This window comes from Lemur catta, chromosome 3, assembly GCF_020740605.2.
Source record: "Lemur catta isolate mLemCat1 chromosome 3, mLemCat1.pri, whole genome shotgun sequence".
Taxonomy (NCBI): Eukaryota; Metazoa; Chordata; class Mammalia; order Primates; family Lemuridae; genus Lemur; species Lemur catta.
In genome coordinates this window covers 125,925,050-126,064,986 of record NC_059130.1, presented here as the reverse complement: position 1 = coordinate 126,064,986, position 139,937 = coordinate 125,925,050, and the positions used below count along the sequence as shown (strand labels likewise).

Below are 139,937 nucleotides of genomic sequence, written 5' to 3'. Positions count from 1 at the left end.
GATTCAAGATGCCAAAGCACAATAAATACAAAGGAAATCATACCTCAGCACATCACAGCCAACCTGCCAAAAGCCAAAGAGAAACCTTCACAGATGCTAACAGGAAAAACAACAGTCAACACACTACTCTATACACACATGGGAACTATCCTTCGAGAATAAATGTAAAACAGACAATGTGAGGTCCATGAAAACCAAGAGAGTTCCTCGCCAGCAGACCCACGCTGCCTGCAAGAAGTCCCTCAGGCGCACGGGAAACCAAAGAGAACACACATCTGCAGGAGGGAGGAGGAGCTGGGCACGCCCAGTACCTGAGCAGGTGTCAAAATGACTTAAGTCCATTCAAATCTCTGGATTATTTGATTTCTTTTTTTTTAATTTTGCATTTATGCTTATATTTATTTTTTTATTTCAGCAATATTACAGGGGTAACAAATGTTTAGGTTACGTATATTGCCTTTGCCCCGCCCAAGTCAGAGCTTCAAGCGTGTCCATCCCCCAGAGGGTGCGCACCTCACCCATTAGGTGTGAATACACCCATCCCCTCCTCCCCTTCCCACCTGCCAGACGCCTGATGAATGTTACTTCCATATGTGCACTTAAGTGTTGGTCAATTAATACCAATTTGATGGTGAGTACACGTGGCTCTTGGTTTTCCATTCTTGGGATACTTCACTTAGTAGAATGGGCTCCAGCTCCATCCAGGATAATACAAGAGGTGCCAGATCACCATTGTTTTTTGTGGCTGAGTAGTACTCCATGGTAAACATATACCACATTTTATTAATGCACTCATGTATTGATGGGCACTTGGGTTGTTTCCACATCTTTGCAATTGTGACTTGTGCTGCTATAAACATTCTCGTGTGATGTCTTTTTTATAGAATGTCTTTTGTTCCTTTGGGTAGATGCCCAGTAGTGGGATTGCTGGATCAAAGGGTAGTTCTACTTGTAGCTCTTTGAGGTATCTCCATATTACTTTCCACAGAGGCTGTACTAGTTTGCAGTCTCATGGACTATTTGATTTCTTAAGAAGGTTTAAGGCAACAAGGCAACAATGCATGCTGAGGGCCAGGGGTAACACTTATGGAAACCATGTCAACAGGCCTCTGCGGCTGTGAGATTCTTACATCTGGTGTGAACTGGGGCAACATTAGCCAAGTGGACCCTGAAACACGAACACACACCCTAAGCGCACCACTGAAATATAACACGATGGTGTGCCTAAAAAGCCAGCAGGTAAACTACAACAGATTCCTAACATAATCAAGTCACCTGAAAGAAGGCAGGAGAGGAGGACACAAGGACAGGGAGACAGAGAGCGCAGGACAAAGTCACAGCCAAGCCCAGTGGCACAACCCCGTGTGCAACAGTAAAGAGCTGTGCGGCACTCGACAGGCAGAGCCCCGCAGAGCAGACAGAACCGGGACCCAACCACTGCTGCCCACGGAGTCCCCTTGTGAAGGCAGAGTTCAGCTGAAAGTGAACGAATGGGCTGTTCCCGTGCAAAGAGGAAGCATAAGAAGGCTGACTTAGCTGCACCAGCATCAAAGTAGACTTTACAACACAGAGTGTCAGAGGAGAGGGATCAATCCATCAAGAGTATGACCATCGTCAATGTGTGCACTGACTAAAGAGCTCAAACACATGAAGCAAATGTTGACAGAATTAAAGGGAGAAATAATATATTAACAGCCCTTCCTCGCAATTCACACAGAGACAGAAAAGATTTCAACATGCCCGAAGTCTTGCTCTGAGTAACAAATACAGGACACCGTGCCCAAGGACAACAGAGCACACATTATCTCCATGGGCATGTGGTGCGGCCACCATGACAGACCACTGGCTCCATTAAAAGCAAGCCTCAAACACAGAAACGATACACAATGCGTTCTCTAAACACAATGGCATTTAATCAGAAATCGACAGTAAGTTAACTAAGAGAACTAAAGATATTTGAAAACTAAACAGCATATTTCTAAATACACCATAAATCAAACAAGTAATCACAAAGGTATTAAAATTTTCATATCGAATGATAATTAAAATATAATTTATCAAAATTTGTGGGATGCAGCTAAAGCCATCCGTTGAGGGAAATTTATAACTTTAAAAGTGTTTATAATTGAAAAAAAAAGGTAGGTCTAAAACCAGCGGCCAAAGGTTTTACCTTAAGAAAACAACCCCAAAGTAAGCAAAAGGCAGGAAATAACGTAGTATAGAAACCAATGAAAACAGGTTTCATGTTTTTCAAAGGACAAAGGGTATGCTCTTATCTGGCCGAAGTTAACCTATTTAACAGACTACTGGGGGGGGGGTGGTGTCAGAAGTGGTACCATGTCCGCCACTAATCACAACAGTTTTCTGTGGCTGCACGGGAAGCAGCTGAGCCCAGCGGAGTGCGGCCAAAATACTCAGGGTAGAACCTTTGAGAACAGAGATGCTGCCAGAGGTAAAATACGAGGGTAGGACCTTGTCCTTCAGAAACGTTGTGCCTTTAGTTAGAAATAGTGTCGTAAGTAAATGAAATCTTGGCAAAATAATACTCTACTCAACATTTAAAGCTTGCCACACTCAAAAGCACTTAAATCACCACAGAACTGTCTTCTGCCTCCTTGGAAACAAGCGTGCTGGTGGGAAAACTCGTGTCTGTACGCACACATGTGCACACGGACACACGTGAGTCTGGATCAGGAAACTCTTGCAGAAAGGGGTGCTCAAGATGGAAGGTGGTTTAAAACAGGACAACAGGTTGAACTAGGTCACGTTAGGGTGAAAAAGACAGTGGCTGCCAACCATCAACGGAGTGACCAGAGTAGCTGGAGTCCTTGAAAACGGGAGGTTACGCTAACGGAAACCCACAGGCTTCTCACTGGTAAAGATAAACAGCCTGCATCACTTGAAGGTTAATGACAACACATACCTGTATGTCCCGCCAGCTCACGACTCACTCGGACGTTCCCTTCACGAGTTTTCAGATTGTAAATGGAGCAAATGTTGTCCAGCCCACCGCAGGCCACGTAGTTCCCAGAAGGGGCATACGCACAGGTCATGACCCAGGAGGAGCGCAGAGGGATGGCGTGGACCTGGAGGCCAGAACAGACAACGCAGACACTTCTGAGTTCAGAAACGTTAACACCGACACTAGGATTTTAGTCTTCAACTTTCAGTGCACAGATGGTGACACAGCAAAAGAGCTAGGAAGAAATTCGCATGTGTGGCCGATCAGATGAAGCAATAACAGTATTAGGAACCCAGTGCTGCACCCAGAGGCAGGGATTCAACATGCAGTGTTATGAAAGTCACAGCTTCCAGTGCGGTGGGCACTTAAGAAATAGCACTACTGCCTCCTGCTCAAAACTGCATATTAAAAGGAAATACTTCATTAGCCTGACAAATGGCTAAAAATTTATTTGAAACAAAAACAGAATAGTTTTACTGAATAACCACACTGGACACTATGATTAATCCTGCCACATCCTTCCCAGTGCTTAAGGTTCGTTATAATCAGTGCAATCTTCCACACATTTAGCATTCTTTAGTAAAATCTATCACAGTGTTTTTTTATTGAATACAATTTTGGATTAAATTTTAAAAAGATTTTTTTTTTTTTTTGAGACAGATTCTCACTCTGTTGCCTGGGCTAGAGTGCCGTGGCGTCAGCCTCGCTCACTGCAACCTCAAACTCCTGGGCTCAAGTGATCCTCCTGCCTCAGCCTCCCGAGTGGCTGGGACTACAGGCGTGCGCCACCATGCCCAGCTGACTTTTTCTACATACTTTTAGTTGTTTGGCTAATTTCTTTCTATTTTTTTTTAGTAGAGACAGGGTCTCACTCTTGCTCAGGCTAATCTCGAACTCCTGAGCTCAAACGATCCACCTGCCTCAGCCTCCCAGAGTGCCAGGATTACAGTGAGCCACCGTGCTTGGCAAAAAAAGAAGTTAATTTAATCTCTAAAGTATAATGCCTTCCAGATTATCTCTTGTGAAAACTAATAACTAAGTGAAAAGCTCTATTTCTCTATTATATAAAAAAAAATAAGAAACTTCCCAGTCTGAGCACAAACTGGAACCCAGGTCTCCTAGAACGGAAGGAGGCGCCGGCCTCCCACCCGGCTGGCAGGGAGATGAGACCGCGGCCCAAGTGTGCAGGCTCAGCAGCAGAGACCAGGACACGACTCGGCTTCTGCCTCACCCGCACGGCCTCGCTCACACTGCTCTGGCTGCCTCCTCGTCCCGTACTACCCGATCTAACAAAAATGAATCCAGAGCTAAAAATGACACTGTTTCCTGGGCTGGCTTTCCGGGGAAAGGGATTTTCCGGGCCCTACCTTGTTTGTGGTGTAGCTGTCCCAGATGATAAGTTTACCATCCTGCGAGGCACTGACGAGAAGCCTGGAGGGAAAAAACAAAATCAAACACGTTAGTCCTACCCTACACAGAAATCCTACAAAGGCAACAAACGAAAACTGAGACTCTGGTGACTTCTAACATGTGCTTCAACACTATATCTGCTTGAGATAAACCACACTTATTTATAAGCAAAAATTTTAGAAAGTTCCAAACGTTAGACCCGTTCTGAAAGCATAACGACAGCTGAGAGTGGAAAGTGTGGGGCTCCTGGCGCAGCCCAGACCCCACGGCTGCTCCCCGTCAGCCAGGACAGGCCAACGTCCTCTCGCAATCGATTCCGTTTGGCTTCCTTTTATTGCAAATCAAATCGGAGACGTACAGATCTTTCAAGAACCAACAGTGGTAAAAAATAATTAGTATGCAATTTTTTGTTCCATTCTGACCCAGAGAAAGCCTGGATATAAAGGAATAAAAAAGCTTCTTAACATTCCAAATTCGTGAAACATTTCTCATCCAAAAAAACCCAGGAAATTTCCCAGACTGGGCTACAAATGGGATATAAGTCTCCTTCCACCTGCTTGGGCGGGAGATGGCAAATGACAGCACAACTGTGCCGGCCACAGCAGCAGGGACCAGGAACTGCCAGGAATTGTTCCACAACTATTTCCTTGCTCTGGCAACTGTGCTAAGTTTGGGATCTGCGTTGAAAATGAGCTCTGTAGGCTGAGCGCGGTGGCTCACACCTGTAATCCTAGCACTCTGGGAGGCTGAGGCAGGCAGATCGTTTGAGCTCAGGAGTTTGAGACCAGCCTGAGCAAGAGTGAGACCGCGTCTTTACTAAAAAAAAATAGAAGGAAATTATCTGGACAACTAAAAATATATAGAAAAAATTAGCCGGGCATGGTGGCGCATGCCTGTAGTCCCAGCTACTCGGGAGGCTGAGGCAGGAGGGCCGCTTGAGCCCAGGAGTTTGAGGTTGCTGTGAGCTAGGCTGACGCAACGGCACTCTGGCCCGGGCAACAGAGCAAGACTCTGCCTCAAAAGAAAGAAAATGAGCTCTGTTCACACTTGCAAAATTACGACAGGATATTACAAAGTAAAGTATTAGGAACAAGGGGCAAAGGGACTTTACGTTATTTAGAAAGTAAGCCGGGCCAGAGCAAATCCCGGAAAGCACAGTGACGAGATGCCCCACAGAACGTGCAGTTCTCCAGCGTGCACGGAGCTTCCACTCACAATTCCATGTGGAGATTTTGGTCAATATGTAAACAATGACAAAGATTTTTAATTTTAAGGATTTTATCAAACGCAAGTTTTAACCATTTCAGCTGCATGCATATTTCGCTTCTCAAAGCCAATCAAACTTCCTTTAAGGATGCGAGTTTGGCAAGGAATAAAACCTTTTCAGCAGCACCCCGTTACAAAATTTATCACACAGCTGAACTAAGTGCAGGATGCAATTCTTAAAGCAAATTCCTCCATCCAGGTTCAGTCATCAACGTATCAGGCAGTTAAAACTATTTCTACATAATGGTCTAAGGTTCCTTCTGCTGCCCTATTTCCACCTGGCCCTTCTGAAACTTTGAGCGGAGCGTCCGAGCGGATCTAAAGCAGCTTACCCTCCAGGTCGGGAGGGTCACCTTCGGGAGGTCTCCCGGTCAGACAGCTTAATAACTGCTGACTCGCTGAGGGGTGAGGGAAACAGTAAGCTGCCCACTGATCCTCTAGAAGGTGAGAGGAGACAGGCCTCCTAATCCCAGGTCAGGTAGCTGCTGGAGGACCCGGTTCCCTGGCCTCCCCATCCGCAGACCAGTGGCCTGAGGTGCTGCCACCCAGGACACAGAGGCGGAGCCGGGAAGCAGCCCAAGGGCTCCGGAACACTCAAAGCAGCAAAGGCCAAACACCTAACGCCCTTCCTTTCACTCAGAGGAGGGAGGGCTCTCAAGCCTAGTGGTTTAGTTGTGCTTCACTCCCAATCCTAAGAAGGGAAGAGAAAATTTAACACTGATCCATGTGACTGAAAGAGAATCTCCAATGTTATTAAAGGTCAAACTTCAGTGTAAGTAAATATATGTCAGTAAACACATTACAGATGTACACATACCACACGCTAACGCTGCACACAGACAAGCCACTCACTGTGTGCTCTCCTGTAGTTCTGAAAGACAAACCTGCTGCTCACTGCCAGCAGGCTGAGTCCACGAATCAAACAAGCACCGCAACATAAGTGGGATTCATACATTACAGCTCTGAGTCGTGAAAAACAAAGCTTGTGCAATACCTTTGTTTATGAAGCCGGGAAATAAGAAAGTGATTAGGGAAAAATCTTTAAAAAAAAGAAAACTATTTTGGACTTTAAAGAGGCAACCAATGGCCTATCCAGAAAACACAGCTATCCAGAACAGAAAAGCCCCTAAAAGGTTCTGGATAGCACAGGTCCCACTCAGTATCATTTGCTGGTTTTCTCTTGCAACTGTAAGACAAACGACAGGCACCGAGCACCCTAGGAATGAGTGCAGACCAGCAACACCCACCAGCCTCCCAGAGGGCGACCTCTCCTCCTTCGGTCCCGGGGGCCACCCCTGCACTTGGTCCTGCTTCTTCAGCTCTTGCTTTGCTCCCTTCTGATCCTGGGCTTCCAGGCAGGATTTGTGCCTGAGGCCAGACGGAGCGCACTGCCCAGCTACAGCACCGTCCAATCGCCCGTCCTGCAGGACGTCAAGGTTCCCACACGCGGAGCGCAGGCCCCAGGGGTAGCACGCCGTCTGTCTACCATCTACTTTTTATACTGATTAGTAAGAACATTTCCTGCTTTTCTTTCTTGTTTTCTATTTTATAATTTTTAAAGGGATAATTCTGAATTCACAAAATATTTGCTCACATTATTTATTTATTTATTTTTTTGAGACAGAGTGTCACTTTGTTGCCCTGGCTAGAGTGAGTGCCATGGCGTCAGCCAAGCTCACAGCAACCTCAAACTCCTGGGCTTAAGCGATCCTCCTGCCTCAGCCTCCCAAGTAGCTGGGACTACAGGCATGTGCCACCATGCCCGGCTAATTTTTTCTACATATATTTTAGTTGGCCAGATAATTTCTTTTTCTATTTTTAGTAGAGACGGGTTCTCGCTCTTGCTCAGGCTGGTCTCGAACTCCTGACCTCGAGCGATCCTCCCACCTCAGCCTCCCAGAGTGCTAGGATTACAGACGTAAGCCACCACGCCAGGCCCACATTATTTATTTTTAATTTTAAAATAATTACATATTTATGGGGTAAAACATGATGTTTTGATATATATTTACACTGTGAAATGATAAAATCAAGCTAATTAACATATCCATCACTCCACATATTTATTTATTGTGGCAGGAACATTTAAAATCTACTCTAATGATTTTGAAACATACTTTATTATTAACTGTAGTGCCCCTGCTGTGCAGATTTCTAGAACTCACTCTTCCTGCCTAACTGAAGCTTCACAGCCTCAGGACAATGTCTTACCTCCCCTCCCCTCCTGCTTCATTCTGACTGTGGCCACCATTAAAATGATCCTGCCAGCTCTCATTTGCATAGGGAATTGTATGGGATACTATACAGAACAAACTAAAGATAGAATCTTTTGTTCTCTAACTGTTTATGCTCTAAAGCAGATAATTTCAGGAACAAAAAGAAAGCCAAGCAGAAAATTCCACTCTGATAATTGAATACGAAAAACACTACTACTCAAAGAAAGGCGTGTTAAGAATCACATGTCAGGTTCCTAAAAGGGCGTGTCACAGCTATACTAATGGAATAGCACTTTGTTGAATTACCGAGATGGAAAAGGCAGAAGACAGACCTTTTAGCAGCATCTAAAAGAACAGGAGAAGAGAGGGAGATTTCACTCCAGCAGCGGCTGGAGGGCACGGCGGCGTCCCCAGGGCGGGGGTGAGGGAAGGGCAGAGGGTGTGGGCTGACCGGGTGAGATGGCCAGGGGAGGAGCAAGGGGGAGAATTTAAAGTACAAAAAAGGAAGCACGAAGGGAACCGCCTGTGAGAACATCTCACAGGTGCATGTCCGTGTCTGCAGAGGCCGACAGCACAGCTGAGCTTGGCACACAAGAGCTCGGCACCGGGCTCCGCTCAAAGGAGCAACGGGCTCGACCCTCCAGGGCCCTCATGGGGCAGATTTTGTGACCCCCTGAGCAGGGCACTAAGCTTCCGACAGGTTGTGGGCCAAGGAGCCGTAAGAAACAGGCTGAGCGGGCCGGGCGAGGTGGTTCACGCCTGTAATCCTAGCCCTCTGGGAGGCCGAGGCGGGTGGATCGCTCGAGGTCAGGAGTTTGAGACCAGCCTGAGCAAGACCCCGTCTCTACTAAAAATAGAAATAAAAATTATCTGGACAACTAAAAATACATATAGAAAAAATTAGCCGGGCATGGTGGCACATGCCTGTAGTCCCAGCTACTCGGGAGGCTGAGGCAGGAGGATTGCTTGAGCCCAGAAGTTTGAGGTTGCGGTGAGCTAGGCTGACGCCACGGCACTCTAGCCCAGGCAACAGAGTGAGATTCTGTCTCAAAAAAAAAAAAAAAAGAAAGAAACAGGCTGAGCGGTCAAGGAACCAGGAACCAGGGCGGGGAGGCCAGGTGGCATCCTGCAGTCACGAAAGTACGCCGTGGGCTGGAGAACAAAGGTCTACAAACTGAAAGAAAGCTGAGGGGGGGAGGAAGAAAAACCAAGTTAGCAAGACCAGGGTAGTGAAGAAGTAACGTGCAATCAGCCCAGGGGAGTGGAAATTTGGGCAGGGAATGTGCATCTGTGAATCCTAAATTTTTCTTTACAAAACACAGCAAATGAATTCAGGTTATTTCCCCCTAGAAAAGCAGAGCAGCCCCTGACTCCATACCTGGAATCTGTGCCCCAGTGCATGGCGTAGATCTTGGCCAGGTGCCCCCTCAGCGTTCTCCTGGTGCGCATCTGGATTCTTCCCACGGGGTCGATGTTGTTTGTGATCTTGAAAACAAAAGTGTGACTGCGAATTAACCTCTGTGATGGAGTTCCCCTCCTCCCCTGCCTGTCGCCGCCTGTTGTGGCTGCCGGCTCCCCCACCCACCCCGGGCTCCGTTCTTCAGTGGCTTTCATTGTGGCGCCCGGCGCCCAACCCCTTCCATGATCCTTAGAAGTCTCACGCTTTGGCTGGTCTTCAGGACACGGTTTCCGCTCCCGCCAATGTGCATGTGCGCACACTGCCAGCCACAGTGTGCTGGCTTTCCCCTTCCTCCTCCTCACTCTCACTGTCCCCCCCAGGACCAGCTCCTCCTGGGCCTCTCAGTCCTTACGGGGCCACTCTTCTTCCAAGCCACCACAGAGATGTCCCATGTCTCAGCAAAATAAATGCTTGAGGCATTACGCTACGTGTGGGCCTGGACAAGAGTCAGCACCTGCTCTGCACAGCGATGGCCTGTGGGACACACACCTGCCGACCCCGCCCCTGCACACACCCACACTGAGGGTGTCAGGTGGCGAATGGAGCAAGCGCACCATGACAGGGGGCCTTCAAAACATGGGCAGTCCAAAGGCCACCTAAGCACTGAAATTTAGGTAGTTCTGTGTAGTGTAATTTTCTTCTTTAATGTACTGTTTAACCTCAATTAAAGTGCACCAACTAAAGCATTTGGACAACCTAAAAATTTAATCATCCTTAGTGAAAGTATGAATGTAAATTTTTCTTTCACATTTCTGTCCAATTCTTTGGACTTTATTTCTTTAATAAGGTAAACTTCACATGACATAAAATTAACCATTTAAAGTATACAGCCCAGTGCATGCAGCACATTCAGAGTGCTGTGCAACACCACTCTCTAGGTCCAAAACATTTTCCTCACCCCAAAAGGAAACCCCCCACCCATAAGCAGTCACTGCCTATTCCTCCCTCCCTCAAACCGCTAGCGAGCACGACATGGCTTCTCTCTCTGTGGATGCTGCTATTCCAGCCGCTTCACACACACACAGTTGTCACACAACACACGGCCACTGTGGCTTCTTCCACTCGCCACAGCGGGTGGTTCAGCCACGTGGCAGCCTGAGTCAGTGCTGCCCTCCTCTGCCGCCGCACACGGGCCACGCGTCCTTTACCCACTAATCCATTTACGGACACTTTGGTTGTTTCTGCTTCTGGCTACTGTGAATGGTGCTGCCATGAGCATTTGTGCACATGTATTTGTTTGAAAATCAGTGTTCAGTTCTTTGGGCAGGACCGAGTCGAAGTGGAACTGCTGGGTCACACAGTCCTTCTGAGTTCTACCTTTCTGAGGAACTGCCAGACTGGACACACAAGTCACAGTTCTGAGGCAGATCTGCTAAGGAGAGGATGTTCAAAGTACCTTATTTTAAGACATTGACAATATTTTACAACTACTACCTCCATAACAGAAGTGAATATTTAAGGTTTAAGATATTGTTTTCATCTTAACCCCCCACCCCACTACTTCTCATGCCTCTCATCAGAATGACTTCCGAATGAAAATGCCCCTGGCAGTGGACACCCCGACTGCTCAGAGGGAGAGAAACAGGCCGAGCGTGGAGGCACCACACGCACCAGCCCCTGCTCCGTGCTGGACTGCCCTTACCTGGGAGAGGGTCGCATCTGCACACGCTTTTCTGGCATCCTAGGAAGTAACGACAAAGGCAAATTAGCAATGTTTTAGACACATTCAATCTTAGATCTGTACCCGCCAAAGTTCCAGAGAGCCTCAATAAATTGTGAGAGGCAAAAGTAGAGTGTTGGCCGGGCACGGGGGCTCATGCCTGGAATCCCCGCACTCTGGGAGGCCGGAGAAGGAGGATCACTTGAGGCCAGGAGTTCAGGACCAGCCTGAGAACAAGCAAGACCTCTTATCTACCAAAAAATAGAAAAAAATTAGCTGGGCCTGGTGGGGCACACCTATAGTCCCAGCTACTCAGGAGGCTGAGGCAGGAGGATCGCTTGAGCCCAGGAATTTGAGGTTGCTGTGAGCTATGATCAAACCACTGCACCCTAGCCTGGGTGACAGAGCAAGACTGTTCCCCCCCCCAAAAAAGATAACTATTTTATAAACCTGGGGGTGGGAATATTTATAAACTGATAGTATGAAAATACATTGGGATTATAAATATACCAAATCTCAGATTCTAAATTCATCTTCAATTAAGCTATTATCATTTTGCTTATAATTATATATGTATGTCTACACCAGCAATAAAATCAGGAGTAAGGGGGGGAATGATTCAGAGTAGCAAGTGTTTTTGTCAAGTACTGACTTTAATATTTCCAAATACTATTCTTTTTGACGTTACATATAGCTTTTGATATTAAAAAATAACAAATTTCTAAAACGGAGAAAATAAAACATGGGATTTAAGCAACTTCATCCTGGTTAGTGTCCGAAGATTAAAATGGGTTTCCAAATGTACTGCGAAACACACTGTGTGGCGATACTATGGTTAAACAGAAGGCGAAATTATTGTAAAAAAATAAGCACAGATAACTTCCATTGTCTTCATTTTAGTCAATAACTGCTTGTTATAAATGAATGCAGCATTTCTCAGAACAGACACTTTCAACTTCTGAGAGTGCAGGAAGAAGTTTTCTAATGGAAACAAGCTCTGAAACTGCTTAACAAAGACAAAACTGTTAACATCTTTCAGATTAATTGCCAATAGAGTCCTGCGGACGTGTCTAATGGTCCACACTGAGCAGAGGTGGACGTGTCCAAATCATTGCTCAATTTCTCTTCCTGGTGGATGTCTGTCAACACAGCAACGCACAAGCAACTTCACCCTAAGTTAAAGCTTAGGCCCTGCTGAGCTCCAAGTTGCTAAACAATCTTTTACACCAGGTGACAGGGGCAGCTGGCCTGTCACACAAATGAATCAAGCTCACCTTCACAGGCTGGCACCCCACTTTAAAAAGAAGTTTGGGCCAGCCACAGTTGGCTTATGCCAATAATCCCAACACTTTGGGAGGTCAGCGCAGGTGGATTGCTTGAGGCCAGAAGTTCAAAACCAGCCTGGGCAACATAGCGAGACCTCGTCTTCAAAAAATACTTTAAAAAATTAGCCAGGTGTGGTGGCATGAGCCTGTAGTGCCAGCCACTCGGGAGGCTGAGGCAGGAGGATCGCTTAAGCCCAGGAGTTCAAGATTGTAATGAGCTATGATCACGCCACTGCACTCCAGCCTGGGTGACAGAGTGAGACCACCCTCTTTAAAAACAACAACAAAACTACACCTGTACATTGTCATTTTATAGTTTTTCTTACTCCACCAGCTGGTCTGTGAATTTTGAGGCATGCCACGTTTCAATCAGTAGCCCCTGCAATACTGTCGGCTTCCTGTGATGCTCTGAAGAGCAGCTCAAGCGTGACAGGTGAAAACAAGTACCAGAGAAAGCTCGTTCATCAAATGGGCTAAACCTGTACACACAGAAGACTCTGGGCTTTTTCTGATGAGTCCACCCCTTTCTCACTCTTCATATGAAATCAGCAGTTTAAGAACAGAAACATGTACTAAAAGTTTCTCTATAAGGCATTTACTAAAAGCACTGCCTTCATGAAAGTTAGGGGAACAGAATTAATTCCTTGTAGACCTACTACTTCCCCCCTTTTTAAAAAGCTCATGGATTCTGCCATTTAACACTGTGTATCAGTTGTAGATTAGAACTGAAATGTTTTAGAATTCTGTGAAAGGTATTCTTTGCAGTTAATTGCACACAGTTGTTTGTATCTTCAATCAGATATATTTGCTCTATCTAGTAGTCTACTAAAAGGAGTAGATTCCAGTCATCATCCCTAGGGAATACCCCTTTCAAAATTAAGAAAAAATACATCAGGCACACAAAAAATACTTTACTATTATTCGTTTCTTCTTCCTTTTTTTTTTTTTTTTTGAGACATACATAGTCTTGCTCTGTTGCCCCAGGTAGAGTGTGGTGCAGTGGTATCATCATAGCTCACTGCAGCCTCCAACTCCTGGGCTCAAGCGGTCCTCCTTCAGCCTCCCTAGTAGCTGGGACTACAGGCACATACCACCACACTCGGCTAATTTTTTTTTTTCATTTTTAGTTGCCCAGCTAATTTCTTTCAATTTTAGTAAAGACAAGGTCTCGCTCTTGCTGAGGCTGGTCTCGAACTCCTGACCTCAAGCTATCTTCCCACCTGGGCCTCCCAGAGTGCTAGGATTACAGGTGTGAACCCCTGCGCCCGGCCCTATTATTGTTAATATTCTAATTTTTAAATAAGTTTTCTGCCCTCAACTTAATAGTCCCAATATTCAGGGGAGGGAAGCAGATACCACAGTCTGATACAGTGGCCAAGAGTATCACAAAGCTAATTCCCAAAGTTAAGATAAAGAGTTAAAAAAGACATCTACGAATTCTATGGAGACATTTTATGTACACTCAAATAACAAATTATAATATATGGAAAACAAAATCCTGAAAACAATGTACCAGGCCAAGTCTCTGAATCTGCAATTAGTACATACTGGGTCAAGTAAGATTTAATTTCAATTTAAAACACTGAGTAAGTCATTCTGTACTCTGTCTTTCCTAAATCAGACAACATCTGACCTGAAACTCAAATGATTAATAAAACAAAGCAGAAAAGAAAAGAAATAAATGGGCAGGGGCAGCGGCTCAAGCCTGCAAACCCAGCACTCCGGGAAGTCGAGCACCACTCGAGGCCAGGTCAGGACCAGCCTGGGAAACGCAGGGAGACCGTGTCTCTACACAAAATAAAAATGAAAAAAAAAGAACAAAACGAAACACATATACAGCTACATACTCTAATTTGGTTTTTAAGTTGTTCGGCCTCCTGCCGTAATTGGTCAAGTTCACTCATCTTCTGATCTTAGTGCTCTTCAACTCCACCTCCAAGAACTGAGATCTGAAAAAAAACCATAGGCACAAAAAATTAGTAAATTGTTGAGTCATTTAACGAAGTAGGTGAGAAAAATAAATTGAAAATTTGAGAGCTATGTGGTTTCATTAGAAATCAACACTTTTCGTTAGCATTCATTACAACGTATAAAATGCCTACCTAGGCCCAGGTTCATAAAATGTAATCACAATCATTTACTGGCTTTGTATCATATGACAATGTCTAATATACTACTGAAAATGTGGTGGATTAAAAAAAGAACAATCTGGCCAGGTGCTATGGCTCACACCTGTAGCCCTAGCACTTTGGGAAGCCGGAGTGGAAGGATCGCTTGAGGCTAGCAGTTTGAGATCAGCCTGAGCAACAGAGCTAGATCCTGTTTCTACAGAAAAATAGAAACATCAGCTGGATGTGGTGGGGCATGCCTATAGTCCCAGCTGAGGCAGGAGGATCGCTTGAGCCCAGGAGTTTGAGGTTGCTGTGAGCTATGAGGACGCCACTGTGCTCTAGCCTGGACAAGAGAGAAAGACCCTGTTCTCTGAAAAAAAGAAAAGAAAAATCTGGACGGGTGAGTGGCTCATGCCTATACTCCCACCATTTTGGAAGGCCAAAGTGGAAGTATTGCTTGAGTACAAAATTAGAGACCAGCCTGGCCAATATAGCAAGACCCCAACTCTACCCCCCCCCCCCCTAAAAAAAGGGAAAGAAACAAAGAAAAATCTGTTAAGCAGCATTTTTCATGAAAGAATCTGGGTTTCCCCAAAAACCCAAGAACAACAGACTGACTTTAGAATAGCGACCACACAAAAACGCAGAGGCAGTTACTTCAGGAAACGGAGACAGTGGCAATGGGGCAACCCATGCTCTCAAAGCCTGTTAGTGACCCTGACCCAGGACTGGTCCAAATATGTCACAACGATCACACTGCAATCCTGAACGCCCATGGGGTGGTATCCAGCAGCTGGGTTCAAGTACAGCCTGCTCTCCCTGGGATCCCAGCAGGCTCAGAAACAACACCGTGATCTTTACAGGGATGGGCTAAACTAGGCTCAGTGCCAGCCTCCCGCACACCCACCCAGTCACGGCAGACAGGATTCCTGACATCAGAGTCAGTGAAATCACCCTGTTAAACCAGAGACTTACTTCCCAAAGATAGTGTCATAAATGGAGTTCGCATTTCTGACCAAGATCTTGGCTGTTAATCGTAAATGTGACCGAAGTGCCACAAAGCTGACGATACAATTACTGACAATTTTAATCACTTTTACTATCATAACTCTGCGTAAAAGTCATAGGGTTAATATGCATCGAAATTCAATTGACAGTTGTGTATTTTCTTAAGAAGGAAACCCATCTAGGGGAATTATCTGGATGGCCCAAAAAGCTCAGTTGGTGAAATTCCTACACTTCCTGTTCTGCACAAAAGCGTTCAAAAATCATTATGACATGAGCTATTTATAGATATATATTTATTGATGACAACAAAAGAATCTCTCCCCATAAAAAGCATATTTAAAAAGTGTGTGAGTTCCCGGTACGGGTGGTGGGAAATCCCCCCAAGCTGGGTCCTGGCCCCCACTGCACCCACCAGCACGTCTACACCGCATGTGACAGCTAACGAAATGCCGTGGGCTGCTCCACTGAGCTTGACCTCAAGCTACGTGGTCAGTCAACTGGGAAACTCCTGGGAAAGACAAGAGGAATCTCCAATCGTTTGTGCTGACCTTAGACAGAGTCCACACAACACCAAGAAAGGCTGGCACTGCCATGCAGCCGAGGCTCAGGCGAGCAGGACCCGGCATCAGGACTAGGAGACGGCAGAGGGCAGGGCCTGCGGTCACCGCTCTCTGGCAAGGCAGAGTGTGTGGCAACACAGTTTTAGAAAAATTCCTGACCAAATACTTGTTTCTAAAAGTATTATTTGGAGTGGACATTTTAAATCATGGGGACAGCTTCACTAACGGAGACCACCTCAGGCCTCCCTGCACAAATGGAACACCACACCAAGTTAGATGTAGACAAAGTCACATCTTGAGGACAGTTTATTCTAATGGGATAAGACTGGTTAATTCTTTCCCTAGTTTTCACATACAAATTCTAAGGACTGTGCCAGGTGCAGTGGGTCATGCTGCAGTCCCAGCTACTTGCAAGGCTGAGGCAGGAAGATCCCCTGAGCCTAGGAGTTTGAGCCCAACCTAGGCAACACAGTAAGAGACCCTGTCCCTAATTTTAAAAGGGGACTGGGGGACGGGGTACATTTCTATTTCTATTAGCAGTAAGTCTCCCGTAAGACACTCTTTAATCTATACATAGACTAGTGATAAGAGAAATCTACTGCCAGGCATTTAAAAATTTTTTTAAATTACATTCTGTAGTCTCCATGTTCAAGGTATATTTTCTAAAAGCAAATATAAACAGTTTGTCATAGATGGGACTTTTACCGATCAGAAACATCTCTCTGTGATGTGGGCGCACACCAGAGAACATGCCCCAGGTGCCCGGGGACGGGACCACCCGCCCCAGCACGCCCTCGGCACAGCGGGGTGCAGGCGCAAGCACAGGGAGGCACAGGCTTGAACCCCAGAGACTGACGTCCTCCCTGGCTGCTCTTCAGCGCACCTCCCCTGTGGAGACACCGAGTGAGACAAACAGGGACAGGACAGCGCACAAAGCGTGACGCTGCTACACACAAGGAGGACAAACCGATCCTTTCTCTAGAGACACGAGGTCTTCACAGTGGTTGTTTCTGGAGAAAGACAAGGGAATGGGGGGCAGCTTTCATTCTTCCCATTACCCTCTACACCCCGCTCACCTGCCACCCCTGCTCCCCAAAAGTTAACAGAGGTTATCTGGGCTCTGGAACCAAGGAGCGTTTGAAATTTTTTTCTCTGTATTTTTTGGTTAAAAAAAAAAAAAAGTCAATGTTACATTTTAAAGTTACTGGATAAACTATATCACCAAGAACAATACTGGAGACACTGTAATAATTTGGAAAAAATATTATATACTAAATGAAAAACAAATTTACATGTACTAATTTTAGTTGTTTTAGAAGAACAAAAATACACTTTAAAAAAGACATTTAAAAAGACTAATAGCATTTTTACTAGAATTATTTGCCATGTTTTTCTACTCAATTCCCAAACACTGGTAATGAAGTTTCCTTTATAAATTAAAAGATGAATGTATATTTTAAAAGTCTTACTTACATTTAATTGCTTTTGCTTTTCTCTTCACTATCCTTAGTCCCCCCAAACCTTCTAGAAAACCCCACCATCAGGTTTGCCTGGCCTGGCTACTTCTCTTCGCAGGGCCAATGTCATGGCTAAGCCAGGGTGCTGCTGACTCCGGCACTTACGGCCTAATCCACTAAGACGGGACCTGCTGAGGTCTCAGGTCTGTCCTTCATGACCCACATCTGCCATGGGCTTTTATCTGGAGCTTCCGTTTTGAAAATACTTCTTACAGAAATGTAAATAACTTAAAAGCAAGTATGTTAAGTGATCTGCCCCTACTCTAGATGCAACTCCTTTGTGAGTCAAGTGTCGACATAATTTTTCAATTGGAATATTTCACGCCGGCAGCGAGATGTATTCCTTGGGCTCATGACAAAGGCAGCAGCACCCTGTCCTCGCACCCAGACCCTGTGACGTCTGGAGGGTCCTCCAGTGGTGCCCCTGAAGCCCCACAGCTGTTACACAGTCGCCAAGGACGACACTCAGGCTGCAATTCTGCTCAGGGAAAAAAGGGATGCGGGCGTGGAAGAATAATGTCACGTTCTGGTTCTGCAACACAGGGAGGATGCGACTTTCACCAGTTCCCTTTCCAGCCCAGGCTGCCTACCACAAAACAGGACTGGGAGGAGGGCGGAGCGGGGAGCAAAAAATTAAAAACAAAAACAGGACTGGTGTTATCTACATGCCAGAGTCAAAATGGAAACTAATGAGAAAACCAACCTGAAAGTGCTCTGTCAGCCTTGCAGTGATTAAACTATGAAATGTCCCTTTCAACAAGCAACCTCAAGGACGATGGGCACCGTGGTCCCCAGAACACACACCTGTGGTGTCCCCACCGAGCAGCAGGGCAGTCCCGAGTCAGCTGGTCACCCGCCGGCCGGCACAGCCTTGGGCTCCTGTGCAGCGCTGCACGGGGCAGTGGTAGCATCTCCGAAACCCCCCAAGTCAAAATCGCCCCCCCCCCCCCCCCCCCCCGAGCCCCAGGGTCTTACACCAGGACAGGAATTCGGATCAGCCACACAGCGTCGCAGGTCACCTCCAAGATTAAAAAGCATTTTGAGAAAAAAGAGTCTGCACGAGGAATTTAAACCAATTTCATCAGCTTTTCGATTTTCCTTTCATTCCCGAGTCCAGGTTAATCTCCAAAATTAAGACAGTGTAAATCCAAAGGGCAGCAAAGCACTCAGGCCTCTTCCTTCCAGATGGTTCCTCCCAGTCCCATGGGCAGCACCGGGCAGCAGGGCAGAAATACCACAACAGGAAAGGACACCAGCGCCCCAGCGACGGGCTCTGCAGACACGCCCCCCCCACGGCGCGCCCAGAGCCTTCCCCACGCCAGCACCGTCCGAGCCTCGGCAGCGGGGAGCAAGGCCACACGGGTGAGATTTGAGCTTGAGGGAGACAGACGCCAAACAGGTAAACCACGTGGGAGTGTGCGAGGGTGAGGCACGCCAGAGAGGGCCGGGAGGGTGCTGCCCTGCACGGCTGTCGGACACCGCCTCACTAAGGGGCTGCCGGTGGAGCAGAAGTCAGGTGGGTGGATAGCACACTGAGCCCTGGCCTGAGATGCTGTTCTCTACGACGGCAGCAACTGCCCAGAACTTACCTTCATGCTCGCCAGCGCCTACCAAGTAACCTCTCAAAACAAGTGAACCTGACCAACCTGCAGACCCCCAGAGCAGAGCAGCTCGCCCAGCTCCGCCAGGAGGCAACGGCACCCTGCCAGCCGGCCCTGAGAAACCCCAGGACAAGCAACCAAGGCTGGTTGGCTGGTTTGTCTTCAACAAACAAACTTCAAGGGAAAAAACAGAGGAAGAGGTGGAGGGGGAATCTGTGGATTAAGGGAGTTGAGACCCCCCCAGTACCACTTCCTTCACATCAGTCACAAGTCAACTCACCCAGCCACTTGAAGTTGCCCCAGGGGGGATCACAGGAGCCACAGCACGAGGGCGGGATGCCCCCAGAAAGGGACCACTCAGGGAGTGGCGTGAGCCAGCCGGGCCCTGGCCACCCTCCCGCTCGATGTTGGCATCACAGGAAACGGCTGCCGACCCTTTCTCCGGAGGCCTTGGGTCTCCTGCACCACAAAAAGCCATCTGTGCTTCCAGTCTCGCTCCCTCGCCTACACTCGCCAGCCCGTGGACTCACCCTGCTTTCAGGGTGGAGCACAAACCTAGCATGCACTAGGCAGTCAGACATTGCTTAACAGATACACCACCTTCAAACACGTCGAGTCCAAACAGGAAGTCCTACTCTAGTTGTTTCAGAGCCAAACTCTATACATAATTGATGGAGTCTTACGAAACGAACAGCACCCGCCCAGAAGGAAGATCTAACCGGGAAAGGTGGTGGAAAAGCTGAAATCACGTAGCACACGCGACAGGAGGCTACACTCAAAACACCTTTCCTCCCCCCTTTTTTCGATGAGACAGGGTCTCACTCTGTTGCCTGGGATAGAGTGCAGTGGCGTCATCACAGCTCAAACTGCTGGGCCCAGGCGAGCCTCCCGTCTGGGCCTTCCAAAGTGCTGCGATCACAGGCGTGAGCCACTGTACACGGCCCAAGCACCTATTTTACAGGGGACCTCGTGAACCCTCTGGGTCAGGGGAGACTCTGCCACCTGCCGTCCCACGTGCACTCTAATAGGTAGAAATAACCTTTGCTTTCACACTGCTCCCTGTAAACTATGCAGAACACTTTTCCCTCCAAAATAGTGTTTTTATCGGCGTTTTCACGTCCAGCCCACCTAAGCAGGACCAGTGGTATGGATAACCCTGCAGGCTGGAGGAAGGGTGACATTTTGTGGTTGACAGTCACAAGACCAAGGTTCAAATCCCAATGCTTTCTTATCGCCAGGTAGAAAGTGGGGGCAGGGCCATCCCCCTGCCAGCGCCACGAGGATTCCATCCACAGAACCGCGACCAACACACAGTAGACACTCACTAAATATGGCCTGTTATAAAAGCAGCTATGAAATTTTTAACCTGAAAAAATTTAAGTAATGGTTGGAAAACAAACTCCCTCCTCCACCCTGCCAGGCTTTCCACCCAGAGTCAGTGGGGTGGGCCCTTTTGCAGTCTGCTTGTGTAGTTTCCTCAACAACCTTCTTAAGATGTGATATACAGGCAGGGCGCGGTGGCTCACGCCTGTAATCCTAGCACTCTGGGAGGCCGAGGCGGGAGGATCGTTTGAGCTCAGGAGTTCAAAACCAGCCTGAGCAAGTGAGACCCTGTTTCTACTAAAAATAGAAAGAAATTAGCTGGACAACTAAAAATATATATAGAAAAAATTAGCCGGGCATGGTGGCGCATGCCTGTAGTTCCAGCTACTTGGGAGGCTGAGGCAGGAGGATCACTTGAGCCCAGGAGTTTGAGGTTGCTGTGAGCTGGGCTGACGCCACAGCACTCTACCCTGGGCAACAAAGTGAGACTCTGTCTTAAAAAAAAAAAAGTGACATAGAATAAATCCGTGCACTCTGATCTGCTGTGACAGCCATGTGCACCCATGAAATCCTCCTCCCAACTCAATGCATCTGTCCACCCAGCCCCGGGTGCTTGCGCCCTCCCTCCCTCCAGGCCACCCCAGCCCCATGCAAACACTGATCTGCTTCCAATCACTACACGTTGGTTTGTATTTTCTAGAAACGTACGTACACAGAGTCACACAGTGTGGACTTTCTAACAGGTTGGCTTCTCTGAGCACAGCTGTTCTGAGACGCAGCCGTGTCGCACGTCTAGGTCTCTGCAAACATCTGCCTTCACTCCTCTTAAGGGGGCCCCTAGGAGTGGGAGGCTGGATCACACTGCAGGTGTGCGTTTCAGGAAAACGCCAAGTTGCTTTCACAATGGTTGTGCCTTTCCACATTCGCACCACTCCCACCGGCAGTGCAGGGAAGTTCCCGTTCCCCAGCCCCTGCCGCGCGTGGCACTCTGCTCTTCCTAACGGCAGAGTAACGGTACTTCCCTGACAGCTGCAGGTTCTGACCGTGTTCCCAGGCACTCACCTGCTGCCTCTGTGTGTTCTCTGGCAAAGTGTCTGCTCAAGTCACCTCTCCCCGCCCCTTGTAAACTGGGTGACTTGTTTTCTTAATACTGAGTTTTAAGAATTTAAGAGTTCTTTACATATTCTGGATACAAGTCATATAAAAGACGTGATTTGCAAATATTTTCTGCCAATCTACGGCTTGTCTGTCAAGGAGCACAAATTTTTAATTTTGATAAAGTCCAGTTTATAAATGTTTTCTTTTACAGATTGTGTCTTTGATGTCATATCTAAAAAAAATCTTTGCTTAACCCAAAATCTCAACAATTTTCCTGTTTTTCTTTTTGAAGTTTTTCTAACTAAAGATTTCTATTTAGGTCTATGGTCCACTGTGAGTTAATTTTTGCGCACGGTGTCAAGTCTGCCTTTTGCATGAGGATATCCAGTTGTCCCAGCACCTAACTGCTTTTAAGTTATTTCAAACTTCAAACAGTTGCACGAATAACAAAAAGCAACTGCACACCCTTACCCAGAGTCACCAGCCACTGACACTGGGGCATGTGCTTTGTCACTTCCGCTTTATACAAACATAAAGGAATTTTTTTTCCCTGAATCATGTACCCCTTTTGTCTGTATCATATGTTGGTATTTCATTTAAGATTTGATTTGAAAAAAGGGACTCTCCAGCTTTTTTTTCTTAAAAAAAGTTGGAAATGCCGCTCTCATCCAGAATGTAGATCATAATCATTTAGGGCTCGGCAGTGGCTCACGCCTGGAATCCCAGCACTCTGGGAGGCCAGGGCGGGAGGATCGCTTGAGGTCAGGAATTCAAGACCAGCCTGAGCAAGAGAGAGACCCCCATCTCTACTAAAAATAGAAAAAAAAAAAAATTAGCCAGGTGAGGTGGCGGCGCCTGTAGTCCCAGCTACTCGGGAGGCTGAGGCAGGAGGATCGCTTGAGCCCAGGAGTTTGAGGTTGCTGTGAGCTAGGCTGACACCACGGCACTCTAGCCTGGGCAACAGAGTGAGACTCTGTCTCAAAAAAAAAAAAAAAGAAGAAAGAAAGAAAGAAAAAAAATGATAATCACTTGGGACTTTAAGCTTCTTGCTGAACATTTAAATGGAAGCTTTTTAAGAAAACACCCTTCTCAGGATCAATTTGTTCTGAAAACCAACGTCGGCCTTAAAAGAGACAGTAAAACTGTAACAAAAACCCGGCTATTAAAAAAACAAACTGAAGGAATTCATATATTGTATTTTAAAAACTTATAAGGATCAATTACATCAAAATTACCTTAATTCAGAAGTGCTTCTGGTCTGGTGTCCAATACATGTAAATGTGTCTGTAACACACAGAAAAGTCTCTATTTGCATCGCATTCAGGTTGTGAAGAAAATATCCCATTTTGCTAGTAGTTAACATTTTAAGCAAAAGCACATATGAATCTATCCCTTCCCTATTACTATTTCTTCACCAAAATTGCTTTACTTATTAGTACTTTTGTATTTTGTTTTTCAGCGTGAAAAGAATCCTTAGAAATGCTCCAGGGAAAATACTTTGAATTAAACTGAAAAGCATGGGGGTACGGTTAGAAGCCCATTACTAGAAAAATTACAGTAACAATAAAAACCCACTGCAATTCAATAACTTCTTCAAGATTGACCTAACCCAGACCTTCCCCATCTGGCAGGTGAATGGAGAGGCAAGGACTCCACCGAATCCTGAAGCAGCCGCTGGCCAACTGCTTCCCAGTCCGGGTGAGTCTCACAGGAACACTTCCAATTACCACCCCCGCCCCAACCCTCCCTGCTGCCCCGGCCCATCCAGGGCCTGCCCTGAGGTCCAGGGAACAGTCTGGAATGCTGACAGAGATCTCAGGGCAGGCTCCTGGCTCTTGACACACCTCAGCTGGAACAAGGTATGTTAAATTCCCGATTTCTCCTGAAACATCTGCTTGTACCTTCCCGGAAATTAAGTTTCAAAACATTTTAAAAATGCTTCTGTAAACTTCCCCCCAAAATTAAACTGTGTAAAAAGACCACTTGCAAGTTTCATGGTTACCACCTGCCTGTTAATTCAGCATCTGTGAGTCTACAAACTCTGGGCACACATCTGGCCTCGGGCCAGGAGAGGTGCTGAGAAGCTGAACCATCTCCCATCTGAACTGTGAATCCTAAGTCATTTACTTAACAAAGTGGTTCATTGAATAATTCTGGAGTGAGGCTGTTCATGTACAAGCAAGCACACACTTTTCCTGCAGTACATGTGGGTGTGGAAGGAAAACGGACAGTTCTTCAAAAAGTTAAACCCAGAAACACTATGTGAGCCAGCACGTCTACTCCTAGGTATACACCCCAAAGAACGGAAAACCAGGGCTCAGTGCCTGTGCACCCTGTGCTCACAGGGGCAGCATTCAGTAGCCAGAGGGGGAAAAGCCAAAATGCCCGCCGATGCATGACTGGGTGACAAAACGGGGTCCATGCACACAGTGGAGCACTATTCAGCCACAAAGAAACAGGCACTGACACATGCTGCCGCGGGGAGGAACCTCACCAACATCACGCTAGGTGAAAGAAGCTGGACAAAAAGGCCACATACATGCTGTATGATCCAACGTGTGTGAAATACCAGAACAGGCAAGTCCACAGAGACAGGACGCAGTCGTTGCCGGCAGCTGAGCGCGGGTGTGAGCGTGTGTGTATCTATGTACACAATGAGCAACTATTTAATGGGTACAGGGTTTCCTTGTGGGCTGATAAAGATGTTGTGAAATTAGGCAGAAGTGGAAGTTGCACAATGCTGTGAATATCCTAACTGCCACTGAATTGTTCACTTTAAAATGGTTTAATTTTATGTTATGTGAATTTCACCTAAAAAAAAAAAAAAAGTGAAGTCGGGGAACCTAGGAGCTAATCAGTGAATGATAACTACCCACGACCTTCATAAACCCGAGCTCCAGGGAAGGTCCTCTGAGCAGACCCCAGGCGCCACCCACTGCAACAAGTTCCAAAGCAGGGCTCTCGTTCTCCGTGTGGGGCGACAGAGTGGGGGGCTTTCTGTCGCCCTAGACACTCAGCGGCACCCTGGCCTCTGCCCTCTGGGTGCCTCCCCTGCGTCCCAGATGTCCCCTGAGGGGCAGTATCGGCCCCAGCTGAGAACTCTTTTGTTAAAAGTGATGGTCACAATTATCCCACTTCTCTATAGAAATCTTCCCCAGTATTTTCTATGTCAAAACTAGTCGGAAAAAATGCATCACAGCTTGCTCTACTTCAAACGATGAGCTCACCCTGCGGCTCAAATCCTGCCCCACGTGGCCACAGTCCGGCGAAGCAAGGATGCCGGACGCGCCGTGCAACTGCCTCACCCGGATCCACCTGCCTAGTTGTCTGGACTCATTTCTGGCTAAAAACAAGACCCAACTGTGGACTCTCGTTCTGACTACCCAGCACTAAGGACAAGACTACTGGTCCCACAATAATGTGACCTAAACCAGCAGCACCACCCTTAAAGAAAGTCAGGAAACTGAGGATTTATTAAAACCAAAGCCTACGTTCCACATTTTGCAGCGCTGCCGTACCTACGACAGGCAAAGTTCCAGTGGGAGGGAGAGGTGCCTCTTAAGACTCCCAGGGCTGACAGTATCAGATTGCTGGAGCCGGGCAGACCAGGGCATCCGGGACCCACGTGGGGCTGGCGGCAAGAGCGCCCTGCCAGGCCATCTGGAGGAAAGACCACCCTAAGCAAGGCCTGGCTTCAACGGGTCCTGCTATAGATCCCGAAACCAGGGGTGGCAGGAGCACCTGCTCAATCTTTCTGCTACACCTTTGTAGAGAGCAAGCCATCAGGGAAATTGGAGGAATTAAGGGAAGATACAGACATAAATTTGAAGAAAAAGATTAAACAATTTACAGACCCGTTTTTAGCCCAAATTTATATTTAAAATAAAATTCAAATCACAAATTTACAGGAGTAAATACAAATTTATCATCAATTTTATGAGCCAACCAAGTTGTACACAAAACTCTTAAAAGACTCCAAACCAACCCATCGCGCAGTGCAGCTCTCAGGCCTGCTGTGGGCACGGGCCCTGCTGCGCCCTGACCTCTGCACACGTCAGCCTTTGCGCACAGGCACAGCGCAAAGCTGCCAGACCGCCCTGGCACGAGGAAGGCCTGGTGCCGCACACCACGCGCCCTTCCTTCCCAGCACTGGCATCGCTCTGCGCTGCCTCTGGCTACATCTCAAATGCTGGCCTCTGAGGACTACCTAACGCCTTAGCTTCATTTTAAAGCCACCTATGGGTCAAATTCCCTGACCACCCCATTCATTCAACAAATACTTCTGAGTGCCTATAAACGTAAGTTATTAACAGTGTGGTAGACATTAAAAACACAAGTCAACAAAAACAGCCGTGGTTAGCCACCCACATGAGCCTTACAGTCCAGTGAAGAAAGCATGGCGGAGAGAGGGACACTGCCAATACAAATTCAACTAAATCAAGAAAGGCTGGGCCAGGCGTGGTGGCTCAGGCCTGTAATCTTAGCACTCTGGGAGGCCAAGGTGGGAGGATCGCTTGAGCCCAGGTGCTCAAGACCAGCCTGAGCAAGAGCAAGACCTTGTCTCTACTAAAAATAGAGAAAATTAGCTGGGTGTGGTGGCACAAACCTGTAGCCCCAGCTGCTTGGGAGGCCGAGGCAGGAGGATCACTTGAGCCCAGGAGTTGGAGGTTGCTGTGAGCTAGGCTGATGCCACGGCACTCTAGCCTGGGCGACAGAGCGAGACTGTCTCAACACAAAAAAAAGGCAGGGGGGTAGTCTCATGTGAGCCCATGTGATTTGGATAAAAGCCTGTAAATACATAAGAATGGCCAGGACAGGACTCTGAGGCTCAGGAAGGAAAAGCTCAAGCAGAAAATGCAGGCTGGACCCTCTCAGACTATGCTCCCCGGGGACTGCAGGGAAAGGGGGCGGCGGCCCAGAGCAGAGGAGCTGCAGTGAGCCCAAGTCGTTCTCGGCCAAGTGCCCAGCAGCAGGGTAGTCTATTTTCATAGTTGTGGCTGTTTCATGGCTGTATTCGGTTAGAATCCCTAGGGGATTTCCAAAGATGGAATTACTGTGTGAAAGATTAGGTACCTTTTCAAGGCTCTTTCTCTCTCTTTTTTTTTTTGGAGACAAAGCTCACTCTGTTGCTTTGTTGCCTGGGCTAGAGTGCTGTGGCGTCAGCCTAGCTCATGCAACCTCAAACTCGTGGGCTCAAGTGATCCTCCTGCCTCAGCCTCCCAAGTTGCTAGGACTACAGGTTTTTGCCACTATTTTTAGTTGCCCAGCTGATTTTTTTGGTTCTGTTTTTTGTAGAGATGGGTCTTGCTCTTGCTCAGGCTGGTCTCGAACTCCTGAGCTCAAGGGATCCTCCTGCTTTGACCTCCCAGAGTGCTAAGATTACAAGCGTGAGCCACTGTGCCCAGCCTCAAGGCTCTTGATAAAATCAACTGAGACTATGTTCTGACTCTACTGAGTTAATTTAGCAATATTAAATATTAATGTGATTAAATTCTTTGTACATAAATAATCTAGTACATGTTGAGGGTTCAAGTAACAAATACTATTATTTGGATGAGTGTAGTGTTGTTATTTCATATTTTTCAAAATCTGGAAACTGGATCCTCTTCAGGATTTCAAATCAAGCAGAGGTACACTTGTTGGGTACGATTTCTTCTGTATCAACATAACCCCAAGATGAGAGAAAACACACAGGTCCACCATTATTTATCTACCATTCTGAGGCCAGATGCAGAGGCTCAGGCCTGTAATCCCAGCACTCTGGGAGGCCAAGGTAGAGGATCTCTTGAAGCCAGGTGTTCCTATCAGCCTGAGCAACATAGCAGGACCTCATCTCTACAAAAAATTTAAAAATTAGCCAGAAGTGGTGATATGGACCCAGCTACTTGGAGGATCACTTGAGCCCACGAGTTTGAAGTTGCAGTGAGCTGTGATGATGCCACCGCACTCCAGCCTGGGCAACAGAGCAAGACTCAATAAACTAAACAAACGTATTACAATTCTGAGATCCCAAAACCAGAACAGAAAAGACACATGGGCATCAGTTAGTCTTTTTTTGCATTCAGTGTGAACAGTCGTATGTTCATCACAGGCGTTAGGGTACTGATTATAACCTTTGCTGTAAGTACTGTGCATACACACCACTTTATCTTTCTACGCCTAAAGAAGTATGAATTCCAAACACATCCAGCCCTTAGAGTTTTGCGTAAAGAACTGGGAGCTTATAAGAGACAAAGTAAACTCACTTCTGAATAATTCTCTAATGCAAACACATACTGAACAAGAAGAATGTGAAACGATAATACTGGAATTAATAATGACACCTCTGTGTCATCACCTTCAACTACCTACGGCTGGACAGATGTGGCAGCTCACAACTGCAATCTCAGAGTTTTGGGAGGCCAAGGTGTGAGGATCACCTCAGCCCAGGAGTTTGACACCAGCTTGGATAACACAATGAGCTCCCATCTCTACCCAAAAAAATGTGTACTTTTAAAACCAGATGAATTCAGGCCGGGAGCAGTAGCTGACACCTGTAATCCCAGCACTCTGGGAGGCCAAGGCAGGCAGATCATTTGAGTTCAGGAGTTTGAGACCAGTCTGGGCAAGAGCGAGACCCCGTCTCTACTAAAAAAATAGAAATTAGATGGACAACTAAAAATACATATAGAAAAAATTAGCTGGGCATGGTGGCGCCTGCCTGTAGTCCCAGCTCCTCGGGAGGCTGAGGCAGGAGGGTCGCTTGAGCCCAGGAGTTAGAGGTTGCTGTGAGCTAGGCTGACGCCACGGCACTCTAGCCTGGGCAACAGAGTGAGACTTTGTCTCAAAAAAATAAAAAATAAAAAAAGATGAATTCATATCTAATCAGTTTTTGTTCATTTTTAAATTTTTTTCCCGTACGAGACAGGGTCTGTGTCGCCCGGGCTGGAGTGCAGCAGTGTGATCACAGCTCACTGCAGCCTCAAACTCCTGGGCTTAAGCGACTCTCCTCACAGACGTGAGCTACCACGCTGGGCTTGCTCATTTTAACAGTGTTTAATGTTATTTTTTTCCTCAGTCTGGCTAGAAGTTTATCAATTTGTTTAATCTTTTCAAAAAACCAATTTTTAATTTCATTAACTTTCTCTACAGTTTTTATTTTCAATTTCATGAACTTCTGCTCCTACTTTGTTTTCTTCATTCTGGTTGCTCTAAATTTAATTTCCTCTTCCAGATTTTAAAATTAGATTGATTAGAGCTTTTTTGTTTCCTGTAGTTAGCCCTTAATGCTATAAACGTCCCTGTTAACAATGCTTTAGCTATGCCTCACAAATGCCGACATGTTTCATTTTCACTTTCATTCAAATTAAAATATTTTCTAACTTCCTTTATGATGATGCCTCCTTTGATGTTTTAAATTTCTAAATATCTGAGGACTTCTAGTTTAATTCCATTGTCAGAGAACACATTTTGTATGCTTTTTATTCTTTAAATTTGTTGAGATTTGTCTTGCAACTCAGACTGTGGTCTCCTTTGCTGAAAGTTCAACGTGAAAAGAACATCTTGGGTAGCTCCACACGTGCCAATTAGGACACACTGGTTGACAGTGCAGGTTTATTTACCTCCTCTTGCAATTCAATCAGTGCTCACCTTATGTACTTTGAAGCTCCACTGTTGGGTACCTGCCCATTTAGGATTAGGACGTCTTCTTGATGAGCTGACTTCTTACATCACGTGGTAACGTAACTTTTAATCCCTGGTAACAGTCCTTTTCCTGAAGCCTACTTTGCCTTTTTTTTTTTTTTTTTTTTGAGACAGAGTCTCACTCTGTTGCCCAGGCTAGAGTGCCGTGGCATCAGCCTCGCTCACAGCAACCTCAGACTACTGGGCTCAAGGGATCCTCCTGCCTCAACCTCCCGAGCAGCCAGGACTACAGGCATGCGCCACCATGCCCAGCTAATTTTTTCTATATGTATTTTTAGTTGTCCGGCTAATTTCTTTCTATTTTTAGTAGAGACGGGGTCTCGCTCTTGCTCAGGCTGGTCTCGAACTCCTGACCTTGAGCGATCCGCCTGCCTCGGCCTCTCAGAGTGCTGGGATGACAGGCGTGAGCCACCACGCCCGGCCCCTTTGTCTAGTATTTTAACTGCCACTGCAGCCAATACTAAGCTTTGAGTACTAATCTTTGATTAGTAGTTGCATGATACACCCATTTCCATCTTTTTATTTTTAAGCTATATCTTTACATTTGAAGTAAATGATCTTGTACATCATATGGCTGACTCTTCCTTTTTAAAATATAATCTGACAATCTCTTCCTTTAAACGGGAGGTTTGGGCCATCGATGAAATCACTGACAAGGCTGTATTTGAAACTATCATGGAGAGCTATGTTCTACCTGCCCATCTGTTGCTTCTCGCTCCCTTTTTCCTGCCTTCGTTTAGACTGAGTACTTTCTATGCTCCTATTTTATCTCCACTACTAGCTTATTAGCAACATCTCTGTAAGAATTTCCTAGCGGTTGCTCCAGGGTTGACAATACAGACTTAATACGGTCTTCCAGTCTTTCACGTAACACAGTCGACCATCAAATAACATCCTAGCACTTTGCACATGAGTTTCCCTAGATCCTTCTGCAGTCCACAGAGCGAAAGACCGGGCTGCTCATGCACACAGGCCAGACTTCCTCCCTCACACCCTGTCAGGATGGCGGCACTTTACTGACGGGGGTGGGGCTGGGGAGAATCTTAAAACAAAATACAGCCGACACCTGAACAAAAAGCGTTTGAACTACCTGGCTCCACTTATATGCAGACTTTTTTTCAGTAAAAATTGGAAAATTTTTTGGAGACTTGCAGCAATTTGAAAAAAACCCAAGATTAACTGTGTAGCCTAGAAACGTCAAAAAAAATTAAGAGAAAGTTAGGTATGTTATGAATGCATAAAGCATATAAGTAGAGACTAGCCTATTTTATTTACTAGCATAAAATATACACAAATCTATTACAAAAAGCTAAAATTTCAACTCTCACACAGAGTGCACCATTAGCAATCAAGGGAAACGCATCAAACATAAAGATGCCGTATTAACTCACAATTGCGTGACATTAACTGTGGCAAGCTCCAGTAACACCCCGAGACACTGACCGTCTCCGCGTGAGCCATCTCACAGGTAAACCGCATACAGCGTAACACACGACCTCTCAGGGTTCTCCCGTATTTTTCATCACTTTTAGCATAATACAGGAAACCTTGAATAAAAACCACAGGACACACATGAAATGCCACCACTCACGCTGCAAGTGCTCCCGAGAAACAGAGGAGAGTCACGACATTACAAGAAAAGGTCGAACTGCCTGCTATGTTCCACAGAACGGGATCTGCAGCTGTGGCCGTGCCATTTCCAGATAAATTAACTCAGCATAAGGACCATTGTAAAAAAAAAAGAAGAAAAGGAAATCGTGAAGCCATGGCTGCAGCTATGCCAGCAGGCACGAAAACCCCGCACTTTTGTGTGAAATACCTTTTTAACTCCTACTGCAAATGCAGCTTTTGCCAGGAGTGGCGGCTCACACCTGTAATTCTATCACTTTGGGAGGCCAAGCGGGAGGATCGCTTGAAGCCCGGAGTTTGAGACTGCACTGAGCTGTGACGAGCCACGCAGTCTAGGCAGTCTAGGCAGTCTACCCGGGGCAAGAGACCCTCAGAGAGGAGAGAAGAGAAAATGCAGCTTCTATGTGGGTGCAAGATTGCTGTAGGAAAGATAGACCTATAGACTCCAATATGATTTCAGAAGTCGTCATTTGATGACAACCTAAAGCAAAAGGAAGGTGAAGGATCTAAAAGCTGGAGAATTTGATGCCAGCAAAGGATGGTTTGATAACTCAGAAAGAGACTGGGCTTTAAAATCGTCAAAATGACAGAAGCAGCAGCTTCTGCCAACCAAGGGGCAGCAGAGCTCCAGACACCATTAAGAATATCATTGAGGAAGAAGAAAATCTGCCCACACAGCTTTTTAATACAGATGAAAGTTACCTATTCTGGGGAAAAAAATGCCAGGAAGGACATGTATTAGCAAGGAAGAGCAGTGAGCGCCGGCATCTGAGGCAAGAGCGGACAGGCTACCTCTATGGCTCTGCGCACATGCGGTCGGTTTCGGTCAAGACTGCACTCATCCAATGAGGCTACGAGCCTTGAAGGGAAAAGATAACCCCAGCTGTCCGTCTCCTGGTTGCACCAGGCAGGGCCAGTGAAAACCCCTTTCCTGGACTGGTCCCATCGATGCTCTGTCCCTGACGTCAGAAAGTACCTTGCCAATAAGGCACTGCTTGTTCAAGTTCTTTTGATATCGGGCAACGCCCCTGGCCACCCAGAACCCGCGAGTTCAGCACCGAAGGTGTTACGTGGTCTACTTGCCCCCAAATACAAAGTTCTCAACTTAGCCTGTAGATCTGGAGACATAAGGACCATTTTCTTTCTTTCTTTTTTTTTTTCTGGAGACAGAGTCTCACTCTATTGCCTGGCCTAGAGTGTAATGATGTCGTCATAGCTCACAGCAACCTCAAACTCCTGGGCTCAAGCAATCCTCCTGCCTCAGCCTCCCAGACTGCTGGGATTACAGGTGTGAGCCACCGCACCCGGCTGTCATGAGGACCTTTAAGAGTCATCACACACAGTACTCTATGGAAAGGACTGTCAACGCTATGGAAAAGAACCCCCATAGGGAAAACATCATGAAAGTACAGAAGGATTATACCACTGAAGATGCCATCATTGTTACAGAAAGAGCCCAAAACCATAACTTCCTGCAGGAGAAAACTGTGTCCAGATGTTCTGCCTGACTTCACAGGATTTACAACAGAGCCAACCAAGGAAGCCATGATAGAAACGGAATATGGCAAAACAGTTGGTGGATGGAGGGTTTTAAGATACGGATTCCGTAGAAACCCACGAGCTAACACACCCCACCCCAGAGGATGACGTGACGGAGAGGGCTGCTTCCACACCAGTGCCAGACAACGAGGAAGAGGGCTCAGAAGCTGCTGTCAAGTGACAGAACACAATTACCATTAGACCATCTGGCAGAAGGGTTCCAATCTTTCAAGACTGCTTTTGACTTCTTTTAAACACAGACCCTTCTGTGATACAGGAAGGGAAACTCAACTGGTATAGGAACATTTTTAGAGAATTGAAAAAGTAAAAAATTCAGACAGAAATGATGACCTGTTTCCCTAAAGTCCCACCGAGTGAGTGTGCTGCTCCACCTCTTCTGCCTCTGACACCCGCGAGAGCAGTCTAAACCCTCCTCTTCCTCCTCAGACCACTCAACTTGAAGATGAGAATAAAGACCTTTATGATGAGCCAATTCCACTTAATGAATAGTAAATATATTTTCCCTTCTTTTCCCTAGCTTACTTTATTGTAAAAAAACGGTATATAATACAGGTAGCATACAATATGTGTTAACCAACTGTTTATCAATAAGGATTCCCATTGACAGCAGACTATCAATAGTTAAGTTGACAGGGAGTCAAAAATTATACTCGCATTTTCAACGAACCCTATTTTTTCCTTCCCACTCTTTGTATCACAATTGTCTAGCATTTTAGTGTGGTCTTTCTGATAGGGAACTTCAAAATCTCTTGGAATTTCTAGACTGATAAGGTGTGTCTTTGTTACACATGAGCCCCTGAGTTTATGCTAAGAGATAAGATGACTCAGGTGATTAAAGGGTTGGGGTTTTTTTGTTTGAGACAGAGTCTCACTCTGTCTCCCTGGCTCGAGTGTGGTGGCATCATCACAGCTCACAGCAACCTCAACTCCTGGGCTCAAGCGATCCTCTTGCCCTAGCCTCCCAAGTAGTTGGGACTACAGGCTTGCACCACCACACCTGACTAATCTTTTCTATTTTTGGTAGAGATGTGGCCTGGAACTCCTGACCTCAAGAGATCCTCCCGCATTGGCCTCTCAGAGTACGAGGATTACAAGCGTCAGCCACCAGCCTGATCCTGGGTTGGAGTTTTAAGCCATTCTGACCTGAGGGTCTGAGGTGTGAAAACTGAGTTCAATCTCGTAGTCAATGAATTGATCAATTATGTCTATGTAATGAAACCCCAATAAAAACTGTGACCCCCCCCCAAAAAAAACCCCACCCTGTGGACACCAAGGCTCAGGGCAGCTACTGTGGCAAAGGCAGCTCCGTGTGAGGACAGGGATTCCACGGGGAGACGGCACAGCTCTGTGAGACCCTCCCAGACCTTGCCCTGTGTGTCCCTTCATTTGGTTGGTCTGATCTGTATCCCTTATAATAAAATTATAGCGTTAAGTATAATGCTCTCCTGAGCTCTGTGAGTTGTTCTAGCAAATTACCAAACTTGAGGAATATTAAAAAAAAACTCAAACCACTTTTTTCCTTTGCTCTTACACCAACACAATAACGATCAACACAGAAAAATTGTGTGACCCGCGTGTGTGCGTGTGTGTGTGCGTGCGTGCGTGCGTGCGTGCGTGTGTGTGTGTGTGTCGGGAGGGTTCTCCCACCACCAGGAGGGGACACCAGCGGGATGCCCTCCAACTCAATCCTGACACTATCCACATGGAGACAGCGTCTAATCCCACAGGTTGAGAGCTCAGCCCCCAAGACCACCCCCTCTTAGATGCCAGCCCCAAGTCCAGGCCTCCAGAACGTCTCCCACAGCTGCTTCTTCGGTTTCATTCAGTTTGGTGGAGCAGCTCACAGAACTCAGGAAACACGTTTCCTCGTTTGTCATAAAGGACATTACAAAGGAGACAGACAAAGAGATGCACCGGGCGAGGTGCAGGGGAAGGGCCAGGAGCTTCTACCCCTCTGCAGGGGCACCACCCCCACCCTGGGACCGCCATGTGTTCAGCTCTCTGGACGCTCCCTGAACCCCGTCCTCTTGGGGCTTTTATGGAGACTTTTGTTGGACAGGCATCACTGACAACTGGACACAGACGTCACTGGACAAACAGCGTCTGATCTAAGCCCAGCAAGGCCTGTCTGCTCAGAGTCTTGCTGGCCTCCCTGGGCAGCATCCCCTCCTCCAGGGTATGCGACAGGACCCTCTATGGAATGAGGGTCTTGTGATTCACGATCAGATTGGAGTCCTGAAATTCTGTTTCCTGAGGCTGCTTCTGAGTCCTAAGCACCCAACATTGTCACAAAAGACTGTGACAAGGGTTATGGGAGTCATGAGTCAGGAACCACGGATGAAAACATACCTTTACATATGTTATACACTAATAATATCACAAGGAGATCATGGGAACGCCCCAAACTTGCAGCCACTGGTCAGAGCCCAGGCAGCCTGGGGCTCCAACCATGCAGCAGGCATCTCCAGGGAGAGTGGCCGTACTGGGGACTGTGCCCGACCGGACAGCTGGCACAGACGGCCGCAGGGTGCTGGCCGTAGGGGCTGCACCTCTGCCTGACGTGCTTCCTGCTCTTGTAGGGCAGATCTACTGGCAATGAACTCTGCAGCTTTTGCATGAAAAAGTCTACTTCGCCTTCATTCTGAAAAGTATTTTCACTGGATGTGGACTTCGGCACTGACAGTTTTGTCCCTTCAGGCCTTTCAAGATGTACTCACAGGCTCGATGGCACGCGCTGTGGTCCCGACTGCTCAGGAGGCTGAGGCAGGTCGCTTGAGCACAGGAGGTGGGGGATGCAGGGAGCTATGATCACACCACCGTACTTCAGCCTGAGCAACAGAGCAAGATGTGTCTTTAAGTAAAACAAGAAAAAAAAAAAAAAAAAAGATGTTACTCCACTCTCTTCTCACTTGCATAGTTTTTAACCAAAAGTCTATTGTAGTTCTTTGTTCCTTTGGGTGAAATGTACCTTTTTTCTCTGGCTACATTCAAATTTTTCTCTTTATTTTTGATTTTCAGCAGTTTGACTGTGATGCCCAGGTGGTGGGTTGGTTTGTACTGAAGGTGCTTAGAGTTCTCTGAACTTCACAGATCTCTGGTTTGCTGTCTTTTATTAACTGAAACGTTCTTTTTTTTTTTTTTTTTGAGACAGAGTCTCGCTTTGTTGCCCAGGCTAGAATGAGTGCCGTGGCGTCAGCCTAGCTCACAGCAACCTCAAATTCCTTGGCTTAAGCGATCCTCCTGCCTCAGTCTCCCCAGTAGCTGGGACTACAGGCATGCACCACCATGTCCGGCTAATTTTTTCTATATAGATTTTAGTTGGCCATATAATTTCTTTCTATTTTTTTTAGTAGAGATGGGGTCTCGCTCTTTCTCAGGCTGGTCTCGAACTCCTGACCTCGAGCAATCCACCCGCCTCGGCCTCCCAGAGTGCTAGGATTACAGGTGTGAGCCACTGCGCCTGGCCTTTTTTTTTTTTTTTTTGAGACAGAGTCTCACTGTGTTGCCCGGGCTAGAGTGCCATGGCGTCAGCCTAGCTCACAGCAACCTCAAACTCCTGGGCTCAAGCGATCCTCTTGCCTCAGCCTCCTGAGTAGCTGGGACTACAGGCATGCGCCACCATGCCTGGCTAATTTTTTTTTTGTTTCTATATATATTTTTAGCTGTCCATATAAATTCTTTCTATTTTTAGTAGAGACGGGGGTCTCGCTCTTGCTCAGGCTGGTCTCGAACTCCTGAGCTCAAACAATCCACCCACCTCGGCCTCCCAGAGTGCTGGGATTACAGGCGTGAGCCACCGCGCCCGGCCCACTGAAACGTTCTTAACCAGGAGCTCTTCAAGCATTTCCTCTGCCCCACTTTCTCTCCAGAGCAGCAATTACACGCATGTCAGACCGTCTGTCCCGCCCCACAACTCTGGAGACTGTTTTTGTCAGTTTATTCTTCTGTCCTTATGTCTCACTTTGGATTTCTACTGACCCCATCCTCAGTTTCCCTGATTCCTTCTTCAGCTAAGTCAAACTGCTGATAAGCTCAGCAGAATAATTTTTCAGAAGAAATTATTCATGTATGATTTTTCTACCTCTAACATTTCCATTTAACTCTTTTTCACAGTCTCCATCTCCTAAAATTCCCCACAGTTTTATGTATGATACATGTTGTGTATCTTTTTCACTAAATCTTTTAAAATGCCCTGTATTTTCCTGTGCTCACTAAACCCCACCCCCACCTTTTTTCTTAGCAACCACTTCACTGTGGTTTCTATAGGGGACACAGTAAATCTTTAGGGAAAAAGTTATGTTGGAAAGTTTTTCATTTTTTCCAGAAGGGCAGCCACTATGCAACATGGCCAAAAAAACCTCTTCAACTTTCTCCCAACTTTGATTTCACCTAGGTGAATATCTCAAATTTAGCAAGAAAAAAAGTAACTTTGCCATTAAGAACAGTAATGACTACTAAACATTTGATATGTTTTTGGAGGAAGAACCAGGGAAACATGGCCAGGGAAATACATCAATATGGAAAAGTGTATAAAAACAGCAAAATGATCAGAGCACTTTAAATTCAATATAGAAATGAGGAGGCAGACTAAAACAATGCCCCTATAAAGCTCTGATAAATTCCTTCTAGATCTAAATAAGTTTCCAGACTAAAAAGACGCACTAATTTCCAGACTAAAAAGATGCCCAGCACAATGAACAAAAAGAGACTAATATCAAAGCATATCACATTTCAAAAAACCAGAGACAAAATGCAGACCCTCAAAGTTTCCAGATGGTAGAACTGGTGGCATATAAGGGGTCAAGAATCAGATGGCACCAGATTTCCCAACTGCAACACTGGAAGCTCGAAGAAAACAGAGGAATATCTTGAACTAATTCCAGCCAAGAATTCTATACTCAACAAAACTAACCAGTCAAGGTCAGAACAAGGACATACAAAATCTAGGAAGCTACTAGAGGATGTTTTCCCCGAAGGGGGAAAAAATGAGGAAGACGTCCCACCGAGGACCGAGCTTTGCAGTCTGTGCACGGGTGCCCTCCGACTCCGTGATCAGCAGTGACGCGGTGCTCACGCCAACACGCGTCCACACGGCACTCAGCTCTGCGTCAGGCACTGCTCTAAGCACTTTTCCTGTTATCCATTTAAGCCTTATAACAATTTAATTAGTGAGCGTCATGAACATACACATTTGAAATGTTGAGCATAGCTAAACAGATATAGTCTAAGCCACCAAACTAGATGTTAAAAGTATAGCTAAAAAAGAAGATACAGTTCAAATTATTTTTAAACAATAAAAAGTATCAAGGACTTGTGATGTGCCAGAGGCTACGATGCTAAATACTTCACGTGCACCACCTGACTCGATCCCTCTCCTGATCGCCATCATCATCACGCCTGTGATTTTAATTCTGCAAGATCACAGAAAAGCAGCTGTACAAAAAGTGAGGGGCAGAGTTAGGATTATACTCAGCAATCTGACTCCTGAGCCTCGTGGCTGACAGGGACGCTGTATTTACTCTCACTTTAAAACAAGGAGTCTGTGTACATCTAAAAAAGAAAGTTAGATACAACAATTAAGATTTACCCCTTTGCTCAGAACGTTCTTTGCCCTCTCCCCGCCAAGCCAGGAAATGCCATTTAACCTTAAAGACAGAGCTGAAAGATGCCTCTTCAAGAACCTTCCACCCTTCCCCTACTTAAGCACTCTTCCTTCCGTTCTCTCAGTTCATTGCTATTTTTCTGTTCTACTAGGCTGTAGGCAAGGACAATGCCTTGCCTTGGTCACTGCTCTGAACACTTTCTTGGGGAGGGACCTGTTCAGCCTTCAGACTACCTTTTTTAAGAGTTGCCACCGCTGCTCCTCCTCCAAACGCCACAGTCTTGGGATGGGCCATGGGCAGCAGCACGTTCACACTGACTACACAGCCCTGTCTGCCCACCACCACTCTGCCCAGACCGGGGGTAGGACCTCCAACTCAAACCAGGCAAAACAAACTCAATCCCCCAACAGCACGGACACTGAGCCCTTAAGTCGGGCGGGATCCCGCACCCGGAAGTATAACAGGAACTGACAGCTGAGGCTGGCTTCCCTCCAGATCACAGCTATTTCCTTGTTCCTGTCCATTCCTAGGCCCCTCTACATTCCACTCCTTACAATTAATTCCATTAATATTATTATTTTTGCTTGATCTAGAGCTTCAATTGGTTTGTTTCTTGCAATCAAGTAACACTAATAGAACGATCTGTATATCCAAACCTACACCAGCACCAAGTAACCCAGGTGCTTGTGAATAGATACGTGATCTCTTCACTTTATGGCTGCACTGCTGGTCTCTATGACAACTCCCAAATCCCCATCTCTGTCTTCCCTTCCAAGCTCAAACCTGTGGCCTCCAACTGCCCACCCTACGACTGCAAAGCCAGCAACAACAGACCCTCAGCTTCCTTTCACGTGGCCGGTCTCGGCAGCATCTACCACACCCAATCACATCCTCCTCGAGCCCTGCTAACTGGTTCTCCCGAGTCAGTGATCCACTCCTTGTTATTTCCCTGCCTGATGCCCCCCAATTCCTAGAAACTCTAACTATCCCCTATCACGTTGACAGGCCTTTCACCAGTGTGAAAGGATGAGTGACTCAGTGCGCCTTTCCTTTCCAGACCCGCTGATGGTCCCAGCACAGAGCCAGACACCCGCAGACCACACCGCCCCCGCGTCCCAGCCAATGCCCCCCGCACCCTGCGCTCTGCCCCCGGTGCCTCGGCCTCCTGCCGGCTCACCATCTTTGCCTGTTACTTTCTTCCTCACCCCACCTCTCTTCTTCTTCAATCCATCTTACACATCACTGCCTGATTTATCTTTCTGAAGGACAGCTCTGACATATGACTCCTCCGCACTAAAGTCTTCAGATACTCCTCCTACGGAAGAAAAATCGAACTTTTTAGCCTAGCCTAATTTAAAACCCTCAACTGTATTCCCAGGTATTCCTCCCAAGCAGTCTGACTCAGTAAGCCCGGGGGGTCAAACAGGTGTACACACACACCCCCGGTGACTCCGGTGCTCTCTGCCAGATTCGGACTGAGACCTTAACCACTAGCTTCTTAAACAAAAATCCTAGAAACACGAATATATTTTTGCCTTGAAGAATTAGAGACAATTTTAAAAAGTAAAATAATTCCCCCAACAGTCAAGAAAAACGACTTAGCAGCTAAAGACATGAGCACCTTAATTTCCTATAAAAACTGCAAAGCACAGAAGGTGCTCTGAGTCGCAAGTGTTTCTATAACCCACGTTCTAAATGGCCTGTGATTTGGAGTAGGGACCGGACAGAAACAGCAACACCAGCAACCGCGCCTCAGGCTGCGCAGACCGCCGAGGCCGCGCGGACCACACGGTGCTCTGCGAGGCTCGGCTGGTGTCTGGGTCCCGTGGTCACTGCGAGAAAAGCCTCTGCGAGCCTGTCACTGCGCCGGGCACCGCTGCAGGGCAGTGAGACATGCACAGACGTTTACTGGAGTCTGAGCACATGTGCAGCCACACTGCATGTAACGGTACTAAAAAAGGATGAAAGGTCTAAATCATTGACAAAACCTCTATCAATAAACCGGCCCCAATGCCCAGGTTATGTCTGTGAGCCGCCCTTCACTCGTTCACCTGACACCTGTGAACACGGACGGGCCAAGCTCCCATCATGGGCCAGGCACCAGCACACAGGGACCCGCAGGAAACGACACGGCTCCTGCTCTCACGGAGCTCACCTTCCAGCCGTGTCACACTAAGTAAATAATCTCAGTCTTTAATTTCAATATGGGGTACAGGTAGGATAGATGGGACAGGGGTTGTTCGTAAAAAGGTAGCCAGAGAAGGCCACTCTGATGCTTTGACATCTACAGAGTCCCAAGGAGAGGGAAGGGTCGAGTTTATTCCCTGCTCACATGAAACACTGGCAAACTCTGTTTCTCTCTGGGTGTGAAAGGCAAATTAACCTTATTGTCTCCATTCCTGGAATGTTTAGTCCAACTGCTAACCCTCTCTTAAACTCTGTTGGTACAAAAAAGGTCAGCTATAAAAAAAAAAAGGGAGGAGAGTAAGAAGACCACAGTAAAGAAGTGGACAGGAGGCTGAGGCAGGAGGACGGCTTGAGCCCAGAAGTCTGAGGCTGCCGTGAGCTGTGATGACGCTACTGACCTCTAGCCGGGGCAACAGAGAAAGACCTTGTCTCCAAAAAAAAAAAAAAAAAAGGTGGAAACAGAAAAGAGACAATCCTACAAAAACCTGTTTTAAGGAGGATATACACTTCCTTTTAGTTCCAGATGTTCCTTCCCAATTAAGCTTTAAGCAAGCAAATATTCAAGTAAGATAAAATTCTTTGATCAAAGTACCATTAGTCACAGGAATTCTCCAAGAAGCTTACTGGTTGGGCGTGGTAACTCACGCTTGTAATCCCAGCGCTCTGGGAGGCCGAGGCGGGAAAATCACTTGAGGTCAGGAGTTCGAGACCAGCCTGAGCAAGAGAAAGATCCCACCTCTACAAAAAACAGAAAACTTAGCCAGGCGTGCTAGGTGCACCTATGGTCCCAGCTCCTCGGGAGGCTGAGGCAGGAGGATCCCGTGAGCCCAGGAGTTCCAGGCTGCAGTGAGTGTGATGGCGCCACTGCTCTCCACCTGTGCAATAAAGTGAGACCCTGTCTTAAAAAAAAAAAAAAGGAGGAAAGGTAAAAAGAAATTGAAAACGAGAAAGTGGAAACAGGAACCAAACCCAGCCTAGGCGGGATCCTGGGGAGCTTTCTGTTTTTCTGGGTACACTTTCTCTACCCCTCTGTTGTCCTTTCTCTTACCAGCCACTGTCGTCCTGCCCACACTCCCACACAGTCTGCAATCCTACATCACAACTACTGCCAACACCAGCGTGTCTCCGTTTCTAGAAAGAGTCCTCTGGGCTAGGCGGCACCAGAGAAGATGCAGTGAGTCCTACGGGCAGCTGGCCCAGCCACATGGACAGTGGGTGGGATGCCTGAGAAGGAAGCATGGGGAGGCCAGGCAAGGGCTGGGATCTCTACCACAGAAATAAGCTTCTCTCAGTGAAACTCACTGGCAGTCACGGCAGTCCCCCCCACACCCGGAGGATACGCTCCGAGACCCCCGGTGGATGCCCGAAACTACAGATAGTACCAAACCCAACATAAACTATATTTTTTCCTATACAAACATACCCATGATAAAGTTTAATTTATAAATTAGGCACAGTAAGAGAGTAACAATAACTGATAACAAAATGTACGGTAATAAAAGTCACGTAAATGTGCTGAGGTAACTGAAAATGCCGAAGGCAAAACCACAGGTAAGGGGCTGTTGCGTCTCTTCGCTAGCTGAAGAGGGCGAGTCACAAAGCAGTATACCCGGATCCAAAAATATACACATCCAGCAATAATTCAGTTCCTCGAAACATATGAATGGTCAATAGATACAGGTAGCCTTAAAAAATAAAAACGACAGGCTGGGAGTGGAGGCTGATGCTGTAATCCCAGCACTTTGGGAGACCAACGCGGGAGGATCACTTGAGGCCAGGAGATTGAAACCAGCCTGGGCAACATAGGAGGACCCCATCTCTACTAAAAATACAAAAATTAGCCAGGCACGGAGGAACACACCTGTAGTCCCAGTTACTCAGGAGGCTGAGGCAGGAGGATCCTGAGTTCCAGGCTGCAGTGAGCTGTGATCACAACACTGCACTCCAGCCTAGGCGACAGAGCAAGACCCTGTCTCTTTAAAAAACAAACCAAAAAAAAGGCAACTGTAAAATGTCTTTAATATTTTTTTCTTTATAAGAATTCAAGAGTATCATCACTGTATTATCCGCTTATCTCTCAGAAATAGGAGAAAGGCTCGTGGCCAGAACTAGGGAGTGTCTAATACAGGTAGCCACTTGCTAACTTGAGAGATCATCTGTTTCTAGCTCACCTGTCACATCTGTCAGGAAAAACTACAGGGCATCTTCTAAAAGTCTGCTTTAACATTTCTTAGAGGCTGAGCTCCACCTCTACCACAGAAGCCACGCTGTGAATGCCTGCGAGGCCCCTCTGCAGTCCCCACCCCCGAGCGTCTCCCCGTCTCCCCTGGTCAGAGACTTAACTTTGATGCCCAGGGTGGGGGGTGGGGAGCGAGAGCCCCTAAAGCCTCAGCTCCCAAAGTGAACCAACCACAAGACGCCAGAGACGCTGCAAGGAACTCCCAGGACAGGGAAAGGCATTTCACAGCCCAGGGAAGAACATGGCTGGCAGCAGCCGCTCAGCAGCACCCCACCCCACCCCACCCCCGGGAGGTCCACGCTGCAACAGCAGCTGGCGCCACACCCCTCCCAGTGACATCGGCCCCCCAGAGCCAGGTTTGGGGCTACCTGGATGGAAAGCCAGCGCTGAGCTCTGCATGGAAATGAACCTGCAGCAGGAAACGAGGGGGAGTCCAGCCTGACGCTGCAGTTTGAGAAGCTACGCCACCCATCAGCTAGTAACTCTGGTTATTTAAGAATGAACTAAAACATGATTTCCTTCAATTTATGGGTAATATTTTTCAAATGGTTACTAACGGCCTGGGACACACTTAAGTTGTTTAGATTCAATAAAGGGAATTTAGATATTTATTTTGGCCTAAGGGCACTGTAAAAATCCCAAGACATTGAAAGTGCCGCGAATTTGGGAACTTTTGCATTCAGACTCAAACCTGGGCCTCAGAGAGAAGACGGGCCCACAGGGACTGAGTGGCAGGGGGGGAGGAGGAAATGGAAAGAAAGAGGAAAGCGGGCAGGCTGAGGGAGGGAAGGAGGGAGGAAGTGGGAGGAGGACAGAGGGGAAGGAAGGGAGAGGGAGGCGGAGCCCCCTCAAGACAACCTTGACCACTGCATCCTCTCAGCCCAGCTCCAAATCCGCCCCTAAAAGTCTCACCGATTGCTCTGGCCCTTCTAGCTGTGGGCTGTAAAACTGGACAACGTACATCCACCAAGAGTAAGAACAGACTTCCTCATCTGTGTGTCCAGAACAAAACCCAACAGGAACTTAGTGACTGCTTGGTGAAAGGCATGGCTTCCACTGGCCAGCATGGGGGCTCACGCCTGTAATCCCAGCACTCTGGGAGGCCGAGGCAGGAGGATCGCTTGAGCTCAGGAGACTAGCCTGAGTAAGAGCGAGACTCTGTCTGTCTCTCCTATAAATAGAAAAATTACCCGGGCATGGTGGCGCATGCCTGTAGTCCCAGCTACTCAGGAGGCCGAGGCAGGAGGATCTCTTGAGCCCAGGAGTTTGAGGTTGCAGTGAGCTACGATGACACCACTGCACCCTACCCAGGGGACGGAACAAGACTCTATCTCAGAAAAAGAAAAAAGAGAAAGGTACCTCACAGGGGAAGCAGGATCTGCAGTGCAGCCCTGTGGACACGTGCATCTCAGAGACTGCAGACACCTAGCGGGTGGGGCAAGGACAGGGCACAGGGTAGAGCTGGCAGCAACCATGAGGAAGCGTGAACTCGGGAGTCCACATAGCCAAAGCAGAGAGCTGGTGCCAAGGCCCAAGCAGGGGTTCAAACTGGACCCTGCAAGTAGCGCCAACTGCACAGGATGACTCGCCAGAGAAGCCCCAGGACACGTCTCTGGTATTCGGCCCAAAACGCAAAACCTACATCAAACCATGAGGAAGCCGCCGACAAACCCAAAATGAAGACTGTTTTAGAGGATAACTGGTCTGTACTCTTTAAAATGTCAAGGGTAAGAAAGACAGAAAAGCTGTTCCAGACGACAGCAGAGCAGACATGACCTGCAAATGCAACCCGTGTTCCTGGGCTGCCTGGACCCGGGAAGGAAGAACTGCTGTCAAATGCCTCATTCGACAATTAACGTCATGTGCATCAGAAAGCAGCTCAATGTCAGTGTGAAATTCACTGATGTCAACAACCGAACTATGGTTACGCAAAACATGTCCATGTTCTCAAAAAATGCACACTGAAGTCTAGTGTTACAGGAGAAAAATTAATATGAACTTTTCATTCTATTTCGTAATATATTCGCGTTTGTTTTAAAATGAAAACTCATGTGAGCGTTAGGAGAACAACCTGGCAGCCCCATGTATGACTAACAGAGGATGGAGAGCCACCCAGTGACTGCCAGGACGCCGTCTCCCCCCGCCCACAGAGCATCAGCACCCCCGAGCTGCCCCTTCAGCCAGAGGCTTGGCGCTCTGGTAGCAAGCGGAGGCCCCTGCAGGAGCCTCCAGAGGTCAATTGGAGTGAGAAGCGCCTCTCCCGTTCCCTTCTCACACGGTGTGAGCCACCATCAGGTTCCTAACTAAGTTTACTGCCCAAAGGTGCAAAGCATTTCATTTTCATGGAAGTAGAACTAAACAGCCCAGCAGAAAGGTAGGGCACCCAAGGAGAGCTCAGAAGTACGTAGGAAGCACCCTCGGGAGACCCCCCAGAAACACCCCGGCATGGGCAAGCGGCAAAACCCCAGCACACATAACTGCCACACGGGGAAGGGAGAACCAGACCTCGCTCAACCTCAGGCAGGCCACTCCCTTCTGCCCAGGAGCGCGGTGCCAGGCCCCGGGCACAGAGCAGGGGTCTTGCCCCACACTGCAGACAGTGGGGGTGCCCTGTGCATGCAGGGTGGTGAACTGCATCCCTTGGCATCCACCCATCAGATGCCAGTGGCACCTGCCAAGTTATGACAACCACACATGTCTCCAGACACTGCCAAATGTCCCCGAGAACTCGGTCACTGTTCCTCTCTTCAGCCATCAGAGTCCGTGAATGGGCTGTCGGTTTTCCAACCAACCAAATGAGTGACGCCAGTTCAGATGGGCAGGCTGTGGGGTGGCGCCGGCTAGAAATGGAAGCAGCGAGGGCCGCAGAGAGACAAAGACAATTGGTGACAAATACCCAACCACGTAAGCTGTGCGATAACTTATGGCCAACGCAGGTAATATTCAAGGAGACCTGACTACTTTCAGAGCTTCGCCCCTGGTGAAAGCACGCCGGCCAGTTCAGAAAAGCAAGGCCACCCGCATGGCTGCCGCACTGGAGGGGACGGGGGACACGCTGGCGACCTGGGGCAAACATACACCACAGACATTTTCTAGATTTCACAAAGACCTTCCCTGAAACACCTACTTACGAGACCTCAATGCCCTTTTTATGGGTAAATCCACAATGACTAAGTCCCACAGCTTCCACACCTTGTTACCCTATTAGCTGTAAGAGAACTTAAAGAAAAAAACAAACCCCACAGACGGACTGACTCCTCGTCCTCGAAGAGCTCCAGGCCCTCTTCAGCACAAGTCCCACAGGGGAACTTCCCTTCCCAGGGACCCCCAGTAAGTGAACACCCAAATTTCAGATATCACGGTAAGACTACAACAGAGGTTTAAATTGGAAAAATCCTGAAAACCTATCTATAATTTTTAAGCACAGAATACCCAACCATTAGCTTAGTATGTTAACACATAACTGATAAGAGAAATTAAAAAAAAAGACAAAGCTATTTTCCTGTGGGAGGTGGTGCTTCACAGTGATTAAACACAGAAGGCTTGGGGTCACCAGAAAGGCGAGTCCGGGTCTTAGTCCTGTGATGTCAGCTGCTTAAGCACCCAAGCCTGCCTCCTCTGCTGGTGACAGGTCAAAGGACACCAGCTCATAGCAGGGGGGGTGATTTTCCCCTGTGGCCACAGTCACTATGCAAATCCATCCTGGGAATCTCAGTCCTAGAACCAACCAGCAGCCCCCACCGCGTCCCCGTATCACTGCAAGCTACACCCCTGCCCACCAGTTCTGCCCATCACCACCCTGCAGGCTGGTTCACTTCACAGAGCAGACAGGACCTGTCTGCACCTCAAGAACCTGACACTCCCGAACCTCAGGAAATTAACTTTTGAGTCCTTAAATCAAAGTACACAATCTCACCAACGAATTCTGAAAAATCCAGTGTACAAAAGATTTTTCCCACAAATTTATACTTTAAGTAGAATTCTACCTCTTGTAATTTATATATTAACCAAGAGATTACATTTTAGTGGAAAATCTCCCAACATCGTTTGCTCCTTACATTTTAAGAGTGTTCACCTACTGCTGTTTGTTTCCCTTCTTTGACGTCATTTAAAGTTTCATCAGCTACAATTAGCTTAACCAGCTAAATTTCACTTGGCCTTTGGTTGTGCACTTACTTTATTTTTTTTACTTTTTTTTTAACATGTGCACTTACTGAAAGGTGTTACTGGCTGGGCCCTGTGGCTCAGCACTTTGGGAGGCTGAGGTGGGAGGATCGCTTGAGGTCAGGAGTTTGAGACCAGCCTGAGCAACATAGTGAGACTCCATCTCTACAAAAAATAGAAAAATTATGGCTGGGCACGGTGGCTCATGCCCATAATCCTAGCGCTCTGGGAGGTCAAGGAGGGAGGATTGCTTGAACTCAGGACTTTGAGACCAGCCTAACCAAGACCGAGACCACCCCCAACTCTATAAAAGATAGAAAAAATTAGCCGGGCATGTGGTGCTCCCAGCTGTAGTCCCAGCTACCCGGGAGGCTGAGGCAGGAGGATTGCTTGAGCCCAGGAGTTTGAGGTTGCAGTGACCTACGATGATGCCACTGCACTCTAGCCAGGCTCTGTCTCCAAAAATAAAAAAAGGAAAAAGGAAAAATTAGCCCGGTGTGGTGGTGCACCCAGCTACTCTGGAAGCTGAGGCAGAATCACTTGAGCCCAGGAGTTGGAGGCTGCAGTGAGCTGTGCACCACGACACTCCAGCCTGGGAAACAAAGTGAGACCCCATCTCAAAAAAAAAAAAAAAGAAAAATATTTTTAAAGAGTGTTACTATTTAACATTAAAGTCCTGTCACTAAAACCCACCAGATTGCAGTTACATTATATCAGTAATAACGGCATCCATTCTTATCCAAAACCAGGAAGAAGATGCAGAATAAAAACACAGCAATAAGATACTATGACAGAGCAAACTATACAACAGCAGTAAAAATCTCATACTTGAGGCCGGGCACGGTGGCTCACACCTATAATGCCAGCACTCTGGGAGGCCGAGGTGGGCGGATTGTTTGAGCTCAGGAGTTTGACACCAGCCTGAGCAAGAGCAAGACCCTGTCTCTACTAAAAATAGAAAAAGAAATTATATGGACAGCTAAAAACATATATATATAGAGAGAGAAAAAATTAGCTGGGCATGGTGGTACATGCCTGTAGTCCCAGCTACTCGGGAGGCTGAGGGAGGAGGATTGCTCGAGCCCAGGAGTTTGAGGTTGCTGTGAGCTAGGCTGCCGCCACGACACTCACTCTAGCCTGGGCAACAGAGTGAGACTCTGTCTCAAAAAAAAAAAAAAATCTCATACTTGAAAGGCAAATGTAAACTAAAACTATAAAATTTCTGTAATATGCTCATTTCAATCATGCTAACTTTGAAAAAGCTTCTAAAATTTCCAAATATATCAGATTCAGGCCTAGAGCTAAAAAAATAAAAACAAAACTTCCAAATATAAACAATTTGCTTTTATATTTCTTCCAAAATGAAAACAATCTCCTTTCTTCTAGTTATCATGATCTTGGTAAATTTTCCAAAAAATACAGAGAAAATGGTATCTTCATACAGTTCCTTGCCGCCATCCACCCCCATGAGAAAACATGTTTCCCAAAAGTGGAAGAGGGCTGTCCAGAAAGTATCCAGCCATTGCCACTACAACGAGAAGGGTAACCCAACAGCCGAAGCAAGTGGACTGGGATGCACACGCGGTGGCTTCGCGGTACTAGCCGGCGGGCGCCAGACGCCGCTGAGTGAGCCCGTGTGCTGTGTGGCCCTCGCATTCTCAATGACTGAGCGAGCAGAGCAGCCAATCTGCATCAGCATCACATTTTGCATTAAGCTTGAACGTTCCTCCAGGGAAACCACTCAGATGATTCAGAAGGCTTTTAGGGACGATGCCATGAGTGCCACACAAGTAAAAGTGTGGCACAAACGGTTCAAAGATGGTTGAGAATCTGTTGGAAGTGATGCGCATTCTGGAAGGCCTGCAGCAAGCAGAACACCTGGGAACACTCAAACACGTATGGTTTAAGAGACACAGGGAGAACTGTGTGAGGTCCAAGGTGCCTACTCTGAAGGGGACTGAGGATCACTGTCCTAAGTACAATGTTTCTTGTATCTTCTTCAATAAATGTCTCTATTTTTCACATTACATGGCTGGATGCTTTCCAGAAAGACCTTGTATACTGCTTCCAGACTTTATGTGTCAAAAAACATAAATGCATAACTTTTCACAAATGAATCAAACAGTACCCTCTTTCCCAAACCATACATATTCTGAAATGCCCCACCCCTACTTTCTGCACTGTGGTCATCTCTTCACGCCAATAAACAAAGGTCATCTTAATTTTTTTTCCTTTAACAACCGCACCGTATCCCATTCTGCAAGCCTAGCTTAATCTAACCAGCCCTTGCTCCTGGGCGTTTGGGTTGGTCCAGGCGTTCACACCTACTACAGACACACTCATACCACAAGTATTTATTAAGACCTACTATGGACACTCTCAGAGGATGCATCAGGGAATGAGGCGGACACAGCTCTCGACTCTCACAGAGTTTATGGTTTAGTAACAGTTTTTTGCTTTTATACCAAAAATTCTAGCTAGGAGTTTCAAGCAGAGACTGTTTTTAATCTTTTGCTTTTATAACTAATGTTGTAATAAGTATTCTCATTTTTCCCCTTTGGATAAATTCCTAAAAATAGACTTGCTGGAACAATTTATTTTGGAAATGCTACTTTTACACTAAGGATATTAACCCTCTTTATCTTATACATTCCTAACACTATAGCTCAGAGGTCCCCAAACAGGCATCTTTTGCTGTAGATATATTCTGAATATTTAAACAGATAATCTTTTCATGGCTTATAGCCTTACTGTCATGCTAAGACACCCTTTCCCTACACACCCTACCTCAAGCTTATAAAATACTTTTCTCAATTTTTTCTAAGACTTCCATGTTTTAATTTTTACTTTAAATCTTTAATCTACCCAGAACCTATGTGTGCTGTGAGATGTAGTTTTCAACTTTATTTCTTCCAATTGGAATGCCAGTTAATCCAAGACCTTTTACATTACAAATCATCCACTCCCAACTGATTTCAAAATACCACACTAATCAAACTAAATTCCTATTAATTTACAGGTCAGTACTTAGACTACTTTGCTCCACTTACCTAACAGATACTTTCCTTATCTTTCTTTTTTTAGAACTGACTCCCCTCAAATGCTGAGGCTTCCGTATTAAGTGACATCTTTAAAATATTCAAGCCTGTGCACACAGGAACACTGTACTCACGTTCTGTGTTCATGTCCATTTATTCAAGTCCCCTTTCTTCTCTTCAATAATACATCTGAGTTTCCTTCCTACGGGTCTTACAACTGACTTACACACGTTTTTCCCCCTTTATTAAAGGGGGAAATTTTAGGCTCACAACCATGAAACAAATAGCATGGGTCTATTTCCCTACGAATTCAAAAACAGTTAACACTGATAAAGAATGTTATCGACAAAAAAGCTTCTAAAGACCAGAGGCTCTGTCAAGCCCACTGCTCCTTTATCTTATCTGACCATTCGCTTTCTCATACATTTGATTCAAAGTAGTCACTTCCATAGGAACACTGAAAACAAAATTTCACTATAAGGTGATAGCAAGTTTACTTCAAACATTCAAGCCGGAGAGCTAATTACAGGCAGGGATCTCAGCCCCCAGGTGGGCATCCCTCCAGTGGGGCCAGGTAGCAGGAAAGGGCGGAGCAGCAGCACAGGTGCGGGGAGAGGCCCTGCTTCCTCCTCAGCGACTCTCGTTAATCTCAGCCACATAGACAGCCCAGAGGAAGAATGAGGAGGTGGGAGTGAGGAACCTATTTGTCTTATCAGTTACTCACCATGCAGCTAGTTCCTCCTTTCTGCCTCTTCTTCCAGATGACCCGATTACCCTCACACTCCTGCTCACTGCCCCCAAGAATGTCTCTGATTTTGTAATAGGTCAATATGTGCAAAACTTCAGAGCTGTTTACCTTCAGTTTATCAAGGAATACCTATGTGAACACGCTTGTATAACGTGACTTGTAACACTGCTTTGTTGTGTCTTTAGATTCAAAAACAAAGACAATCTTTTGTTTTTCAAAAAATCAAATCCCTTTCTCTCTCAACCAAACCCAGCTTTCTTAATCACACTTTGTCTCTTCCAAAGCCTAATATTCTGAGCTTAGCAGGCAATTTATGCAGACTGCTATGCATACAAGAGTTGCTGGAATTGCAGTAAGATATTATTGTCTGCTGAGAGCCAACCAGTTCAACCCACCTCTCAGCTATAAAACAAAATTGTATACTAAATTCAAACTGCTGTAACGTGTCTCGTGTCACAGCTAAATTGCTAACTGGAGAGAGCTGCATACTGATTAGGACAAATTCTGAAGCTGTGAAACAGCTGCCGTAAAATGTCATGTGACCATTAACTCAATCCCAAGACCTGGCACCAATGATGAGCCAGGCCCGTGGGTACAGAGACAGATTAGAAACCCTCTAGCCTTCTAAAGGCGTTTAGCCTTCGGTTACCACCCGTCTACTGCAGCTTATGTCTACTGACATCAACTGTGCTTGCTTCTCACCCTGTGGTCCAGGGACCAGCCACACCTTCGGCACGGGGGAGCTTGTCAGAAAAGCTGGGCCCCACCCACTGAGGGAGTCAGGATCTGCACTAACAAGATCCCCAGGGACTCGTGGGCACGCTCAAGCTTTGAGACACACCCAAATAAACATGAGGCTTAGAATCTCCCTACTTAAAAAACAGAACTCTCCATTGTTTCCCATGTCACCCTCCAGCTCCTGGGCCCTTTCGCTGCCCCCTGGAGCAAACCTTGAAGTAGTGTCTACACAGGGGCTCTCCCCCAGACCACCCATGTTGCAGCTCAACCCATCTGGCTTTCACCCCCACCATGTCACCTGCTGCAGTCCTTAAATCTAAGGACCCTTTTCCCACTCCCTTTCCACCTGACCCCTCACCTGCACAAGACGCAGTCAGCACCCACCTCTCTATCCTTCCTGAAGAGCTGCCCCTCCCCACCCCTCCCCTATCTAACCTCTACGGGCTGTGCACCCGGTGGTGACGGCAACCACTCGGGGATTTGAACACTGACTTCCTCACTGGACTCACTCCAGGGCCAGCAAACTCACTAGCCAACACTTGCACTTGGCTGTCCCATGTCCACTTGGAGCTTCAGAGGTTCAAAGAGTGGCTCTGGGTCCCCAGTGGAGCCAACAGACCTGCCTCAGCTCAGTGCCCAACACCGTCACCCTCTAAGTTCCCAGAGCCACCTTCCTTTCCCGGGTCCCAGTGCCCCCCGGTCAGCAGTGCCTGATTACCCCACCATCCCTTCCTGTCTCCTCAGCCGAGCCGCCTCACTTCTCACCGAGAGTCTCCTTCGAATCACCTCTCCTCTTGCCCCCCAAAATTCATTCTTTATTGAGCAATCTGAACAATCTTTTAAAATTCATTTTGTCACTCCCTGCTTAAAAGCTTTCAATGGCTTTCTACTACATCAAGGGGAAAAAAATCCAAACTCCTTCCCACAGTGTGGTAACCATACACAATGCAAGGTCCACACCAGGGCACTTTGACAGCCGAGCCCATCTTGAACAAGCTGGGCCCAGGCCTCTGGCTCACCAGGCCTGGCTTCCTCGCCCACCTGCCCTCCTACAGCTCTGCTCCTTGGGCTCCAAGCCTCGGCTGCACCCTCACCTCCGACCTTTAGCACTGAGACTCCTTACCTACCTGTCTCCTCATCCTGCAGGTGTCTGTCACCTGCTCAGAAAGGCCTTCCCCAATTACTCTAAACCAAGTGCCTTCTCTCTGCCCAGATGCCCACAGCACCTACCATAAGGCCTGAGCTTTGCTTCTTCACTAGTTAGTATCTCCCTCCAGAAAATGAAAGATTAGAAGCAACTTTCCAGTACTTAATCATCACCAAGCACAGTGTCTTCCTTAACGTAAGTACTTGGTCAATATGAAATAAATTCAAGTAAACGGATGCCTCTGAAGAGTTCATTTTTGGAAGCCATTCCACAGACACCATGACATTAGTATTAACTGGACATCCTAAAGCAGGCAGTTCTAAGGTCACCACAGAGGCTGTAATGGACAAGAAACGGCCACAGTCTCTGCAGTTCCTACCGTCAGGAACCAGAGTCTGCCTCGCTACTCCTAGAGTCTAGGCTGGGCCTGGTAACTTGCACTGACCAAGAGGAGGCAGCACGGATGACACTGTGACTTCTAAGCACAGCCTCAAGTAGCCCGTCAACCGCCGCTTCTGCCCTGCTGGAACTCGGCCACTACGGGAGGAGGCCTGAGTGGACTGCAGGAGAGGTCAGGCAGAGGGGAACAGAGGCACCTGCCAACAGCCACGGGGGAGAGGCCAGGCAGGAGGCAGAGCCCCCAGCCCACCTGCAGAACGAGCGTAAATGCGTGAGAGAGGCGCCCAGGCAGCTGAGCCCTGCCCACATCGACAACACACAGAATAGTAACAGGTATTGCTCTAAGTCACTAAGTTTTGGGGTCGTGTTATACAGCAATGGACAGCTGACGTTAGGCCACAGCAACTTTTTTTCAACTGCAGGACGCATGTCTCAACTTTGGCACTGCTGCAACCTTGGGCTGCACGATCCTTTGCTGTTGAGCAGCACCCCTGTGGCACACCCCAAGGTGGGACACCCAAACAAGTCTCCACACACACACCTGCCTCTGGGGGCTTGGCTGTCACAAGGAAAGCTGGGCCACTCTGCGCCTTCTGCTCACTGACTTCTCATCTCGGTCCTCGGACCCCAAGGGCAGCTGGTGGAACAGACACTGGCAGCAGCTCCCACCTATCCATGTGAAGATTACCACAGTTCAAACAGATTTTGGCTTTCCAAACTCATGTCCTGATCGGAACACTTCCCCACACCGTCCAGATTCCTGCTAGTAACAACACCGGTGCTCCATCGAGGACTGTCCATTATGGCTGTTACCAGCACATGGGACTTTGTAAACTAAATTCTATTAAAATTAAATAAAACTAGAAAGTTGGTTTCTCAGCCACACTAGTCACACACATTTCAAGTGCTCAACACACACAAAGGCTGGTGGCAGACAGACGGGGCAGCACAGATGAGAGAACCTTCCCACCACTGAAAACATTTCTACTGGGCAGCGTATAAAACTCAGACATTAAAAGCAGAGTAAAAGCTTTCTGCTTGAGATGGGGAAAGTTACCGCTTCTAATAGTGGAGTTTTCTCTCTTCAATACCCACCAGGCACTCAGCATTGGACTCTAATGAATATTAACACAGAGCCAAAAGGTAGAATTTTAAGTGTAACTGTAATTATATGTTAGGTTTTCAAATCAACAAGGAATAGAAGATGAATTCCTAACATGTTCCCGCTGACTTATAACATTAATCTCAACAATTTTACAAGTTTTTTTTTTTTTAAGGTTAACAGTATATAAATCTGTGACTACTTAAACTAGAAGAGCTCCTTTTTTTTTTTTTTTTTTTTTGAGGCGGAGTCTCACTCTGTCACCTGGGCCAGAGTGCCCCAGCATTAGCCTAGCTCACAGCAGCCTCAAACTCCTGGGCTCAAGCAATCCTCCTGCCTCAGCCTCCCGAGTAGCTGGGACTACAGGCACGTGCCACCATGTCCAGCTAGTTTTTCTATGTTTTGTAGAGATGGGGTCTCGCTCTTGCTCAGGCTGGTCTTGAAGTCCTGACCTCAAGCAATCCTCCTGCCTCGGACTCCCAGAGTGCTGGGATGACAGGCGTGAGCCACCGCGCCCAGCCAAGAGCTGCTATTTTCAAGCTCTTCCTTCATAGTTGAAGGAAAATTCTTAAAGTACAGCATACTACTTAGCATCTTGTTGAATATGTCAACTTTTAACTTAAAGAAAATGTGTATTGGTCAGTTCCATATTTTTAAAAAGTGTAAAGACAGCATGCTGGTCACGTGCCGAGACAAAAAGCACACTGTAGATGCTTTAAGTGTTCGAATCCGAGTTCGGCCCAGAGACTCTCCCCGCAAAAGCTCGCCCCTTTCCCTTCTCATCTCGGGGCGACTGCCCCACACCCAGCAGTAGTTAAGGCCTTCCCAGTAACCCTTCTATCTGTCCTCAGAAGACCACCTTAAGTCTTCTTGGTCCTCATTATGTGTTGCACAGGCCCCTGCCCCCAAACTTGGCTCTGCGGATTCACTTGGGGCACGTCCCCCAAAATCCCCAAGTCCTGGGCTTACAGACGGATGTTTTCAGGGAATGCTGTCAGGTTCAACAACTAACCCAGCCCACGTCAACAGCCTGACTGGTGTGCCCTCAGCCCCCAGCCTGCTCCGGTCACAACTGTGTAATCTCAACTTGCGGTAAGTGCCATGAAGGCAATAACTGTGGTCAACTGATCAGGTCACATAACAAGGATGACCAGGAAAAGCCTCTTCGAGGAGGTGACACTCAAGCTGAGACCTACAGGTTAGGACTCAGCAGTGAGAACAGCATGAGGACTGGAGATGTTAGGTGGACGGGGGTGGATGAGTCCAGATGTCAGGCCAGAGACAGAACTCTGGGAGCCATCAAACGTACCAGTCAAGAGCATTTACAACAGACAAGAACAGATGTGATTGAATGAGGAGAGCTCAAGGAAAGGAAGCCCCTTAAACTCAAGGCTGAACTCCAGACAAAGACATGCAGGGCAGGCAAGAGGAGTCCTGGAAGGAAACTAAGAACAAAAAGGTAGAAGGCAAACCAGGAACCTGTGATTTCACAGGCCCTAAGAGAAGAGTGTTTCCAGGTGGCAGTGGCAAAGACAGCTCAAAACCGAGTTAGAATATGTTGAAAACAGAAAAAAACAACCATTTCAGAGAATGTTCTTACAGAGAATGGAAAGAACGGAAGGAACATGGACAGAGGCTCCTGCAAGTGGTTTTCCCATCCCCTGACCTCACGCTTAACCTGAAAAGCCTAGTTCTGTTCCTGAACCTTGGTTCTGTGAAACATCCAGAATCCTTCTCAGACATTTACCTTTCCCTATTTAAATTCTCTTTTATTAGTTTCCCCAGCCTGCAACTGAGACTTCTCTTTCCAAGCTTGGCCATGAAGGGAGGGTTAATGACTTGGGAGACAGACAGCTGGAACACAAGGAGAAGACAGCCAAAGGCGGAGCTTCTAGGCGACTACAGCAGATTCAGCAGCGTCCCCTTCAAAATGCATATCCACCTGGAACCTGTGGATGTGACCTTATTTGGAAAGGTCTTTGCAGGTGTTAGTTAAGTCAAAATGAGGTCGTACTGGATTAGGGTGGACCCCAATCCAATGACTGGTGTCCTGACGAGAGTAGGGACAGACACACTGAGAAAAGGCCACGTGATGACAGGTAGAAACTGTGGCGACGCGGCTACAAGCCAAGGAACAATAATGATCGCTGGCAACCGCCAGAAGCTAGAAGAAGTAATGAAGACCCTCCCCTCAGATTTTTATCCTCCAGAACTGAGAGAATAAATTTGTTTTAAGCCACCCAGTTTGTGGATAGTTTGTTACAATAGCCACAGGAAACTACTATTGCAACATTCCAGAGCCTCGCAGAACCCCCGAGAACCTTAACTCCGAGGCCAACCTCAAGGACAGGAATACAGCGCACGGGGCTATGGAGGACGGCACACGGCACTGGGAGCTAACATTCTGAGGTCTTGCCAGGCTGGATGCTAAGAATTTTATTTGCACCATCTCATTTAATCCTCACCATCCTAACAGACAAGAAAACTAAGGTAGGGGAGTTAAATAACTCACTCAAGACCTCAAATCTAAAAATTGGCAGAACCAGGACACCCAGCATGTGGATATGGCTGAACTACAGAGAAGAGAGATACAATTGATAATTATCACAGGCATGCGCCACCATGCCCAGCTAATTTTTCTCTATATATATTTTTTAGTTGGCCAGATAATTTCTTTCTATTTTTTTTAGTAGAGATGGGGTCTCGCTCTTGCTCAGGCTGGTCTCGAACCCCTGACCTTGAATGATCCACCCGCCTCCGCCTCCCAGAGTGCTAGGATTACAGGCGTGAGCCACCGCGCCGGGCCTCAACAGGGAAATCTTAAAGCACCTCTCCTAACACACTTCCCATAAAGTCTATGGCAAGTCGGGACTAACATCAATTTTCCAGGACTCATTTCAGTTCTAGGCGCAGCCTTGACTCAAGCTTCTCCTTCTGCCTGGAACCCTCTTCCCAGATGTCTGCCCGGTTTGTCCCTTCACCTCCTCCCACTCTCTGCTCCAATGTTTCGACTGCCCTTTTTAATACTGAAAGGCCAGCAATCCCTACAGCCCCGCCTGCCGGCCTTCAGCGCATTCCACCCTGTCACAGGTGATGCCCCTCCCCCAGGGTACGTGAGCATCTCTCGCTCACTCCTCCAGCAGCCCACCCTTGGCAGGTCTCAGGCCCAGGCCAGCGTTCCTGATGCGCTCCCCACCATTCCCCCTTGCAGGCTCCTTCCTCTCAGCATCCCCCAGCCCTGCCCAGAGGCTCTCCTCACCCCACCAGCACTCACCACCCTCAGGAACCTCCACAACTGAGGGCTTCCTCTACTTCTCACTCTCAGCCACCCCTGCCCATTCCCTCTGCTCTCAGAGGGCTCTTTCCGTGGGCTCCGACACACCCTGTGCTGTCATCCTCCCAGCTCTGGTCACTCCTCCCTATCGCTGTCCCCCAAGGCCTCTCTTCTCCAGCCACACCAGTGAGTCTTCAGCTGGGAGGAATCTTCTCCCCAGGAAAAGCCACCACCCTACGATGCTGCACTTGGGCACAGGGACAGGCCATCAGGACAGGGCGCCTATCCCCAGCTGAGGACCTCTCTGGTCCTCACAGGGGCCCTGGGCCAGGCCCCTGATGTGCCCCCGCCGGGTTAACTGCCGCACCCCTGCACCACTCTCCAAATCCCTGCTGCTCAGACACCTTCCTTTCAGTGGCCTTTTACATCAGGAACTACTGAAGACCCCAGGGCTTTTGTTCATGAGGGTTAGATCCATTGATATTTATTATACTATGTTAGAAATTAAAACACATGTTTTAAAACATTTATTAAATTATCTGAAAGTAACAAGCCCATTAGATGTTACCATGGATAACATTTTTATGAAAAGTATTTTCCAAGAGAAATAATTTGGTAAGAAGCCCTATTTTACATTTAGCGTATCTCCTTACTGTCTGCCTCAACAGGAGAGAGCTGGCTTCTCACACCTGCTTCTGCCGTCTGCTGCGATGTATGGTCTTAGCTGAAAGCTGTGAGGAAAATTCAGCCGCACATAGATATGTAGTTGGGGAAGAGAACAGTAATTTCACTGCCTTTTCAAATCAATGTAGGTATTCTTCTCTGACACTCTACCAAAACTCAACAGGCAGTTTCTTAAAGAGCAGTTCTGATGTGGAACCTGAAACTATGTCAATTAACTTTTCATACTGTTACACTGCACTGGTTTTACTTCACTCTTGTTCTTTGAATAGATCTTTCACCCATCTGTGAGCTCGTAGCACCATGCACACGCCACTTGGAAAATATTAAGTTCACAGAAGAAAAGTCTTTAAATCCTAGGAGGCTGTCAAGCTCATGGTAGCAGAATAGAGTTTTCCAAAATTCTTGTTAGAAAGCTCAAATTTTATTACTGCCAACAACGGCGTCAGTTATTTTCCTTGAAGTATCTGGTCACTTCGCTCATTTCTGAGGAAATACATGTCTAAGTAGACACTGTGCTCTGTCACCTGCTCTTTCAACTCCGATGGCTGCACAGCCACTTGTCCTGGGGACGGCGGATGGACTTCAGCGTGCTTTACGCCTGCTTCCCTCTCTGCCACACCAAGTGGTACAACGATGGGGTCTCAAGGGTTGTGGCTTAATAAAATCAGTTTTCATTGCTTCATCAGGGACATTAGGTCACACTGGATTGCAGGTTCATGGTGTTGAAGAGTACTGCGAGTACGATGACAATGACTGCTCTGAAGCCTGGGGTACCACAGCCCTCAGCTGTGCTAAGGGGCTAGCAGTTTGACCCACCATTGCTTCTGTACCATCAATGAAACGTCAACACAGCGAAAAGTCAGATAATGGCCTATTATGAAATAGCTGTGAACTAACAGATCCTTGAAATGGTCTCAGGAACCCCCAGGGGTCCACAGATCACACTTTGAGAACCACTGTTCTAAGCCATCGCTGCTCCCAAGACTTCGGTCACCACCTAAACGCGAGTAACTCCCAACGGCCTGCCTGCGTCCAGACCTCTGCTCCAGTGCTCCTCGCGCACGTGCACAGAAACCCCTAACTCAACAAATGTTTCTTGTGCACCGTTTTAGGGCTGGCGACACTGCAGGGAACCGAAGTGCCTGTCTCCAAGGAGCTTGGAGCGAGCGGGAAGATCGGCATCAGGCTCTGAGGGCAGAGCAGGGTGAGCTGGTGGCCACTGACGAGGAAGGGATCCGTGAACAGATCAGAGAAGCGGCTGACACATCTAGGAGGAGAGTTTTCCACAGAGGGGGAGGGGAAAGCGTAAGGACAGCTGTCCCCTTAACACAGAACACAGGAATGCCTCAGACACTCCTCCAACCCGACACACACAGTCCCCCACCAAACCACCCTGCCCAGATGTGCAGGACAGAAACGTGTGGTCGCTGACATCTTTCTCACCACCTCTCCCGGACATCCAGCCGTCCAGTCTCCTCAATCCCCAGCTGCACCAGCCTGGCCCAGACCCCGCCCTCCCGCGCCGGCTTCCCAACTGAAACCCCAACTAATATGCCTCCCTGCCGCCCTCCCCTGAGCTCAACTCCCAGGTAATGGTCCTCATCGAGCCCATCTCCTGAAAACCCCTCAAAGGCCTCCTGGAGCCCTCAAGATAGAAGTTCAAGTGCTTTACCAAGGCTCCAACCTTTCGGCGTCCACTCAGTCCCTGGACGAGCCCTGCTCTTCGATACATGCCTGCGGAGCACCCATCACAGATGCGTTCTGGGTGCTGGAGACATGGCGAGTGACGGAGACCACGTGGCTGCTGTGTGAAAACCACTCACCTGATCTACTCAGCCCACAACACTTTCTCCTCCCCGCTACCCTCACCTGCCTGCCAGAAAGACTCCAACAGGTCTCAACTATACAAAAAAAAACTTCTGAGAAACTGTCACTAAACTCTGAGGGGCAGGTCAGGTGTCCCTGGGACCCACTGTCCTCCCCTCTATGCCCACATGTCAGGCTCCCCATTAGGGTACAAACTCGGTAAGGTCCTAGACCAAGTCCCTTCTGCTACAGCTTAGAGCCTCAGTGCCCAGGAGAGAAGGTGCTAAGTAAGCATTTCTTAAACAAGTTTCCAGTTACAGTATTTGTGGGAATATATGACAATATTACTGTCACTAGTCAGCAAATCAAGGGACACCAACAAATTTTGGTGAAATCCAAAATAATCCAGCATCATAAAGGGAGGAAGGGAATTCTCTAAAATAAAAACATAAACCTTCCTAGTTTTCAAAATGAGGTATAGGTTCAAAATTATCCTATAAACAAAGCCTTTCAAGAATAGACAATATGAGAAAAGATTTAGTAGGAAGTGAGGCAGTAAACAGGTGACAAAACAAATCTCTTAGTAAGCTGTCTTATAACTATTGCCATAGCAGAAGAAATTTTTACAAAGCAAGGCACTCACAACAGAAACGGCCAACCCTTGCACAGAGCACCGTTCTGAGTGCTCCCCACTCGCTGACCGACTTAATCCTCACCACCACCTAGGAAGGAGGCTCTAGGGTGTTTGTTTCCCAGATAAGGAAACAGACACAGAAGTCCCAACACTGCCAAACCAGCTAGTTAGGTGAGAGAGCTGGGTTCTAACTCAGACAGTGCCAATCCTTTTGGAAACACATGAATTTCTCTCCCTCCCTAGAATTTAGGAATTATTTCAAAATTCCTATGACAAATTTTCTGAAACCAACTGTAGACAATTTGACACTCTCATCTAATTAGATAGTGTCCAGAATTTTTTTAAGCTTTATTAACTTCAACATTTGAACAGGTAGTTGAGTGTCTGTAATCCACATAGGGAATGTATTTTATAAGTGTCACAGAACCAAGTCAGGAGACAATCACATGGACACACATGAAGATACAATAACTCACGAACAAGAATATATTCCAGCAATGCCCTTTAGTATTCCAATTCTAGCAGGTTAATGAATTAAAACATAAACTTTTTTCCGTTTGATAAAGTACTAAGCTTGGAGGAACTAATTATTAAATCATAATAATCTTTTACTAATAGCAAAATAGGTTCAACCTAAGAATTACCTTAGATAATATTGATTTGATCTTTTTAATCAGTAAGCTTTTAAAAATGGCTCTTGACCGGGCACAGTGGCTCATGCCTATAATCCTAGCACTTTGGGAGGGCAAGGCAAGAGGATTGCTTGAGGCCAGGAGTTCCAGACCAGCCTGGGTAATAGTGTGACCCCCATCTCTACAAAAAATAGAAAAACTTAGCTGGGCATGGTGGTGCACCTGTAGTCCCAGCTACTCAGGAAGCTGAGCCAGGACGATCGCTTGGGTCCATGAGTTTAAGGTTGCTGTGAGCTATGATGATGCCACTGCACTCTAGCCCAGCAACAGAGTAAGACACTGTCTCAAAAAAATGAAAAGAAAAGAAAGAAAATGGCTCTTTCTCAGCATTCTAACTTAAGGAGACAAATAAGGCAATACTTTCACTTAATCTTTTAAAAAAGAAAAGAGAAACCAACAATGCTCTATAAAATCGAAAGTTTTTCTATCACTGGAAGCCAGCAGTAATTTCCATTGACTACTGCGGCACCCAATGGTAGGCACTGCCACAAGAGGGCTAAAAGGTTTAAAAAGCTTTCAGCATTCCACTAATCCACAGACCAACTCAAACGGACTGTCTATATTTCTTAATTGAGAGTTCTGGAACAAAGCTCATTGCTTTAAAAAGAAGTGGTGTTCCATTCCTTTTCCAGAACAATTAATGTGACTTTTCTCTCTCTCTCTCCCCTCCTCCCAGCCTCCCCACATACAAACGCACTCTCCCCATATGTATCTGGGCTATTTCTTCTTTTAATAATGTTAAATATTACAGTTTTATAAATGATTTCTGATGGTTTCAATTTAAATTTGTTCTTTTATCTCCTCATTCTATGTTCACTAAACCAAACAACTGAACTGCCTACTTCATAATTTCTCCAACCATTCAACAAATGCAAATCTGAAATCAGAATATAAACCGGAGTTTAAAAATTTCTAAAAATTTTTGTTCCATGTCTCATGAGACTTATACTCAATAGGGGTTTCAAAATGAAATGGCATGCCATATGGTCAAGCCCAGATTAAAGAAAAAAACTGAGAATATCTATTACCAATCCACTAATGCTAAAGCCAAAGTCCACAGAAAGGTTTTAATCCAATTTAGAGACCAACATGAGCCAGATCTTTTTAGCAGAGAAAAACAATCCAATGATGAAACCATAATAAATGCCAATACGGTACTTCTAAAATGAAATCAATGTTATGCATTAAAGTAAGTATTAGCTACAAACTCAACTGATGGTAGGTTAAGTCCAGAGACACCCCGAAGATTTTTACTCCTTTCTCAAAGTTACTTTTAGCTACAACTTTTCCATTAAAACCAGTGGACCAAAAGACAAAAAATAAAACCGACAGAAATTTTTAGCAAAGCAAAACAACGACAAAAAAACAGAACAAAGTTTTGGTACTTTTACAGGATAGTACACCAACGCCTTTGAGAAATAAATTGACTCCTCATAAAGTCAGCCACCCGTTTCTCAAGTGGTCAACATAAACCTACCTAGATGATATAAGCATTGAAATAAAAAGTCACTAGACATGAAAAAAATTTAAAAAGGTTTTACTCTTTAAAAAAAAACATTATTTTGTAGCCTTTTTTTGTAACATCCCCCACTACTATTCTGTAGCCTTTTGAATCTCTTTTGAGATTAGAATTAAATCTGAGAAAATTTACTTCAACCCCCTCCCCCCCAAAAACAGAAATAACTGAGAATATCAACAAAAAAATCTTTTTTAAAGTATCATTAAAGGGTACTCTGCTTCGGTCCTGTCTGATGAGATAAACACAGCCGTTATAAATTCATATAGGAATAGCTTTTGTCCAGTAGATGCGCTCACTTAAGTGTCAATTCAACATCAAAACTTCACTTTGGAACAATTTCCTCCAAGAGAATAATCCTGACCCTGGGCCACTCAAGATGACCCGGCGGTTATCGTGGCCGGCAATGCCAAGCAAGGGTAACTGGGAACGAGCACAGGCACAACCACAAAACTTCATTTTGGTTTTCCAAACCCTCAACCTGTAAGAAAAACCTGTAGCACTTAAAATGACCGTGAAACCAAAAGCACATAATCGAGGGAACCATGGTCGGACACTTGCAGGCCAGCCCTCCCCAATCCCACCCCAGGATTCCCAGGCTCAGCCTCTGAACCCCCCAGTTGCGATCCCTTTCTGGACAGTTCCGATGTGAGAAAGTTCTGCTCATAATAAATCAGGCCAAAAGCTACCACGGAGCTCAGCCGCGCGGAGGCTCCCAGACCCGTCTCCACGTCGGCGGCACCAGCTCCATCCCCAGCCACACACCCAGTGTTAGGGAGGAAGCAAAAAAGGAACTGCCTGCTCACTTTCTTTTTGCGAAAAAATCCAGTATAGATGACCTCAACAGCATGAAAATACCTTCCTTTCAAATAAAGGGTTCCTTCTTCCCCCAAAAGACTACAGCTTCAAATCAGAAAATAATTTATTCAGAAACCTTATCAATAACAACCCTTAAAAAAATAACAACCCTTGCTCTAAAGACCTTATCTAGTATCTACAGTTGATTGGAAGTTTTCATGAAAGTAATACTTTCATTTATTTGCTAATCACGAAAAATAACCTACATATTTTCTTAATCTCACGAGCAAACTGCATAATCACCAAATATTATGAGGCTGGGGTCACTGGACAGCAAAACGAAAATACGAAGGAACCACTAATGCTCTCCAAACCCAAACCACAGGGTAAGACTGCTACACGATTTGCACATAAGCCCAGTATTGTACTTAACAGTGAACGTCCCCCAGCTCCTCTCCCAAAATACAAATTCTTATACCGGTCTCTTCCTGCAGCAAATGCTCACAACCGTAACTGATGAAGCTGGCACTGTCCCTGCACACTAAGCAGGTAACTTACAGGACATAGCAAATGTTTAAATACCTTCTGAACCAACCATCGACTCACAAGGAAAACACAGAGGGCTGTGAAAAAGCCGAGTGCCCTGCCGCACCCCGTGGGATTTTCAGCAGAAGTCCCCACCCCGCCCCGCGCCCCGCCGCCCTCCGCAAAGCCCGTCGCGGCGGGAGGAAGACTCCGGCCCTCCGGCCGCTTCCGCCCCGTGCCCACGTCGGCCGGCGGCGCGGACGGACCCGGCGGCGGGAGCCACAAAGGCAGCGCCATCTTGGCCGGGGCCGCCCGGCCCATTCATTCTCCGGCCGCCGGCCTGGCCCGCGCCGCCCCGGGAGCCGCCGACGCGCGGGCCGCAGGCTCGGCCGGGCCCGCAGGGGACGGGGAGGGCACGGCGCGGCCGCCCCCGCGGCCGCCGGAACCGCCGTCCCCTCCCGGCGCCGTCCCCGGGCGCCGCTTTGTCCCCCGCCCCGCACCGCCGGCCCCCCGCAGCCCGACCTCCAGGGTCACCCGCGGGCGCCTGCAGCGCGGGGGCCCGGCCGCCGACACCGCCCCGCCTGCAGCCCGCAGCCGGCCTTTGTTCTCGCGGCCGCGGCCCGAGCGCCACGTCCGGCTTCCCACGCAGGCCGGCGCCGCGCCGCGTCCCCCGAGCCCCCGCCGGCCCCTCCACGCAGACGGGCGCCTCCCGCCCCGGGCCCGGCCCCGGCCCCCGGCCCCGGGACGCCGCCCGCCCCACCCAGGCGGGGCAGGAAGACGCGGCCCGGGCGGCGGCGGCGGCGGTGGGGGCGGGGCGGGGGGCAGGGCGGGGGCCCCGCCGGGCCCGGGCGGAGGGAGCTGGGACTCGGCCCCGGGACAGCGGCGCCGGGGTCGGGTCGGGCGGGCCGCGCTCACCTCGGCGCCCTCGTCGCGGCCTGACGCGCCCACACCGCCGCCGCCTCGGCCGCCGCCCGGGAGGTCGTCGAGCTCGGGCCGCGCTGCGCGCTCTGCGAGCAGGTGCGCGCCGGCGAGGCTCGGTCCGGTCCCGCCGCGGCGGCTGCTCCACTCCCGGCCCCGCGCCCTGCTCGCCGCCCGCTCCCGCCGCCGCCTCCGTCCGCCCCTCAGACGCCTCCAGCCATCGGGATGGGCGCGGCGGGCCCCTGCCCGCAGCCTCAGGAAACCCCACGCGCTCGCGTCACCGCGCACGCCGCACGCCGCGCGCGCTCGCACGGCCCGACGGACACGCGGGCGCGCGCGCTGTCTCCCCCGCAGGCCCCGTGCGCGTGCGCAGGCGGCTTAAAGGGGCAGCTCCTCAGCCCTGGGGACCCCTGCTCCGGGGACCGCCCGCGGCCCGGCCTTGCGAGGACCGGACCGAGGGTGTGCGACAGCGGGCGGTGGGCCCTTCCGGGAGGAGGAGTAGGGGACAGCGGGCGGTGGGCCCTTCCGGGAGGAGGAGTAGGGGACAGCGGGCGGTGGGCCCTGCAGGTACAGGGGGTGGGGGCAGGGACAGCTGCCAGTGGGCTCTACCTGGGGAGGCCCCCAGGGCCTGGCGGGAGCAGGGGCCCCTGAGGGTCCGGGAGGCTTCCCAGCTGGTGGCTGGCTGCGAGCTCAGGCAGTTGGCAGGGGCACAGGTCTGCGTGGTCTCCGTGGTGGGACGAGGTGCTCGGGTGGAACCCAGGCACTCCCGCAGGGCAGGGCCACCACCTGGCGGGCAGGTGCGAGCCTGTCAGGAGGCCCCAGGTAGACCCCTGGGACAGCTGAGCACTGAAAGCCCTGGAGTGAGGAAGGGAAGGAGGCCGAGAGGCCAGATGTCCTCCGAGAGTCCTCACACACCTCTGCAATCTCAGCGGAGCCTGCCTGCCCAGCGGGGCCTGGCTCCCAGTTACAACAGCACCCTTGGCCCAGGCTCCTGACACCCCCTGCCCGCCGGCCCCCCTGGCCTGGTGCGGTCCTTCCCCAGGTCTGCCTCAGTGGCAGAAGGGGGCTGGAGAGAAACCCAGGGGCACCACCGTCAGGGGGCCACCCCCCACCCCAAGTCCCTCTGCAACCTGGAGAACTTCTCCTGCCTCGTGTGTGTATGTGTGTGTGCGTGTGTGATCACACGGATCAGCGTGGCTTCCACACAAGCATGTCGGCCACCCTCCGCGAGTCCCACCCTGCTCCTCGTCCAGGCACCCCAGGCACCCACACCTCCACTCCCTCGGTGGGTCCTTCCTGGAGGGCACAGACAGTCCCCATCCTCCTCCTCTTGTACTCTCCCCGCCCACCTGAGCTTGCGGTTCTCCTGGGCGCCCTGGTCCCTGTGTGGAGAATGGTGTGTAGAGGCCAGGCCCCGGCTCTGGTGTGCTCATTGCTACTGGGTGTCCTTGCTTCTGGTCCCCTTCAGCAAACAGAGAGAGAAAACACATGTGCACGTGTGCATACGTGTGCGCCCACACAGTTACCTGGACACCTTTGTCGTGTTGCTGAGTACCATGAGTTTACAGGGTTTCTCCAATGCCCGGCAGGCACTGCAGGGCTCCCTCCAGGGGAGTGACCTCCTGCCTCGGGAGTGAGGAACCCGGCTCCAGTCGTCTCCCAGTGTCACCGGTCTCCCCCCATCGCTGCCGCCCCAGCCCACGCCAGTCCCCTCGACCCCGGGTGGACTCTGACCTCCACTGGGCCACCAAGCCCCTGCCCCACAGGGCGCCTGCCCCATGCAGCTGAGCGAGGGCTGCACTGTTGCTATTGTCACTCCGTGCTTGAAACCACCAACAGCTGCCACTTCCCCATCCCTCCCCACCGTGTCCAGGCCCCTCCTGCCCTCCTCACTGTCCAGACACTGGCCCCTCGGTGCTCCCAACGCCGACGCCACCTTCCGTGTCCCGGCTTTTGCCCTTGTGGCTTCACCTGCCCAGGAGGGTCTCCCCAGAACCTCATGGAGCTCAGGTCACCTCCGCGGACACGTCTCCCCAGCCTGCCCTGTCCGTCCCTCCCGTGTGCCTGGCTGCATCTCTTGCGTGGATCCCTCCCAGGCTACCTTGCCAGCCCCTCTCTCTGCTGCAGCGGGAGCCCTGTGAAGCCCACCTTTACCTGCTGTTCCACCTGCCAAGAATAGCTCCGGGCCCACAGGGGTCCTCAGGCTCTGTGTTCTAAGAGGGTCTCGACCCAGCGCAGGAACCAGAGCCTAGAGGGGGAGATCGGGGAGGGCCAGAACAGTCACTTTGGCCTGGAAGAGGACAGTCACCTGGGGAACGTGAGTGGCAGGACGTCCAGAAGAGACACGGCACCCGGCTCCTGCAGGGGGAGCAAGGGTGGAGCGTGGGGCACACCAAGGGCCACGGGACGATGGAAAGACAGAGGGACGAATGTTCTATTGTTGGCAGGCAAGTCACAGACTCTGAGGGCCAGAGGCAGTCATCGGAATCCAGCAGGCCTGATGCCAGCCTGCAGGGCCCACCTGAGCCTGGGACTGGAGGAGTGGCAGTGAAGGGGAAGCGGAGGCAGCAGTGGGGTGGCCCAAGTGGGCAAGGGGCCACTCGTCTCTGCAGAGACCTCCATGCTGCTGTGGGATGGCAGGCTGCCTGGGGCACCCTCAGAACCCCCACCTGCCACTCTGGGTCCCTGCACACCTGGCCCAGGGCCGTGGAGGAGCCTTGGGAGGGGCGGGCACCACACTGGGCAGTCGCAGAGTTGGGCCCCAGGGCTCCCTGGCCCCACAGGCCACCATGGGCACAGCCAGGGACACAGGGCAAGGCCACACATGAGGACAGCAGGCCAGTGCCTGCCCCCGCCTCCTGAGGTTTTGGGGTGCATCCCTAGCACCTCCAGCTAATCTGTAGGTCTTCAGGGTGGGGGCAGGCCTTCCCTGGAACTTGCCCCATGGCCGGGGCAGAAATCCTCATTTATGTGTTTATGGATGGGTGTGAGGGCAAAGTTGAGGGGAAGGAAGGAGGGAAGGAGCAGGGGGCCCGGGCTCTTATTCCCAGAGCCCTGGCTGCAGGCTTGAGCTGCCCACCTGGCCTCCTGCCCCTCTGACATGCACAGTCCCTGGGCAGCAGGGGCCCTGGCCCTGGCCCTTGGCCACTCATTAGGAATCCCCAGGAGCTTCCAGCTTGCAGCCAGGGCCCCTCCCTGGAGCTAAGGGGCAGCTTTCCCCTCTGTACCTCAAGAGCTGCAGGACCCTGGACCCTGCCCTCCCTGCCCCACCTCCACGCTCCACGCCCGTCGGCCGAGGCCTCTTGTACTTTTTGGGCCCCACCTGCCACTCAGTCCCCTCCACAGTGGGGCAAAAATCAGGGACAGCCCATGCTTGGCCAGCAATTTCCAGGGACACTCCCATCAGCCAGAGCCCTGGGTCCACAGCCATACCTGGTCAGCTGTGCCCAGCCCGGGGCCAGGCCCGTGGGGGGCTGCCAGGCCGAGCTGGGGCCCAGGGTGGAGGTGGCTGCCCCGTGCCTGGCTGTGTGCGGGCCTTTTTTAAAACCCAGAGAGCAGCGACAAGGTATCTCTCAGATGCCCCACCTCCACCTGCTGTTTAGCAGGAAATGGCCTAACGGGAAAGTAGGTCTGTTTAAATCTGAATTATTCAAACAATCTGTCCATGTCACCAGGACCCACTGCACTATCCTGGCGGTGCCCTGGGTGCACGTGCTCCAGCCAGGCTTCGAAGGGTCTCAGGGCGGCTGGGGACCTGTCTGGATTTCCCTCCAGTGGGAGGGCTGAGCGGGGAGGGGCACCCGCAGAAGTCCCTTTGTCCCGCCCTGGGCTCCCGGCTCCCTGCTCCGGAGGGTGTCTGCCTTCCCGTGAGCAGGAGCTGGCCCTGCCTCCCAGCCTGGCGACAGCAGGGAGGGAGGGTGGGACAGGAGGAGCACGTGCAGTGCCGGGGGATGCGGAATGTAGGTGATCAAGAAGAAAGCCCTAATTAGCTCCTGCAGGCTCTGAAGGCAGGGTTTGGTGAGGGAATGGGGTCACGGCTTCTCCTCTCAGCACACACCTGGGGCCCGCGGGTACCAGGCGACTCGGCAGGGAGCTGCCAGCTCTGCTGGAGGGTCGATGAGGGCCTGCAGAGAGCGGCCATGAGGAGGGGACTCTGGCACAGAGCCCAGCAGGACGTGGGGACGAGCCTCGTGGGCCCCTGGGGATGAATGCCCGGCGAGGCACAGCAGGCCAGTGGGGCAGGCAGAGCAAGGCAAGGGCCTCGCCACGCCTCCTGGGCCTTGGGGGGAGGCTGGCAGCGGCCCCCTGGCCACCAGCAGACCTCAGAAGGACCCAGCTCTTCCCCCACTGGTGCGGGGAGTTGCTCCTCCTTGTCCCAGGCCCCACCACACTTCCTGCCCCTGACCCTCCTGGTCACTCACCTGTGGTCATGAGCTGGACATCCCTCATGGTGGGGACGCCACACCTGGGGGGCCATGGGGAGTCAGGGAGTGCCAGGTAAGGGGTGCAGGGGGGAGAGGTGGGTGACCCACCCGCAGGTGAGCAGATGCATTTGGGGGTGTTTCCCCTCCCCCAAGGGTTGGGCCACAAATCCCAGGGAGAGCTCAGGCGCCCAGCTGGGCTGAGAGCCCCCGGTGTAGCTCAGACCGCCAGCTCCGGTAAAGGCCCTGCGTGGCCGGCAGCGGCTGCCCCCCCACGAGGCAGTAGCAGGAGAACCCACCTTCCTCTCCGGGGCCTTGTGGTGGGGCCATCGGGTCTCGCTGCAAAACCCTGGAACTGCTCGTATAGAGACAGAAAGAAATCCTGGCTCCACCCAGGGGCCCTGGGTGCCACCCGTGCACCTAAACGAGGGGCTTTTCAACGTCATCCTGCTTCGGGGAGCCTTTGCTTTAAAGCAAACCTCTCTAAGGGAGAAAGATGTGACCATGAGCTGGAACAGCCGTATCCCCGGCCTGTAGACCCAGAAGCCACGTGCCCAGGTGTGCAAGTGTGCAACACTCTCAAGTCCCATCAGTCAGGACTCAGGGCAGCAAGTGGCAGAAGCTTAAACCAGCTTACAGGAAAAGAAGCAGTTGACTGGCTCAGTGAACAGGAGTCCTTGAGCAGACGTGGGCTTCAGGCACAGCTGGATCCAGGCATTCAGGGAGGCTGCTGGGCTCTCCCTGTGCCCGCCCATGGTTCTGTTTCCCCACAGGGTACCTGCTCTCTCTGCCTGGCGGGGAGATGGCTACTGCAAGCCCTGCCTTCCTGTCACCCCAGCTCGGCAGTCACAGTGTTCGGAAGAGCCCGAGAAGACTCTGAAAGGCTTCGCCCAGATTTCATGTGGCCTCGCGGGCAGGGAGCGCAGGGGCTGCAGTTAGCAGCTCTGCTGGGCTAACACAGCCTCAGCACAAAGGCAAGGGCTGGCACTGGAGGGCGGCACCCCTGGGGATAAAAGAGAACACAGGTGTCCCCACCTCCCTCCTGGCTGAGCAACAGCTGAGCTACTTATAAAGGAAGGTAGGTTTGACTTGTGTCTTCCGCTCTGGCTCAGTTTGGGGGGCCCTGGGCCTGACTGCAGGGCTAAGAGCGAGACCTGGGCAAGGCCTGCCCCAGGGCAGCTCTGAGACCCTGGCTCAGAGGATGCAGAGGGTAGAGCTGGGGTGGGGGGCGGGATGCAGCACGCCGGGCCTCCCCACACCCCACCCCGAGGCAGGCTGGGGGCATCTCCTGGGCAGGGCACTGTGAGGCTCCACCCCACCACCCAGTCCACCGACTCTGAGGGATGTCAGCATTCCCACCCACCCAGCCCCTGGCCCCATTTCCTGCCCTGGCCTGGGCGGCAACCTTGGCCAGGAGGCTGCAATTGTTCTCTGTGGGGCTCTCCACCCCGCCCTCCTGCAGGTCACCGGCATCCTCGGGCCGGGGAGTGCTGCTGGCGCAATGCCCAGGACACATCCTGGGTTGAAAATGTCCAGACTGAGAGGGGGTAGGAAGCTGGTGCAGAGACCCAAAGACCCAGAGAGACCGAGGGTCAGAGTGGCCCACACCCAGACCCTGACACCTACACAGAGATGAGAGCGTGAGGTTGCCAAGGCAGTCACCAGAGACATGAGCAAACAGGAACACAGGGACACAGTGCCTCAGTGCCTAGAGAGGGGGAGAGGCCTCAGAGGGAGCCCAGTGGATGGGTCCGGGGTGCTGAGGAGGGCTGGCCCGGGTCAGTCACCGCAGCCAAACCTTGGGGCTCTGAGCCCTCAAGACCCCTTCTGGGATCTTCAACTTTCTCCTCCCCAGCCTGGTCAATCCTCCTGGCCTGAGGTGCCACCTACCTGCCTGGGTGTGCTGGGGGGAGGTCCCTGGGGCCAGGGAGTGGGGACACACACACCACGAGTGGGCCACTCTGGCTCGGTGGCCACAGGCCAGTGCAGGGTGACCGAGGCTTCCCACTCTGACCCTCCTCCGCCCTCCGAGAATGGGAGCAGCCTGCATGTTCCTCTGTCCCCAAGTTCCCATCACCTGCTGTGGGCCCGCCTGGGGAACAGCAGCGCCAGCTGTTCTGGGGATTCAGCTCCCCGAGGATGGCGCACCGGCTGGGCTCCGTGGCTCCTCTGACACCTGCCAGGTAAACAGCTCACACCTGCGCTGCCTGCACGCTGGGGGCAGGGCAGTCCAGCCGCCACCTTTCTGTGAGCGCCAGGCCCCTGGGGTGCCCGGCCGAGTGTGGGCAGGAGGGCTGCTGGGGCAAAGCCTTCCCGAGCCCCCTGCCCACTGTCCTGGGGCCCTGCCAGGTAAGGGGCAGCCCAAGGATGGACCCAGGGCCTGACCTGTGTGCCCTGGAACTCCCCTTCCACCCCCAGGAAGCCAGCCTGAGGCCATTGCCAGTGGGCAGGCGGCTAATGAAGAGCCTCTCTGGAAGCAGGGGACCGTCCAGTGTAGGCTCTCTCGGGACAAAGAGGTGCACAGAGGAGAAGGGACACAGGTCCTCACAGCCACGCAAGCCCAGAGCTGCCCCCCACTCTGCAGCCACTTACAGGCGAAAGTGCCACACCTCGCCAAGTCACCCAAGTGCTGCCACGGTCATGCACCCTGGCATCCGGACACCGGCCGGAAGGACCCCTTCCTCCAGGCCTGCATCCCGGTGACTGTCCCATCTGCACCTGGGCGCTCGGTCTCCTCTCAAGCTGTCCGACAGGCAGACCTGCCACGCCGACACTCCCTGTGAAGCGCTCGGGGACTTGGCCTCGTGGCTTGGGGGGAAGGTCCCGCCCAGCTCAGGACACAGAGGTCTCCTCGAGGGATTTCCTCCCTTCCTGGCCAGGAGAGGAGACCCTCGAGTACTTCCGGCGACTCACTGGCTCCCCGGCATGGGGTGCTGCTTTATGAGCTACTTTTTTAAAAAATTGTGGTGAAACATGCATAAAATTTACTGTTTTAACCATTTTCGAGTGTACAATTCAGTGGCATTTAGTACATTCGTAATGTTGTGCAGCCGTCCCCACGGTCTAGTCCCCAAACGTTTCCGTCGCCCCCGAGGAACCCACTCCCAGCAGCAGTCACTCCCCACGCCCCCCGCAGCCCCGGAGGCCCCTGCTCTGCCCCTGTCTCTGTGAGTGACCATGGCAGGGGCCCCGTGTAAGTGGGATCCCACAGCGCGTGGCCGCTTGTGTCTGGCGTGGCGCAGTTCTCCAGCCGCATGCCTACGAGGCCATGCAGGAGCACTCTGTTCCCTTCTGCGGCTGAATGACTGTCCGCATAGACCACATTTTATCCTCTCTCGTCCGTGGATATCTAGGTTGTCTCCACCGTTTGGCTGTTATGAATAATGCTGCCATGCACATTCTTGTACCCGTTTTTGCTTGGACGTCTGTTTTCAGTTCTTTGGGGCGTTCGCCTGGGAGCGCAATTGCCGGGTCCCGCCGGACTGTTCTCTGCAGCGGCTGCACCGGCTCACGTTCCACCCCTGCCTCGCAGTGTGGACATTTCCGGTTTCTCCACATCCTGATCAATACGTGTTATTTTCCTTTTTAAAAAAATAATATCCATTCCAAGTCGGTGTGAGCTGGTATCTCACTGCGGTGTTGACTTGCATTTCCCTAAAGATTGGTGACGTTGAGCATCTTTCCACGTGCTTGTTGCCTGTCTTCTACCATCTTCGGAAAAATGTCTATTCATGTCCTTTGCCCCTTTTTGAATTGGGTTGTTTTTGGTTGAGTGCTAAGAGTCCCTTGTATACTCAGAATTCTAGGCTCTCATCAGATTTATGATTTGCAACAATTTCCTCCATTCCATGGGTTGTTTTTTCACGCTCTGGTTGTGTCCTTTGACGCACAAAAGATTTTTATTCTGACGAAGTTTCTGTTGCCTGTGCTCGTGCAGCTCACAGATCACTGCCAAGTCTAAGCCCGTGAACATTTGCCCCTATGTTTTCCTCCGAGACTTATATAATGTTTTAGCTCTTCAACTTAGGCTCTTGATCCATTTTACGTTACTTTTCGAATATTGTATGAGGTAGGGGCCAACTTCACTCTCCTGCACGTGGCTGCCCAGCGGCGTCTGCTGAGCACATGATTCTTCCCCACCCCTGGTCTTGGCACCCTTGCTGAGCGTCGGTTGATCCGACTGTGACAGTTCGTTTCTGGGCTCTCCGTCCTACCTGTCAGGTCTCTGTGTCTACGCCTGTCGCACGCCGTCCGGAGTACTGCAGCTGGTAGTGAGTTCTGAAACCACGAAGTGTGAGTGTTTCCACTTGTTCGTTTTCAAGATTATTCTTGCTATTCAGGGCCTTGCAACTGCACATGGATTTGAGGATCGGCTTTGCTCTTCCTGCAAAAAAGGCCACTGGCACACATCACCTACTTCTTTAAAAAAGATAAATTCAGATGGGGAGGCCACGGAATGGTGCCTGGATGGCAGGGTGGTGTCTCAGCCCTTCTGGCCGGACGCAGCAGAGGCGCCCGGCGGCGGTGGTCACTCTCAGCGGGCCTGTGCGGTGAGGGGGCACACGCCAGGCACATGACGAGAGTCACCAGGGGTCCTGAGCAGGGCATGACCCCTCTGGCTGGTGAGCAGAGGACGTTGCGTGGGGCTGGGGAGAGCAGGGAGGGGTGGGGCAGACGGGGAAGGCTGGACGGGGCCAGGTGTCCTCGAGCAGCAGGACCTGCAACAGCACAGGGATAAGGACCAGGCTTAGGCTGACACTCAGGTGTTTGTCTAAGCAGCTGGGCGGCAGAGCCGGGAGGACAGGGAAGGGCAGTTGGGGGTGGGCGAGGATGTGCTGTCCTGTGGGCCTTTCCAGTCCGAGACTTTATTAGATGTTGCCTCGGACCACCGGGCCTGGGCAGGGCGGCAGGGGCACACGGTGGGAGCACGGGTAGCTGAGGCCTGTCCGGGGGCTGCCAATGTCCCTGCAAGAGGAATGGGGGCTCCCAGGGGCAGGTGGGCAGGAGGAGCCTGGCCTGGGTGGGGCACGGGGACACTGGGAGGTCTCCACCAGGCCAGCCCTTGGGAGGGGCTGAAGCTCTGGGGGTGGGCGTGAGAGGAAGGCCCGCTCTGGGGTCCTGGAAATTACAGGCCTCGGCCGGCAGAGTCCAGAATGTGCAACATCAGGGGCTTCCCAGGCTGGGGGGCTGGGCAGAGACGTGCCTGTCCTGGAGCCCGGCACAAGCACAATGGGAGTGACCCCCGGGAGGAACCCCTGTGTCACCAGAAAGAGGTAGGCACTTTGCCACCCTGTAGGTTGGTGTGGCCTGGGCACCAGGGACCAGGCATGGGTGGGTCCCTGCCTGGGAGCTGCAGGGTCCTAGAGCTGGGCCCGGAGGCAGGAAGGGCTGGGGGATAGGGGGTGAGCCCACCTCACAGAGGCCTTGAATGCCTGCCTGAGGATGCCGCAGGCAAGGCAGGGGGGACTCTGCCTGGGCCCACCCCTCACTCCTGCCTCTACTCAGCAGCCCCAGCCCCCCCAGTTCCTGGTTCCGCACTACGACTGTTAGTGGAGCAGAGACCCTTCCTCCCTTGCCCAGGACAGGCACCGAATAGAGAGAGCCACAGCGAGCTGCTGGCAGCAGGGGCGGGGGTGGGAGATGGGGCCAATAGCGGGTGTTGCTCCCTGGGGGCCCCACATGCCCAACCCTGCAGGGCCTCCTACTTCCATTCCACACCTGGTGCCAGGTTTCCGGTCCCTCTTCAGACCTGGAGCAGGAAGGACCTGGCCCCTGGCACTGGCCTCCTTCCCACCCCCTCCCTGCCTGGGGCAGCCAACTGGCCCCTCCTGCCCGCCGAGCCTGCCCCCCTTGCCAGCTGTCCCCCTGCCCCTGCACAAGCCCAGCCCATCAGGCCCATGGAATCTCCCTGAGACCCCCAACTAGGACCCAAGTGCAGGCCAGCACCTTCTGAGGTGGAGGTGGGCACCCAGGGAGCTGGGGGCTGGGCCGGCAGGGACAGCAATGAGGGGTCGCTGGGTCACTGTCCTCTCCTGCCCACACCTGCCCCAGCTGCCCGGCTGCGATCAAACCACATCCAGCAGGCACTTCACACTCAGGCTGGGCACCCTGATCCTGCTCTTCTGTAGGGCCACGCCCAGCCGCCCCACGCAGCACCCCCAGGGGCTCAGCCCTGGCAGGGTCCTCTCCCGGGAGTGCCCCAGGGGCCTGAGCGTTGTTTGTCTAGAATGCTGTCCCTGAGGCTCAGGCACCTGCCACCTGGGAGATGATGCAAAGTGTACCTAAAGGGGGGCAGTGACGGGTGGAGGGGACCTGGGGGCCAGCCAGGGCCTGAAGCAGGGTCTGGATGGCCAGGAGGTAGGTGGGGAGGCCTGGGGGCTTGAGCCCAGGGAGGTGGGAGAGGATCCCAAGCAGCTAGAGAGAGTGCAGGGTGGAGCGGGAAGTCCCTAAAGGCCACCAGGCTGTCCCTCCTGGGGAGGTTGGGCCTGCAAGTGCTGGGTGTTTTGGAAAACAGTGGGCCAGGCCAGGGACGAGGGGCAGCTGCTGGGGGTGGCTGCCTGGAGCCGAGGTCCCTGAAGCCTCTCCCTGTGACGTTGGCCTGAGACTGGCTGTGCGGCTGCATGGCCCCTGGGACTCGTGCCCAGGCCTGCCCTGGCATTCCCTGGGGATGGGCCCAGCCTGCCAGTCAGACCTCCAAGGGTCTGTCTGTCCCACCTGTGGCCCCTCCAGCAGCCTCTGGGGGCCACGGGGGTCAGGCCTTGGGCGGGCACTGAGGTGCCCCCACCTCTGAAAGAGAACATGGGGAGGAATCCCCCTGCCCCTGCAGAGGGTGGCAGGAGTGAGGGACTGTGAGCCAACCCCAGCTGGGAGCCTGCTGGGCACCCTGAGGCCCACCTGCCTGGCCACCAGGCCTGCGCCTCTCGAGCCGCGGGTGCTGCCTAGGCCAGGGCTCCGCCAAGGCCCGGCAGTGCCAGCCCCACCTGCGAGGGCCACCGCCCCAGCACTGCCCCTCTGCACGGCAGGCAGCAGCCCGGTGGGTGCAGAGGCTCCTGCTCCCCCTGGCCAGGTGCCCCGACCGAGACACGGAGAGGCCTGAGGCTCTTGCTACATTTGGACAAAATGATCTGCTGTTGTCACCTTCAAACAAGACGGAAAAGGACAAGGGAGGGAGGGCCCGGAACCGGCCTGCCATGGAGTGAGCAGCGGCCCGTGGCAGAGGCCGGGCAGCGGGTGGGCTGCTCCCCGCCATGCGAGACACCCGCCCGGCCGCGCCCGCCGTCTCCTCCGCAGGGCGAAGGGACGCTTGTGCCTCCGTCCCCACCGCGTGGGACCCCGAAAGTGACACCAGAAGCGCAGGGAGAGCACAGGAAGCGGAGAGGGTCGCCGGGCTCCGAGTCCCGCCCGGACCGCCGGCGCCGCCTCCCTCGGCGCGACCCCCCGGTGCCCGCCCCTCCCCCCGCGCGACCCCTCCCTCGGCGCGACCCCCGGTGCCCGCCCCTCCCCCCGCGCGACCCCTCCCTCGGCGCGACCCCCGGCGCCTGCCTCTCCCCCCGCGCGACCCCTCCCTCGGCGCCCGCCCCTCCCCCCGCGCGACCCCACGCCCGCCCGCTCTGCGCGGCCCTCGACCGCCGCCTGGTGGGGACATGGAGCGGGCGCGGGCGACGGCACTTCCGGCTGGGGGGCGGGGCCGGGAGGCGGGGCGGGGCCGAGTTTGGGGCGGAGCCCGGAGGCGGGGCGGGGCCGAGTTTGGGGCGGGGCGGAGGCTGGGGCGGGGCCGGACGGCCTAGGCCAGGCACGCAGGCGCCCGCCGCCTAGAGGTGGGGCAGTCTGCAGCACCAGCTTCCGCACCTGCCGAGACGCTGACCCACGCAGACGTCACACGAGAAGCAAAGATCTGGCAAAGAGAGAAACGCCGGGTGCAGTCTTAGGCCCCACCTAGGGGGTGTTCGGAAAGGATTGTTCTGAGGCTGCAACCCCAGACTCAGCAAAGGATGCCCCGTGACACCCTTATGAAAGGTCCCCAAGAGTCCGGGTGACTGGACAGGCCCCGGCGCCCCCAGCCCTGGGCCAGGCAGAATCGCCTGGGTTCGCCTGTTTACTTGCTGCCTTTCTGTATCCTTCTTGAAGGTCGCGTCTTGTATTAATAAACACCAGGCGCTGCCATTTGGTTTGTTAATCCAGTCTTGACAATCTGCTTTTTAGGTGCTGATTGTTTTATATGGCATTATCTGGATTACTGAAATATTTGGATTTACTTTTTTTTTTTTTTTTTTGAGACAGAGTCTTGCTCTGTCGCCCAGGCAAGAGTGCCGTGGCGTCAGCCTCGCTCACAGCAACTTCAAACTCCTGGGCTCAAGCGATCCTCCTGCCTCAGCCTCCGAGTAGCTGGGATTACAGGCATGCACCACCATGCCCAGCTAATTTTTTCTGTATATTTTTAGTTGTCCAGCTAACTTCTTTCTATTTTTTCAGTAGAGATGGGGTCTCGCTCTTGCTCAGGCTGGTGTCGAACTCCTGACCTCGAGCCATCCTCCCGCCTCGGCCTCCCAGAGTGCTAGGATTACAGGCGTGAGCCACCGCACCCGGCCTGTCCCCTGAGAGTTGTTACATTTTCTCTTTTCCTTTTTGGTGTGGAGGTTATGTAACCTGTTTCAGTTATTTTCATGGTTACCTTAAAAGTGTCACAATGACATTTTAAGCCTAAATCACTGTCCCTAGCCATCTCCCGGACAGTGCTGGATCTCAGGCCTGTTAGCTCTTGGCCCCTCCTGCTGAGTGTGGTCTGGTCTAAGTTTGGGTTTCACTTTGCACCCCTTGTGCAGGCTGTGGTCCCACGAGCAGACCCCGAGACAAGTCCCGTGGGGGGCTGGAGAAGAGAAGGACCGAGCAGGTGATGCTCAGGGCAGGGTCTCAGTACCCTCAGCCACTGCCTGGGGGCAGCCCCAGCACGGTGGCCGCAGGTGTGTGCAGAGTCCCTCCTGCTGAGGTCATGCCCAGCCCCAGAGGGAGCCCCCGGGCCCTGCCCCACCAGGTGCCGCAGCGCGTCAGGGGTGCTGGGTTATGCTGCAGGCAGCTGGAGGTCCTGGGGGAAACCAATGTTGCCTTGGAGGGTCTTCCCGCTTTGGGGGTGGGAGTATCAGCACTTCATGGGGAAAGGGGAGCAGACCTGCAGACGAATGAGATTCAAACTGTGGGAGATGACACCCCCGACTTATGTCCCGGGCTGTGGATCGAGAGCAGAGAAGCTGCGTGAAGCCAGAGCGGCCCCAGCGCTCACACCTGCGTTCACACCTGGCTGGCGCCTCCTCCCTCCTGTTTGTAGCTGATTGGCAGAAGCCACCTTAACCCTAACCCTGACGCTGACCCTGACCCTAAGCCTCCTCACCCTCCCGACTCACTGCCAGTGACAGCTGCAACAGGTGACCACGCAGGGACGTGTGTCCTGTCCCAGTGGTGCTTGTTCAGGTGGGCGGCGAGGGGTCCATCATCAACACCCGTCTACAGCCCAGGCCCCCAGAAGCTGAACCCGGATGTAGTTTGGGGTAGGAGCTGCACACTAGGGGTCGGCCCCCGTGACAGGAAGCGGAGCAGGATCTGGCAGGGGGACCTGTGAGTCCCACCTGGGCCCACGGCTGGGACTCAGGGGAGGTGGGTCTGCTGCTGAGGCCACGTTGGAGCTGCGTGCGTGTGCGTGTTGGGGCATGTGTGTGCATGTGTATGTGTGTGTGCCTGTCTGTACATACACGTACGTGTCTCTCACACACGCGGAGCGGAGAGTTATTTCACGTGGGCTGCTGTGACTGGGGCTGGTGGTTGGACAGGCACCCAGTGCTGCAGCGGCTGAGAGTGCCCCAGTGTCCCTCAGCAGACGGCCCGGCCACACAGTGGGATGTTACTTGGCCTTAAAAAAGAAGGAAGCTCGTCACCCGCTGCAGCACGAGTGAGCCTTGAAGACGCCGTGCTCGGTGCAAGCAGCCAGTCGCAAAAGACACATTCTGCATGATCCCGCTGACATGAGGTGTCTAAAGCAGTCAATGCTCAGACACAGAAAGCAGAGAGGAAGTTGCCAGGGCCGGGGGCAGGGAGGAGAGGGAGTTAGTGTTTAACAGGCACAGAGTTTCAGCTTTGCACGATGAGAAAGTTCTAGAGATCTGCACAACAAAGTGCATACAGTTGGCACAACTGTGCTGTGCACGCAGAGGTGGCTAAGGTGGCATGCTGGGCGCTCTAGGGTTTCCCTCTCAGTTTTTTCCTAACAGTGATGGGAAGAGACACAAGCAGGGAAATAGAGAGGGAGTGGCCACAGGTCCTAGGCGTATGTGGCACGTCCAGAGGCCACGCGGAGGTCGGCCAGCCCGAGAGGAGGGGGCTGCGGTGAGGACCAAGGGGAACTGCCTTTCTTGGGGGCCTGGGAGTGGGCAGGAGCAGGCAGGGACAGGGGCCGCTGTGGCTGTGGCCACGCGCTGCTCCACCCGTCTTTGGAGCGTCAGGGCCTGGGGGGAAGGGGTGGGGAGAGCTGCCTCTGCTCTAACCTGGGTTCCAGGGATCCCAGCTGTGAGCTTTAACTGGGAAGCCACCAGGAGTCCGGAACCTTCAGGGCCACAGATGGGAATGTCAGAAGATAGAGGTCTGGGGGTGCAGGAGGCAGAGCCTGTTCTGCACCAGCTGTGAGTGACGAGCCGGTGAACAATGTCCTGCGGGTTGCTCAGGGCCAGGTGGCCAGTGCAGGCTCCCCTTTCTGCAACCTGGCCAGCCTCCACCTGAAGACCCCGGGCCAGGACCCCAGGGTGGGCAGGTCTGGGTGCTGACTCCCTCCATCCTGTGACCTTGGGGAAGGTGTTCAGTGCATGAATAGTCCCCTGCCCTGGCCCAGGGAGAAACCAAGGCGAGAGAGCAGCCAGGATGGAGGTGCAGGGCCACCCTCCACCCCACCAAACCCAGAGCCGGCGTCTCCTCCAGCCCCTGCCCTGGGCTCAGCCGGGAGATGCCCAGGCTGGAGTGCGCCCTGGGCCTGCTGACCCGGTGCCCACGACGCGGGCCTGCCCCGTCAGCACAGATCTTGCAGCCTCAGCAGCTGGCCTGGCCTCGGCGGGAAGCATCCTGTGGCAGGCAGAGGGCTGGCAAGGGACACGGGCCGCCTCACCTGCTTGGACCCGTCAGGCCATCACGGGGCTGGGGGGAACAGGTGTGTGTGGGTATGACCTGAGGGCCGTGCCCAGGACTGTGGGGAGCTGGGGAGGGGCTGGAGGGGCCGGAAGAGCCCCTCAGCCCAAGAGGGCCTAGACCTGCAACCACAAACCTCACGCCCACTGCCTAGCAGGGGCAAGGAGGCCTGGGCTGTGGCTTTGGGAACCTACCCTGTGGGTAGTTTGACCCACGCATGGAGGGGTCCGTGTGTGTCTGCAGAGTGAGCAGGTGTGTGTGGGCGTGTACGCAAAGGGTCTGTGTGCTGTTGTGGCGCCTTGTCACCAACCAGCCTGGGCACATGGCTCCCATGGGAGCCGGCCTTGCTATTCTGAGTGGAAGGGAGGTCAGGTTTCCCTGAGAAACCCTAGAACAGCCCCCGACACTCCTGGCCTCCCAGCGGGCAGGCCAGCCCCCAGGTGCTGTCTGCCCTGACCCCCTCAGCCCAGCCCACGGCCAGTGGTCCCTGCCTGAACTGGAGACCCTCAGCGCAAAGTGGCCAGGAGGGTCCCTAATGCAACTCTTCATTTAACCTGTCTTCAGAGCATATTTGTGAAGTGCTGGCACCGGGCCTGGGCCCACGGGGATGGGAGGGCACCTAGCTCGGGTCACGGGGCACCAGCTGGCCAGGGTGGGCCCTCAACAAGAAGTGTCACAGTGTTTGGTGACACCCTGGGGCGAGGGCCCCATGTAGAGCAGCAGGAGGGCAGAGTCAGAGGGTGGCACAGGGAAGGGGGGATGGCGGGGAACTGCGTGTGAGGCCCCGGTGCCCGTGTTCAGGGTGAGGGGTACCCAGGCCAGGGAGGGCCAGGAAGGGGCTCTGTGGGGAAGGGCAGAGAGCCTGTCCCAAAATAGGGCCGGCAGGATTTCCCACCCATAAAAGGCTCTTGGAATCTGGACCCCAGGGACCCTGGGCAGCTGGGCAGCTAAAACTCAGCTGCCACCGCTGCCCGCAGCAGCCTGTGCCTCAGCCCGGCAGCACCTGCCCTCCAGCCGGCCGCAACATGGTAAAGCTGCTCCCTGTGCCTGGTGGAGCCTCCAGTGGGCTGCTGGGTGGGTCTAGCTGGAGCTGGGAGTAGCACCCAGTGCAGGAAAAGCTGGGCAAGACCTCTAGGCACAGGGAATGCTCGAGCTGGCGCCCAGGGGTGCGAGGGCCTCTCTGGGGGGCTGAGGAGGGAGCTAGGGAGCCTGGGCAGGAAGGGGCTGAGCCGTTTGGCCGCCGACACTGCCCTCATTCTGGGGCCACGGTGGAGCAGCCCTCTCTGAAAGCTGGCCTGTGGACCCACCGCCACAGGGGTGGCAGGCAGGGGTGGCCAGGTGCTGCACTGTCCCAGGGTGCCAAACAGGCTGCCTTGAAAGCCTTGGCCACACGCAGGCCTGGAAGCCCATTCCTGAGAGATTTCGCCCTGGCCCGGGCCAGGCCCCTCCCCACCCTGCTCCCAACATGGCTGGCCTGTGCCCCCACACCGGGCTCTGCCTTGCTCACTGTGCCCCTTTAAGCTACCTGGCAGAGCCCTGCTCGTCCTGGAGAGCTGTCACCTTGTCCTGGAGCCTGCTCCAGGTTGGGGCCTCCTCTCTTGACCACTTGCCTTGAAGCGTGGCCAAGCAGATGGGGGGGGTGCCTCCAACCCTCCCCTGGACAGAGGGGCACGGGGGCCCTGGCGTGGCCGGCACGGTGTCCTCTGCAGATGGAGCGCCTGTCCGCGGAGCAGATCAAGGAGTACAGGGGGTCTTCGAGATGTTTGACGAGGAAGGCAACGGGGAGGTGAAGACGGGGAGCTGGAGCGCCTCATGAGCCTGCTGGGCATGAACCCCACCAAGAGTGAGCTGGCCTCCATGGCCAAGGACGTGGGCAGAGACAGTGAGCGGCGCGGGGCGGCCTGGGCTGGGCTGGCGTGTGCGGGGTGGCGGCCCAGCCGGCCTCACTCGGGCTCCTTGCAGACAAAGAGTTCTTCAACGGCCACGGCTTCCTGGCCCTGACGGGGATTTCCCACGCGAAGGCGCGGAACCAGGAGAGCGAGCTGGGGGCGGCCTTCCGCGTCTTCCACTGACTGGAACACGCTCAAGTAGGGCGCGGGCTGGGCGGTGGGCTGGGAGGGTGGGCAGGCCCGTGGCTCAGTGCCAGGACCCGCAGGTACGTGCTCATGAACGTGGGGGAGCCCCTCAACGAGGTGGAGGCGGAGCAGATGATGGAGGCCGAGGCCGACAAGGACAGGGACAGCACCATTGACTACGAGGGTGAGTGGGCGTGGCCTGGGAGCGGGCGCCAGCAGAGTAGGCGCTGACTGACCCTCTGCCTCCGGAGTTCGTGGCCATGATGACCGGAGAGTCCTTCAAGCTGGTCCAGTAGGAGCAGCTGCTGGGGCTGCGGAAGGCCGCTGCCCGCCCGCCTCACCCCACTCGGCTCGTGTCAAATAAACGCTCCAGCCTGACCCACGTGTGCTTCACTGTCCCCAGTCTGGAGGGGAGAGGTGGCAAAGGCGTGGTGCTGGAGAAAGGAAAGGGTTTTCCTGGGCCAGCCTGGGCACAAGGCCCCAGTCACTTCTGCTGTGACACCTGATACCACCCACTGCCCAGTTCTGGGCTCCAAACGCCAGGCTGCAGGGCAGACTGGGCACAGGCACAGGCCCACGTGCTCATGCCACCTGCTCGCACTGGGGCTCGGCTGCCTCAGGGCCCTTCCTGGAGCCCCAGAGCCCTTCCCGCACAGGCAGAGGCCACTTAAATACAAACTTTATTCTTGCTCTAGAAAGATGCAGATGTCACAGCTGCCCTTGAGCTCCTGAGGCTCAGGGCCCGCTGGGGCTGGGCCAGGGCCAGGGGCTGAAAGCAGCAGCCTGCCTGGGGGGGGGGCAGTGGGGCGACAGTGTGAGGCTGAGTCTGCAGCACCGTGCGGGACGGCAGGTCCCCCGGGGGAAGGATGTGGGCAGGCTGGGGGCCCCGTGGCTCCAAGCACCAATACTCCAAGCTCTGGTCCGATGGCTCCAGGAGTGTCCCCTGCCTCCTTCAAGGGGCACCAGTGCTGCAGCGGGAGTGTTGGGCATGGGGGCCTGGCTCCTGGGGCTCTGGAGTGGTCTCTAGGCCTGAAGCCCCAGGGGGCAGGCTGGGTTTCTAGGGGGGCACCAGCTCTTCCTCTGTGGGTTTGGCCATCTTGACAGCCTCATCATAGGAGGGCGGAAGCTCAGGGCCGTACAGGCTGTAGGCAGGAGGGGCCATGGAGTCAGGGTCCAGCTCCCCAAAAGGCAGGGGCAGCCGCATGCCCAGTGGGTACTGCACGGAGCTGTAGGCTGCAGGGAACCAGAGTGGGTTTGTGGAGGTAGGTTTGACATTCACCTCCCCACCACCTCCCCCCTCCCCGGCAGGCGGGCCACCAGCCACTCACAGGTCACAGTGCTGTGCACAGGGCTGTCGCTGTCCACAGGGATGACTGTCAGGTCACAGGGCTGCTGTGCTGGCAGCAGATGTGGCTGGGCCTGCACCTGCTTCCGGAGGCAGCAGAACCGGACACAGCTGGCTGTGACCCCACACAGCAGCAGCAGGAGGACAGCGAGCAGGACCAGCCTGGGCAGGGAGCAAGGCCCTACCGCTGGAGTGACCCTCGCTGCTGCGCACATGCACCCTGGGACAGTCACGGCCCAACCACCCAAGACAGGACAGCAAACAGGATACGAAAACAGAGAATGTCTGTCCACGTGGAGACCTCCCTGGCCAGAGCCTGGCCTGAGGAGCTGGCCTGGCCTGGCCTCCAGCCACTGGGCTTACCCTGGCTGTCTCTCCGGGCTGGCCAGGGGTGGCCTTGGGCTCACTCCCAGGACACACTGTCCCCGGCAGTAGGGCCTACTGCACGGTCCCTGTGCCGGGTGCTGACCGCAGGGCAGGCAGGAGGGGCGGGAAAGCGCGTGCAGCCTGTGGGGCAAGTGCTGCCCGCTCCAGGCCACCGGGGCCCAGCGCCTTCCCGCCAGCGGCCTGGGGAGGCGGCAGCGGAGGTGGCCAGGTGGGGCGGGGGTCTGGCGGGCTGGCCCGGTAGCTCCTCCCCGGGAGGAACCGTCGGACCGGTGGCTCCGCGCCTCCACTTACCCCACGTGCCACAGGCTGCTCCAGCGGGCCTGGGGCGGGCACCTGCGGGGACGGCGGCACCTGGAGCAGCGGGGCCGGCGGCAGACCTCGCAGCCCTCCCCACAGGGCGGGGCCGGCCCCGCTCCCTCCCCCCGACTTACTGGTCCGAGGGGTCGCAGCTGCTGTCCGCGAAGCCCAGCGCCACCTACGGGGACACGGGTGAGCCGGGGGGCGGGACCTGAGAGCAGACCCGCCCCGCGATGCCAAACCGCGCGGCCCGACCCACCTGCGGCAGCGGCAGGAGCGGCAGCAGCGGCAGGAGCCCGCGGGCGGTCGGCGGCCCCGGGGCCATGCTCGGCGGGCGGCGAGGCCGAGAGGCTGGCGCGCAGCTTTATGGGCCCGCCCCGGCGGCCCCGCCCCACAGCAAGCCCTGCCCCCCACTGGGCCCGCCCACGCTCCCGCCCACCGGGGCCCCGCCACACCCACCAGCCCCGCCCCCAAACAAGCTCCGCCCAAGCTCACCGAGACCCCGCCCCTAAAGCGAGCCCTCGCCCCAAGCCCCGCCACACCCACCTCACAAGCCCCGCCCACCAAGGCCCTGCCACACCCTCCGGCCCCGCCCCCATGATATGGCCCATTGCGGGCACCGCCCACCGGGGGGCGCGTCTGGAGGAAGCTCCGCCCCGTCCCGCGCCACTCCCACCCCCAGCCCTCGCGTCGCCCAGGCCCCAGGTCGCGGGCTGCGGGCCGAGCCGGCGGTCTCTGCGCGGCTCGGCGCCCCGCGGAGCTGGTCCGGAGCGCGTGGCCGCGGGGACGAAGCTGGCAGCGCCGCCGTGACACTGCCCTACACCCACGTGCGGGCGCGGCCCGCCCCGCCGCCGGCTGCGCTGGGCGCGGAGACTCTCGGAAAGCCCCGAGGGCCCGGGGCCCGGCGCCCTCCCCAAGCCTGGAGACCCGGAAGGCCGGGGCCCTTCTTCCAGGAGAATCCTTGACTTTTGACCCTTGCCCTCCTCCCACCTGGCCAGGGTCCCCGCTAGACCAGCAGCACAATGTGATGGCGGGTGTAGCAAGAGCAGGGTGGCTGTCTTGTCCGGGGGAGGGGCTGCGCCCTTACTTAGGGGCGTGTGGGCGCTGCTGTGTCCCCCTGGAAGGGAGGTGACCCCTCCCCCTGAAGGCAGGGTCTCCTCTGCTTGGCTCCTCCCCTGAGGGCTCCAGGCCACCCCTGCTCCTGCCTTGGCTGTGCGGGAGTGAGAGAAAGCCATGGATGGACACAAATCCAGCTCGGCCTTCCCCGGAGCTCAGAAGGTGCAGGCTCTGCCCTCATGCAGGACCTGGCAGGGCCTGGGCCACTGAGTACCAGGGGCCTGCCAGCGGGACAGCCAGGCCAGGGGTTGGAAGAGTGGCCTTCCCAGGGGATGACGCCCTCCAGGGAGCACTTCGTCCTGAGGCTGGGCCTGGCCGAGGCCCGGTGACTTTGCCTTCTCCCATCTGGCAGGAAGCAAGCTGGGGCCAGCGAGGGACTTGGGCCTGCCACCTCCAAGAACCACTGGACAGAAGTCCTGTAAAATGCCACTCCAGGGTCAGTGTCACTGGCTCCGAGTTTGGCAGGTTCCAGGCAGGACAGGCACTGAGGGGGACGGTGTGGGTGGGCAGTTCCAGATGAGTGTCCCTGAGGTCTGTGCCCAGGAAAGCACCCGGATGCGCCACCCTCCACCCTGCCAGGCAAGGGAAGGCTGCCTAGTGATGGGAGGGCCAGGCTGGGTGGCCTCTGTGGGACGTGTCCGGCAGACACACTCCAGAGGACAGAAGCTGGGGGGTGGGGGGTGGGGGCTGGGAGTTGTCTTCTCCCTTGAAGGATGGGTCAGGGCCCGGAAAGCCCAGCCCAGCCTCACCTTGGGCAAGGGGAAACCAATCCCAGGAGCTGGGCCTCACCCTGGACCCTGGCCGCGCTGAGGGCAGCGTGTGAGTGAGCTGGGACCCTGACCTTCGTTCACCCTTGCTTGGGGTCGTCAGGGGTCCTGGAACTGGGAGGAGCCTGGGGGTCTAAGGGGCCTGTTGGGCTTTGGAGTCCCTACTCCCTCCCCCCTTCTCCCTAGTGTTCTGGACTTGGGGTCTCTCCTGGTGTTTGGGCCGGGGTGGCCCCCCACAGATGTCCAGCAAGATTCCCACCCTCCAGGAGGCCCTGCCAGGCAGTTTGTCGTTTGATGGACGGGTTGTGTGTGTGCGTGTGCATGTGTGTGTGCTCATGCACGCATATGCGGGGAAGGCTGCTTCCCCAGGGCTCTGCCACCTTTCACTCTGTGCTCGTTCCAGTGGAGAACCTGCCGTCACCACACTGCAGCCCCCGTGTTGCTCACAGAGTTTATTGACAGGCTTGTGGGGGTGGCTCTTCCTGGGGCCTCCAGAGGCTGCGCAGGTGCGGGTGGGGCTGGGGGCTGGGGGGTGGGCAGGCTGGGGACTGGCCTGACCTTGTGCCAGCTGAGTGTGAGGTCCAGGGAGGGGTGCTCTTGGACCCTGGGCCCTCTGGGTCCAGGGCAGCAGGAGCTGGCCATGGGCCATGCAGAAAGCTGCCCATTAGGACCTGCCGGGCAGGGGATGCCCAGGTCCCAGGGCCCTGGTGGTTTGGCCTGGCCACAGCCTGGGGAGGGCTTTGAGGGTGGCAGGAGGGGCCGAGGGTGCTCTGTCGAGAGGCTCCTGTGGCCTCAGTGGCCGGTCACCACCTGGGCTACAAAGATGACCTTATAGGTCTCCTTGACGTCCCCTCTGAGCTGCAGCAGGGCTGACACCATGAGTGGGTGGTCTGGCTGCAGAGGGGAGGGGAGAACCCTTAGCGCAGGGCACCCCCGGCAGCTCTGTTGTCTTCCCTGCTGCCCTGCCCACCTCACCCCCAGGCCCTCCACAGCCATCCCTTCCCTGGGTGGCGCAAGGGTGTCAGCCCACCCAGCCGTTGGCATTCCCGGGGACCCCTGGCCTGGAGCCCGCAGGCACCTACATCGAAGTCGGCTGGCGGCACCCAGGAGATGCTGATGGTTTTGGTTTGGCCGCGCTCCACGGAGCCCCTGGAGGGTTCTATGGAGAAGCCCTTGTGCTGCAGGGACGAGATGCTGTCCAGGCTGAACTCGACCGTCTGTGGGCACAGGGCTGCTGGGGGCTGGCGGGCCAGATGCTGCTCCCAGGGCAGTGGGATGGGGGACGAGGGTATCCCCTTCCACCCACCCTCCCCACAGCTGCTGCAGGAAGTCGCAGACAAGCCCCGAGAGGGGCAAGGCCACCAGGGCAGGGGAGGCTGAGGAGGATGTCAAGGTGCTACCGGGGCAGTGCTGTGGTCACCTTCTTTGGAGACAGCTGGGTGGTCCGGATACAGCCCACCTGTAGCTCCCGCGTGGCAGGCGGGGCTGGCGTGTCTGTGTCAAACTGGATGTAGTCCAGGGTCACAAGGATGGGCCTCAGCTCCTCCACGTCTGGAGAGGGAGGGCCTGGCTAGGAGCTGGCGGTGGTCAGGGGTGCGCGGGGGGTGGCCCAGGGTCAGGCTGAGGAACGGGGGTGGGTTCCAGGGGCCTGGGCTGGGCCTGCCCTATGCTGCCAGGTCTGGGTGCGAGGCCACGGGTGCTGGGAGGTCCTCTAACGGCCCCCTCCTGGGGGTGCTCACCCTCTCTGTGCTCGGGGTCCAACGCCGGGACTACTGTCAGGGACTCCACAGGCACATCCAGGGGGTCTCCGCCCTCCACAAACATCATGTGCTCGCGGGCAGCCCCCTTCAGGAGGATCTGGTGGGAGACTGTCTGGGGACACAAGTGCAGCAGCTCTGGGGCTGGGGCTGGGCCTGGGAATTGGGGGGTGGGGACCCCATAGGACCCTGGACTCTGGTCACTCCACCAGGTGACCCTGACACAGCGCCCCCATTGTGGCGCAAGGGGCTGACGGGTGCTTGAGGCCTCCAGAATGGGCCTCGCAGGGAGGTCCAGGGCACGGGGGGGGGTGGGGGCAGGGGGGGCCGCGGCCAGGCTTGGGAGCTGCACCTTTTTGAAGAGCACCACACGGAGCCGGTCGGAGAAGTAGAGGCTCTCGTGGTCCGGGCTGAAGGTCACAGTGAAGTCCTGTGTCTTCCCTGGCTCCATGATGCCCTGGACGGGTGCCACGCTGAACACGCTCTGGCCACTGAAGTTCTGAGTGCCTGCGGGTGGCGGCACGTCCAACCTCCCCCACCGCGGTCCCTCTCTGCCCCACCCCGTCTCCAGCCCCACTCCGGCCCTGGCCATGCGCCCCCACCCCCAGCCCCGCTCACCGACCACCTGGGTCCTCTGGGCGGGGGAGGCCAGGAACTGCGGCAGCTGCTGCTGGGCCTCGGCGCTGCGGCTGCGCAGGCTCTCGAGCTGCACGCGGAACTCGACGGGCAGCGAGGAGTTGTTCTGCAGCTGCGAGAGCAGCCGCCGGTCACGGGACTGGCCCGGCCGGCCTGCCGGCAGGGTCGGCTGCCCTCTTCCTGTTGTCAGTGCCCATGATGTGGTCGCCTGCCACTGGCCACACCGACTGGGGACCCAGGCGGCCTCCTGCCTCTAAGCCCCATCACCCCGACTCCCACAGTGACACACCCACTCCTGCAGTTGGCTGAAGTGCTGGTGCCGCTTCCTCTCACCCAGCCTCATAGGAAGCCCTCACCAGCCTGGCGGCCTGCTCCCTGCCTGGCACGTGGGGACAGCTCTGTGGTGCCCCCTGTCCTCCAGAGCTCCTCTGAGGTCTCACTCAGGCCCGGCTTAGCTGAACCCACGTCCTCGATCCCTCCTGAGAGCACCCCTCTCAGGCTCTGCCTCCAGGGCCGACCTGCACCAGGCGAGGAGGCAGGTGTCCTTCTGTGGGCTGCCGAAGCCCAGGCGGGTGTGACACTCAGAGGAGCGGCTCCCGGGGCCAGGCACCCTCACCAACAGCCGTGGGAGCCACGGGCAGAGTGGCCCTGACAGGGAGCTCTGCAAGCCCTGGCCTCCGGGGTGCCTGAGTCGAGCCCTAAAGCAGTGTTCAGGCAGCAAAGCAGGAGGGCTGCTGGAGGGGCGCTCTGTGCAAAGGCCCTGGGGCAGAAGGACAGGAGCACCGAGGAGGCTCAGGGGTGGAGGGCAGGGGACATCTCAGCTTTCCCAGAAACAAGGGCCTGCGTTGCCCTGTTGGAGAGGCAGCGGAGGCGGCAGGATGGAGGGGCCGCCTGCGCCTCCACTGGCTCCCCACCCAGGGCGGGCTCTGAAGGGCAGGGCTGACCCCTCCCCAGGTGGACGCCCCTCCTGGGAAGCTGGGGCAGGCGCCGGGGCCCGGAGGTGGGCTTCACCTTGAAGCCCGAGGAGACAGACTCCCTGGCAATCACGTAGCCCATGTTGAGGATGTCGCCTTCGATGGAGCACGTGGTCATGGACGCCACGCCGGTGCCCATGAGGGTGAGGGAGAGTGTGCCTCTCTTGGTGACGACGTCCAGCATTTCCTGAGCCTAGGGAGACCACGTCCCTTAGCGAGGAGCAGACGTCTGTCAGAGGCATGTTGGTCCGTGCACACGGGAGCTGACAGCGTGGAGCTCTGTCCCCTCCGCTCACTCGCTGGCGAGAGCGAGGGCTGGGGACACGGGCTGCCGGCAGACCCAGGTGTGGCGTGTTCTGGGCCTGAGCACACTCTGGTCCTGCAGCCTGGGGAGCTCAGGGCTGCAGGGTCAGCTGGGGCGGGGCTGGGGCTCACCGGGACGCTCTCATGGGGAGAGAAGGACAGCACCAGGACCTTTGTCTCGCCCGTGTGCAGCCTGCTGCAGGGGTTCAGCAGGACAAAGGGGCCATTGGGGTCCAGCACAGAGAACTTCACCTGAGTTCAATGTCAAGGAGGGAGACGCCAACCCCTCTGGGCTCTGCCACAGCCCCGCACCAGGCCCCCACCCCACCCGTAAGCTGCCCAAGCTGGGTGTGGACAAGGATACAGCAAGGTCCTCCGGGGAGACATTCTGGATGGAGACCTTCTTCATGCCGCTGTGTCCTGCAATGAGCAGGAGACTCAGGTCTCAGCCCCAGGTCCCAAGGGACAGCCCTGGGGTGGGGCGAGGGAGCTGGGTGGTGGCTTGGGTGTGCCTGGGGGGGCTGAGTGTCTGGGCCCAATCAGGACTCACCTATGGCCACATCGCCAAAGTCAAAGACGGTCTTGCCTTTTCCGGATGTCACCACGACAGATGGTGCCACTGTTGGACACCACAGCTCCAGGTACAGGGTGTTGTGGGGGCTGGGGGTGGGACAAGGGCACGGTGAGGGCAGGGTGGGGGGCCTGTGCCCGCCAGGCCCCAGGTCTGAGCGGAGGCGGAGGAGGGACGCTGGGTCTGCAGCCAGCTACGCCCCATCCTGGCCAGAGCACTCCGTACCTGAAGCTCAGGGGTTCTGTTCCCTTCCTGTCTTTGGTGTCACCACTGGCAATGACACAGGGGACCACAAACTTGTCAAACTTCCCCTGGAAAGCTCTAGCCAGGGAGGCCTGGGCAGCCTGGTACCTGTCGGAGCTGGAACAAAGCCACCGAAGTGCACTCACACCCTGCCCCACCTTGCCCCCGGCCACGCCTCCAACCCTAGGTCCTGCCCCGGGCTCTTCAGCGTGGGATCCGACCTCCCCCACCCTCCAGGGAGGGGTCTGCAAGGCCACACCTGACCCCTAGGGCCCTGGGCACAGAGTGGCCCCTCCCGGGAAGGCCAGAGAGGTAAGGGGCAGCAGGCTGGGGCCACACCAGGTCCCAGGCGATGGCTGCCCCAGGTTTGTCTGACACGCTGGCTGTCCCACCCTTGTGTGGCCCCTGCTGGGCAACCCAGGGGTGGGGCTGGGGGAGGAACAGGCGCTTTTGGCTCCTAACTGGAGGGCCATGTTTCTGGGCCTGCATGTCTGTGTGCAGGGCTGGCAGGTAACCCAAGCCCATCAGGGCTCGCCCCCTGGGAAGACGAGAGTCAGGGCGGCCCCTGCCCGTGGAGCAAGGCTGTTCACGGAGACCCCAGGCCCAGGGGAGCTGGGTGGCAGGTGTCCAGGAGGGCAGTGTCTGGGTCCGGCCGTATCTGAAGCCGTCAGCCCTGGACTTAGCCGCATGGGCCAGTGCAGCTCCAGGCAGCTGGGGGGGGGCAGCCCTTCCCAGCCCACCTGGCCTTCAGCTGTTGCTCCTGCAGCTCCAGCCTGGGGTGGGTGGAGACCTGGAGAGGTCGGTACTGGTTATGCAGCCGAAGTGTGGAAAGGCACCGTCTGCACAGGTCCCTCCTCTGGGCGCCGTGTCCTTTCCAAACTGCGAGGGGAGCTCGGCTGTGGGGCTGCCCCCATTAGCTCCGCTCTGGGCCCAGCAGCACCAAGGCTGCCTCCTGCGGCTGCTCTGGGCCCAGCCAAGCAGACCTGGGCTGACTGTGAATGTGGGAACCTTGGGAGCCCCCGGTTTGGGGTGAACAGGGACCCCAAGACCCACTGGCTCCCTGGGCACTGGAGGCAGGTGCAGAAGGGGTTGAACAATGGAGACAAAGGGGTGTCCAGAGGGCACCTGAGGCCCCAGTGCACAGAACCCCCTGGGGCTGCTCAGCGACTCCAGCGCCTGCCTTCACCCATGGGGAAACTGAGGCATAAAGATGGGTGAAGAGCCCACCAGAACCAGGGGCCTTTCCCCGCACCTCGACGCCCGCCCAGCAGGCTGCAGGTGAGCTGTCACTCGGGTGCACTGTGACAGCCACCAAAGCCACAGGAGCTGCTAGAGTATGGCTCGGGGCCGGGGCACCTCCCCAGGGCTGGGCACTGTGGGGCTATTCCAGGGCAGGACACTCCTTGCTGCAGGGGCACATTTGTGCGGCCACTGCCGCGTGCCAGCCCCGCGGCGGTGAGAAGTGGACGTGCGCTTTGCTACCCGGTGCCGGGGCTGGACGCCCACCCTCCAAAGCCCACCCCCGGGGCCCTGCTGCCTGGTGCTGTTTTCAAGACCTCTTTTCGAGAGGGAGGGGTCTTGGCGAGAGAAGTTTTAAACCTCTTGGACACAGCTCGACACCCGCAACGCGCTGGCAGAGCCCGCCCCAGCTCGGCACGCCGGCTCCAAGGGCCTCAGGGCGGCACCGCCACGTTCCCGCAAGCCCCTCCCGGGTCCAGGGCCCACGCCTCTTCTCCTGGGGCCCCTGTGACCCCCCTCCCGGGCCCCACATACAGGTTTGGTCTCCAACTCTTTGTTCAGGGTCTGAAGGGCCTCCTGCTGGATCAGCTCCTCGGGCAGCACGGGCCGGAAAGCCACCTGGACCAGGCACCTCTGAGCAGAGAGGGGGCATGTGGCCACGGGCCCTGCTGCCACTCCCACCCCTGGGAGCCCCTGGGGGCCTGCCCTGCCCAGCACTGTGCTCCCCCGGAAGGTGGGGTGGGCTGCAGAGCGTGACAAGCCAGCCCCAGCCTGGCGGGGTGGGGTCCTGCTGAGGGCTGAGAGCAGAGCCCCGCCCCCCTGCCCACGAGACACGAGGCTTCCTTTTCAGCCCTTGGGTTTCAGGGGCGAGGTCCTGCACCCTGACTTGTCTCCTGCACACGCCGGCCTTTCCAGAGCGCCTCCGTTCACTCGTCTGCAGCCAGCCCCCGCGGGAAGGTCCCCCCGAGACAGACCCCGCACACAGAGCTTGGCAGGCAAAGGTGCAGGTGGCTGACGGGGTGAAAGAGCCAGCAACCGCAATCCAGTCACGTGACCCACCGGCAGTGAGAAGCAAGCGTTACTTGGGCAGTGTGTGCTCAATTTAATGCAATGCATTTAAAATAATTGTATTTGCCAAAATCCTGCTGGGAGCCAGGCATCCCCTTCGTGTGCCCTTTCTGCCAAGTCCTCCCAGCAGCCTCAGAACGGCTGTCACCTAAGGCCCTGCCGTCCAGGCCCCGGGGCTTTCTGCTCCGTCGGGGAATCAGGGAAAGCCAGGGCCTCACTGGGTGCTTGCCAGGTCTGCAGCCGGGGCGCCCCCAGCCTCCTGGGGTCAGGCAGGCCAAGGGCACTGCGGCCTCTTCCCACGGCCTGTGGGTGGCCCCTGGCCCCAGGCTTGCTGGCCACAGAGCCTTCCTTGGCCCTGCTGGGGTCTGATGAGGGGGAGGGTTGATCTCTGTGGTAAGGCTGGGCAGAGCCAGGAGCCCCCACCTCCCAGCCCACCCACGGGACTCACACTCACCTTTCCTGGCAACACGGTCCCCACTGAGGGTGCGATGGTGATCGGTGAGTCCGGGGGCAGCAGGAACTCGAAAGACGTTGGCCCCACTGGGGAGGCGTCCTCGGAGCCGATGCGGGGCACGGAGTGGGCCAGAGAGTTCATGCTCAGGTGGGAGTTGATGACGTACACTGTGGCCACAGAGGTGTCGTACAAGGCAGTGGCCGCAAACTTGATCTGGTGGTGGGAGAGCTCCAGGGGCGGGTGGACACCCACGGCCCGGCAGGACAGCTTGAAGCACCTGCAAGTGACCAGGGTGGTTGGCGCTCAGCTGTGGAGGGGGTCTGGGTCCCTCTGCGGCACGGGCGGGTGGCCGCTGCGTGCAGACGGGGCATGGGGACATGCATGTCGTGTGCCCTTGGGGCCAGGGCTCATGGGTGCAGCCGCAGTTGCGCACTGCCCCGTAAGTTTGGAAACTGCCGCGTATCCTGCGCCTGTTTTAGGTGGGCAGCTAACAGTTTTCTGTTGTTTTTTTTTTTTTTTTTTGAGAGACAGGGCCTCGCTGTGTCGCCACAGCTGGAGTGGGGTGGTGCGAGACCACAGGCTCACAGCTCCTGGCCCTGGTGCTCCTCCCGCCTCGGCCCTGAGTGGTGGCACCACAGGCCCACCCCACGTTTCAGTCACTGAACTTTGAATCACTCACCTAGACGGTTGCAAAGGACGTAATTTCTGGCTTATTTTGTTAAATATTTATTTACATTAAAAAAATTAAAGTGATAAGTTTCTCTTTAAAAGGACGAGGATTTATATGTTAATACCAAAGTGAGTGATTCCCCCAACCACTCATTTTAAAAATGCACAGGCCGGGCGCGGTGGCTCATGCCTGTAATCCTAGCACTCTGGGAGGCTGAGGCGGGTGGATTGCTCGAGGTCAGGAGTTCGAGACCAGCCTGAGCAAGAGTGAGACCCTGTCTCTACTAAAAATAGAAACAAATTATATGGACAGCTAAAAATATCTATAGAAAAAATTAGCCGGGCATGGTGGCGCATGCCTGTAGCCCCAGCTACTGGGGAGGCTGAGGCAGTAGGATTGCTTGAGCCCAGGAGTCTGAGGTTGCTGTGAGCTAGGCTGACGCCATGGCACTCACTCTAGCCCGGGCAACAGAGCGAGACTCTGTCTCAAAAAAATAAATAAATAAAAATAAAAATAAAAATGCACAGACATTTGGGTATTTTAATTACTGGGAACTTTTTTTTTTTTTTTTTGAGACAGAGTCTCATTCTGTTGCCCGGGCTAGAGTGCCGTGGCCTCAGCCTAGCTCACAGCAACTTCAAACTCCTGGGCTCAAGTGATCCTCCTGCCTCAGCCTCCCAAGTAGCTGGGACTACAGGCATGCGCCACCGTGCCCGGCTAATTTTTTCTACATATTTTTAGTTGTCCAGCTAATTTCTTTCCAATTTTTTAGTAGAGACGGAGTCTCGCTCTTGTTCAGGCTGGTCTCGAACTCTTGACCTTGAGCGATCCTCCCACCCCAGCCTCCCAGAGTGCTGGGATTCCAGGCATGAGCCACCGCACCCGGCCTAATCACTGGGAACTTTACATTCCATATTTTCCTTGAACTCCTATTCTACTGTATCTTCCCCATCAACTTTTCTGTGGTTACATATATTTCATGGTTTAAAGGACGGCGCTGACCACATCACTCTCGTGTGTGACAGAACGTGTTCATGTGCTGGGGTATTTCCATGTGTACTTTTATGTCCCGTGACCATAGGCTCTAAATGAGAAAAAAATTTTCTCTTAGATCATTGAAGTCACTCTTAGTACTCAATTAAAAAAAATATAAATGGCCGGGCGCAGTGGCTCATGCCTGTAATCCCAGGACGCTGGGAGGCCGAGGTGGGAGGATCACTCAAGGTCAGCAGTTCGAGACCAGCCTGAGCAAGAGTGAGACCCCGTCCCTACTAAAAATAGAAAAACTAGCCGGGCACCGTGACAAATGGCTGTAGTCCCAGGTACTCTAGCCAGGGCAACAGAGCGAGAGTGTCTCAACCCCCCCTCCCACATAAACAGATGTGCTACATCATTAGTCGTTAGGGTAATGCAAATTAAAGCCACAGGGGGTGCCAGGATAGACCTAGTAGGATCCCTCCCCCCAGCACAGAATAGAGTCAGGATAGCAAACGCTGGTACGGTGCGGAGCGACGGGAAAGCTCACAGGTTGTTCGTGGGACCTGACGGGGTGGGGTCGCTGTTTGAAGGCAGTCTGGCCGTTTCTTACACAGTTGCAAACAAATTTACCACATGATCTAGCAATTCCTGGACACTCACCCCAGTGAAGTGAGAAGTTACGCTCACACCAATACCTGCACGGGAATGTTTAGCTTTATCCCTAATTGCCGAGACCTGGAACTCGCCCAGGCGCCTTCAGCAGGGGAACGAGGCAGCGTCGTGTTGGGGGGGTGGGGGCTGTGCCCGGTGTTCGTGGCCTGCAGGAGCTGTGCCCCGGGGAGGGCAGGGGGCCAGGGCGGGGTGTGCCGACAGGCAGGGAGACGGGGCGAGGGGTGTGGAGGTGATTTGTGGAGCCCCAGGATTTGCCGACGGCCTGGATGTGAGGGTGGGGAGTGAGGACTTGGGGCTGAGCGGCAGGAAGGTGAGGTCTGCGGTGACACACGGGACAGTGGCTGTGCGGGCACCTGCTGGGGTGTGCCCGGGAAGGCGGGGCTCCCCTGGGCGGCAGGCCTCCCACCGTGTCTTCTGTGCCACTCACTGAGGCCTGAGGGCGTGAGCGTCCCGTAACCCCCCCAGGTGGCTCTCCTCTTAATTTTTGGTAATCTCAATTGACTTGTAGTCTTTTAAAAAATGAAACACACCCACATTCATTCAACTGAAACTGACGGAGCTTCTGCCACCAGGGTCGCTTCAACAGGCAAACAGATAAAAACCCTTTTATCACGGGCCTTGTCTTCCAGAGGCCGAGAGACACGTGAACAGGCCACGGATGTGTCCCAGCACACTGGCCGCCACGCGGGGGGACGCCCTGGGCAGGAGGTGGCAGAACCTGGTGGTTTCTGTGGGTTCCAGCTCTGTGTTTGCTCCCTGAGATCACACTGCCCACCTCCTGCCGCAGGAGCCTGTGATCCCGGCCGCCTGCTGTCCTGCCCGGAGGAGGGCGAGGAGGGCGAGGAGGGCGAGGAGGGCAAGGAGGGCGAGAAGGAGGAGGGTGAGGAGGGCGAGGAGGGCGAGGTGAAGGAGCCGGGCCGACCTCACTGGGGGCGGCTCAGGTCGGGACAGGACAGGAGAGAAAGGGAGGAGGGGCAGGTGGGGCTCGGGGAGGACCCGGCGTGGGGCACTCTGCGTCGGACTGGCAGGGTCCTGGCCTCTGCCCCAGAAGGCGACTTCTCAAGGCAGCGGTGCGGACGGCCCGTCACAGCCCCTCTCCCCGCCACCTTCCCTCCCTGCCTCCGTCCCGTTCTCAGACTTAGGGAGGGGCAGAGGCCACACCCAGAACATTGGAGAACTTGGGGCTCATGTCCTGCCTGTCTGTGTCCAGAGGGGCGCTCCACACACCACACACACTCACACATGCACACACACACTCATACACGTGTACATTCACACACGTACACATACACACTCATACACATGCCCCCACAATGCTCACACATGCACATGCACACACACTCGTACACATGCACGCTCACATGCTCACATTCATGCACATAAACACTCCACACCCACTCACGGGGTGAGCCGGCCCAGAGTGCAGGGTTGCTGGATCCCAGCCTGTCTGCAGCGGGTCAGCTGGGCAGGTGGGGTGCAGGGAAGGGCTACCCATCCCGAGCGGGGCCAACCCCCCACCCCGCGGGCTCACCGGTTGATCTCGGATTTGCAGACCAGCTCGAAGCTGTACTCCTTGGCCTTGGTGGGCTGGAAGATCACGTCAAACTGCAGAGTTTCAAGTGGCAGGATCGTGCCAAACCCGTCGCCGGGCTGGATGTCCACACACTGGGAAACGGAAAACGCCGACACCACAGTCAAAGCCGTTCCCCACAGGGAGAGTCGGCGGGAGAAGCGTGTGGACACGCGTGCAGCAGGGGTGTGAGTGTGAGCACACGGCTGAGCGTGATCATGTGTGAATGAGCATGAGCAAGTGTGTGGGTGTGAGGATGCGTGTGCGCGGGCCTGTGTGTGGATGTTGGGGTTGCCGGTGGGGCACCCCAGGGAGGGGTGGGGGTGACCAAGCCTGGCCTTGTCCTGGCTGCCTTGCGAGGCCCAGGGAGGGAAAGTTCTGGAAGGAAGGTAGGCGAGAGGAGTCTGGGGCCCTGTGGGTGCACTGGGCCGGGGAGGGGCGGGGTGCGGTGGGTGGGAGGGGTTCCTGTGCTGATGGGGGTTCCCGCCCAGCTGGGGTGTCTGAGGGTGGCAAGCAGGGTGGGCAGGGCTGTCTGGGGCCCGGTGACGACCGGACCCTGGAGCAGCAGCTGCCACACCCTGTCGCTGGGGCTGCCCAACCCTGTCCCCGCGTCCCCCAGGCCTGGCCACGAGCGCTACCTTGGGAAGCCTGCCGAAGCCAAAGTCCTGGGGCAGCAGGGAGAGGCTGCGCAGGCTGACCTCCGCCCTGACAGCCTCGCAGACGGTGCAGCAGCCGAAGTCCAGCTCCGCGGGGCTGAGCTCCAGGTCCGAGGCGGTGACCACGGCGTGGACGGTGAACCCCACCGGCTTGGTCTGAAGCACAAAGGGCAGGAGTGCAGTCCCGGCCACCGGAGACCGACACCACTGCTGCCTCGTGGCAGTGACGGCCGCTTCCAGGACACGGTGGGCTCTTCTCCCCGCGACGACTCCGCCTCGCGAGGCCGTGGGATCCGGCCACACAGGACGCCCAGGGCAGGAGCCCAGGGCAGGAGCCCAGGCGGCAGCGGCAGCCGCTGAGTCCCGGCTGGGCTGTGGCACGTGTGTGTACACATGTGCACGTGTGGGCGTGTGCGTGTGTGCACCCTGGAGTGTGGTGCACGTACAGGTTTGGGTGCCTGGGAGACACCCCGCCCGGCCCGCACAGGCCTCCCTCTGGCCCCCAGACGCCTTCCCTGCCCCGAACCGGGTGGGGCCGTGTGGGCAGCCATCAACTCTGCCCGTCCAGCCGCTGACCACCCGCTGGGAGGCACCTGCGGGTGGGCTCTGGAACCAGCCCTGTCTTTTCGGGGGCCCTCACGGGGCGCGGAGCCCAGCCTCCCAGAGCAGCCCTCTGCAGCGAGCAGTGCCCAGCACAGACCTGGTCAGCCACCCAGATTGTCATCGGGGCCTCCAGAACCCGGCTGTCCTTGTCAAAGTACTTCCCCGCGTCTTCCGGGAGGGAGTGTCTGAAAGAGGCAGGACACACCTGAATGGACTTTTCTTCTCTATATTTTGTGAAACGACAGAAGAACCGACCTGGAAGTGGAGCTTTCAAATCACACGAGAGCGACGGAATACATGGAATAGGAGAGCTCTGCGATGCGCACTGTGCAAACCCGTGTCCTCGCGGGTCGGTGGGGGATGTGCCCACGGCAGGCCTGGGGGTCTCTCCACGCCCCGGCAGGGCACATGCCAGCTTGCGACTGCATGACGCAGACTGACCGTGGAGCAATTGCATTTATTTTATTTTATTTTTTTTGAGACAGAGTCTCGCTCTGTTGCCTGGGCTAGAGTGAGTGCCGTGGCGTCAGCCTAGCTCACAGCAACCTCAAACTCCTGGGCTTAAGTGATCCTCCTGCCTCAGCCTCCCCAGTACCTGGGACTATAGGCATGCGCCACCATGCCCGACTAATTTTTTGTATATATATATTTTAGTTGGCCAGATAATTTCTATTTTTTTTTTTTTTAGTAGAAATGGGGTCTCGCTCTTTCTCAGGCTGGTCTTGAACTCCTGACCTCGAGCGATCCTCCCACCTCGGCCTCCAGAGTGCTAGGATTACAGGCGTGAGCCACCGCACCGGCCAAGCAATTGCATTTAAATAAACAGGAGTGAATCTAACAGTTTTACACTAAGAAGGAGTTTGTTATTATACTTAAAGGAATCCTAAAAAGCCCCTTTGAAAATGCATAATCACTTTAAACAATAGTTTGAGCTCAATGTCAAGAGGAAATTAACGTTGTTACGGAAATATCAGAGGTGCAAATAGGGAAAATCCACTGCCCCACGATGGGCAGCCGGCCAGGCCCCAGCTGCACCCGGGCCCCGCGAGGTCGGACGCCCATTGCAGACCTCCACCCTCACCCGCCTGGCCGGCCATGCCCTGGGCCACCTCCCCCGACAGTGCTTTGTCCCGGTCCTGGTCCCGGCACCGGGTGGTGACCCCGTGGCAGGAGCCAAGGGCAGCTCCAGGGAAACCAGCGGCAGAATTAAGAACAGGACTTCCAGCTCCCAGAGCACGACGAGAGCTCAGGGAAGTAAACCAGAGTCCACCTGGGGAAGACAGCAGCCACGGGACATGCCACGGAAGCCTGGGAAGAGCCTCGGAGTGGGGAGGTGAGGAGACAGCGGTGATGGGCATGTGACGGGGACGCCCCACAGGGGAGACAGCGGCAAAGAAACAAGCTTCAGGCCCCAGCGGAGCTGACACAGGCCCCTGGGGAGCTACAGAGATGCGAGGAGGCCGGCAGGCAGCAGGAGGCCAGGGCGCCCCATCCCTCCCCCGGCCACCCCCTCACCTCCCGCCTGGCTGGGGCCTTTACCGGGGCAGGAACTTGAGCTGCACGGAGTAGGAGGAGTGGGCCTGGATGTAGCCCGTCTCGGGCAGCAGCTCCATGTGTCCCCTGAGCTCCTTGCAGACCTCAAACTTGAGGCGCAGGGCGGCGTTCGATCTGCGGGGGCATCGGGGCACCGGTCAGGCTGGCTGTTTGGGCTTCGTCTTCACGTTATTGAAGTTTCGCTAAGGCCAAGCCACTGGCACCGCCCCAGGCCACACGTGTGCGCCTGGCTGTTAGAGAATCTTCCAAGCCCTGCTTTGTAAGGGCTGGTTTTTCTGAAATGAAATCTGATGAGAAATTCTTAAAAATAACTACGTTGCAATTAAAGCATGGCCCTAATCAGTTCTCAAAAGCCTGAGTGTGTTCTGGGAAGAGCTCCCGCCAGGCAGCTGCAGGGTGCGGGGGCCGGAGGGGATGTGGGGCGGGAGCCCCTCCCTTGTCCTGTCCAGGCCGGTCGGGGCTGGGTGTCCACACACCCTGCAGCACAAGCACAGGACGCTCGGGAGGCCCTGGGGCGGCCAGGCCTCGGCCAGTGACCGCGGCGTCCAGCTCAGGGCCAGCCAGAGGAAGCCACGAGTGCCCCCCAGCCCAGGCCCAAGAGGCCCGAAGGCCGACAGCCCCCAGGGCCCCCCGAGCCTCCCTCCCTGCCCGCTTCGGGTCTCTCACATCTCTGCGAGACTGGCCTCTCAGCTACAGGAAGAAAAGGCAGCCTGAGAAGGTAGACCCAGGGAGCTCTTTCCTGGCCACCTGAGAATCGTGGGCCATGGTTCCAGACCCTTCCAGAGCCTCTGGCGCCTCTGCAGATGGCTTTGAATGATCCTGGTCTGTCCTGTGGCTGGTGGGGGCTGCTGCGCAGTGTCCCCTCCTTCTGCACGGCCACGGCACAGGGACTGAGGAGCAGAGGTGACAAAGCCGTGCCGATGGACCCCAGGTGGCGTGCGAGGGCCTCAGGGGCAGCCATGGCCCCGGGAGGACCAGGCGGGGGCATGAAAGTGAAGTCTCTCTCTTCTCTCTCGTTCTTCACTCAGCGGCCCCAGGGCTGCAGTGGCCCTGTCTGTCCCCCACCGGCCTGCTCCTGACACCTCCCTGAGGCACAGCCCACCACGTGTGTCACCACCGCACCTGCCAGGCCCTCTGTGCCCCAGCTGCTGGGGCCCCGCCCCCACACGGAAGGTCGACCACTTGGGGTGCTCAGAGGCTGCGCCCCCAGCAGACACCACCCTGCGCTGCGTCCTGTGTGGCCGGGGGTCCCGCCTGGGGCACACGGGACAAGACGGCTTCCTGCACCAACACCTCCAGTCCAGCCACGCGCACACTCCAGCCACGTTAAACAAAGCATCAGATGACTGATACTGAATTTTAAACATCACTAAGCAGATTTATGTTGTCAAACGTGTGCCCTGGGAGCTGGGCGTGGTGGTGCGCGCCAGTCGCCCGCACGTGGGAGGCTGGGGGGCAGCACGTGAGCTAGGGCTGGGGGCTGCAGCGTGACGTGGCCGCCCCTGTGTGCAGCCGCTGCTCCCGCCGGCCAGCACAGCACGGCCACAGCTGGAGCCACAGGGGAGGGTCATTTTCACGCCTTCCCCAGCGTCCGGAGGCTGCAGCATTCCGTGGCCCGCGGCCCCTTCCCCATCTTCCAAGCTTGCAGCGCGGCATCTTCACCCCCACCTCCGACTCTGGCCCTCCTGCCTCCCATGACGACCTCTGTGGCGACCCTGGAACCTTCGGGATAATCCAGGGTCCCCTCCCACCTCCAGGTGCTTAAGCTAACCGCACCTGCCAACCCCGTCCCCCACGCCGGGTGACCATTCACACCCGGGCTGTGGCCGGCGCCAGGGCGCTCACCGCGTGTGCACGAGCACGGAGGCCTGGTAGAGGCGGTCGTACATGCAGATCTTCAGGTCCACGCTGGGCTTCGGCACCCAGACCGACACGTCGACGGCCACGCCCGTGGCTCTGAAATACAGCTAAGTTTGAAAGTAAACTCAGCGCCACGCAGTGCCTCCGGCAGGCAGGTGACACGCACGGGCGCCAACACTAGCTCGGTGGCGCATGTCATGGGGTGACCTCCTGGGCCACTGACACGCATTGGAAGGCCAGTGGTCTGACAAGCCACCTCTTCTAGTTCCGTGGCACTTTTCACATCATATTGCCTTAAAAGTTCTTTTTACTATCAAAATTTTCACACATAAAAAAACCCAGAATACTGAATTGCCATGTACTCATCACCCAGCTTCACGATTACTACATTTTTACTTGTTTAAAAGCCTTTTACTTATAGAATAACCCATCGTACCGGCAGTGCAAAACCTTCCTGACAACTCAGACTGGAGGCTGCAGCGAGCCCAGGTGTTGAAGGAACCAGGAACAGAGGGGGCACCTGCTCCCTCCCCACCGTGTGCTGCTGGAGAGGTGCGTGAAGGTTTGGGATTTGTGGGTGTCCTGTGGGGAGAACTTGTACACAGCGAGGCCCCCAGGCTGTGCGTGGTCCCGGGGGGTCTGCGAGCCCCAGGGTGGTGCAGCCTGGGCTGCGGGCGCCACCCCTGTGCTGTGGGGAGCTGAGCGCTCTCAACACCTGCAGGAGGGCGAGACCCTCCACCTGGGGCAGGTGACCCCCTGCTAGGTCACCAGCCTACAGGGTGGGCAGGGGGTGTGCAGGGACGGGGACAGGGGTGCGACACTTAGAACTGCCGGATCCTGTGCCACAGGATTGTGGAAAACACAGCCCATCGCTCAGGACGGAGATAAGAAGGTCAGACGGGGCCGCGGGGGAGCCAGCATCACTTCCACAGAGAGCAGCCTGGCTCAGCCACCCCGGGGGTACACAGGTGTGTCACAGTGTGTGACAGCGAGGAGAGGTGAGGCATGAAGAAAGAGCCGAGAGCTGGAGGCCAGGCCAGGTGGCAAAGAGGGAGGGGAGCAATGCTCCGAGGGTCGATGGAGCAGATGTGGGGCGATCGGCAGGGCAGGCCCCAGCGTGCACCTGCCCGCCGGGGTCCACCCCGCGAGCACCCGGCACACAGAGCAGCCTGCGCCACGCTGTGCTCACAGGAGACAGCGGGCGGGTGGCACCCCAGAGCCACCGGAGGGGGAGCCTGACTGCAGGACAGGCCTCACTGGCTCCGGGAGGGACAGGGAGCAGGCAGGACCCTCCCACCTTGGGAGGCAGGCAGTGTGGACTCCACCCAGGAGCAGGCGCACCCTGCAGCGCCCTGTGCTGGGCCAGCCTCTGCCAGGGCTCTTCGTCTCAAGGGCTTAGGATGGTGTAAAAGTAATTGTGGTTTTAGCATGGTTGAAATTTGCCGTGTGATATTGTAATACATTCTTAAATAAATGTGGTTATGTTATACACCATTTTAATGCACATTTCTCACTTTGTTTTTTTGCTCATGACTTATTACTTGCTGTTTATTTTATATTTATTTTAGACTGCGGAAATCACGTTAGACAAAAAGCAAATTTGAGCGATTTTCTTATTTGAGTTCAAAATGGGTCGTAAAGCAGCGGAGACAACTCACTACATCAACAACAACGCATCTGGCCCAGGAACTGCTAACGAACGTACAGCGCAGTGGTGGTTCAACAAGTTTTGCAAAGGAGACGAGAGCCTTGAAGACGAGGGGCACAGTGGCGGCCATCGGAAGTTGACAACGACTCGTTGAGAGCCATCATCCCATCATCGAAGCTGATCCTCTTACAACTACACGAGAAGTTGCTGAAGAACTCAACGTCAACCATTCTACGATCAGATCGATCAGCATTTGCGGCAAATTGGAAAGGTGAAGAAGCTCGATGAGTGGGTGCCTCGTGAGCTGACCGAAAATAAAAAAAATCACTGTTTTGAAGTGTCGTCTTCTCTTCTTGTACACAACAACGAACCATTTCTCAATCGGATTGTGACGTGCGATGACAAGTGGATTTTATACGAAAATCTGCGACCAGCTCAGTGGCTGGATGAGAGGAAGCTCCAAAGCACTTCCCAAAGCCACACTTGCACCAAAAAAAGGTCATGGTCACTGTCTGGTGGCCTGCTGCCAGTCCGATCCACTCCAGCTTTCTGAATCTCGGCGAAACCACCACATCTGCGAAGTATGTTCAGCAAATGGATGAGATGCACCAAAAACTGCAACGCCTGCAGCTGGCATTGGTTGACAGACAGGGCCCAATTCGTCTCCACGACAACACTTGACCGCACATCACACAACCAACGCTTCAAAAGCTGAATGCACTGGGCTACAAAGTTTTCCCTCATCCGCCACATTCACCTGACCTCTTGCCAACCGACTGCCATGTCTTCAAGCATCTCGGCGACTCTGTGCAGGGAAAACGCTTCCACAACCAGCAGGATGCAGAAAATGCTTTCCAAGAGTCTGTTGAATCCTGAAGCTCGGAGTTTTACGCTACAGGAATAAACTTATTTCTCGTTGGCAAAAATGTGTGGATTGTAATGGTTCCTATTTTGATTAATAAGACGTGTTTGAGCCTAGTTATGGTTTATAATTCACGGTCCGAAATGCAATTACTTTTGCACCAACCTAGTATATAACGACCACCTATTGGAAACCTAAGGAGAACCTGTCAAAAATGTAACCATGAGGGAAGGAACAGGGAAGGTGAATAATCCAGTTAATAATTTCGTTTCCAGCCCTTGAACAAATACACTTCTCTCACATGCGGTTATCACATTCATAAAATCTATCTTGCCTTTGGTCACAAAGAAACTTTTAACAAAGTTTTTACAAAACAGAATTTACAGGTAATATTCTCTGATCATAATTTACTTTGATAAACTTATAAGAAAATAAATGATTAAAAAGTAATAAAAATTTTAACTACTCGAAGAAAGGCATTTCTAGTGATTAAGAGCCAGACCTCTGTAAGCGTCCATGTGTGCACATGTGTATACATGCTTGTGTCTGTGGCATGTGTGTGCGTGTGCATGTATATATGCTCATGCCTGCATGTGTGCACATGCCTGCAGGTGGATGCCTGTGTGCGTGTGTGCGCATGTGACTGGGCTGCCAACCATGTGTGCCATCCCCTGGCCACCGCGCGGGGGCAGGGCAGCCCTGTGGGCGGCCACCCCAGGTGGCCATGGAGAGGAGCAGCCAGTGCCCCGTGCCATGAGCGTCAAGTGGCAACAGGGATACTCACCGTTGGGCACTGCGGAGTCTTAAACGTGACCTTGAACCTGGTCTGGACCTCTCCTGGGATAGTCGGGGCGAAGATGATGGGCACTTTGACGGAGCTGAAGGGGCCCAGTGCCCCCTCTGTTACCTGCACAGGAAGAGGGACGGCAAAGGGCTCCTCCCACTCACCCTCATGACAGCATGTCACTGCAAGGGTGAGTGGTGGCTGGACCTGTGTCCCCTGTGTCCCTGGGGCAGCCACCTGAGGACTTAACCTCCCTGGGATCCCAGCCGAGGGCATGTGAAGGCAGCCTGGACTGCTCGCTGCACCCTCCCCCAGCGTGGGCACGTCCGTGCTGTGCCCAGCCTGGAGGGCCGCTATCAGTGTCCTCTCCAAGCTGGACCAAGAGCCCCACGCCTAGGAACCTGGCCCTGCCGCTCTGGCTCTGCCCAGCCCCGGCCTGGGGAGGGGTGGCCCGACGCTAGTGGGACTGCAAGGTGCCCAGGGGCCAGCCTGGCTCTGGTCAAGTGGAACGGCCGCGCGGGGGTGCTGGGCCCATGGGTCGGGAGGGCACAGCTGGGGCTGGCGGAACACGGGCTGTCTCCCGCGTGTGCAGCCAGGGTCTGGGCAGGACGGGCTGGCTGACCCCCCCCAGTGTGATCTCCACCGGCTCCTCCACAGACGGCATCACGGCGGTTAATCTCTCTGGTTCTGGAAGAGAAGGGGCGTCCAGGTGTGAGGATCCGCCAGGCACAAGGGGCAGCTCTGTCCAGACCCGCCTGGGACGTGGCCACTAGCGCAGCCCGCACCTGGCTGGAAGAGAGGACGGGAAATGTGCCCGACTCTCAGACGTGGCGAGTGCTCAAGACGGGCCCTGCACAGACCCTGACTAGGTCCGTCCACGTTCCGTGCACCTGCCCCACACGTGCACAGAATGTTTTGCACCAACGAAAAGAGGGGTTGTGTGTTAAGATGAGGAAGCAAGAGATGCTTTGCTTTGGGCAATTAGAGACAGACCGTCTACAAAGACGCACACGCAGGCTTTTGTGCAAAGAGAAGTTTCCATGTCTCTCGGTAAATACCTAGGAGCAGCCTGTGGGTGGTACGATCTGGTTTCACTCTGTGGGAAGCCGCTGCCCTGCCCTGCCCTGCCAGGGGCTGCGCCACTGCCAGGCCCGGCAGCACCGGTGAGCGCAGCGCTTGCCCTGCCCAGCGCCTAGCACCACCATGTCTGTCGTGAATCCGCCATCCTCGTGTGTGCGTGGTGGCGCCACCGCGGCTTCGACTCACGTCTCCCTCGTGTGTGACGATGCTGAGCTGCTTCTCGTGCGTCTAGTTGCCATCCGCAGACCTTTGGCGAAGTGTCTGTTGAAGCCTTTTGCCCATTTTTTTGACTGGTTATTTGTTTTCTAATTGAGTTTTGAAAATACTTTATGTATTTTGGATCCAAGTTCTTTATCAGACATGTGACTTCCTAACGTTTTACTGCCAGTTTGTGGCTTTTTATTCTCCTTATAGTTTTTTGAAAAGCAGATATTCTCAATTTTGATGAAGTCCGGTTTATAATTTTAAAAAAAAGGACCACACTTTCGGTGCTGTGTGTAAGAGGTCTGGCCCAACGCCGGGCCACACGTCTGTGTGGGTGGACGCTGTGCAGAAGTTGCGCGGTGGCTCTGCGTGTGCAAAGCCTGGTGACAGGGGAAGGCGGCCACGTCTGGGTATCTATGTGTACGTGGAAGACTATGGAAAGCAGCAAGGAAGTGACGAAGACAATTCCAGACGGCCGTCCCAGGTGCAGAGCAGGGTGCTGGGGAGGGAGCCTCCTTCTGCAGCCTGTGCATGTGCCCTTCCCCTACCTGTCCTCAGGTACGAGTGTGAAACACACAACACAGCCGCTGAGGTGACCAGAAGCCCGGCAGCCCCAGACGGCGCAGCACACCCACCCTCAGTGTGCTGCGGTCCCACTGCTGGGGCCGGCTTGGTGGCCCAAAGCTGGGGGCTTCCTTCCAGTCTTCCATTAGCTTCAGCAGGAGTGGAGATTTCAATCCAGTCCATAACCAGTATTTATTTGAATATGTGAATATTTGCTTATATGCCCTCACTTACAATTGAAGCCCTGGGAAAATTCCGGACCTTCCAGCCCTCCCCAGCACGGCCTGAGCCCTGGGCCCCTCAGACCCCGGTTGCCCAAGAGGCTCCTGCAATGCTGTCCCCGGGCCCTCACCTGCCCACGCCAGCCCCTGGGGCCAGAGGCAGCAGGGGCAGCAGGGGTGGCCGGGCTCACCTGCAGGCTGCGCCTCCTCCGGGTCCCTGCTGTCCAGCTTCTCCAACTCCTTCCTGCTGTGCATGTCCACGTAGGAAGACTCATAGCCCTCGAGCTGGTGCTCAGAAAAACTAGTCGGGGTTTTTTCGTATAAACTTTTGTCTTCGTACGTTAAGAGACTACTCTGAGGAAAAGACACAACATCTTGGCGATTGCCCAGCTACTTTCCCACTCACCTCCCGGACTCCCTTGTTGCTGGGGGGGCCCATGCGAGGAGGTACCAGGTCCAGGGCTGGGGACCTGGCTCCTGCATGGCCACTGTGGCCGTTCATGGCTGTCCCCCAGCTGTTCTCCCAGCTGTCCCCCAGCTGTGCCCCCCGGCTGTCCGTGGCTATCCATGGCTGTCCCCCTCTATTGTCCCTCAGGCTGCTCCAGGGGCTCAGGGCCAACCCTGGCCTCCTTTCCCCCGCCTGGGGGGCTTCTCCTCCTCCGTCTCTGGCAGGCACGAACGGCCCGCCTGGGAGCTGCCTGTGTGCTGGATCTGGCATGCAACCCAGTCCTGGCCACCCCAACCCGCCTGGTCCCGACTGGCCTTCCTCCCTCTTCACCCGGTGGGAGGCAGAGCCATCCTCTCCACCTGAGCTCGGGGACATCCCCGGCGCTTGGTCCTCTCTCGTGTGGGGTCAACCACCCACTCCAGCACTGCTCTCTCCTGGGCTTCAGCCCACACACCCGCCAGCTTGAGGGTCCTACACCCACCCTCTCCTCGCCGCCAGGCCTCCCACCCAGGCCTCTCTGGGCTCTCACAAGAGTCCCTGAGCACCCCTGGGCCACAGTGGGGGACGGACAGACAGGGTGCCGGGTGGATGCTGCCAGGAAGAGACAGTGTCCTCTCCAGGGTCCACAAGCAACTCATCCCTCACCTGTCCTCTCCCCGGGCCAGACCATGGGCCCCTCGCCCCAGCCGCAGCAGCCTCTGCCACTCACGCTGTGCCCAGGGGCTGGCCGCCTGTGTGACCCTGTCCTCCCCAAGGGGAGACCCTTCCAGGGGCCTTTGCTGACACCCCTTAACGTGGACAATAGAACTGCAGAGCAGGAATGCGATGCTTCTGGTAGGGAATTTTCAAATAATTTAGAAGTGTGTTAAAAAAGGCAAAGTTTCTGCCTCCTGCCCTCAGCCCCCAAATGATTCACCGTGATCTACTGGGTGTGGAGGAAATTGTTCCATGTGTGGGATCCCCCTGGGTAACCTGAGGCTGTTTCACACTGGATGACACACCTGTGAAGGGACAAAGGCCACCTCACACTTTTGGAGCAGGTGCAGGTGTGGCTGTGGGGTCAACCTGCCAGCCCTCTGGGTTGGGCTGGGCCACCCCTATGCCCAGGACACTGGTGACACAGCAGGGGAAGTGTGGGTCCCCCAGGACTCTCAGGCCCGGTGCTCCCAGCTGCTGCTCCTATCACCACACGCATTAGAGAGGGACAGTGTCCTGCTGCCACTGCCCCTAAGGCCAGGTGACTGCAGATGTCCCTGTGAGCTGATCTGAGGACAGCCCACATGCCGCTCCGTCTCCCGGCCCCACTATGGATGTGCTCCTGCACCAACCCCCGTCTGCACACGGTGTGTTGGGGGAACGGTGACTGACCAGCACACTCACCATTCTCAGGAGGGACCGGGAGTCATCTGTCTCGCAGGTCTCCAGGGCTGGAAGGAACCTGAACTCCGTGCCCAGGCCCCCGACGTTGGTCAGCGTGATGGTCCGGGATGCGGTCTCACCCACCACGTGGCTGCCGAAGTCGATGAGCTCCTTGTCGAGGGACAGCTGCCAAAGGACACCAGAGTGAGCCGGGTGCTCACCAGGCCGGCAGGTGCCCAGCGTGGGGGGCACAAGACCCCAAGGGCGCGGCAGTCCTGCCTGTCACCCTGTAGCCCTGAGGGCACATGGGTTGCCCTGGCCCCCGCTTGCCCTAAGGGACGAGGCCCGAGTCCGGCTCCAGACAGGACGGGCAGGGCTGCTGTGCCAACCGTGCACGGCACACCTGGCACAAGACCCATCCCAGAAACCAGACGACTGGGGCTCCTGAGTCTGGCTTTGAGCGTGTCAGGCCGGCAGCTTCCGTGTCGGGGAGTTGTGAGAGTTGGTGAGGGAGGCACAGGGGCGGGGGGGGGGGGGGGCGGTGCTGGCAAGCTGACGACAGCCTCTGGGTACCATTATCTGTGCTGCACATGCGGACACTGGGGGTTCCTCCCAGAACAGGAGTAAGTCCTCCAAGGCACAGGCCACCCAGGGGCCCCACCCCTCCGAGCCCCTGCTCCCCAGCCATCGCTGGGGCCACTGAGGCAAACAGACCAGGTTCTCGGAGAGCAGCCTGGGCCCCGGGAGGGAGGCCACCTCGCGCCTGCCGGGCAGTGCGCCTTGCTCTGGGGAGCAGCACCGCACAGCCCCGTTCTCCTCCTGGGCCCCCAGCCCAGACGCCCCCAGAGGAGGCAGTTCAGGCTTCGATGAGTTGCCCGGTCTCCGGTGCCCGGGCCACAGTGCTTCACCGACGGCGCAATAGCCACGTGCAGGACTCGCAGGGGTGCCTGGCAGAGGACGTCTGGGCTGCGCACCAGGCGTCTGGCTGGAGGACGCTGACGTGGGCGACAGGCTGCAGGCCAACGGGGAGGGGGCAGGAGTCTGCCGGCTCGAGACTCCACGGAACTCTCCAGGCCCGGCCGTGCACTGGTGCGGGCCTGCCTGGCGCCCCGCGGGCTCCCCTGGCTGAGTCCTGGGCTCCAGTCTTGGCCCACCGTGCTGGGCTCCTCCCAGGGGCTGTTCCACGGGGGAGTGTGGCCCCCACAGTGGGGCTCTCTGAGAAGGCAGCATCCACGGGGGGAGGGAGAGCCCTGGGCCGGGGCTGTGGCAAGCCGCTGGGTCAGGGGTCAGTTACGCAGCATCGTGTGGTAAGAGCCGACGTCCAGGTAGGAGGGATGATGACATGGTGGCTCCGTGTTTGGTGGAGATGCCGGAGCTTTCCAAGGGTGGGTGCTCGGTGTTACATGTGAGAACCTGCTTGCAAGTGGCTTACAGCAGTCGGCAGGCAGACGGAGCAAACGTGCAGACGTTGGCAATCCCTGAATCCAGGTCGTGGGCATGTGGATGTTCTCGTACTATTCTGTCTGCTTTCGTTATGCTTAGAATGTTTCTTTCTTTCTTTCTTTCTTTTTTTTTTTTTTTGAGACAGAGTCTCGCTCTTTTGCCCTGGCTAGAGTGCCGCCGTGTCCTGGGCTTAAGCGATCCTTCTGCCTCAGCCTCCAGAGTAGCTGGACTACAGGCATGCGCCACCATGCCCGGCTAATTTTTTTTTTTTCTATACATATTTTCAGTTGTCCAGATCATTTCTTTCAATTTTTGTAGAGACGGGTCTCGCTCTTGCTCAGGTAAACTCCTGACCTCAAGCGATCCTCCCGCCTCGGCCTCCCAGAGTGCTAGGATTACAGGCATGAGCCACCGCGCCCGGCCTAAAATGTTTCTTAATTAAAAATGACAACCAAGGGGACACCAAGAGCTACAGAAAGGATGGGGCCTGCTCAGGCCTCCTCTGACCCACAGGTCCTCGTCTGCGCTCCGCACAGGGCAGGGTCTGCCCAGGTCTCTCCGGCGCTGGCCTGAGCGCCCGTCTTCTCGGGGCGCCCCCACCCCCACCCCCTGTCCATGCCACCCCCTGAGGGCGGGTCAGAGCCCTGCAGTGCAGACCGGGGCCCCACACCCCAGGGCTCACAGGGTTCTCAACCAGGTGCCCCGAGACACGCCGGCTCAGACATCTTTGAACTTACAGAACATTTCTTTGTTGAACATTTCAGTGGAACAGAAAATCCGCCCGTCTGAGCCAAAAATGAGACATTTCCTTCCAGATCTTTATTTATCTAAAAAATAAAACAACCCAACCACCATTAACTTCTGTCCCCAGTTGCATACACTGCGTTTGTATAGCCTAGGCTGGGCCCGGGCCTGTCTCGTGCTGGCAGGACCTTGCAGGACATTCTCCCGCCCTCCATTTGGACCCAAGAGTGCGAGAAGGTCAGTCCCTGGGCCGCAGCCGTCAGCTGGTGAACCAGAGACACCGCTCTGTGCCGCTGCCAGCGCTTCCGGACTACGTCGAATATTTCTTGCAAATCCAGCAGCAAAGCAGGGGCTCTGGGTGACTGTCACTGAGAGGCCAAGTATGTCTTTCCCCCGCCCGCCACCCCGCCCTGTGGTGCCAGGAGCCCCTGACTCACCATGGGCTTGAAGGTGATGAGCACTTCGCAGGACATCCCGGCTGACATGGGGCCAGGGGGGTTGAAGCTGCGGTACAAGGGGCCACAGCACACCGGCGTCAGATGGACCAGGAAGGGCTGCGCTCACTGCGCCGCGTGGATGGCGTGGTCAGGCCGGACAGGCGCGAGCTGGGCCGTCTGGATCCCTCCCGCCCGCCCGGCACTGTGCGCCTGCCCAGCTGCCTCCTGGGAAGCCCCGGTTCGGCCGTGCTCCCTGCGGCCCAGCCCCGTGCCCCTTGGGAAGGGGACGCCAGGGAAGGTTTGCATGGGAGGGGGGTGGTGGACGAGGGAAGGCCCTCAGACCAGCTCCAGAGTAAGCGGGTGCCGCGGGGGGGGGGGGGAGTGGCCAGGGGCCAGGCCCAGGGCCAAGGGTCTAGGGATTTAATACAGCGTGGGCTGGGGCTGTGGGGGGACCGGGAAGGGAGTGGGGACTGGAGCCTGCACAGCGGGGCTGGACAGCCCTATTTCAGGGAAAGAACCAGAAAAATGGCCCAGCTGCACAGGGAGGCTCTTGGGGGTGGGTCTGCCGTGGCCGGGACCCTGCATAAGGGAAGGAGCCTCCCAGAGACCTTGGGCCCGTCCCCCTTTCACAAGGCTTTTATTCACACGAGCCTGGCGTAGGGTGTGAGGTCAAGATCTAAGACAAAAATTTGTCGCTGGCTGACAGCGTCCCCATGGCACCAGGCAGAAGCCAGTGCAAACGTCCCTAAGGGGGAAACGTCTGCTGCTGGACGGCACAGAGGCCCCGGTGGGGAGCCTGCACAGCGAGCAGAACCCATGAGCAACACGCACAAGCCGACACGGCACCGGGCAGGGCCGACTCCAGGGACTCCAGACAACAGAAGTGTTGAGTGTAGACAAAGAGAGGTGCCACTCTAACGGTTAAAGCCATAAATAGAGAACTACAGACATGACAACGCCACCAGACACTGTCAAGAAATGCCAGCTCATCTGAAAAGGGACTCGGAATTTTTAGAAATGAGAAACTTGGCAGCTGAATGAGAAGCCTAGTCAGCAGTTTGAGCAGTTGATCGGATATAGCCTCAGAGTCGCAGACCGCGTGGCACCTGGAACCTGGTTCCGGAGCGGGAGGGGGGATGGGACACGCGGAACAGGGGTCTAGGCAGGAGCACAGTGGGAAGGTTCACAAGCGGGGACAGGAGGGCAGAGCCACGGGAGAGGGAGAAATTTCCAAAATCGTTCAAAGATCTGAGAAAGAGTTCTAAGAAAAGCCATGCATGCCACACACACTGCAGTGCAGCTGCAGGACGCTACGAGAGGGTCTCAGAACAACCAGACGGAAAGCCACAAAAAATGACAGCTGGACTGACCCCCCCCGCCCCCCCGCAATAATAGAAGCCAGAAGACAGAGGCGGCACATCCTCAGCACCCAGGAGAAAGCAACTGTCGACAGCAGACCCTGGTCTCAGCGTGGGGTGAGTGCTGAGTTCAGGGCCACTGAGGCACCAGCCACCACCTGATCCGGGCCTCTGCTTACACCCGCCAGAAGCCACGCGGGCCAACGAGAACAGGAGTGCGCTGCCGCCAGGCCTTCCACAGGGCCTCAGACTCTGAAATACTTATAAAGGGCAATAAATGCCAGTTTCCAGGAACTCTGTCTCCACGCCTGCCTCTGCAGAGAGCTACGAGGGTCGGGAGAAACTGCAGGGAAGAGAGAAGGTGGAAAAGACCTCACGGCGGAGCCACACTCAGCTCCCCACAGAGAGGGTGCGTCCTGAGCACTGTGGAGCCTGGTGGGTCGGCACCGGCGGCGGGAGGGGCTGCCAGCGGCACACGCCCAGGACAGCAGCCTCTGACGGTGCCCTGGTGGCAGCGGGGGTAGGAAGGGTCCTGCCCAGCTGCCCCCCTGGAGACTGAGCCTCACGACACCCAGGAGCAGACGCTCCCGGAACCTGAGAGCATCCTGGCACACGGGCCTGTCCACAGACCCGCAGAAACCAGGAAGGACACGGAAGAGAAAAGCAAAACTTTCTAAATGTGAGGGAAGACGCTAAGGAGCAGGAAGGAGTAACACTGCAGAAAAACCAAACAGTTCGTCACGAGGAAAATCAGGGAAAAAAGAAAACAGAAGAGAAGCACGAGAGGGGACGGGAAGGACAATGACAGATCGAAGGCAGCCAGGATGACCCAACGTACACAGAGCAGAGGGTCCAAAGACGACAACGGAAACGCTAGAATGAAGTTCAGATTTAAATGTACGGCTGAAAGACAGAGTCCTGCACTACGGGCGGCTTTAACCCTCTCGAGGAGACGGCACTGGGGTTGCCAGGGAAGCCCTGCTGGAACCATCAGCCGCAAAACACAGTGATGACGAGAGAAAGGTGGCGGCCACGTGAACGCCTGGCCACCAGTGAGGGGACAACGGGCCGAGCAGAGGAGCAGCCCTGGCCCGTCCTCATGGCAACGTGGCCTGGGGGCTCATGCCCAGACCGACCTGGACCAGCGTCCGAGCGTGAAGGCTCTGGATGCCCCCCCCCCCCCCGGCACTGCTGCCCCGCGCTGCGGCCTCTCACTCAGCACGGATGAAGTCCCGCAGGTGCTCCTCCACGCCCACCAGCTTGCAGTAGTTAATGGTGTAGGTGGCATTTATCAGCGTGATCTTCTTCTTGTACACTTTGCCGACGTCGAAGTCCTAGGAAGGTCACAAGCAGCAGCTTCAGGGTGGGGACACTCGAGCATCTTTCTTCTGGCGATGGCTCGAGAGCGCCCGGTGACAGTTCCCCAGGCCCGACTCCCAAGGGCTCCCCCTGAATTGAGAAGGGCCCCCAGGGGCAGAGCGCCTGTCTGGTAAGAGGCTCCACCACTGCTAGCGAACCAGGGCTGTGCTGGGCCCAGAGGGGTGGGCGCAGGAAGCCAAGGCTCCGACTGGGCGGGTTCCAGGCTTGGCGCCGGGCTCCATGGGATGGGTCAGAGGGAGGGCGGAGCCACAGGTGCCCCTGAGATGGCCCCTCCTGCACAGCCTGGCAAATGCAACCAGCAAGCGCTGCCCTTGGCCTCGCTGGTCCCTGCGTTGCACCTGCTGAGGTCAGTCAGCAGGTTGTTGGGGGTGGACCCACCGGGGGTCACCTCAGGTGAAGTAGGAATCTGCCCGTCTGCAGCCGGCAACTGCCCCCCACCCCCGAGGCCGGGGCTCCTGCTGCCCCGAGAGGAGCCCCAGGTGCCCCTGCGTCTCGGATGCCCCGAGAGGAGCCCCAGGTGCCCCCTGCGTCTCGGATGCCCCGAGAGGAGCCCCAGGTGCCCCCTGCGTCTCGGATGCCCCGAGAGGAGCCCCAGGTGCCCCCTGCGTCTCGGATGCCCCGAGAGGAGCCCCAGGTGCCCCCTGCGTCTCGGATGCCCCGAGAGGAGCCCCAGGTGCCCCCTGCGTCTCGGATGCCCCGAGAGGAGCCCCAGGTGACCCTGAGTCTCGGATGCCCCGAGAGGAGCCCCAGGTGCCCCCTGCGTCTCGGATGCCCCGAGAGGAGCCCCAGGTGCCCCCTGCGTCTCAGATGCCCCGAGAGGAGCCCCAGGTGCCCCTGCGTCTCAGATGCCCCGAGAGGAGCCCCAGGTGCCCCCTGAATCTCGGATGCCCCGAGAGGAGCCCCAGGTGCCCCCTGCGTCTCGGATGCCCCGAGAGGAGCCCCAGGTGCCCCCTGCGTCTCAGATGCCCCGAGAGGAGCCTCAGGTGCCCCCTGCGTCTCAGATGCCCCGAGAGGAGCCCCAGGTGCCCCCTGCGTCTCGGATGCCCCGAGAGGAGCCCCAGGTGCCCCCTGCGTCTCGGATGCCCCGAGAGGAGCCCCAGGTGCCCCCTGCGTCTCGGATGCCCCGAGAGGAGCCCCAGGTGCCCCCTGCGTCTCGGATGCCCCGAGAGGAGCCCCAGGTGCCCCCTGCGTCTCGGATGCCCTCCCGCAGGCTGGCGTCCGACCCCCCCATGGAGCCAGAACCCTGTCACACCAGCCTCCTCCAGGCAGGAGGACAGCACCTAGGGCCACTCCTGAAGAAGCCTCTGGGCTTCCTAAGGCTAAAACAAAAGGCACCGGGGGCAGCACAGGGGTGAGAAGCTCCTCCATGGCACAGCCGCTGTGCAGGCTCACCTTGAAGTGGACCATCTCCGGCTTGCTGTTGAAGGGGCGGCCTTTGAACTCGTGCCCCGAGGCCACCTGCCTGTGGACCAGGCCAGTCCGCAGCCGCTCCATGGTGCGGGCCAGGATGTCCTTGTCCATCTTTGTCCCGCCCACGGGCTTTCTGTCCATGTCCTCCTTAGGGACCTCGGTTCACAAGGACAGAGGCCCAGGCCTGTTAAAGCCAAGCACAGCGGGCGGGTCCCCGCTCTGTGGGGTCACTAACACAGCTGGGCAGTGACAGTGCTGGGCACATACATGGCCAAAACCCATGCTGCCGCAGAGAAGGGCAGGCGCCACTTCCCGGGAGTTACTTAGGGCAGCTGGACGTGGCTTCTGGCCCCCAGACAAGGCCAGGTGCCCTTGCTTCAGAAACAGGAAAGAGGCCGGGTGCGGTGGCTCAGGCCTGTCATCCCAGCACTCTGGGAGGCCGAGGTGGGCGGATTGTTTGAGCTCAGGAGTTTGAGACCAGCCTGAGCAAGAGCGAGACCCTGTCTCTACTAAAAATAGAAAGAAATTATCTGGACAGCTAAAAATATATATAGATATAAAATTAGCCGGGCATGGTGGCGTGTGCCTGTAGTCCCAGCTACTTGGGAGGCTGAGGCAGGAGGATCGCTTGAGCCCAGGAGTTTGAGGTTGCTGTGAGCGAGGCTGACGCCACGGCACTCTAGCCGGGGCAACACAGTGAAACTCTGTCTCACGAAAAAAAAAGAAGCAGGAAAGAATGAAAGGAAGAAGTGCAGAAACAGCCAGGATCGGGGCAGTGTTCTGGGAGGACGGCAGAGGGCAAGAGGAGGTGCTTGGAAATTCTACAGAAGCGGTTTCCTCCAGGGGCAGCGTCGGCACAAAGCAAGCTCTGTGCTGGCTGAGGCTGCCGACTGGCAGAGCCACAGTCAGAGCCTGTCTGGAGTCTCTCCTAGGCTGTGTGGGGTCCGCCTGGGGCCAGCCACCAAGCAGGCTCCTCCCTCCAGGAGGGTGGGACCCTCCGCTGTCCAGCTCCACCATCCTCTCTGCTGCGCCCAGAAGGTGGGGGTGGTCGGCTCGGCCCTGCTCATCTTGTTGGGCATCCCCAGAACCAGCAGAGCCAAACGGTTTTCCCCGATGGCAGAGGTGCCCGGGTGTTACAGGAACCAAGGGGTGGCTGACACCCGCCGGGTGGGGGGTGACCGGCCCACAGGGGGAGGGTGGGGACCCGCAGTGCCTGTGAGAAGACGCAGCCGGGGGTGTCCGACTGCAAGGGTCTCACAGAGTGGGAGCTGGCACCTGGTACGGCTTGTGGTCTTCGTTCCAGAGCCCAGAGATTTCCGGTTCTGCTAAAGTTTCCTCCTCCAAGTTGACCCCGAGGTCCCCGTGAACGGACTCGATGGAGACGGCTCTCAGCAGCCCAGAGGGCTCGGGGGGCTCAACGCCGTCCTCCTGCGGCGGGGGAAGAACGCGGCTCAGACGTGTTCATCACGGATCCCAGGGCCACGCAGACCAGCAGGAAGAACCGTCCCAGCCCCACAGGGCCTGTGACACGGCGCTCCAGGTCCTTTGTTCCCACCCTGTCTTGGGACTTTTCCACTTAGAATATAAGTGTTTATATACATTATTAAATGTTTCTATATAATGCTCAGAAGAGTGTACAGTATTCCCTTTTCTTGGGAAATATTCTAACTTATAGATGCGGGCCCTGGCCTCTCACCCTTAGTGCCCATTTTTCCTGCCCGGGACAGCCCTCGTGCTAACCTGGGGGACCCTAGAAACGGTCTAGGGACAGAGCAGAAGCCAGACGGAGACCGAGGGTGACTCGCTGCACGCGTGAGACGCGTCCAGCAGAGCAGACGGGTGAGAGGAAAGAGGCGGGGGCGGCCACAGTGAGCCGGGCCCTGGCGAGGAGTGGGGGGTGGGCAGCGGCTCCCCAGTCTTGGAGATGGTACCACTAAGGTGACAGGGCGCGGGGGGTGCTCCAAGACTGTGAGGGCCACGGGAGCCCTGCGTGTGGAGACCCCTGTGGCTGCAGAGAGCTTGGTGGCACTGCCCTGCAGGGCGCTGTGGCACTGAGGCTCCCACTGGACCTCCGCTCCCCACACCTGCGCCCCGAGCCCCTCTGTGGCTACGCTCAGGGAGGTGGAGCCCGTCTAGAAGAAGGTGTTTGCTCACTGGCAGGTAAGACATGGCCGGGGCTGTGGTCTTCCCTTCGCGAAAGTCGGACACGTAGCTCCAGGTCTCGTCTCTCAGGGTCCACCGGCCCGTGGCAGTGCTGGGGAGCAGCTGCTCCTTCCTGTTTCCCTCCTTGGCCTCCTCTTTCAAAATCCGGCCGACAATCTCCTGCTTTCTGAGCCTCTGCTCCTCCTCGAAGGCCCTAGGTGCCAGGCCCGCGCCAGAGTAAGGGATGTGCAGGTGGGTGGGGCTGCCCCCAGGACCCCTCCCAAGTGGGCCGCAAATGGGCGGCAGAACCCCGGTTCTGACTCAGGCGTCACTCAGGGCTCTGGGGCGCCGGGAGGAGCACGGTGCCGCGGTGAGAGGACCAGGAGCCCACGCCGGGGCAGGCCCTAGGCAGGCACCGGCCAGGGTCAGGGTCAGCGGAGAAAGGGACAGGCCCTTCTTCAGACACAGGCACCGAGCAGTTTACAGGGAAGTTCCTGGAGCATCACGTGCGAGGCTGGGAAAGGCCAGAAACGAGGCTGGACGTCGGCCAGTTGGACACCTGGCCCTGAGAGGTGGGCACGGACGCGGGAAGGGGGTCCGGGCCCCGGCACTTTGGCCTCTGAGAGCCCCAGCCCTGTCCCGGCTTCTCAGGAGGAGGTGCTGGTGGGCTCTGTCTAGGCCCACCCAGAGCTGCCGACCAGGTCTCCAGGAAAACGGGGCCTGGCCTGGTGACATTTTCGAGGCCCCCAGGGAACTCGGTGCCACTCGGACAGTCCCTCTGCTCAAACTCTTGGTGGCTTCCTGGTGCTGCAGCCTCGGGGCTGTCCTGAGGCCCCTGGCCTGCCCTGAGGGGGGCCCGGGGAGAGAGTGGCTGTGCTGGGTGTGGGGGGTCCCCCGGCTCCCCACACCTGCCTGCCCCTCACCGCGTCTGGGCCTCCAGCTCCTGGTGTCGGCGCTGATGCAAAAGGTGTTTGAAGGTGTCTCCACCCTGGGCCAGAATCGCCTCCTTCTCGGCCTGGGCCCTCCGCTCGGCCAGCTGCCCCTTGGCCCGGCTCCACGCCTGGAACTTCCGCAGCGTTTCCTTGGAAATAGGAAACAGAGAGGTGATAGCATCAGCACACAGCATGCACATGCACACGCTCACACATGCACACACGTGCACACACTCTGCGTGAGCACACACGCACACACATGCGGGCCTTTCCTCTGAATGGGTGTCATCTGGTCAGGGCTAGGCCTGCCTGTGGATCCCACGCTGGACGGTTTGCACGCGTCACACGACTCTCCCCCCACCCCTCCCTACACAACCCCACTGGGGCCCTGCGGGCGTCTCTGCAGGGCTGGCCGCGCCGCCCCCCACTTCCCCTCCACTTCCCCGGCCCAAGCCCCCAACCCCGGCCCCGTCGCACGGCCTTGTGGGGGGTGGGTGCCCTGGTCCCCTGTGTGCCTCACGGGGCTGTCCCTGCTCTTCCCACAAGACTAGGCCCCACGAGCACAGGGCCGGCACTGAGCCCGTGGGCAGGAAATCCGTGGCAGACACTCGGGAAGCTTCCAGGCAGCTGCCGAGCGGGCAAGCAGGTCCTGGGCACGAGCCGAGCGCAGGGCCGGCTCCTGGGAGCAGGAGTCCCGGCAGACCCAGGCAGGGCGGGGCGCAGGGCAGGCTCCTGGGGGCAGGGGTCCCGGCAGACCCAGGCAGGGCGGGGCGCAGGGCAGGCTCCTGGGGGCAGGGGTCCCGGCAGACCCAGGCAGGGCGGGGCGCAGGGGGGGCTCCTGGGGGCAGGGGTCCCGGCAGACCCCGGCAGGCGGGGCGCAGGGCCGGCTCCTGGGAGCAGGAGTCCTGGCAGACCCAGGCAGGGCGGGGCGCAGGGCAGGCTCCTGGGGGCAGGGGTCCCGGCAGACCCAGGCAGGGCGGGGCGCAGGGGGGGCTCCTGGGGGCAGGGGTCCCGGCAAACCCCGGCAGGCGGGGCGCAGGGGGGGCTCCTGGGAGCAGGGTCCCGGCAGACCCAGGCAGGACGGGGCGCAGGGCAGGCTCCTGGGGGCAGGGGTCCCGGCAGACCCCGGCAGGCGGGGCGCAGGGCAGGCTGAGGGCGGGAGGCCAGGCCACCCCGCCTACCCGGTTCGCCGCGATGCTGCTCTTCAGTGCGAGCACGGCATCCATGCGCCTCCTCAGGTGCCAGCGGGCCACGGCCTCCTCCTCCTCCTCTCGCTCGCGGATCCTGGGGGAGGCGCGTTTTTAACCGGGGAACCAGGGGCCGGGAGGGGTGTAATCACAGGAGCCTCGGCCACGGCCGTTTCCAAGGCGACGGTGGAAGGTGACGATGCAAAGGTGAAAGGGAAAAGCAGCTGCAGGTGACCCCACAGGGACGCGCTGCTGGGACCATGTTTCCCTCTGCCCAGAGTCTGTGTCTAGACTGCGTCTCAGTCCCTTCTGGGAACAGACAGCAACCCGGGACTCAAACACAGACGGGTTGGGTTTTGATGACGAGGTGACGACAATAAAGTCGGGGAATTTCCAAACGGAAGCGAATGACCCACATTCGTAGCTTTGTCCTCAAGGGCACGGACCGGAGAAGGTCCTGGGAGGGGATGCGCTACCTTCCCAGGGAGGCCTTGAGGAACTTCACCGCGGTCCTGTGATTCTTCTGGGCGTCTTCCGCCAGCTTCCGCTGTGCAAGCCCGTGTCTCTGCTGCATGAGCAGGGACTTCCTGCCGCGAGACAGGCGGTGAGGGCAGACACGCGGCCTCGCGTCTGCACACGCTGCTGCCCGCGGCATCACTGTCACCTTGCACCAGCTCCACCAGGCCAGGCGTGGGGAGCATGGCCAGCGCAGCACCGCGGGCCACACACGTCAGACCAGAGCCACCAGGCCCAGGTGCGACACAGCCTGGCGGGGGTCTGGGAGCGGAGGGGGCGTGGTGGCCGTGTTGTAGGCAGGGAGGAGGCAGGGACCAGGGCCCGTGGCCGCCATGGCTGGGGGCCGGGATCCCTCAGGGAGCAGCGGAGAGATCTGGCAGCGGGATGGACGGGGTGTGGGGTGGGAGGTGCCGGGAGGACCCGGTTCCTGGACTGGGCAGCTGGACAGAGGGACCCACAGGGTGACACGGGAAGGAGCTAGGGGCAGGGAAGGTGGGGAGGGGCTCACGGCAGGGCTGGGGGGACTGGCCCGTGGACTGCAGAACATGTGGGGCTGGTCTGGTGGGCGGCGGGGCTGCCTGGGGGACGAGCGAGCCCTGGGTCTGGGCACTCAGGGCCGAGGGGCAGCCGGGTGGGCGTGGAGCCCGGGAACACTCTGGCTGGGGAGGGCAGGCGGGGGGGTGACAGGGGACGGCCGCGGAGGGAGCTGTGGGCAGGGCAGTGCTGTGAGGGGGCCTGGGCAGCGGGCAGAAGAGCCGCAGAGGTGTGCGGTGCCAGGTGAGGAGCAGAGGGCTGGCAGGAGCCGGATCCCCTGGGCACTTACCGCACTCTCAGCCGCTGGTTCCTCTCAGCCTTCTCCACGGCCGCCTTCTCCCTACGGAGCTGCCGCGTGGCATGCACCTGGAGGTACCTCTCGGCGGCCTCTGCCTCCTCTCGGTTAGACTTCCGGAAGTCCTCCAGCTGCCCCTGCTGCAGCTCGACGTGCCACATGGTGTTCCTTGCAGACAAGAGGCCTCTGGTTCATGGCAGCCGTGGGGCGGCAGACCCGGGTCTGTACATCCACCCTGGGGACTTGGACAGGGTCCGGGCACCAGGCTCGGACAAACACTCCAGGTGGGCCCCGGACACCACCGAGGGGCAGCCCCCCTACACGCAGCCCCCTTGGCCCAGAGCTGCCCAGAGGCAGAGGTGCACCCTGGCCACCTCCACGCTTAGGAGGCTCGCCAGCCCGGCTAGAACCTGGCCCTACGCGCCCCGCATGCCAGGCAGAGCGACGTGACGCGCCAGCCCGGAGACACGCTGACACTTGTGTGCAGGCAAAGGCTAGGCCAGAGCCACCTGCGTTAGGGTCGGAACCCAGGGACGAGGCGGGACGGAGGAGCTCCAGCGGCAGTCTGCCGGCCACGCTGTGGGCGAGACGTTCGCGGTGGGTCTTCAGTCAGCACTCGCAACCACGTTAAGACAATTTCCCTCAATTCCTATTTTACTAAGTTTTTTTTTTTAACAAATCATAAACGCGGTTCTCTGCACCGCCGTGAGGCCGCCGTGGTGGGGGCCGTGCCGGGCCCTCCCGGAACACGTGTGCCTTGCCAAGAGCACGAACTCCTGCTGTGGCCGTTTCTCGTCTATCTTCAGGGCTCCTCGTGTTCAGCCTGTCTGGGTCCTCGGGTACAGAACCCCAACTTGGCACGGGGCACGCGCGCACGCTTGTCTGACTCGGGGCCAGGTTTGGACTCTCACTGGTTTGTGAGACAGCGTCTCGCTCTGCGTGCGGAGGGCCGGCGCTACCGCGAGGACGCGGTCGTCCCGAGGACGTGTCAGAGACAACCTGAGGGTCGTGCCGGTGACGACTGTCACCGAGGGCTGAGGGGAGAACCAGGCACCCCGAACAGGCCTCTTGCTTCAGGGACACCACCAGGGTGCTGGGGCCCAGGGCAGACTGGCACTCTGTGCCATTTTGCGACTCTCCTGTAAGTTTGGAATTGTTTTTTAAAAGACCTAAATCGACGGCCACAGCAACCCGATAAGGACGGGACCAGCAGGGCTTTCCCGGCCTGGAGAAGTCCCCGCCCAGCTCAGGTGCGGGCAGTGGTGAGAGAAGACGCACACGCCAGCTGCTGTCACGAGGGTGACGTGAGGACCCCGTCCTGGCTGTGGCGCAGACGCAGTGTCCCACGCTTCCTTACGCAGGCCGTGCTGTGGTGGCCGGATCTGTGCCTCGGGCCACCGGTCACCAACTACTAAGCCCCTTCTTGCCCAACTTGCCAGAGCCAATTCCAATGTACAAGCCAAACTCCGACAGTATTTAGAACAGTGTGGCTGTTTCCTGATGGAAGCTTCTAGAAAAATTCGGAAGCACCTTTTAAAAATGGTGCTGGTTGTTCTATGGAAGCACCGATTTTATAGTTTCTGAGAACGCAGTAAATATGGAGAAGCCGAAAACCTTCAGACACATGAAGGCTGCTCCTTTCAACCACGGCGTGTGACAAGTGACCGGTCGGTGTTTCCGCAGCCTGACGGCCGAGGCCTCGCACTCGGCACAGCCCCACCGCCTCCCCCGCCGCCACTCACTCGCTCTCCGCCAGCAGGGCCGTGATCTTCGCCTGCAGGTCCCCCTCGTTCTCCAGCTCTGTGCACAGGCGTCTGGCCGCCGCCTGCAGACGGCCCACGGCTGCCCTGCGGCAAAGCGGGGGGACGGGCCGGGCGTCAGTGTCGGCTGTCGAGGGGAGTCCCACGGCCACCTGGCACCTGCCGCGCCCTCGCCACTCTCAGCAGGGAGAGCCCGAGGGGGAGGCCTTTCACATGCCACATCCCGCGGGGCAGGCAGGCCGGAGTGGCTGGCGGGGTGGGGGTGGGGAGGAACAGGCACAGGCCCTGGCTGGGTGGGCTGCAGGAAGTGGGCCGGGGGTGGCGGTCACCCCTATACCGTGGGCTGCTGCGTGCCACAGAATCAGGCGGCCTACAGCCCGCAGAGCCCGCCTGGCTGCCGCGTGCAAGCTGGGTGGGCTCTGGCTCCTCTTCTCTCCCCTCAGGACCCGGCCCCCGTGGCAGAGGCCCCTCAACCCCAAGCAGCTCCTGTGTCCCTGTGTGGCGCCCATGCCCTCCTGCCCCCTCACCACGATGCCCAAGGCAGAGCACTCCTGCGTTCCCCCCCAACCTGGCAACCCAGCCTTCTTGGCCTCGTGGTCACTTGGCTTTATGGTCCTGGTGGCGCATGTGGCCACCTGATAGTTTGTGCCTGTGTTTCGTGCGCTGCCCTGACCATGAATGGTTGCCTCCCGGCTTGGCGGCCAACGCTCTACCCCCAGGGCAAGGGCATCACCTACGCGTTGCCGGCCTCTCTCTCAGAGGCGATCGCGGCTGCCATGCTCGCCTGCTGTGTGCGGATGAGCTCCATCCTCTGGCGACAAGCACGCAGCTCCTCTCTGCAACATGGAAGCGAGAGTCGGGACAGTGGTTCCCTGAAACTGCAGCCTCCAAAGGGGCAGTGCGGCTGGGTGGGCCGGGCCGGGCCCCCTAGCTCTCTGCTCGCCCAGCCCGGGGGTCTCCCCAACACAATCAAGGGACACGAGCAGGGTCTTGTCCATCGTCTTCTGAAAACCCTGCCACAGGGGCCAGCATGTGGCCTCATGAAGCAGTGATGTGCTCTCAGGAGCCCAAAGTGCACACGGATCTTCAGGGTCTGGGGCTCGGCAGGTACAGGGCCCCGGTGGGAGGGCTGGGGCGGCGGGAGGGACGCTGCTCCCCAAGAGTGACCCGGACAGGTCAGACAGGCCTGGGCCCCCTGCTCGAGCTATGGGCCTGGATGGCACCCTGGTTCCAGGGCCAGCCCCTACTAGTGGCTGTCACCACCACAAGAACAGCAGAACAAAGCCCAGAAACTGGCTCTGCAGGGCCTTTGGGAGACATGGGGGGATGGGCAACGTGAGGTGCCCTGGGAGGCAGGGGAGACGCGAGTTTTCCCAGGTGAAGTGACGGTGCTGAGGTCACGACGAGAATGTTTTTGTTTTTTAGGAGACACTGACATATTTAGGAGTGAAGTACCATATCTGCAATGTGCTTTTAAGTATTAATAATTTAGCAGAAAAACCCCAAACCCAGGGACATATCATACAAGCACACACGCAGAGAAATCACAGGACAGGGTGACACGCGGTGACTCTGGGCGCTGGTGTCTGGGTGGCAGCTGCACTGTTGGTTCCATCTTTTCTCTTGGAAGGGGCAGAGAACCCAGGGCACCAGCTCCCGGGCGCTGCTGGGCTTTTCCCCTTGGAGACGCTGGCAGGACCCTCCCTGCGGGGTCTCTGGGAGACACAGGCGCAGGACCACCCCTGCCTCCCTCGGGGCACAGACAGCCCGGGCCTCACCGCAGGGCTCACCTCGTTTTCTGAATGAAAAGATCTTTCTCTTCCTGCATCTCATCGAGGTAGCTCAGGTTCTTTCGCAGGTGAAAGGTCCGAACTCTGTCTTCGACAGCTGCTTTCTTCTTCGTTCTATCAGCATCAGTATTTGGTTGTTTCACTGGACTTAAAATAAAAAGGACACAGCTGCCGCCCACACCCTCCACAGCTCCCAGAACTTGCTCCGCGGGCATGACCTACTGGGTCAAACCCCCAGTCGTCTGGCGGGAGGGAGCCGCTGCCCACCCAGGGGAATTACCAGCAGGGCACGGGGCAGGCACCCTTCTCAGCCTCCTGAGGGGGAGATTCAACATCGAACTCTGGATCCTCCAATTCATCTCTTTCTACAAGTCAAGGCAAGAGTCAGAAAGAAAAGCAGATCAAACATTAGAGTGTGAAGTTTTAGGATAAACCCTGATGAGCTCACACTTGGGCAGCGGTGGGAACGGGAACAGCGTCTCAGAGCAGACGGCCTGAGTGTCGTCCTGGGACCCGAGTCGAAAGCACTTCCACAACGACACTGACACACTGTTGCCCTCTCCTCAGGGGGTACGGCAGTTTCCCAGAGGCTGTAACACGTGACATTGCAACTGACTAACGATGTTTGGACAGGAGCACCCGGATGTCTCCTGCTAAACCAGACTCTGCTGCCTCTAACAGCTTCATTAAACGAAGCTACTTTAAATGAATAGATATTAAATTTTTTTCAGCTTTAATTTTTAACGCAGTAAATATTGAAAGGCATAACAGACATGAACAAAAGCCCTTTGGGTCTTTAGTAACTTTTTTTTTTTTTTTTGAGACACAGTCTCACCCTTTCGCCCGGCTAGAGTGCCGTGGTGTCAGCCTAGCTCACTGCAACTTCAAACTCCTGGGCTCTGGCAATCTCCTGCCTCAGCCTCTTGAGTAGCTGGGACTACGGGTATGTGCCACCGCACCTGGTCAGTTTTTCTATTTTTAGTAGAGATGAGGTCTCACTCTAGCTCACGCTGGTCTCCAACTCCTGAGCTCAAGGGATCCTCCTGCCTCGGCCTCCCAGAGTGCTGGGATTACAGGCGTGAGCCACCGGGGCGGCCTTCAGTAACTCTTAAGAACGTGAAGGTTCTCACACAAGCTTGAGGGTCACTGTCTTAGGGAATCTCCACAGGCTCCCAGCAAGACAAGGCCAGTTGAACTATTGGGTTTATCTTCACTCCTCATTAAATCTCAGCTAAAATGACTGATAAGGCATAAATCCACATCGCCAAGAGGGCAGCAGAGGGAAGACAGTGGATGGAGGGGGGCGTGCGGTGTCAGAAGGTGGGGAGCTGGAGGGCAGCCGACCACACACAGAGCCGAGCCAGCGTGGGCTGCGGGCGGGGCGGGGTGGGGGATGTGCTTGAGGATTGGAATGGCCTCGGGCCAGCACCGGAACCAAATCGAGGCACGTCTCAGAAAAATTTCAGATCATCAGAGTTTTCTTTTTTTTAAATCTAAAAGCTTCCACAAACAGAAAACAAAAATAGGTCACATTCAAAGGACTGGAATAAAAATGGCATCAGATTTCTCAATAGTGATGTGGGAAGTTAGAAAACTATGGTCTGCCACTTTCGAAATTCTCAGCCATAATTTATCTTTCTTTCAACTAAAGACGATAATATAAGCTCCCTCTTTGAGAAAAAAATGTGAATTTAAAAGATACGCTCTCCTCGAGATAAAGGGACTTAAAGGGCAACTGTGAGGCAGGTCATCTGTCTTCTTGCTGCTAAACTCGGGTTACTTGTGAAAGCGCCTCTCGTACCATCTTCCAAAAGGAGGGCGTTGTCCAAAAGCTCATCCTCGGGGGACAGGCTGGTATCTTCTTCCATGCTGGCAGACGGAATTAGCTACAAAAAAATTATCAGAAAATATAGATCAACAAGATCAGGGATTTTTTTAAAAAAAAACTAAAAAACTGGATTTTGTAAGAATTAACCATTTCCCTTAAAAAAAAGACATTAAGAAAACTAATAGATAAGCCACAGACTAGGAAAAAAATATTTGCAGTACATATACTTGACACAGGTCTTATATAAACGGCTCCCAAATATCACCCACACACAGTCCACACTCCAATTTTAAGAGGCCGGAAGATGTAGAACAGCCGTGACAAACGAAGGCAGACAGTGGCCACAGCACGTGAAACTGTGCAACACCATTAGTTGTTGGGGAAATGCAAATTAAAACCACCACGAGACACCACTACACACAGATTGGAACGCCTAACATGGAAAACCCGGATCCTGCTACGTGCGGCAAGGGTGTGGACCGGCCCACGCTGCTGGTGGGAGCGTGACACGGAACCATGGGGCAATTTCTTACAGACCATGCACTTCCCATATGAGCCAGCAACCCCACTCTGAGGTATGTACCTGAGAGAAACAAAAATACGTCCACAGGAAACTTACACAGGAATGTTGACAGTAGCCCACTCACAGTGGCCCGGAACGGAAAACAAACGCCCACAGACAGAGAACACACTGCAGGGCATCGCGCAGCGGGCCACGCTAAGGAGCGAGGACGGAGCACGGGCGGAGCACAAGGGACTCGCAGACACATCACGTCAGGTGCAGCCAGACCCCGAGCACGCGTGGAATCCCAGCCCAGGCAGGACGTGCCCTCTAGGTGCGGGACGGGAGCGGGTGGGACGGGTGGGCGCGCTGCACCTTGCGTTGGGCGGCGGCAATTCCAACCGAATTCAAAAGTCACCTGACCCAACAGTTACAGTCTGTACATTTTACGGCGTGTTAATTTATCCCAATAGAACACAGACACAGCCAAGGTTCAAAGACAATTCTTAAAGAATTTCAGAATATTTGTTACACTTTGGTTACGGTTTTAGGAATGTTAGGAGCTGCCTAACCGAGGGACTCTTGGTAGAGAATCTCATATGTCCATATGTTGAAATTAAAGACTTTCACTTAAGAAACAATGTCAAAGACATAAGCTCTTTAGGACCTTAATTTTTCTTGTGAAAATTAAATTTAATGTCTAACTTCCATTTATTTTCTATTACACCTTAAATATGTGATTAGTTTTAAATGTCTATTAATCACATCATGCTTGTACCATAATTAATACACAAAAGAGCTGATGTTAAATGCTTATAAATCAACATACACATTACAGAAACAGACATTTTACGTTGGGAATGTACACTATTTCACATTAAAGTGAGTAATTCCAGGTGAAATGTACATAAATGTTGACACGATGTATGAGATGCTAAAATTGTAGAAGAGCATGTTTTTCATTGCTTAACTTAGCAATTGCTTCAGAACACAGGCAGACCCTGGGTTATGGACCAGTATGTCCTCAGAGTATCTGCAGGTTGGATCTGTATGTAACTCGGACCCCTCCCTGATGAACAGCACATATAAGGTAATAATAATAACACTGCAATGGCTCATCTATGGTAATAACATTACACTACAGTGTAATACTGTATTATAATACAGTATTATTACAGTGGTAATAACAACAGCCCTGTACTGTAATGATAAGTTACACAAACTATTGTGCTCTTTCTTTTAATTCAAACAGAACATAAAAACAAACGCATACAAAAAGTTTACGTAGGAGATCGGAGACATTTCAAAACCGAACATTAAGTCACCTAATATTGCATCAGCACCAGGCTAACAGGAATGTTACGCCTATTTTGATCTTCTCAGCAAATCAATAATAACCTTCCCATTTCAATAATCAATCCACGACGCTGCGTAGTAATAACCTATGCTTTCACGGCAGCTCTGCCCCTGCTACACGCACTGTCCTCACGCGACCTCACGGTAGCAGCTGTTCCCACAGCGGAGCACCCGCGGCTGGTGCCCTCCCGGGGAAGGACGCGTCTGGCCTTTCTCAACACTCAGTCGTTTCTACCTTCTTTTCTACCGTAATCACCTTTCTCTGCGCTGCAGGCTCACCTGCACTCGCGGTGGACTTTCATTCAGAGGCGTGGTCATCAGGGTAAACACAGACTCACACAGTCGAATAAAAAAGTCAAGACAGGAGTCATGCTGTCCGTAGGCGACCGTGTAAACAAGGAGACTAGCACGCTAGCCAACGCTGCCAACAAACCGCTCACGCCATGCATGTGTGTTTATGTGCATGGAAGAAACTAGTTCCTGAGTTATTAATCTAATTATGTAGTTATAAATTATCCTTACGGGAGGGGGCAGGGGGGATGGGTGACAGCCTGCCCAACGGGGACAGGGAACACCGCTTGGGGGATGGGCACACTTACAGCCAGGGCCCAAGCATTACGGCAGCTATCCACGTATCCCAAAACATTTGTACCCCCTTGATATTTTGAAATAAAAATTAAAAAAAAAATTATCCTTATGGGAGTCTTGGGAGCCTGCCTGTAAGTACAGATGCTGTTAAGTCGGGTCGTCCGTAGCCCAGGCACTGCCTGTAATTCGCTAAAAAATATTTTCAATGCCTAACAATGTTTCTTGGATAAATTATTAAAAAATAAATGCCAGTAATTTATTTTTTAAAAAGCTTACAAAGAAACAATTGTGTGTTTAAGTCCTGGGAGGCAGAATTTTAAGGTATCTTGTAAAATACTAATAATATTCTTCCCACATGCAAGAACTGATTAACCTACTGGTCTTTGACTGGCAGAGCTTTCAGAAAATATTTATGAAATGGTCCAATGTGTTCTGCTCTGTGCTTGTGAATTCCACGTGACCTTCACGACCCAGCTGCCCCGGACACCCGGAGGGACGACCGTGTTACAAAAGGTGGCAGAGCGCGCACACCCGGTGCCACTGAAAACGGTTCCATGCAACCACACTCGCCCTGGATGCCAGCTGAAGCGGGCAGCTCCACACAGGCATTACCCTGGTGCCTCTCAAATCCTAAGAGCAGTGGAAGGATTTGTTTTTTCAACACACAAATCTACAAGGACAAGGCAAATGGGAGAAGAAATACCAGGAACAAAAGAGAAGCTGAGGAGTGGGAGGACGGTGGTCACTGCCCCAGGAAGCGAGACCAAGCACACACCCCACACGCCCCACACGACCTGGGAGAGGCTCGGGAACAGGCAGCAGTGAGTGTCCCTACATGGGGAAAGGATTGAGAACCAGAGATTCACCAAGGCATGTTTAAGAAGTTGTTGGCATGTTTAAGAAGTTGTTGGAAGTTCCATTTTTGGTAACGTGCCCAGCCAGCGTGCCAGCCATCACACTGAAAATAACCAAAGAATGATGGACAAAATTGTACTCTAACTTTTTTGAAATCCTTGAAGAAATGACAGAATAACAGGAAATTATCAGGTTAAAATCCAAGTGAAGGCAAGAATATAAATAGGTTAAATAACCAAGCTAAAGGGAAGTGTATCATCGAATTGGATTAAAAAAACAATAACAACAAAAATTCTAAATCTCTACGATTTAAAGGAAACAAGTAAAACGCAAGCTTACGAGAGCATTGCATTTTAGAGTCAGAAGGAGATGCCCTGCGGAGGACTGTAGCTGGGAAGCTGGCGGAGTTGTCTAGAAACAAAGTACTTGAGGCAAAGAGCAGGGGCAGCGGCAGAGAGGGCCACACCACAGGTCAATGTCCAATGCAGGCGGGGCGCGGTGGCTCACGCCTGTAATCCTAGCACTCTGGGAGGCCGAGGCGGGCGGATCGCTCGAGGTCAGGAGTTCGAGACCAGCCTGAGCAAGAGCGAGATCCCGTCTCTACTAAAAATAGAAACAAATTATCTGGACAACTAAAAATATATGTAGAAAAAATCAGCCAGGCATAGTGGCACATGCTTGTAGTCCCAGCTACTCGGGAGGCTGAGGCAGGATGGCTCGAGCCCAAGAGTTTGAGGTTGCTGTGAACTAGGCTGACACTACAGCACTCTAGCCCGGGCAACAGAGCAAGACTCTGTTTCCAAAAAAAAAAAAAAAATTCAACATCCCATTTGTATTTTTTTAAAAACTTAAGCAAACTTGTATTAGAAATAAATTTCTTTAACATAATAGAGTATACATACCAAGAATAACCGACAGCAAACATTATACTTAACCATAAACACTAAAAGCATTACTCTGCCATTGAGACTAAAACAAGATACTTGCCAAAACCACTTCTCAGTAAATACCAGGTCCTCAACTGGAACAATCAGAAGTAAAAGAAATAAAAGGCATAAGAAACGGAAGGGAAAAACAGCCATTATTTTCAGATGATTATGTATGTGTCAAATCCAAACAAATATACGATTACTAAAATTATTACGACAACTTAGTGACGTTGCTCGATACAACTTCAATCATAAAACCCAAGCACATTCCCATTTATCAAAACAAATAATGAGAAAGTAAGATCTGGAAAAGCTACCAGGTACGATTACATAAAAACATGACGTATTTCAGAATAAAGACAACAAAAGGTCCGCAAGGGCCCCACAGGGAAAATGCTGAAACCCCACTGGGCAACATCAAAGGAGACAGACACAAAATAAGGGGAACAAATGACCCAGTTTCTTCCACAAATAAATGTCGTAGGGGAAGGGAAAGGAGGATGTTTTCCACAGCGGCCATGAGGCGTCTTGTTTGGATCCTGCTTGAAGCAAACAACTGTAAGAGACATTTTGAGATAATTCCTGAAAATGAGCACAGACTAGTACTAGATTTTATTAAGAAATTATTGTTAGTTTTGTTGGGGTTGATAACGATTTTGTGATTATGCTAAAAATAGGTTTTTATCCATTAGAAGTATAAAGTTTTTACAGATGAAACGATATTACGGCTGGGATTTTCTTTAAAATGCATCAGCCCAAACCACAGGTGGGCGGGCGGGCAAGACGGAACGACGGAGCCCACCACTGTGACAACTGTGGGCAGGCAATGGCTCCCACGGCTCCTCTTGCCATCCTCCCTGCTTTTGTGAACCTGAAATTTTCCATAATTAAAGTTTTTTTTTAAAGAAAAAAGTCAAAATAAATAAATAGACGCATGTTCTTGTACTAGAGACTCAATGTTATCAAGATGCCGGTTTTCCTGGACATCAGCATTATACCATTCATCCACATAACAAAAACACTTGTACCCCCTAATAGTTTGAAATAAAAATTATTTTTAAAATGCCAATTTTTTCCAAATCTCTATAGAGTCATTGAACTAAAACCCCTACCAAAATCCCAACAGGAGAGAGAGTGTGTGTGTGTACATGCAAGAGAAAGAGAACGAGAAACTTGCCTGGTGAATTTTAACATTTATATGGAAGAATAAAAAGACAAGAATAGTCTTAGAGGGGAAGGGGTATGCCACTAGATATCAAGGTTTAATCTAAAGCTATAAAATTAAACAGTACGGCATCCTGGCAGGGAGAGTGAGACCAATGGAGCAGGTCACAGCGGTGGGAAAGGGGCCTCAAGTATAAAAGCAGACCACCAGCCGTGGGCAAGGACCAGCATCTCATCAGCACGCTGAGAACCCGGGCATCCACCCAAAAGTCACACGTGAAAAGCAGAACCCCAACCAGGGGTGGCGATGGAGCTTCATGACCTCAGGGTTTCTTAAACAAGACACTAAAAACAGCCACAAGAGATAAAAGCTGGTAGAGTCACCTCCACTTAAGCCAAAAACTTTTGTTCAGGTAACGTTCTAAGGAGAGTTAAAGAAAAGCTACAAAGTAGAAAAAGACAACCACAACGTATAACGCAAACAATTCACCATCAAGGCCGCGCAAGGCACATCTGCGAATCCATAAAAATGACAGAGGAACGGTGAAGTGGGCAAAGACTTTAGCAGGCACCTCACAGTAAGGGACGTGCCATGTAGCCTGACATCGTCACAGGATCAGGGACTTAGCACACAGATGTCCTGGGGGGCATTATTCTGCCCACCGCGCCCTCTGACTCAGCCGTTGCTCTCCTAGGAGCTGTCCCTACAGAAGCTGTCCCTACAGAAGCTGTCCCTACAGAAGCTGACATGCTGGACTAGTTTCCTGGGGCTCCTATAAAAACCACCACGACTGGGGTGGCTCAAATGACAGAAACCTATTATCTCACAGCTCTGGAGGCCAGTCTGAAATTATGGTGCTGGCAGGGCCACGCTGCCTGCGAAGGCTCTAGGAAAATCTGTTCCGGCCTCTCTCCCAGGTCTTGGTAGTTCTCTGGCTGTGGCGGCAAAACTCCAATCTTTGTATGAACTTTCCGTGGGTAGGCCTGTGTCCAAATTTCCCCTTTATATGAAGATACCAGTCCTACTGGGCAGCGGCCTTTCCTGTTCCAGGAAGACCTCATCACAACGACCTTATTTCCAAACCAGGTCATCGTCTCAGATACTGAGAGTTGGAACTTCAATGTATGAATTTCTGGGGAGCCCTGACAAGCCTGTAGGGAGCGGCAGCGTTCATACAGCTGTACCTGGGGAACAGCCCCAGTGGCTGTGGGCCGCAGACCTGCATGAGTCACGCGACGGAACGCTATGTGACAAGGGAGACGGGTGAACTGCGGCCACATGTGTAGTGTGGCTGAGTCTCTTAACCAACCGTGCAGAGAAGCAGACACAAAGGCACTTGCTCTTCCTCCTCCCCCCTCCTTCACTGCCAAAGCAGGCCTCCAGGTGGGGGCAGGTGAAACGGCTGTGCAGGGGCCCACACTGGGGTGTCAGAGCTCAACAGGGTGAGGAGGATGTCTGGGGGGGTGTTGGGGCCAGAGCTGGATGTCAGAGCTGGAGAGGGAAGAGGGCAGCCCCATGTGGGGGCCAAGCGCAGGCAGGGGGAGGTAGGCGTCTACTAGGAGAGCCGCCTAGCCCAAGCCTGGGAGGGACTTGACATTGGTGTAGCTTCACGGGCCCTGCCAGATGCTAGCAGTCACCACGCTAAGCCAGTGATCAAAGTGGACAGCATCAGTGTTGTGACGAACTGACCACTGTGGGCACCAGGCAGGATGGAATGAGCAGACCACAGCGTCACCTCTGTGACTTTCCTGCCCAGATGCATAATGGGAACCTAATCATGAGGAAACTTCAGATAAAACCAAATGCAGGGACTTTCTGCAAAGTAACTGGCCTATAACCTTCAAAGGCTCAGGGCCCTGGAAGCCAAGGTAAGGATGAGGAGTGTCTTGCACCAAGGGAGACAAAAGAGACAGGATGACAACTCAGTGCAAAGCGTGCTTCCAGACTGGATCCTTTCACATTGGGGACCTTCCCGGATCAACTCCCAAAACACACCTGACAGGGCTGCGGATCAGACAGTGAGGCATCCCTGTTACTCTCCTGACTTCAGTGCTCACGGTGTGGCTGAAGGCAGGTCGTTCTTCTTTGCAGAAAATACACTGTACAAGTCTGGGGGTGACAGAGTGTCAGGTAGACAGCTCACTCTCAAACGCATCTGGGAAAGCTTTTCGTGTGCTGAACTTGCAACTTTTATGTAAGTTTGAGATTGCTTCAAAACACTTAAAAAACAATATATACAGTATCACTCCATTTATATGCAGTTTAAAGATAGGTGAAACTTAATCATATTGTTTAGGGATTCACTCATAGGTAGTAAAACCAAAGAAAAGTTCAGCCCGCGGCCAAGAAGGAGGGGTCCCCGAGTGCGGAGGGGCGAGTCCTGGGGGCGCTGAGGTTCTCCTTCGTGACTCTCCTTCGTGACTCGGGAGGCGGCGCCTGACGTTTGCTTTGAACCAGGCCTCACACCGCACGTGGGTTTGCGCACTGCGCCTGCGGGGACGTGTGCGGGCAGGGCGGGCTCGCTCGTTACCTGGCTCGTTCCCGGCTCGGTCCCGGCTCGCAGCAGACGTTTCAGACACGTTTTGCTGAGTAAACGAATCTGTGCAGGTAAAGGGGGCACTCGTTTACGGAAAGCAAAGCAACACCACCAAACTCCGCGTTGTGCGTGCTGTGCCAGCGGGAGTCGGTTGCGGGTCCGGCTCTCCGGTCGTCCGCGCGGACAACGGTGCGGCCTCGCCGCCGGGCGCGCTCTCCGCCTTCGCAGACGCGTCCCCGCGGCCGGTCCCGGAGAGGAGCCGCGAGGACCGCGTCACCGGAGCCGCCTCGCGCGACTCCGGGCGCGGACGCCTGCCTGGGCCGGCTCTGCCGGGCCGTGGAAGAACCCCGCAGAAGACCCGCCGCGCCCGGCCCCGCGCAGCCCCTCGGCGGCGACCGCGTGGTTGTGCGGGCGGCTCCATGGCAACGCGAGGCGGCGGCGCGGCGAGAGCTCCGCCCCTGTCCGCGCTCGCGATGGTTCGGCCCGGGGCACCACCTCCCGCGCAGGCGCAGTGTGAGAGCGCGGCCCTCCCGCGCAGGCGCAGTGTGTGAGTGCGGCCCTCCGGGCGGGGTCGCGGGCCCGGTAGGGAGAGGCGTGCGGCGCCGCAGGTGTCCGGTGGTGCCGACCAGGCGGGTTTGAGTTTGGGTTAATCGCCAACTTAAAAAACTAGGAGCGTCCACGTAAAAGTCGGGGTTTCCCCGTTCTTTTTCGGAAATGGAAGGTTGGACCGAGGACCTGGGTGCCGGCGCCGGGCGGGGCGGGAGGCCGGAGCGAGACCGTGTGTCAGAAAACCTTTTTTCCCGGCATATCCGGCAGTGAACTATTCAAGTTCTCAAAAACAAGAAGCCCCAAATCGCACCTGCGGGAACATCTGTGCGAGGCCGGCGACGCCAGCCGCCCCTGCGCGTCCCCTCGGGGGCGCCGGTCGCTGCAGCAGCCCGCCCCCGTTCCCTTCCGCCGCTCCGCGCAAACCAGGGGTCGCTTTCTCCGCAGCCTTGCTTCTCTGGACCTTCCCGTGCTACTGATTTTCTTTCGACCGGAGGGAAGGACAGTGAGGGACTGAAAACAGCCCCCTGTGCGCCGTGGGGACCGGCCGAGGAAGCTGTGGCCCAACTCGGGGTGGGGGGAGAAGGACTTTCTGCGTCCTGCGGAGCGACCTCCGGAACACATCGCGAAGTGAAAAAGCGGGATGCACAACAGACTGTGTAGTAATTTGTCTAAGAAGGGGCAGAGGCAATAAGAATATACATGCATACTTTCTTACATTAAAAAATAAAAATGGTTACCACCCAGGGGCAGGAGGGAACAGGAATAGAAACTAGATTTCTCTAAATGTGCTTATATTTGGCTATGAAACTGTTAATTATGAAACCAAAAATAAAATAGAAAAAAAATCTGAAAATTGGAAACAGAATGAAACAAATGAACCTAACAGTATATCAAGGCTTAACCATACAGAAAAGAATTTCAAGTGGCTTTTTAAAAGTTATTTTGTTTGTTTACTGAGACAGGCTCTTGCTCTGTCACCCAGGCTGGAGAGCAGTGGCGTCATCATAGCTCACTGTAATGTCAAATTCCTGGGCTCAAGTGATCCTCTTACTTCACCCTCCTGAGTGTCTGGGACTACAGACAAGTGCCACCAGCCCCACCTGATTTTTAAATTTTTTGTAGAGATGAGGTCTGGCTATGTTGCCCAGGCTGGTCTTGAACTCCTGGCTTCAAGCCATCCTCCTGCCTTGGCCTCCCAAACTGCTGGGATTACAGATGGGAGCCACCGTGCCTGGCGTCAAGTCACTTTAAAACCCAACAATTTGTCCATACCTAGTAGACTATATCCTAAGGACAAAAAGAACTGTGGAGAAATCTTAAGTTGTTTGCAGTAATCAAAGCAATATTGATATTGCTATTCTAAAAGTATTATATGAAGTGGGATAAAGCAAATAGAACAGTAATATTAGGAACTAATATTTTCAGCTTGAGAGAAGAGATACAAATGTTAAAAAAAAAAAAGCAACCTTGTAATCTGGAGTTTGAATGGGAAGTAAGTATGAATGACAATAATTTTTCTTTTAAAATATATTTCTTAGTTATGTACACTGAAAAAGTTCTAGAACTATTTAATTACCACTGGACACATGTGGCTACTTAAATTAATTAAAATTAAATACTTGAACAAATACTTGTACCTTAATGTTCATGACAGTATTATTCATGATAGTCGAAGGTAGAAACAACCCAAATATCCATCAACAGATAAATGGATAAACAAAATGTGATATATACTATTAAATTAAGTTTAGCCTAAAGCTGCCTCCTTACATATTTTAAGTTTGGCCTAAAGGTTTCTCCATACACAGTGAGCTGTAACCCAGCAGGGCTGTGAAAACCGATCGTAACCTACTCTTGTACCAATCAATCAAAGGCAGCCACCTGTTGATTGTGTTCACACAACGCAAATGCCAGGCTGTCACCCACCCAGCTGCTTCTGTGCCTCCCTTCTGTTTCCTGTACCTCCTTTCTCTGTAAATGAATGCTTTCTGACCACGTGGCATCTGTCAGGCACTGTGACCTGTCCTGGCTCAGAGGGCTGTCTTATTCTCAAGATTCTCAAACCGTTCTTTGCTCAGCTAAGCTCAGCTAAATTTAATTTGTCTAAAGTTTTTCTTTTAACAATATGTACAATGAAATATTATTCAGTATTAAAAAGGAATAAAATTCTGACACCTGCTACAACGTGAATGAACCTTGAAGACACTGTGCTCAGTGAGATAAGCCAGACACAAAAGAGCAAATATTGTTTGATTTCACTTATAAGAGTTACACAGACTCGTCAAATTTATAGACAGAAAGTGGAATGGTGGTTGCCAGGGGCCGAGGGGAGGCAGGAATAGGGAATTGTTAGATAATGGGCATTGAGTTTGGAATGATGAAAAAGTTCTGGGGATGGATGGTGGTGATGACTGCTTAATGCAAATGCACTTAATGCCATAGAACTGCACACTTAAAATAAATGGTTCCAGTGGAGACAGGCACAGTGACTCACGCCTGTGATGCCAGCACTTTGGGAGGCTGAGGTGGGAGGATCACTTGAGGCCAGGAGTTTGAGACCAGCTTGAGCAACATAACAAGAGCCCATCTCGACAGCAACAACAAATTGAAAACAAACTTAGCTGGGTGTGGTGGTGCTCACCTGTAGTCCCAGCTACTCGGGAGGCTGAGGCAGGAGGATCACTTGAGCCCAGGAGTTTGAGGCTGCAGTGAGCTGTGGTCCTGCCGGTGCACTCCAGTCTGGGTGACAAAGACCCTGTGCCTTTAAAAAAAAAAATTAAAATGAGAAATTTTATGTATGTACATTTCACTACAATAAAAATTTTTAATTAAATAAAATTTAAAATTCTATTCCCAAGTCACAGCACCCACGTATCAAGTGTTTAGTAGCCTTGTGTGGCCAGTGACTACCATAGTGGACAGCATAGATATTTAAAAACCGCCTGTCATTCTCTTGCACTGAGCTGGTCAGGAAACAATCACCAGTCCGGTAGCAATGAGCACTCTTAGTGCCCTACGGGCCATTTCTCACCAAAAGAAGCCATGGCTTCCTGGGACAATGACCAGTTCTAGATATGAGGAAGGAAAACATACAAGATGATCCTGGAACATCTTATCAACAGTGTCTTAGTCTGTGTTGCTAAGGGAATGCCTGAGGCTGGGTAATTTATAAAACAAAGAGGCTTACTTGGCTCAGGGTTCTGCAGGCTGCACAGGAAGCACAGGGCCTGCATCTGCCTCTGGGGAGGGCCTGAGGCTGCTCCCACTCAGGGTGGCCCTGAAGGGAGCTGCGTGTGCAGGTGTGAAGAGATCACATGGAGGGAGAGGAAGGGAGATAGAACTGGGAGGTACCAGGCTCTTTCTATCGACCAGCCCTCTGGAGAACTAATAGAGTGAGGACTACACAAGCCATTCCCGAGGGATCTGAGGGATCCGCCCCATGCCCTAAACACCTCCAGTAGGCCCCATCCCAACATTGGGGATCAAATTTCACCAAGAGATTTGGAAGAGTCAAATACCCAAACTGCAGCAAAATAAAAGCCAGGAAATCATCAAAGATCCTGGAATTGTGTCAGGGGATTCATTAGCCAATTTGAAGGGGCTCTCACTGGCCAAAATAAAGACTATTTCAGCATCCAAAAGAAGAGTAAACTGCAATGGATTGAAGCACATCAAATAAGTTAGTGTTGGCCGGGCGCGGTGGCTCACGCCTGTAATCAGCTACTCGGGAGGCTGAGGCAGGAGGATCGCTTGAGCCCAGGAGCGTGAGGTTGCTGTGAGCTAGGCTGATGCCACGGCACTCTAGCCAGGCAACAGAGCGAGACTCTGTCTCAAATAAAAAAGCAACAACAAAAAATAAATTAGTGTTCATGAGTTCATCCAAAAAATGAAATCCTCCCTGGACACCTTTGAAGGATGCTGAGTCGCAGCTCCGCTGCAATCCCTCAAGAAAGGATTTGCATCGGGCTGAGAGGAGGGTCTGTGCCAGCGCTTGAGCTGAGTCCACTCTCTGTCCAGGTGGCCCTGGCCAGTGACCGGGCTTGGCAGGGCTCTAGCGCAGCCGTATCCGCCATGACAGGACTCCTCCAAGGGACGCTGTCTGCTCCAGAGCCCTTCTGCTCCCCTTCCTTGGGTTGGCAGAAATGCCGGAGATTCGCATGGCAGCTCGGTTCCCCCTGCCCCATTCTTCTTCCCACTTTCCCTTCGCAGATGTCGGGGGTCCTGTGGCCTGAAGGCCTTCTAGCCCTGTCCCGATCTTCACAGGCACGAGCCCCAGGAAGTTTTGCATTCCTGCCTCCATCTCAGGGTCTGCTGACTGCAGGACACAGACTGACGCAGCTGGGACCAGGGCCGGTCTCGGGAAGCAGATGGTAAGACGGGATTTGGAAGGGGATCACTCCCGCCAGCTGGCAATGAGGAGCTCATCCGGGCACCGTGCGGATGCCCTGCGCCAGGCGGTAGGGAGCCCACTGGCAAAACTGTCACCAGCAACAAATTGGGAGAACAGTGGCCGGTGCAGCGATGGGGCTCTGGGGAAAGACGTGCGTCTGCG

The 139,937-nt window shown here is 54.3% G+C and overlaps 4 protein-coding genes and 1 long non-coding RNA gene across 11 annotated transcripts in view; 2 read left to right on the top strand and 3 right to left on the bottom strand.

Moving 5' to 3' along the window:
• The window catches only part of GNB1 (G protein subunit beta 1), a 48,535-nt gene extending 13,319 nt beyond the window's left edge, over window positions 1-35,216 (bottom strand). The window contains exons 1-7 of one of the 4 annotated variants that reach the window (XM_045548730.1): window positions 35,106-35,216; window positions 22,752-22,800; window positions 14,146-14,247; window positions 10,956-10,994; window positions 9,233-9,339; window positions 4,330-4,393; window positions 2,924-3,086 (exon numbers count right to left, since the gene is read on the bottom strand). In XM_045548730.1, coding sequence (XP_045404686.1) covers window positions 2,924-3,086; window positions 4,330-4,393; window positions 9,233-9,339; window positions 10,956-10,994; window positions 14,146-14,202 — 430 coding nt within the window. In that variant the 5' untranslated portion in view covers window positions 14,203-14,247; window positions 22,752-22,800; window positions 35,106-35,216. Of the gene's footprint in view, window positions 1-2,923; window positions 3,087-4,329; window positions 4,394-9,232; window positions 9,340-10,955; window positions 10,995-14,145; window positions 14,248-22,751; window positions 22,803-24,055; window positions 24,121-35,105 lie in introns of those variants that run through there. The other 3 variants (XM_045548732.1, XM_045548731.1, XM_045548733.1) reach the window with 3 other exon arrangements.
• A 33,185-nt stretch (window positions 35,217-68,401) lies between these two features.
• LOC123635999 lies at window positions 68,402-72,022 on the top strand. Its single transcript, XR_006734274.1, has 2 exons — window positions 68,402-71,204; window positions 71,440-72,022. It is a non-coding gene; the product is annotated as an uncharacterized LOC123635999 (long non-coding RNA).
• A 9,627-nt stretch (window positions 72,023-81,649) lies between these two features.
• Window positions 81,650-82,555, top strand: CALML6 (calmodulin like 6). Its single transcript, XM_045546580.1, is given in 8 exon segments — window positions 81,650-81,766; window positions 81,894-81,927; window positions 81,930-81,974; window positions 81,977-82,066; window positions 82,147-82,249; window positions 82,251-82,271; window positions 82,340-82,441; window positions 82,507-82,555. Coding segments are annotated over 8 exon segments (561 nt in total).
• Window positions 82,556-82,921: 366 nt separating this feature from the next.
• Window positions 82,922-84,614, bottom strand: TMEM52 (transmembrane protein 52). The gene is made up of 5 exons (XM_045546487.1): window positions 84,548-84,614; window positions 84,423-84,466; window positions 84,283-84,324; window positions 83,588-83,766; window positions 82,922-83,492 (listed from the first exon to the last, which is right to left on the bottom strand). Exons 1-5 carry the CDS (start codon window positions 84,611-84,613, stop codon window positions 83,317-83,319), a joined length of 507 nt encoding a protein of 168 aa, XP_045402443.1. The 5' UTR covers window position 84,614; the 3' UTR covers window positions 82,922-83,316.
• Window positions 84,615-86,608: 1,994 nt separating this feature from the next.
• CFAP74 (cilia and flagella associated protein 74) lies at window positions 86,609-135,215 on the bottom strand. 4 transcript variants are annotated; one of them, XM_045548727.1, is made up of 40 exons: window positions 134,831-135,211; window positions 134,296-134,409; window positions 126,879-126,963; window positions 125,358-125,442; window positions 125,078-125,224; window positions 124,025-124,123; window positions 123,270-123,374; window positions 121,522-121,695; window positions 120,659-120,769; window positions 120,177-120,279; window positions 118,987-119,144; window positions 118,076-118,277; window positions 117,197-117,349; window positions 115,904-116,077; window positions 114,347-114,465; window positions 111,774-111,840; window positions 111,330-111,419; window positions 109,171-109,335; window positions 107,534-107,696; window positions 105,896-105,960; window positions 105,274-105,396; window positions 101,965-102,086; window positions 100,105-100,233; window positions 98,663-98,750; window positions 97,945-98,118; window positions 97,268-97,401; window positions 93,417-93,693; window positions 92,429-92,527; window positions 91,396-91,445; window positions 90,638-90,772; window positions 90,392-90,501; window positions 90,206-90,261; window positions 89,974-90,093; window positions 89,576-89,731; window positions 88,547-88,676; window positions 88,281-88,435; window positions 87,911-88,043; window positions 87,592-87,722; window positions 87,254-87,388; window positions 86,609-87,065 (listed from the first exon to the last, which is right to left on the bottom strand). In XM_045548727.1, the coding sequence occupies exons 3-40, from the start codon at window positions 126,943-126,945 to the stop codon at window positions 86,964-86,966; spliced, it is 4,806 nt and encodes a 1,601-aa protein (XP_045404683.1). In that variant the 5' UTR covers window positions 126,946-126,963; window positions 134,296-134,409; window positions 134,831-135,211; the 3' UTR covers window positions 86,609-86,963. The 4 variants fall into 4 exon arrangements, with proteins under 4 accessions (XP_045404683.1, XP_045404681.1, XP_045404684.1 ...); XM_045548725.1 differs by lacking the exon at window positions 134,296-134,409; XM_045548728.1 differs by lacking the exons at window positions 125,358-125,442; window positions 126,879-126,963; window positions 134,296-134,409; window positions 134,831-135,211 and having other exon boundaries at window positions 123,270-123,369; window positions 125,078-125,204.
• Window positions 135,216-139,937: the final 4,722 nt, after the last annotated feature.

What these genes read in the sequence shown, in the direction of transcription:
- TMEM52 (XM_045546487.1), bottom strand. Translation starts at nt 84,613, where the DNA reads ATGGCCCCGGGGCCGCCGACCGCCCGCGGGCTCCTGCCGCTGCTGCCG. An exon ending in AGCAGCCTGTGGCACGTGGG is followed by an intron (nt 83,767 to 84,282) that starts GTAAGTGGAGGC and finishes CTCCCTGCCCAG; the next exon opens with GCTGGTCCTGCTCGCTGTCC. An exon ending in TGTGCACAGCACTGTGACCT is followed by an intron (nt 83,493 to 83,587) that starts GTGAGTGGCTGG and finishes GGTTCCCTGCAG; the next exon opens with CCTACAGCTCCGTGCAGTAC.
- CFAP74 (XM_045548727.1), bottom strand. Translation starts at nt 126,945, where the DNA reads ATGGAAGAAGATACCAGCCTGTCCCCCGAGGATGAGCTTTTGGACAAC. An exon ending in GAGCAACAGCTGAAGGCCAG is followed by an intron (nt 90,773 to 91,395) that starts GTGGGCTGGGAA and finishes GCTTTGTTCCAG; the next exon opens with CTCCGACAGGTACCAGGCTG. An exon ending in CTTTGGCGATGTGGCCATAG is followed by an intron (nt 90,262 to 90,391) that starts GTGAGTCCTGAT and finishes TGCTCATTGCAG; the next exon opens with GACACAGCGGCATGAAGAAG.